Source organism: Scyliorhinus torazame, chromosome 1 (genome assembly GCF_047496885.1).
Source record: "Scyliorhinus torazame isolate Kashiwa2021f chromosome 1, sScyTor2.1, whole genome shotgun sequence".
NCBI classification, from domain to species: Eukaryota; Metazoa; Chordata; class Chondrichthyes; order Carcharhiniformes; family Scyliorhinidae; genus Scyliorhinus; species Scyliorhinus torazame.
In genome coordinates this window covers 277,088,573-277,232,751 of record NC_092707.1, presented here as the reverse complement: position 1 = coordinate 277,232,751, position 144,179 = coordinate 277,088,573, and the positions used below count along the sequence as shown (strand labels likewise).

Here is a 144,179-nt window from a genome sequence, read left to right as displayed (position 1 = left end):
GAGCAGGCTCGAGGGGCCTGATGGCCTACTCTTGCTCCTAGTTCTTATGTTCTTATAATCTGGTCTTCAACTCCAGAGGAACATGTGTCGTGACTGAAGAGAGTATTCCGATGCATACATGAGCATGGCCTCAAGCTAAACAAATCCAAGTGCTGTTTTGGGACGTCCACGCTGAAGTTCCTGGGTGATGAGATGTCGAAACACGGTGTCCGCCTAGACACGGACAAAATAAAAGCCATTGAGGCAATGAAAGTCCCCGAGGATAAGAAAGCAGTACTGCGCTTCCTTGGAGTGGTAAACTTCCAAGGCAAATTCAGCGTGAATTTGGCCACACACACAACGTCCCTAAGAAAATGGATAAAGAAATCAACCGCCTTCGAGTGGCCGACAGAACACCAGACAGAGTGGTTGGAGCTGAAGGCCAAACTCACCACTGCACCCGTCCTCGCATTCTTTGACCCAGATCGCGAAACTAAGATTTCGACCGATGCAAGTCAGGATGGCATTGGAGCGGTACTGCTACAGAAAGACGACACTTCATCATGGGTCCCAATAGCATACGCATCACGGGCAATGACACCGACAGAGATCAGGTACGCCCAGATTGAAACGGAGTGTTTAGGACTTCTCACCGGCATCCTCAAATTCCATGACTACATCTACAGACTGCCAACATTCACAGTTGAAACAGATCACAGACCTCTGGTCCACATCATCCAAAAGAACCTGAACGACATGACTCCCCGATTACAGAGAATTCTGCTCAAACCGCGGAGGTACGATTTCAATCTTGTGTACACGCCTGGCAAAGAGCTCAATATTGCAGATGCATTATCCCGCTCTGTCACCTCACCGAGTGAGCCACTGGAGATCATCCAGCACATTGAATCGCAGGTACAAATGTGTGCAAGCAACCTTCCGGCAATAGACGAAAAACTCGTTCTCATCAGAGAAGAGTCGGACAAAGACTCCCTCTGCAGCAAGTCATCTACAACCTCAACAATGGGTGGCCAAAAGGGCAATGCCCTCAATTCTACAACGTCAAAGATGACCTAATGCTGGTCAACAGAATCCTGCTACAGATGGACAGAATAGTGATCCCGCTGCGTCTCCAGCACATGGTACTGCGTCAAATTCACAAGGGACCCCTGAGCATAGAAAAATGCAGACGCAGGGCCCGACAAGCTGTCTACTGGCCCGGCATCAACCAGGACATCACGGACATGGTCCTGGACTGCGAGACCTGTCAGAAGTTCCAACCAGCACAGGGCAAGGAGACGCTCCAACAACATGACCTGGAAACCTCTCCATGGTCCAAGGCCGGCATTGACCTATTCCACACGAATGGTCGCGACTACATCCTCCTCATTGATTACTTCTCAAATTATCCTGAGGTGCTGAAGCTGTCCGACCTCACCTCAAAGACCATCATCAAAGCGTGCAAAGAGATGTTCTCACGGCATGGCATCCCGAATACTGTCATGAGCGACAATGGCCCGTGTTTCTACAGTCGAGAATGGATCACGTTTGCTAAAGCCTACAACTTCGAGCATGCTACCTCCAGTCCGCACTACCCGCAGTCCAACGGCAAAGTCGAAAAGGGGGTGCACATCATCAAGCAACCTATCCACAAAGCCTCGGACTCCGCCTCCGACATACACATTGCACTACTCGCGTACCGGGCGACTCCCTTATCAACTGGCATGTAACCAGCTCAACTGCTGATGAACAGGGACCTGTGGACAACACTTCCAGCCCTACACCTGCCCAATCCAGATCACCTACCGGTACTACAAAAGATGCAACAGCTTCATGACAGTCAGAAACAGCACTATGACGCACATGCCACCGATCTGGACGCGCTATCCCCAGCAGACACTGTCAGGAACAAAATGCATGATGGCGAGTGGTCTGCCCCAGCTGTCATCATTCGGCAGGCCGCGCCCAGATCCTATGTGATAAAAACGGCTGACGGCAGCATCATTCGACGAAATCGAAGGGCACTGCGGAAAACCAGACGCCCACAACCAATTCCCCCTCCACTTCTCTCTGTTGAAGCGCCACCTCAAGACACCACACACCACGATTCCACCAGTCGTGACTCCCACACACTTATCAAGACACCGGCATCCCCTCCGCCACCTCTCAGGAGATCATCAAGGATAGGACAGACACCCCAGAGACTGGACTTATGAACATTTGCCTTCTTTTGTCTACTGTATATCCAAGTCATGCATATCATGTTATTTTCTTTAATACTGTCAACCATAGCTACCATTACCACATTAGACAGGCACACAAAAAAAAGGGGTGTGATGTAATGATATGCAGACACGTAACCAATGGGTCATCAGAACAAGATACAACCAATGGGTAATCAGAACACCCAGCGGTGGCATCACCACAAGAGGGCACCACACGACCACTATAAAAGGACAAGGCACACAGGCCCTGGGCCCCTTCCAGCGGCAGAAACCTAGAGAGCAAGACGTGTGTGGTTAGCAGCACCGCCACACCATAGCACGTGGTCTAGAGCAAGTTCATATAGTTAGTAGAATGTACCGTGTTACTAGTGTCAGATTAGTAGAGTGTAGAACTCATTTAGGAGCTTTGTTAGTCGCTCAATAAATACGTTCAACTTACCTCGAGGTCTGGAGTATTCTTCAACAACGCCTACACCAAGTAGCGGCTTATATTACTCAAAGTAACATAACAACACAGTGTTCTCACGTGTAATGGTGGTACCCATGTCAATGATCTGGCACGTCTTGCAGAGATTGCCATGGCAGGGTTGTGTGGTGTCGTGGTCGCTGTTCTGAAGACTGGGTAGTTTGCTGCAAACAATGGTTTGTTTGAGGTTGCACGGTTGTTTGAAGGCAAGTAGTGGGGGTGTATGGATGACCTTGGCAAGATGTTCGTCTTCATCGATGGCGTGTTGAAGACTGCGAAGAAGATGCTGTAGTTTCTCCGCTCCGGGGAAGTACTGAACGATGAAGGGTACTCTGTCGGTTGTGTCCCGTATTTGTCTTCTGAGGAGGTCGGTACGGTTTTATGCTGTGGCGCGTTCGAACTGTCGATTGCTGAGTCGAGTGCCATATCCCGTTCGTACAAGGGCATCTTTCAGCTACTTCAGATGTCTGTTATGCTCCTCCTCGTCTAAGCAGATCCTGTGTATACGGAGGGCTTGTCCATCGGGGATGGCTTCTTTAATGTGTTTAGGGTGGAAGCTGGAGAGGTGGAGCATCGTGAGGTTATCTGTGGGCTTGCGGTAAAGCAAAGTGCTGAGGTGACCGTCCTTGATGGAGATGAGTGTGTCCAAGAATGCAACCGTAGTCCATGGTGAGTCTGATGGTGGGATGGAACTTATTGATGTCATTGTGTATTTGTTTCAGTGATTCTTCGCCATGGGTCCAAAGGAAAAAAATGTCATAGATGTATCTGATGTATAATGTCGGTTGAAGGTCCTGTGCGGTGAGGAGGTCTTGTTCAAACTTGTACATGAAGATGTTGGAGTATTGAGGTGCAAATTTGGTCCCCATGGCTGTTCCGTGTGTCTGAATAAAGAACTTGTTGTTGAAGGTGACGACGTTGTGATCCAGAATGAAGCGGATGAGTTGCAGAATTGCGTCTGAAGATTGGCAGTTGTCGGTGTTGAGTACTGAGGCTGTTGCAGCAATGCCGTCGTCATGGGGGATGCTGGTGTAGAGTGCCGATGCATCCATTGTGACGAGGAATGTTCCTGGCTCAACTGGTCCATGGGTGCTGAGTTTCTGTAGGAAGTCCGTCGTATCGCGAAAGAAGCTGGGCGTTCCTTGTACGATGGGTTTCAAGATCCCCTCGAGGGAGCCAGAGAGGTTCCCACACAGGGCCCCATTGCCTAATATGATAGGGTGGCCTGGTGTGTTGGCCTTGTGTATTTTCAGGAGGCAGTAGAGATCTCCAACGCGGGGAGTACGTGGGATGAGAGCACGTAGGGTGCTCTGAAGGTCTGGATCCAAGGTCTTGATCAGTCTGTTGAGTTGGCGGGTGTGTTCCTTGGTTGGATCTGTGGGTAACTGTCTGTAGTGTTCCTGGTTGTTGAGTTGTCAGTACACTTCTTTGCAGTAGTCTGTTCTGTTCAGTATGGTGGTGGCCCCTCCTTTGGCTGCTGGTTTGATGACGATGTTGCGGTTGGTCCTGAGAGCACGGATGGCGTTGTGTTGTGCTTGGGTGACGTTCGGGGCTGTCTTATGAATGCGACTGATGCATCTGGCATTGACGCGCCTCCTGACGGCTTGAGCATACATGTCAAGTCTAGGGCAGCGGCCTTCCGGAGGGGTCCAATTCAACTCTTTCCTCTTTGGTTGCCGCAGCGCAGAGATCTCGGTCTGCTGTCCGGTTCATTGGTTGTCTCATTGGGTTCGCTGTCGGCCTCTTGGGATCTGTGGAAGAACTCCCGGAGCCTCATTCGCCTGATGAATTCCTTTGTGTTTTCCGCGAGGCTCCTCATTCACCTGAGGAAGGAGCAGTGGTCCGAAAGCTAGTGATTTGAAACAAACCTGTTGGACTTTAACCTGGTGTTGTAAGACTTCTTACTATATAAAAACAGATAACACAAAATTCAAGGTTGGAAGTGAGATCATCCAGTATTGGGATTGTGTGATAAACAGGATTTTGCTCTTGTTTGTTAATGAACTGCAAACTACTGCAAATGCCGTTATTGTGGTCAAACCTCAAGTGACCTACCTTGAAACCCAGTATCGGTTTCAGTCACTACAAAGAAAGAGTGTGAACACTGGGCTCGATTCTTCCAAACAGTTTCTAAGTGTGGTAATGAGTGGGAACTGCCGGGAGCTTCCTGGCGCTCAACCCAGTGAGGCCGTCACGAAAATACAGCGTTAATTGGTCCACTTAAGGAGGCCCCACGGGTTTCACACTGCAAATGAAGGCTCGCCAGCTGATTCGCCGGGACCGCGCTCGCCAGCCCCCCGCTAAGGTAGAGCAACACATAAATTGTTCCTGCGCCGCCAACCCCACTCAGTTCACAGCCATGGTGCCGAGACGACCGGCCCCACAATTCAGGGATGCAGACCTGGGGAGGCTTCGAGAGGTGGCTGAGGCCAGGAGGGATGTCCTGTTCCTCTGAGGGTCCCAGAGGGTGAGCCACAAGGCAGCCAGTGCCGCCTGGGAGGAAGTGGCAGCGGCGGTCAGCTCGGGCAGCGTGACCAGGAGGACTGACACGCTGTGCTGCAAGAAGGTCAACGACCTACACCGGGCCGCACAGGTGCGTTGGCACAGGAACCCCACCCCCCCACGAACCTGCACCTGGCACTGCCCAGCGCCATGCCCTGCCCTAGCCTGCCCATGCTGCCCCTTCCCCCAAGCCTCCCCGCAGGACCTTCAGCCAACTGCGCCAGCCCATCTGGGGTTCCTCCACACACCCCCCCCCCCCCCCCCCCCCCCGCGCGCCTCCAAGGAGAACATCTCAGAGGAGAGCTCTGAGGATGCCACCATAAATGCATCACAGCTGTCACCCTCCACCAGCGCAGAGACACGCACCTCGGTGGGCAACGTTAGTTGACAGGCTTCTGGGGCACATTCTGGTGAGCGCGACACAGCTGCTGATGTACATCAGGTGTACACCAGATGCGACAGGAGTCTCGGAGGTCTGCTGGATCCCACGACCCAGCTGGGTCCCAGCCTGATGCTGAACCATGAGGGAAGTGTCCAAGGCGTTGTGCAGTCAGTGACGGCCATGGCTGAGGGCCTTGGTAGATTCTGCGACTTGCTGGGGGATGTGACTCATACCAGGCTGACATTGATGAGGCGCTGCAGGACATGTCCCAGTCTCAGATGGGAATAGCTGAGCGACTGCAGAACATGTCCCAGTCACTGAGGAGCATCGCCGAGGGCTTCAACATCATTGTGCGGACATTGGAGAACCGCCAGGGCTGGCAGAGCAGATCCAGCTTCCCCACAATCCTGAAGTGAACCCAGAGTGCCAACCTGCACCCATCCCATAGAGAGGTAATGGTGGCCACCAGGTCCCCCGGGTTCCACTCCTCTGGTGAAGCTGCATCTCGGAGGCTGCACCCAGGACAGAGCAGCAAGGCTGTGCATGTGCCGTCACAGGCCCCAGAGCTCCCCGAGGACCCCCGCCAGGGACATTAAAGGCCACGGGATGTGGTAAGCAGCAGGCTGCCTCCACCTCTGATGTGCATCCTGGGAAACACCGCAACGCAGCGGTATAGCAAGGAATCACTGTCCAGGATCACTGAGGGCACTTGGGGAGGGGGGGAGAGAGGGGGTAGGTAGGGGGGGGGGGGGGGGGAGTTTGCATTGGAGGGGTTAGGGGCTGGGGGGGTGAGGGGTTGGTGGGGAGAGTGGGGCAGTGTTGGACACTTGTGTGAAACATTAAAAACGCTAACAACCAGTATGATGCCTCTGTAACTTTCTCCTGCAGTGTGGGCTGACCTCTGACCCTTTGCCCCATCCCCCAGGCATTGGAGTCCCGCTGCACCCCCACCACCTTCCCCTGGGCACACCGTGTACAGGTGATGGGTGTGAGCGAGCACTCAGCAGACAGGCAGGGGTCAGACTATGGCACAGATTGAGGAGCACCAGCGCTCAGCTCTCTGCGGGTTATCATCACCCCACTGCCCGTGTCAGTGATCTGCTGACAGTGCCGACACAGTCCCAGCACCCTGGGGTGATGTGACACATACCCTGGGTTGGTGGGAAATGAAGGTGTGTGGGGAAGCTAGCGATGACGGACTAGGCCTCGTCCTGAGTGAATCGGATGAGTATGAGGGCCTTGCTGCCCCTCCGGGCCTGCCGGACCCTCACAGCTGCAGCCTGTCCTGCAGCCTCCGATGGTCCTCCAGTTGCTCCCCAGAATCATCCTCCAGCCCCTGCTGGTGTGGCGCCTCCAAGTCCTCCTCCTGCTCCTCGGTGGCTACAATTTGCTCATCCTCTCTATAGACATTCAGTAAGGCCTTTGACAAGGTCCCTCATGGTAGACTGGTACAAAAGGTGAAGTCACACGGGATCAGGGGTGAGCTGGCAAGGTGGATACAGAACTGGCTAGGTCATAGAAGGCAGAGAGTAGCAATGGAAGGATGCTTTTCTAATTGGAGGGCTGTGACCAGTGGTGTTCCACAGGGATCAGTGCTGGGACCTTTGCTGTTCGTAGTCTATATAAATGATTTGGAGGAAAATGTAACTGGTCTGATTAGTAAGTTTGCAGACGACACAAAGGTTGGTGGAATTGCGGATAGCGATGAGGACTGTCAGCGGTTACAGCAGGATTTAGATCGTTTGGAGACTTGGGCGGAGAGGTGGCAGATGGAGTTTAATCCGGACAAATGTGAGGTAATGCATTTTGGAAGGTCTAATGCAGGTAGGGAATATACAGTGAATGGTAGAACCCTCAAGAGTATTGAAAGTCAGAGAGATCTAGGTGTACAGGTCCACAGGTCACTGAAAGGGGCAACGCAGGTGGAGAAGGTAGTCAAGAAGGCATACAGCATGCTTGCCTTCATTGGCTGGGGCATTGAGTATAAGAATTGGCAAGTCATGTTGCAGCTGTATAGAACCTTAGTTAGGCCACACTTGGAGTATAGTGTTCAATTCTGGTCGCCACACTACCAGAAGGATGTGGAGGCTTTAGAGAGGGTGCAGAAGAGATTTACCAGGATGTTGCCTGGTATGGAGGGCATTAGCTATGAGGAGCGGTTGTATAAACTCGGTTTGTTCTCACTGGAACGACGGAGGTTGAAGGGCGACCTGATAGAGGTCTGCAAAATTATGAGGGGCATAGACAGAGTGGATAGTCAGAGTCTTTTCCCCAGGGTAGAGGGGTCAATTACTAGGGGGCATAGGTCTAAGGTGCGAGGGGCAAGGTTTAGAGGAGATGTACAAGGCAAGTTTTGTACACAGAGGGTAGTGGGTGCCTGGAACGCGCTGCCGGAGAGGTGGTGGAAGCAGGGACGATAGTGACATTTAAGGGGCATCTTGACAAATACATGAATAGGATGGGAATAGAGGGATACGGACCCAGGAAGTGTAGAAGATTTTAGTTTAGACGGGCAGCATGGGCTTGGAGGTCCAAAGGGCCTGTTCCTGTGCTGTACTTTTCTTTGTTCTTTGTTCTTTTGTTCTCTACCTCCAGCACGTCGCCCCGCTGCTGTGTCAGGTTGTGGCGGACACAGCAGACCATACAAAGCGGGCATCCCTCCGGGGGGTATACTGCAGGGCACCACCGGAATGGTCGAGGCATTGGGCCGCATTTTGAGCAGACCGATGCACTGCTCAATGACAGTGCAGGTGGCCACACGGACCTTGTTGTATCAGGTCTCCGCATCGGTCTCCGGCCTCCATATTGGCATCATTAGCCAAGTCCTAAGTGGATAATTCCTATCCCCCAAGAGCCAACAAACGATCCTGGGGTGGTCCTTGAAGAGGCCAGTGGTGCCTTTTTAAAAATATTTAGAGTACCCAATTATTTTTTTTGTTCCAATTAAGGGGCAATTTAGCGTGGCTAATCCACCTAACCAGCACATCTTTTGGGTTGTGTGGGTGAAACCCATGCAGACACGGGGAGAATATGCAAACTCCATTGACCCAGGGCCGGGATTCGAACCCGGACCCTCAGCACTGTAGTCCCAGTGCTAACCACTGTGCCACCGTGCGGCCCTGAGGCCAGAGATGACTGACTGCCCAGGATGTAGCTGTCGTGCACACTCCCAGGGAAGTGTGCACACACGTGCATGATCCTAAGGCAGTGGTCATACACGAGCAGAATGTTCAGGGAGTGGAACCCCTTCCTGTTGATGGGGGGCACTCCCAGATGGCCAGGTGTGCACAAGGCAACATGCGTGCTGTCTATCTGCCACGGACCTGGGGCATCCTGGCGATGGCAGAGAATCCTGCTGCACGGGCGTCTTGTTGGGCTTGGTCCGTGTCAAAGTTTACGTAATTTTCTGCTCAGGCAAACAGGGAATCAGTGACCTGCCGGGTGCACCTGTGGGCTGTGAGATACCACACAGGTCCCCCCTCGAGCCCTGGAATGATCCTGAGGCGTAAAGGTTCAGAGCTGCAGTGACCTTGACGGACACGTGGAGAGGGTGTCCTCCTCCACGTGGTGTCAAGTCCGCGAGGACATGCACAGGTGCTGCACCGTCTCCTTGTTGAGGCGGAGCTTCCTGCTGCACGTGCTGTCCGCCATCTGCTTGAAAGATCAGCGACGCTTACACACCCTGGAACTTCGTGGGACTCCCCCTTTGGGTTACTCCCTGGCCTGATGGGCGGCCGGGCCCTCAGGGTGTGGGGGTGGGGCCCTGCACATGACCTGCGCCTCAAGCCTCTGTTGATGCTGCTGCCGCCGCCGTCTCCGTGTCTGACCGTCCAGCCTGTCAGCAGCAACACGAGGGCAAGTTCCGCGCGGTCCAAAATATCGTCCATACCGTTCAATATCTGTAAGGAATTGCCGAGAGTGTGAGACTGACAACCATCTGTATCTTCCACCCCGGGACCCACCAATACCCCGTTGACCCCCCCTCCCCCACACATGACACGCCAAGCCCACCCAGCCGAACGGGTGCTCCCGCTCACTGGACCCCAGACCCTGTACCCCTGACACCCGCACATAACGTTTCCTGGATAGGGCGCTGGTCCCCTCCCCGGTGCAGTCACCCATCATCCGGCCGTGGACATGTCCCTGGGGCCGGAGCCCATCCCCTGGGTGTTCGGATTTTAGCTGCTGCATCCGTGGTGTTGCTTCCCGCAGTGTTCAGGCACAGTTTCCAGGCATCACGGTCTGATTGGGATGCTAGGGAGTGAACCCACATGCTACATGGCCCGCCCACCCAAGGGAATCCTGTGAAGTGCTCATTGAACAACAGTTTCCAATTCCCTATTCGCAATAACCTTCGGCCACTGCCAGAGGCCTCCGCGGTCATAGGGGGTTATGGGGTGGTCGGTGGGGCACGTAGGCAGAGACCAGGGCTGCCCCTGGAATGGGTACGCCCAATCCAGGGGTTGGCATGGCGGAGCTGCACACGGTTGCCTCTCCCAGCAGAGCACCCCCCTCCACAGCTCCGAGGTTGGACACTTACGCCACCTTCCCCTCCCCCGCCCCACAATTGCCCCCAACCCTCCTCCGAGCCCAGGAGCAGCAAGCCCAGTGCCCCTGGACTCATTGGCTGTGTGTGAAGGTGGCTACTCACCTCCTCAGCTCCCCGCAGCAGCTCTTCTGCCAGGTTCACGTTTTTAAAAAGGAGCACTAATTGGTGCCAACGTGAGCACTTGCTGGGGTGGCAGCTGGACCACGTGTGGCCATTGGACATGGGATGGCTCCTGGTAATTGTATGGAAATAGAGGTTAAGTGGTGATTATTGGTTTCTCGCCACGCTACGGAGGATCCCGATTTCACCTACAGGAGCGGGCCGGTTGGATCACAGACAGTTTGGCGCCTGGCGCGGTTCTTGTTTTTGGCCTCTCCCGCTATTAATAGGCCCTCGTCGCGCTTTTACTCGAGCGCAAGGAAGCCACTGAATCGCGCCCACTGACAATTCCACTTTAAGAGAATAAACTACTGATCCATGTGAAGCAGCTAGCTGCTGGATGGGTGGCACAGTGGCACAGTGGTTAGCACTGCTGCTTCACAGCACCAGGGACCCAGGTTCGATTTCGATCTTGGGTGACTGTTTGTGTGGAGTTTTCATGTTCTCCCCGTGTCTGCGTGGGTTTCCTCCGGGTACTACGGTTTTCTCCCAGAGACCAAAGGTGTGCAGGTTAGGTGGATTGGCCATGTGTCCAAAGGTTAGATGGGGATAGGGCAGGGGAGTGGCCCAGGGTAGGGTGCTCTTTCAGAGGGTCAGACTCGATGGCCCGAATTGGCTTCCTTCTGCACTATGGAAATTCTATGGATATATCTGGAGAGTGTCGCACGAAGCCCACTGAAAAAGACTGTTAATGCTTCCTGCAAATAAGCCTGCCTTTAAGACAAATGTTAACCTATTGATCTGATCAGGATCTATACATACCAGCATTTGAAGAAACGACCATGAACCTGTTAAATATTAAACACTTTACAATTAGAGAGGGGATAGGTATCGACATCTGACATTTAGTTTAATAGCAGGTTGGAGCTGGAGAGCAGGTGATTACTGCTGGCAGGTGGAAAATGCTCAGTTGTGAAAGCAAGATGTGAGTCAGAGTTCTTTAGCCTGTTCCATGATTAGATTTTAAAGGCTCCTTGCATGGGGAGCTCACATTGTGACTCAATGGGGATTGGTGTCTAACATCAGAAATTGAATAAGTGAATCCTGCTGGCAGTTATAGCTTGACCAGGGCATCAATCACGTTTAAATGACAAAGGGAGTTCTGGGCTGAAAGAAAACACAACAAAGACCCTCTCCCTCACATCGAATCCTGAGCATTATTCACCAACAATCGGATCGTATTTCCATTTCTCGACACGTGCCACTTTCATTTTCTTTCGATACTTCTGTCCCGGTTACTTTTGGGGGAGGTTGATGTTAATCTGTGTTTACTAATGTTGGTGCTCGGGAGCGAATATTTTCCTGTCTTTGTGAACCCGGTGACAATTGTTCCCAGGTTAAGTTCAGAATAGGAAGATCTCAAGTGGAAATTTCTCCTCGCTGCCCTGACACAGAAGCACCCAACACCACTCTGTTAACTCCAGCTGTTTAGAACAACCCGAATTTGGGGCAAACGTATTTATTCTGAGTTATCTGAATTGACCTGAGGTTGATGGTGGGAAGGGGTGTGCGTGCGGGGTATTTGCTCCTATCTCATGGTCGTACCAAGAACCAATCCAACGGGCGGGTCCCCCAGCTGCGTGTTTCTCGGAGGTACGCCGTTCGCTGGCGGCGGGATTGTCCCTTCCCAGCGATTGTCAATGCGATTTCCCACTGGAGCCACCTCCCGCCGATGGGAAACACACGGGCGAGGGTGCACTGCTAGCGGGAAAAGAAAATCCCAAGGACCGGAGAATTCCGGCCCAAATATCCTGTCCCCCCCAGTTCTCCCTGTCATTGGTTCTCATCTTGAGTTGCACGGTAAGACTGGACAATGCCTTGACATTACCGCATGACCAATGAATGAAAGACTTGAATTTATATGGTGCTGGGAAGCTTCATAGCCAATGAAGACCTTTTTGAAGCACAGCCGCTGTTGTAATGTTGTAATGTAAGGGGAATGGGACTGTGGTACAATGAGTACTGTGAGAGTACTGTAATGTAAGAGACACCTGCAACAAAGCTATGCCCTTTTAATTTTGAAAACATGATTTTCACTTTCGACTGATTGGAAATTTTGCAGTTTGAAATGAGGCAGAACAAACTTGTTAAAAATACAAGGCCACTTTCCAAGGGGAAGGTGAAAAACAAACCAACCACCTTCAGGGGAATACGAAGAGAGAGGCATTTCCTATAATTCAGAAATCCATCGAAACCCGTTACTGTCTAAGGAAGAGAAAGTTTAAAATGCAAATTGCTGCATATTGAAACAATGGGGTTGCTGCGGACAGACCCTCCTAAAACCTTTCAGAACTACACAATGGGTGAAGTATAACAAGCTAGGCTGCAGCCACAGACGGGAGCCAGTTCATCCCTTCTCACCTGGTTATAACACACTGTAGCCAATTGCTTGATTGATTCATAGGATAGTACAGCAAAGAAAGAGGCCATTTGGCCCATTGAATCTGTGCTAGTAATTTTGAAGAGTAATCCAATTTGTCCAATTCCTCACCACTCTTTCCCCATATTCCTGCAACTATTTCTTCAAGAATTAATCTAATTTCCTTTACACCAATAGGGTGGTGTAAACAGATTCAATAATTGAATCTGTATACACCATCCTATTGGTGTAAGCACACATTGCATTAGAAAAAATGGGTTTTCCTCATGTTGCCCCCTTTTTTTTGTCAATCATGTTAAATCTGAGCCCTCTCATTATCGGCCCTTCAGCCTCTGGAAACAGTTTCTCTTTATTTCCATCATTTGGAATACATCTTTCAAAATCTTCTCTTTGCCTTTCTCTGCTCTGAGGTGAACAACAGGACCTTCAGGAAGTACTTCCTTGACTGTAAGGTGCGTTGGGACATGCCTAAGGTTGTGAAAGGCGCTACAGAAATGAAGGTTTTGCATTTTGTTTCTTTCATATTACAGAGCTGTTTTGTTCAAATTTTTGGCTATTTAAAAAGTGCTCAATCAAGTGCCTCAACAAATTTGCATATATACAGTTGCAAGGCCTTATGAACGACATTCATTGTGCAGTGAAACATAGTATCATAGGAATTGCAGACACAGAATAGAACATAGAATTCCTACAGTGCAGAAGGAGGCCATTCAGCCCATCGAGTCTGCACCGACAGTCTGAAAGCACCCTACCTAGGCCCACTCCCCCACTCTATCCCTGTAACCCCACCTAACCTTAACATCTTTGGACACTAAGGGGCAATTTAGCATGGCCAGTCCACCTGCACACCTTTGGACTGTGGGAGGAAACCAGAGGGTCGGTGCAGCCTCGATGGGCTGAATGGCCTCCTTCTATACTGTAGGAATTCTATTCTAAGATGTGGTTCATGACTGACCTCCTTGACCACGCTTTCAACCAGATGCTAAAATATCATTTTGCTTTATTAAATTACCCTGAGGCACCCTGGGACATTTTACTATGTTGAAAGGTGTCAAATAAATGCAAGTTGCTGCACCGTTGGTGTGAAAAAGCGTTTCCTGACGTCACCCCTGAAGAGCCGAGCTCTAACATTAAGGTTACGTTCCTCTAGTTCCACATTCCCGAGCAAAGAAAATAGTTTCATACCATCTCTACTCTATCAATCTCTTTAATCATTTTAAACACAAGGACAAAATGCATAAAAGATGTAACGCTTTACGTTAATAGTTATCCTGTCATGAATCTAAGAGCATGGATGTCAGACAGCGTAATGCAGGGTGTCTTTCTCGGAGAGCCAGTAATACACAGTGACTGAATCCGTTAAACTGGATTTTTATTCCATGGTGCCCATGAACTAGACAAACAAATATTAGTTGCTTCAAAGGTGACCATCATCTTTCTCTTTGCCCGTCTTGCTCCATCACTGCTTCTCAGGTCAAAAAATAAAAGCATTTGAAAATGGCTAAGAAAGGTTCAGGAAAGGTTCCACACTCCGTATTCCAGTTAATTCTAAGATCATTTGGAAATTCAGCGAAATAACTAGTTTTTAACTCAAGGAAACAGCAACTGGAGTTCTCTGGCCATTGGGATTCTCTATTCCCATCGGCAGCGCACCCCCCCTCATGGGTTTCCCGGAAGCGTGGGATGGATTCCATGGAAATTCCCACTGACAAGTGGCGGGAGTGTAGAATCCCACCGCCAGCGAATGGCGCCCTGACGAGAAATACATGGCTGGGGGACCGGAGATCCCAGCCCACAGTCTTGTGGTGTTTCACTGACCGAGTCATACTGAGCATAGAATGATACAGCTTGGGAAGGAGGCTCTTCAGCCCATCAAACCTCTGATAGCTCTGTTAAATTAGCCGTGTCTCTGCCATTTCTTTCCTCATAGCTGTGTAAACTCTTACCCCTTCAAATATTTCCCAAGGTCTCTTCCATCACCCTCGCAGGCAGCACATTCCAGATTACAACAACCTAATACATACTGGAACTAGCTATGGAACCAGACAAAAGCCTACCTTAGTCCACCACTCGGCGAGGGAAGAGAACTGGAGTTGTGTGTGTGCTCTGATTTCTCCACAGAACACTTACCAATCCTTAGAATTGGGGTTATGGGTTAGGTTTTTAAAAATTTTATTCACCCGACATTGTGAACTAAGCGCATATTCCCCAGAATTTGGAATGAGATGTCATCTCATTGAAATGGATAAATTCTTAATTGTATGATTCTGGGAGGATATTTCCCTTGGGTGGAGAGAGAATGATAGAGGTTCCATTTCAGAGTAAAGAACGGCGATTGATTAAAGGCGGCCATTGAGGACTGGAATGAGGTGATATTGTGAGGGCCACGAAGAATCCGGCACGACTTTGTAGAATCAAACAGAAAGTAACTTTATTTACAAGAATATATACACAGCACCAACAGTTCACTACTGGTTCCCTCTCTAGCTGTACCACATTGGACAGCTCTATTTTTACAACTGCAAAGCTTACGATTGCCCCTCCTCCCCCCTCCCTCATTGGGGGAGCTCATATTCCCCAAGTGTCATGGGGTGACCAATTTTCCCCAGCCAATAGGATCCGGGTAGTTTATAACAGGAGACATTTCTTCACTCTGAGGATTGTGAATCTTTGGTTTTCTCTGCCCCAGTGAGCTGTCAATGCTCGGTTGTTGGGTATATTTAAGGTTAAAGTAGATACATTTTTGGATATAAGGGATGTGGGGATATGTGTGGTAAAGTGTGAAGCTGAGGCAAAAGATCAGCTATGATATTACTGAATGGCAATGCAGACTGGATGGATCAAGTGGGGGTAGTCCTGGATGCTGTTTGCACTGCCGTGGAAGAATTTGGAGATTTTTGCAGTACTGGGGCGGCCTTGAGCTCAGCAGAATGACAGGAAAATTATTGAGGATTCTGGTAGCATTGATTTGATGGTATGGAATTTGACTCCCCAAAGGCCAATGCGAGTGGCAACATTGAGAGAGTGGGTAGCTCTGATGGGCTGGTGCTAGGTTTAGACAGCCTTGGAAAGGGGGTTCTTGGATCTTCCTCTGAGGTCCTTTACTTTGATAGGTTTGTGGAGGAGAAATTGGGGTTTGACAGAGTTGGCCTCTGGGACTGGTGAGAATTTGGAAAAGAGGCGCTGGAGACGGTGAATTAAATTTTTCCTGATTAATTCCTAGTAATGAGCTAATGTTCTAAGACAGCAAATAAACCCATGACAGCATTAATAAACATAATTTACACTCCAAGGTTTATGGGTTGAACATCTTGTCAACTCTGATCCAGTGTGAGCTCTCCCTCACCATCAACTGACATGACTCTGCCACAAAACTGTACAACATCCAGTGCTAGGTAAGAAGACATTTCCTCCAATTAAATATTAAGAAGACACAAGTCTTAAGGGGCGATTTTCAGGCCGCGTTGCATCCGGGGCAAATCCGCTATGTGGGGAAAATTCCGGGAGATGCCCGAAACAGATTTGTGCTACGCGCCAAACAGGTGGCGATGTTCCTGGGTCCTGATTACAACACCTTTAAATGGACTTAAATATTCAAAATCGGCTTAACGTCGAATCCTCTGGGAACTGCTCTCTCGCCACTGATTACACACCTCTTCCTGCTAACTGATTGAAGTGAACAACACTATTCACAACTTTAGTACCATAGGGCAGCACAGTAGCATAGTGGTTAGCACTATGGCTTCACAGCTCCAGGGTCCCAGGTTCGATTCCCGGCTTGGGTCACTGTCTGTGTCGAGTCTGCACCTTCTCCCAGTGTCTGTGTGGGTTTCCTCCGGGTACTCCGGTTTACTCCCACAAGTCCCGAAAGACATGCTGTTAGGTAATTTGGGCATTCTGAATTCTCCCTCTGTGTACCCGAACAGGCGCCGGAATGTGGCGCCTAGGGACTTTTCACAGTAATGAAGTTGCAGTCTTAATGTAAGCCTACTTGTGACAAAAGAGATTATAAAAAATGTGTTGACCCTGAGAGAGTTTCCGATCATGTAGCTGCCCTGTCCCTAAGTTGGACTATTTCCACCTCTGTAATATCGCCTGACTGTCTTGTCATAAGCTCATCTGCTGCTAAAGCCCTCATTCATGTCTTTGTTGCCTTGATAATTGACTGTTCCAACACACTCCTGGTTGGCCTACTAGGTTCTGCCCATCCCAAATTTGAGCTCATCCCAAAATCTGCTGCCTGTGTGTTAACTTGCACCAAGCCCCATTCACCCACCACATCTGAACTTTCTGACCAAGATTGGCTTCCAGTTACGGAATGGCTTAATTTTAAACTCTGATCCCTATTTTCAAATCCCTCCAAAGCCTCATCTCTCCCCATCTCTGTCATCACATCCAGCCCACTACTGGTGGCCTTGCCTTCAGCTGTCTAGGCCCTAAGTGCTGGAATTCCCTCGCTAAACCGCTCCAGCTCTCTCTGTCTATGAGATGCTCCTTAAAAACAACCACTTTGACCAAAACGTTTTGTCACCTGCTCCAATATCGCTTTGTATCACTTGGTGTCAACGTTTTTTCAGTAACCCGCCAGTGAAGCACCTTGACATGTTTTACTGTGTTAATGATGCTATTGTTCCAAAGATATGCAGAGGGACAGGTAGCATTGAGGAAGCAGGGGGGGTGCAGAAGGCCTTGGACAGGCTAGGAGAGTGGGCAAAGAGGCAGATGGAATACAATGTGGAGAAATGTGAGGGTATACACCTTGGGAGGAACAATGGAGGCATAGACTATTTTCTGAATAGGAAAGGCTTAGGAAATCATAAACACAAAGGGACTTAGGATTCCTAGTTCGAGATTTTCTTAAGGTTAACTTGCAGGTTCAGTTGGCAGTGAGGAAGGCAAATGCAATGGGCAGCATGGTGGCACAGTGGTTAGCACTGCTGCCTCAAGGCGCTGAGGACCTGGGTTCGATCCCATCTCCAGGTCACTGTCTGTGTGGAGTTTGCACATTCTCCCCGTGTCTGCATGGGTCTCACCCCCACAACTTAAAGATGTGCAGGATAGGTGGATTGGCCAAGCTAAATTGTCCCTCAATAGGAATTTATTTTTTAATGATTAAAGTCTCTGTTTGCAGCCTGTACAGGTCTTCTCTGTAGATTCATTCATTCAGGTTCTCTGTAGTTTCAAGAATGCAGTACTCACAACATATCTGGAGAGTGATAGGAAGTTCTGGCCTTTGTTTGCACAGCCTGTAATGTTTCTCCTGTAAGTTCAGGAATACAGCATTTACAGCAGCATTTACGTGAGAGGGATTGAGCACTCTTGCCTCTGTGCTGCCAGAATTAAAACTGAAACTCTTTCGGACTCTGAAAAGCATTCCATAGGAGCCAATCACCACTTATTGCTAGGCAGAGTACAGCCTTTTGGGTCAATTCATTGGCTACCAGCCAATCAATCAAAGCAAGTCCCAACCCCATCTCTCTCTCACTGGGGCCGACTAGTCTGCAGCTCCTGTTTACCCAGCATAGACAAGCAAAGTGATCTCTCCTGTAACTTCTGGATTCTTCTGCTTGCCTTAAATACACATGTCCGTTAATCATCAAAAATGTGACTAAAAATAAAAGAAAGAGGAAATAAGGGAATAGCAGAAAGGACGCTTACACGATATAAATACCAGTTATTGTTGAGCAGTGCATTGCATCTGACCCCAATGAGGTAAACCACGATGATTTTTTAAAGTTAAATTCCTCAAGCACACACCACAACACTGCTCGCCCACCTTCCCCTGTGAGTGGCCATGTATCCCAGAGTGAACTGAAGGATCCCAAGGTAATTTCACCACTGAGTGACGACAACTTGGAGATCTTCTGACTGTTGCTTAAAATCTGAATGTCCTTGCTGGCCCTTAGAGCAAGCTATTCACCTGTTCTGGAAGTGGGTGATGATCGCTGGTAGCCCTGGTAGCCCTGGTAACCCTTAGGGGGGGGGGCAGGAATCAACAACTAATGTTCACAACAACTGTTGTGCAACAGTAAAATCACTGGACAAGTAACCCAGAGGCCCAGGCTAATGTTCTGGGGTCATGAGTTCAAATCCCATCAAAATCTGGAATTCAAAACTAGTCTCAATCATGGTGACCACAAAACTATCATAGACTGCCATAAAAACCCAGTTGTTCATTAATGTTCTTCAGGGAAGGGAACCTGCCGTCCTTATCTGGTCTGGCCTACATGTGACTCCTCCAGACCCACAGCAATGTGGTTGACTCTGAATAGCTATCTAGCAAGCCACTCAGTTCAAGGGTAATTAGGGACGGACAATGAATGCTGGCCACGCCAACGGCACCCACATACTGAAAAAAAAATTAAAAAGACATCTTCCCAACTCCAGTGTCATTTACACATCCCTGAAAATGTGTGTGGGGAAGGAAGTAGGTGGGGTCTTGGTGTTAAAGAGGAACTATAACTTTTTAGCCTGTCAGGTAAACCAGGGTCAGCTCTACAGAGCGTTGGTGTTGTTACCTTCCCTGCCTGACAGGCATTTGGGCCAGGAGCAGTGCAGAAGAGGCTGCAGTACAGGTCCAGGTTGGTCTGAGCTCCTATTTGGGATTTGCAGGGTGTGGGGAGGTGGTGATCCCAGGGTAGGAATGGACGATCCCAGGGGTTGGCGGTGGGGGGGTTTGCAGCGTTTCAAGAGTGGAGACTGTGGTGTTGGGTGCTCTGGTGCACAGATGAGCCAACACAGTTGTATGTGGTACAACTCTATTTTATTATAACTCTTATAATACAGTTCGTTCTGGATACTCTGCACGTGCTGTCTCCCTGAGTGTCCCCGGCTATGGCTGTGTCCTGGTTCTCCTCTGCCGCTCTGCCTGACCACCAGGGGTTGTGTCTGTGCTTTTATATCTTTCTGTCATTGGTTGTGGTGTTGTGTGTTCTGATTTGTCTGTTGGTGTGTCTATCATGATGTGTGTGTTTGAATATCATGACATCCCCCTTTTTTACAAAGACAAGTGCCTACGTGGTTATAAATACAATTGTGTCGTGAGTGCATCTAAGAGTGTGCGTTTGTGTTGTGTACAGCGTGTGTTTATGACGTAACTATTTACATGGGGCGATGTCGGGTGCGTCACACTAACAAGGTTGTACCATAACAAAACTTGGATGCGAGAGAAAAAAAAACTTGAACATTGGTCCGGTCAGACGATATCTGGAACAATAAACAACAACAGGTTATAATACAGAAGTGTTTGACTTTTTGAACGTATTAACAGCGTTATAAGTCCAGTCTAGTGGGTGACCGCCTCAAGAATGGGCTGGTCCTCAAGCCGGTTCAGCTGTGGAGATTTGTGGTCACACTGGTTCTCCTTGGACTGTTGGAGGTGATGCTGTTGCCGAAGTCTCTACTTTACCATTTGTTGTACTTCCTGCAGTGCTTGGTCTTTTTCATTCTTGCAAATATGACATTCAACATCTTTGTTAGTGGTGCCCTGGCTGTGGTTTGGTTCTGGTGGCGATGGAAGGGGCATGATCCGTGGCATCTCCACGAAGTCATCCTTGGGAACCAGTGGAGGATCCGGCGTGTGCGTACGGTGCAGTTGGAGCGTGGAAGGCGGCACAGAGCCCGCTGATTGCGCCTACGCACCAATCCATCCGCCCTGCATGCCAGGAACAAGGTGGAGTCTGTTTTCTTTTTATGTTTGTGGTGGACGGCATCTTGTAGCCGATGGGTCGTTGCCATTGAAGTAGCACCACCACTAATATCATGCAAGGCGATGACTGTGCCAGATGTGGAAGTTGGCCAAGACCGTGTACGCTGGTTCCGGCCACCTGCTGTGCCGGAAGGGCGACTCCGCAGAGAAACGTCGAAGCATGTCGCCTTGGATAGAGAATTGTTGCTCGCATCAACGTCTGGCGATGGCGCGTGTTGGTGTGTCCATCTTGGACCGCCGGTGCTGGTTGCCACTGCCGACCCAGTGGGACTGCCACGCGATCCATTCCCTGTCGCCGTGGCATCTGCCGTCACCCTGAGCGTGCCATCACCGAGGCCGCGACACCGCCCGTCCGGAGCAAGGTCTGGCGTGCGCAGATCAGAGTCGGCGCTTGGCTGCTCCCCATCTGGAGTCCGGTCTGCCTTCCGTCGATGCCCCCCATCCGGAGTCCCAACAGGTTCACTGGAGGCAGCCGAGATTCCCTGAAGCTGCACTTCTGGAGTCGGAACATGCAGGAATGCACCAACCAGTGGAGAGGCTCGAGCCATCGAGGGTGGAAGCGGTGCGCCGCCACCGCAGTCGTCAGTGGTCCCACCGTGATCGTTGAGTGCCTTGGTACGCACTAGGCGAGGTCTGTCACCTTGCACCTTTTGCATGGGAAGTGGGATGCTGTCGTCACTCGTCTCACATCCCGTGGATAGATCGTCATTAGCAGCTTGCTGTTCACTAGGGTTGGGTAAATTGTCAGAGTTTTCATCTGGTGGTGCACACCATGTCAGTGGACTGTCATTGTCTTGCCATTGTCCTTCATTTGGGCTTTTCTTCTTTGGAACTTTAAATCTTCCCCCAGACATTGCAGAACCTTGTTTATTACCCCCAAACTCTCCCATATGTATGGTCTCGAATATAGTATCCACTGTTTCTATCGACATTGTACCATTTTCCAAAGAACATTCCGTTTCACTTTTCTTCTCAGGTACCTCATATGTAACTTTGTTTGATGTACATGCCTTCATGGTCTCTGGGTCTGATTTTGCTGGGACTGGCATGGTCACAGTCTCTTTTTTACTGTTCTCAATTGCCCACATCATACTCCCCATACATAACTGCTTGAGCACTGGGGTTAGTGTGGTACAATGGATAATCGGTTCGACCTTATCTGCATCTTCATCATTAGTGGAAAGCACACTTGGTTCACTTGAAACTGCTGTGGGTGTTAAATTCGTTATCTGGCTACTCGATGTCGGTGTCCTCAGGATTCTTGCTCCAATGTTCTGCTCAATAATCAGTGGAGTGTGTATAGGTTCAATGCAATTAATGTTCCCTTCCAGGTTTGAAGAGTCATTACTGACTAACTGCTGGTCTCCGAAGTTGGGATTTTGCGGCATTGTGTTGAAGGGAGACATTTGTCCCTGCCGTGGATATGAGTCAGGTTGTGTTATTTCCATTACCTGAGGATCAATGTCTTGTCCATTTTTTCGATCCGTACTAAAACACTGGCAATTCTCAGTCTGCTCCTTGCAAGTTAAACATACAATTAATTTCGTTAGGAAATCCTCAGCATCCTTCTGTGGCCATGCTGCATTATTAATCTCTGTTCGGCTACAATGATCCTGAAGGTCAGCGCATAAACCTTTTTTCTTCGGGCTTGGACGAGGCGATTCCTTTGGCTTGTCTTCAGTTGGGCTTGAACAGTCTTCAGCGCTGTGCCCTTTATTGTAGCATGAGAGACCGTCATGGTCATGCTGCTGTGTAGTGGAGCATGGTAGGCTGTTATAGCCTTCTTGCTGTTCACGGGAGCATGGCAGACTTGCATCGTCTGCCGCTGGTTGGTCAGGAGAGGTTGCTAGACCCTCATGGTCTTGTTCCTGCAAGGACTGCGCTCTGGAGTCTTGCGTTCCTTCCATCGTGGAGTCCGTCCACGAGCTCTCTGTGGAGGCTTGTGACACTGGAGTCACTTCTTGTTCGTGCAAGGACTGCGCTCTGGAGTCTTGCGTTGCTTCTATCGTGGAGGCTGTCCACGAGCTTGCTGTGGAAGCTTGTGACACTGGAGTCACTTCTGGTTCATGCGAGGACTGCACTCTGGAGTCTTGCATGTCTTCTTTCATAGAGTCGGGAACGTTGAGCGGGACGTGGACCACGCTCTGTGTGGCAGCAGGGCACTCTCCGTGTGCTTGCACCGCTCCCTGTCTGGTAATGTCAGGCTGCAGCATCATCCGGTACTGATAAGTTGGAACGTCATATCTGCTGGGTTGAAGATCCTCAAATCCGAAAAATGAATCCGCATCTGCGTCGGATTCAGTATGGGGGCCGCCAATGTGCAACACGAAAGGTTCGTCCGAGTCATAGTCATATAGGACCACGGAGCTATCATTGGGCTCGCGAGGTCCGGAAACACTGTAAAAATCGTCATCGAAGTATTCAAGGTCGGAATCATCGGCTTGTGCGTAGGTAACTGCTTGTCGGAGGGTTCTTCGGAGGTAAAATTCATCTCCTGGGTCAATTTGCGGCACTGCGCTGTCATTCCAGGTGAGGGAAGGTTGTTTTACAGCTTTAACAGATTTTTGTTTTTTTGATTTGGGACGTTTCCCTTTTAAATTGGATTTGGGACATTTCCATTTTAAATTGGTGCAGTCTGGGGCCTCTGACATCCTGCCGCTCGGTATGTAGCACGTAGGAAGCGACTGCGCATGCTCAGATCGCTGTTCCTTTACAGATGGCCGTTTTCTTAACTGCGCATGCGCACCATATTGCGCATGCGCATACAAAACTTCCGGTTCTGCGCACTTCTCGCGCAACTGTGCTAGCGTTATACCTTTAGCAAGATGGCCGTCGACCTCGACCCAGCCTTTTCTTAGGCCCGGGATTTCGGGCTCCGGGATCCCAGCCACGAGGTGAGTACTGCCGCTTTTCTTACCTTTAAGTCCCCATTGGATTGCGTATTCTTCACAGTACTTGGCGAATTTGCCCATGACTGCCTGGAAATCGTGCCTTTGCTGCCTCCTGAAGAACCTGAACCTTCTGAACATTGCTCTTGCCCTTGCACCGGCGATGATGAGGAGAAATTCAATTTTTTCCTTGTCATCCAGGTCTTGGAGTTGAGCTGCCGCCAGGAACAATTCGAAATTTTGCCGGAATCGCCGCCAGTTTTCGTGGAGGTCGCCGTCGCACTGGAGCGCCTGCCGAACCGGGAGCTCGTACATCATTTTGCCTGGGCACTGCTGGTTGTCTCTGTACACTGGATGTATGCCGGCAGGTATCGATCCACTCCTGTACCATGTGGTGTTGGGTGCTCTGGTGCACAGATGAGCCAACACAGTTGTATGTGGTACAACTCTATTTTATTATAACTCTTATAATACAGTTCGTTCTGGATACTCTGCACGTGCTGTCTCCCTGAGTGTCCCCGGCTATGGCTGTGTCCTGGTTCTCCTCTGCCGCTCTGCCTGACCACCAGGGGTTGTGTCTGTGCTTTTATATCTTTCTTTGTCTGTTGGTGTGTCTATCATGATGTGTGTGTTTGAATATCATGACAGAGACCTTAGGGGTCAGAAGATGGTGGAGCCGACTCAATAGTTCCTGTGTTCTTGTGCTCAAACACTGGTCACCCACTTTCTGCCACCACTTACAAGATTTTCTGTTGGAACAGAAAGCTCCTTGGCACAGCTCCCACTCATGCCAGGCCCGATATAGTCAGTAAATATTCAAGACTTAATTCCTAATGCTTCCAGCTGTAGTCTGGAGGTACTTTACAAGAATTCTGTATGTGCCCCCTGCTTTGCCCCTCCCGGCCTTCTGAACTGATGTTCCCTATACAAACCACTTTCTTCCATGCAAGTGACATTTATCAAGATTTTATTGTTACCATTAATTGCTGTTTGCTTCACAGGGTGTAGATAAATAATAGGTTCATAATGGGAATTATGCAATTTTCACATGGAGCTGGTGTCAGCCTTGGGTCAGTGCGCAATAAACTTGCTGAGTCATGAGGTTATGAGTTCAACCCCACTCCAAAGACTTGAGCAGATAACTAGGCAGAAACGTCAGTGCAGTGCCGAGGGAGCTACCATCTTTCACAATGAACATTACACTGACAGTCTGTCTGCTTAGGAGTAAATGTAAAACACTCCATGGCCATCACTCGAAGTAAAGCCAAGGTAGCTCTTCCAATAAGCTGGCTAACATTTACTCTCAACCAACACCTCTTAAATAAGGATCAGGGGCGAGATTCTCCAACCCCCGCCGGGTTGGCGAATCGCCGGGGGCTGCCGTGAATCCCGCCCCTGCCGGTTGCCGAATTCTCCGGCACCGGATATTCGGCAGGGGTGGGAATCGCGCCGCGCCGGTTGGCGCCCCCCCCCCCGTGATTCTCCGGCCCGGATGGGCCGAAGTCCCGCTGCTAGGATGCCTGTCCCGCCGGCGTGGATTAAACCACCAACCTTACCGGCGGGACAAGGCGGCGCGGGTGGGCTCCGGGGTCCTGGGGGGGGGGCGCGGGGCGATCTGACCCCGGGGGGTGCCCCCACGGTGGCCTGGCCCGCGATCGGGGCCCACCGTTCCGCGGTCGGGCCTGTGCCGTGGGGGCACTCTTTTCCTTCCGCCTTCGCCACGGTCTCCACCATGGCGGAGGCGGAAGAGACTCCCTCCACTGCGCACGCGCGGGGTGCCTCGAGCGGCCGCTGACGCTCCCGCGCATGCGCCGCCCTGCAATGTCATTTCCGCGCCAGCTGGTGGGGCACTTCCACCAGCTGGCGGGGCGGAAATCAGTCTGCCGCGGGCCTAGCCCCTCAACGTTAGGGCTCGGCCCCCCAAGATGTGGAGGATTCCGCACCTTTGGGGCGGCACGATGCCCGACTGATTTGCGCCGTTTTTGGCGCCGGTCGGCGGACATCGTGCCGATACCGGAGAATTTCGCCCCATATTTTTTGATCGTCTATCTCATCATTGTTTATGGGATCTTGCTGTGTAATACCCCCCCCCTCCCACCAACGCCATTAGCTCCAACAGCTACGTCATATCCAATTGGTGTTGCTGTAATTTCCTCCCAAGACTGGAAATGTCAATGAGAGACCAGCGCAGTCATTACAATGATCCAGGGAGAATTTCAATATTGTTTTTTAAATAAATTTCAAGTGCCCAATTCATTTTTTTCCCCCAATTAAGGGGCAATTTAGCGTGGCCAATCCACCTACCCTGTACATCTTTGGGTTGTGGGGGCGAAACCCACGCAGACACGGGGAGAATGTGCAAACGCCACACGGACAGTGACCCAGAGCCGGGATCGAACCTGGGACCTCAGTGCCGTGAGGCAGCTGTGCTAACCACTGTGCCCCGTGCTACCCTAGAATTTGAATATTATCGGAATCTCTGAAGTTGCTTTGGATAATTTTGCTGAATATGAAAGAAAGAGAGAGACTTGCATTTATAAAGCACTTTTCACAACTCCGGACGCCTCAAAGCGCTTTGCAGCCAATGAAGTACTGTTTGAAAAGCAGCCGCTGTTGTATTGTACGAATTGCAGCAACCAGTTTGCACACAGCTAGGTCCCAGAAACAGCAACAGGATAATGGCCAGGCAAATCTGTCATTTTTTGATGTTGATTGAGGGATAAATACTGTGCAGGACACGGAGGGATAATTCCCCTCCTCTTCTTTAAATTAGTGCTGTGGGATCTTTTGCACCCGTTGGGCAGGCAGATAGGGGCCTCGGCTGAACATCTCAATCCCACCTCCAACAGTACAGTACACCCTCAGTACTGCACTGGAGGGTCAGCCTAGATTGCGGTGCTCAAATCCTTGAGTTGGAGTCTAACCCCAGAACCTTGTGACTCAGAGGCCAACTTGCTATCACCGAGGCACCAAAAACCAAAAATAAAATCACCTGAGATAGATAGGGGTGGCACAGTAGCACAGTAGTTAGCACTGTTGCTTCACAGCTCCAGGGTCCCCAGGTTCGATTCTCGGCTTGGGTCACTGTCTGTGTGGAGTTTGCACGTTCTCCCCGTGTCTGCGTGGGTTTCCTCCGGGTGCTCCGGTTTCCTCCCACAGTCCAAAGATGTACAGGTTAGGTGGATTGGCCATGCTAAATTGCCCTCAGTGTCCAAAAAGGTTAGGTTGGGTCATGGGGATAGGGTGGACTTAAGTGGTGTGTTCTTTCAAAGGGCTGGTGCAGACTTGATGGGCCGAATGGCCTCCTTCTGCACTGTAAATTTTATGATTCTATGAGATTCTGATAGGAATGGATGAGCCAAGAAGGAGGTTTTGTAGTTTTGTTTGTAAAAGATAAGATAATCAAAGTACAGGAGAGCAAAATTGATCAATAACAGGAAGTTGATCTTTTTTTGAACGCGATGTGGGCTTCGCTGGCTAGGCCAGCATTTATTGCACATCCCATTTAAAAAAAATAAAGTTATAGTACCCATTTCTTTTTTTCCCAATAAGGGGCAATTTATCATAGTCAATTCACCTACCCTGCACATCTTTTTGGGTTGTGGGGGTGAGACCCAGGCAGAGAATGTGCAAACTCCACATGGAATGTGACCCGGGGACAGGATCGAACCCGGGGCCTTGTTTTTAAAAAAAATAATTTTTATTCAAATTTTCACAAAATATCAACAACAAAAAACAGAAAGAAAAGACCCATATACATAAATAATAAATTAACAGCCTTCTTCAACACAAACGCAAATATACACGCCACTCAAGAAAAACGAACCACCCCCCCCCCCCCCGCCCCGGAGTCCCCCCCCCGAACCCCCCTCCCGGGTTGCTGCTGCTGACCATTTCTAACGTTCTGCCAGAAAGTCTAAGAACGGTTGCCACCACCTGAAGAACCCTTGCACCAATTCCCTTAAGGCAAACTTCACCCTCTCCAATTTAATAAACCCCGCCATATCGTTGATCTAGGATTCCACGCTTGGGGGCCTCGCATCCTTCCATTGAAGAAGAATCCTTCGCCGGGCTACCAGGGACGCAAAGGCCAGAATACCGGCCTCTTTCGCCTCCTGCACTCCCGGCCCCTCTGCCACCCCAAATATTGTGAGCCCTCAGCCCGGCTTGACCCTGGAACCTACCACCCTCGACACCGTCCTCGCTACACCCTTCCAAAAGTCCTCCAGCGCTGGGCACGCCCAGAACATGTGGGTGTGGTTTGCTGGGCTCCCTGAGCACCTAACACACCTGTCCTCGCACCCAAAGAACCGGCTTATCCTTGCCCCGGTCATGTGAGCCTTATGCAGCACCTTAAATTGAATGAGGCTGAGCCTCGCGCAAGAGGAGGAAGTGTTCACTCTCCCTAGGGCATCCGCCCATGTCCCCTCATCAATCTTCTCACCCAACTCCTCCTCCCACTTACCCTTTAGCTCCTCCACCGAGGCCTCCTCCTTCTCCTGCATCACCTGATACGTTGCCGAGATCCTCCCCTCTCCAACCCACACCGGAAGCACCCTGTCCTGGACCCCGCGTGGCGGCAACAGAGGGAACTCCACCACCTGCCGCCGAACAAATGCCCTTACCTGCATATATCTGAAGGTGATCCCCGGGGGGAGCCCAAACGTCTCCTCCAGCTCACCCAGGCTCACGAACTTCCCGTCCACAAACGGGTCCCCCATCCTTCTAATACCTGTCCTGTGCCAGCTCAGGAATCCTCCGTCCATCCTCCCCGGGACAAACCGGTGGTTCCCCCGAATCGGGGACCACACCGAGGCCCCCACCTCCCCCCTGTGACATCTCCATTGCTCCAAAACTTTGAGGGTAGTCGCTACCACCGGGATCGTTGTGTACTTCGTTGGAGGAAGCGGCAGCGGCGCCGTCACCAGCGCCTCCAGGCTCGTGCCCACACAGGACGCCATCTTCAGCCTCTTCCATGCCGCCTCATCCCCCTCCATCACCCACTTACGCACCATCGCCACGTTGGTGGCCCAATAATACCCACAGAGGTTAGGCAGCGCCAACCCCCCCCCCCCCCCCCCCCCCCTCCATCCCTGCACCGCTCCAGGAACACCCTTCTCACCCTCGGGGTCTTCTGCGCCCACAAAAAACCCATAACGCTCCTGTTAACCCGCCTGAGGAAGGCCCTAGGGATCAGGATGGTGAGGCATTGGAATAGGAACAAAAACCTCAGGAGCACCGTCATTTTAACTGACTGCACCCTACCCGCCAGGGAGAGTGGCAGCACGTCCCACCTCTTAAACTCCTCCTCCATCTACTCCACCAGCCTCGTGAAGTTAAGCTTATGTAGGGCCCCCCAACACCTAGCCACCTGGACCCCCAGGTATCTGAAACTCCTCTCCGCCCTTTTTAACGGGAGCTCACCAATCCCCCTCTCCTGGTCCCCTGGGTGCACTACGAACAACTCGCTCTTCCCCATATTAAGCTTGTACCCGGAGAAATCTCCAAACTCGCTAAGGATCCTCATCACCTCTGGCATTCCCCCCACTGGGTCCGCCACATATAGCAGCAAATCATCCGATAGAGCGACACCCGACGCTCCTCCCCACCCCGCACCAGCCCTGTCCAGTTCCTCGACTTCCTCAACGCCATGGCCAGGGGTTCAATCTCCAGTGCAAAGAGCAGGGGGGACAGGGGACACCCCTGCCTCTTCCCCCGGTGTAGCTGGAAATACTCTGACCTCCTTCTGTTCGTGGCCACACTCGCCACTGGGGCTTCATACAGCATCCTCACCCACCTGACGAATCCCTCCCCGAACCCAAACCTTTTCAACACCTCCCACAGGTACCCCCACTCCACCCTACCAAAGGCCTTCTCCGCATCCATTGTAGCCACCTAAATTGGCCAACTCCCGATTTAAAATGGCGAACGGCAAAGGCTGATGGGAAAGTCAGCCAACACAGGCAGAAACCAGCAGGTGCAGGTTTGCTGTGTATTTAACTCTGCAAAAGCCCAGACAGCATCGATACCAGCGACCATCAGCATAATAATGTAGCGGTCATCTACATACTAATGAGCAATCCCCGGGAACAATAGCAACATTTGGCACACTCAAAACTAAGCCAGACTCCCCGGCGCCAGCAGGAGCCAACACAAAAGAGGTTAACGGACACCTCAAGACCGCCCATCGATCAGGGAACCGCTCCAGTATTGGAGAAATTGAACCAAGCGATTGGAACAAAGTCCAATCACTTGGGACCAGGTACAGGGTCTGCCCCGAAAGGCGGGAAGCCCCTGGGGACTATAAGAGTTAAGCCCCAAGTTCAAATCGCTCTCTTCGTCCTGCCCGGGTCACCCAGCAACGCGAACCAACCTTGACCGTGACCGGTGCAGTGACCACCGAAAGAAGTAAGCCTTAATTCAACGCTCGCTACGAGATAAGCGCTCCTAGCTACCAATCCGTACCAACTTCGAATCCCGCAGACTCAGAACCCGAACGAAAGGCCATTTGTTCCCCAGACCTGGTGGGCCAGTCCGAAGTTAAGTATAGGCCTGCTAGTTGTAGAAGTAGCTTAGATGTAGAATTTGTGCATGAGTAGCGATTACTGTATATAATAAATGTGCTTTGATTTGAATCCTACTAATCGGTGTATTGAGTTATTGATCATTACTTGGACTTGAACCTCGTGGCGGTATCATAAAGATACCTGGCGACTCGAGAGCAAAGGTAATAAAACAGAGCAATTGAACCAACCGGAAAGTTAGCAACAACATCGCCGCCACTATCTCCCCCTCCCCTTCCATCGCCGGCATCATTATAACATTCAAGAGCCTCCGTACATTAGTATTCAACTGCCTCCCTTTCACGAACCCCGTCTGATCCTCGTGTATGACCTGCGGCACACAGTCCTCTATCCTCATGGCCAAAGTCTTTGCCAGCAACTTTGCATCTACATGAGCAAAGCCCTTTGGATTTCGGCGGCAGCGGTGCGCAGGGGCCTTCTGGGAGGTGAGTAGTGTATTTAAAAAGCCTTACCTTTACAGGAGCAGCCCTTTGGATTTCGGCGGCAGCGGTGCGTAGGGGCCTTCTGGGAGGTGAGTAGTGAATTTTAAAAGCCTTACCTTTACAGGAGCAGCCCTTTGGATTTCGGCGGCAGCGGTGCGCAGGGGCCTTCTTGGAGGTGAGTAGTGTATTTAAAAAGCCTTACCTTTACAGGAACAGCCCTTTGGATTTCGGCGGCAGCGGTGCGCAGGGGCCTTCTGGGAGGTGAGTAGTGAATTTAAAAAGCCTTACCTTTACAGGAGCAGCCCTTTGGATTTCGGCAGCAGCGGTGCGCAGGGGCCTTCTTGGAGGTGAGTAGTGAATTTAAAAAGCCTTACCTTTACAGGAACAGCCCTTTGGATTTCGGCAACAGCGGTGCGCAGGGGCCTTCTGGGAGGTGAGTAGTGAATTTATAAAGCCTTACCTTTACAGGAGCAGCCCTTTGGATTTCGGCGGCAGCGGTGCGCAGGGGCCTTCTGGGAGGTGAGTAGTGAATTTAAAAAGCCTTACCTTTACAGGAGCAGCCCTTTGGATTTCGGCGGCAGCGGTGCGCAGGGGCCTCCTTGGAGGTGAGTAGTGTATTTAAAAAGCCTTACCTTTACAGGAGCAGCCCTTTGGATTTCGGCGGCAGCGGTGCGCAGGGGCCTTCTGGGAGGTGAGTAGCGAATTTAAAAAGCCTTACCTTTACAGGAGCAGCCCTTTGGATTTCGGCGGCAGCGGTGCGCAGGGGCCTTCTTGGAGGTGAGTAGTGTATTTTCAAAGCCTTACCTTTACAGGAGCAGCCCTTTGGATTTCGGCGGCAGCGGTGCGCAGGGGCCTTCTGGGAGGTGAGTAGTGAATTTAAAAAGCCTTACCTTTACAGGAGCAGCCCTTTGGATTTCGGCGGCAGCGGTGCGCAGGGGCCTTCTTGGAAGTGAGTAGTGTATTTAAAAAGCCTTACCTTTACAGGAGCAGCCCTTTGGATTTCGGCGGCAGCGATGCGCAGGGGCCTTCTTGGAGGTGAGTAGTGTATTTAAAAAGCCTTACCTTTACAGGAGCAGCCCTTTGGATTTCGGCGGCAGCGGTGCGCAGGGGCCTTCTGGGAGGTGAGTAGTGAATTTAAAAAGCCTTGCCTGGTCCCGTGTCTGTTCTTCTTTTGTTTTATTTGTTTTTATATAAGGCGGGAACCGGAAGTTCGACCCGCGGACCTCTGGCAAGTCCCCCCCCCCCCCAACCAATAAATTCTGGTGGAGAGGAAACCCGAGACACTACACGTGTAGTGTCTCCCACCCGCCCTCCTCCTCTAACCTAATAATAAGACCCATTGGTGTAAGGTAAGTGCCATATTATATTATTATTATATTATTAACATTGTGCAGGTCAAGGATCGGAGGTGGAGGAGCAGTCTCTGTCAGCGAGAGAACCTGAGAACACCTAAGACACTCAGAAGGTAAGAAGGTAAGTGATTTTTACTTATTTTTACTTTTATACCTTTTTTCAAATTGTGTGTGTCGGGAGGAAACTGAAGTGACATCACAGAAAAGCTGTGGCCAGAGTGGCTGGTTGGGATTCTAGCCTAAATTTTTTTTAAAAATTGAGTATTTGGGAACTAATTAAACATAATAACTTAATTATAATTTAGAGGATATCTAAGCCAGAGATCGGAGAGTATTATAGTTAGCTATCGCATTTCTATTAGAAATCTAGTGCTAGGAAACAGATAGTTGACAGTAACTTTGAAATTTAAAAAAAAAGTATTAAAAAAAAAAAAGACTAATTTTAATTTTAATTAATTGACGCAATGTGAGTTAGAGGGGTGCTGTGCTCTGACTGTGAGATGTGGCAGGTCCGGGAGGCTTCCAGCGTCCCGGATGGCTTCATCTGCAGAAAGTGCACCCAACTGGAGCTCCTCACAGACCGCATGGTTCGGTTGGAGCAGCAATTGGATGCACTTAGGAGCATGCAGGTGGCGGAAAGCGTCATAGATCGCAGTTATGTAAATGTGGTCACACCCAAGGTGCAGGCAGAGAAATGGGTGACCACCAGAAAGGGCAGGCAGTCAGTGCAGGAATCCCCTGTGGTTGTCCCCCTCTCGAACAGATATACCCCTTTGGATACTGTCGGGGGGGATAGCCTATCAGGGGAAAACAGCAGCAGCCAGAGCAGTGGCACCACGGCTGGCTCTGATGTTCAGAAGGGAGGGTCAAAGCGCAGAAGAGTAATAATAATAGGGGACTCTATAGTCAGGGGCACAGATAGGCGCTTCTGTGGACGTGAAAGAGACTCCAGGATGGCATGTTGCCTCCCTGGTGCCAGGGTCCAGGATGTCTCCGAACGGGTAGAGGGCATCCTGAAGGGGGAGGGCAAACAGGCAGAGGTCGTTGTACATATTGGTACTAACGACATAGGCAGGAAGGGGCATGTGGTCCTGCAGCAGGAGTTCAGGGAGCTAGGCAGAAAGTTAAAAGACAGGACCTCAAGGGTTGTAATCTCGGGATTAATCCCTGTGCCACGTGCCAGTGAGGCTAGAAATAGGAAGATAGAGCAGATAAACACGTGGCTAAACAGCTGGTGTAGGAGGGAGGGTTTCCGTTATCTGGACCACTGGGAGCTCTTCCGGGGCAGGTGTGACCTGTATAAGATGGACGGGTTGCATCTAAACCGGAGAGGCATAAATATCCTGGCCGCGAGGTTTGCTAGTGTCACACGGGAGGGTTTAAACTAGTATGGCAGGGGGGTGGGCACGGGAGCAATAGGTCAGAAGGTGAGAGCATTGAGGGAGAACTAGGGAATAGGGACAGTGTGGCTCTGAGGCAGAGCAGACGGGGAGAAGTTGCTGAACACAGCGGGTCTGGTGGCCTGAAGTGCATATGTTTTAATGCAAGAAGCATTACGGGTAAGGCAGATGAACTTAGAGCTTGGATTACTACTTGGAACTATGATGTTGTTGCCATTACAGAGACCTGGTTGAGGGAAGGGCAGGATTGGCAGCTAAACGTTCCAGGATTTAGATGTTTCAGGCGGGATAGAGGGGGATGTAAAAGGGGAGGCGGAGTTGTGCTACTTGTTCGGGAGAATATCACAGCTATACTGCGAGAGGACACCTCAGAGGGCAGTGAGGCTATATGGGTAGAGATCAGGAATAAGAAGGGTGCAGTCACACTGTTGGGGGTATACTACAGGCCTCCCAACAGCCAGCGGGAGATAGAGGAGCAGATAGGTAGACAGATTTTGGAAAAGAGTAAAAACAACAGGGTTGTGGTGATGGGAGACTTCAACTTCCCCAATATTGACTGGGACTCACTTAGTGCCAGGGGCTTAGACGGGGCGGAGTTTGTAAGGAGCATCCAGGAGGGCTTCTTAAAACAATATGTAAACAGTCCAACTAGGGAAGGGGCGGTACTGGACCTGGTATTGGGGAATGAGCCCGGCCAGGTGGTAGATGTTTCAGTAGGGGAGCATTTCGGTAACAGTGACCACAATTCAGTAAGTTTTAAAGTACTGGTGGACAAGGATAAGAGTGGTCCGAGGATGAATGTGCTAAATTGGGGGAAGGCTAATTATAACAATATTAGGCGGGAACTGAAGAACATAGATTGGGGGCGGATGTTTGAGGGCAAATCAACATCTGACATGTGGGAGGCTTTCAAGTGTCAGTTGAAAGGAATACAGGACAGGCATGTTCCTGTGAGGAAGAAAGATAAATACGGCAATTTTCGGGAACCTTGGATGACGAGTGATATTGTAGGCCTCGTCAAAAAGAAAAAGGAGGCATTTGTCAGGGCTAAAAGGCTGGGAACAGACGAAGCCTGTGTGGCATATAAGGAAAGTAGGAAGGAACTTAAGCAAGGAGTCAGGAGGGCTAGAAGGGGTCATGAAAAGTCATTGGCAAATAGGGTTAAGGAAAATCCCAAGGCTTTTTACACGTACATAAAAAGCAAGAGGGTAGCCAGGGAAAGGGTTGGCCCACTGAAGGATAGACAAGGGAATCTATGTGTGGAGCCAGAGGAAATGGGCGAGGTACTAAATGAATACTTTGCATCAGTATTCACCAAAGAGAAGGAATTGGTAGATGTTGAGTCTGGAGAAGGGGGTGTCGATAGCCTGGGTCACATTGTGATCCAAAAAGACGAGGTGTTGGGTGTCTTAAAAAATATTAAGGTAGATAAGTCCCCAGGGCCTGATGGGATCTACCCCAGAATACTGAAGGAGGCTGGAGAGGAAATTGCTGAGGCCTTGACAGAAATCTTTGGATCCTCGCTGTCTTCAGGGGATGTCCCGGAGGACTGGAGAATAGCCAATGTTGTTCCTCTGTTTAAGAAGGGTAGCAAGGATAATCCCGGGAACTACAGGCCGGTGAGCCTTACTTCAGTGGTAGGGAAATTACTGGAGAGAATTCTTCGAGACAGGATCTACTCCCATTTGGAAGCAAATGGACGTATTAGTGAGAGGCAGCACGGTTTTGTGAAGGGGAGGTCGTGTCTCACTAACTTGATAGAGTTTTTCGAGGAGGTCACTAAGATGATTGATGCAGGTAGGGCAGTAGATGTTGTCTATATGGACTTCAGTAAGGCCTTTGACAAGGTCCCTCATGGTAGACTAGTACAAAAGGTGAAGTCACACGGGATCAGGGGTGAACTGGCAAGGTGGATACAGAACTGGCTAGGCCATAGAAGGCAGAGGGTAGCAATGGAGGGATGCTTTTCTAATTGGAGGGCTGTGACCAGTGGTGTTCCACAGGGATCAGTGCTGGGACCTTTGCTCTTTGTAGTATATATAAATGATTTGGAGGAAAATGTAACTGGTCTGATTAGTAAGTTTGCAGACGACACAAAGGTTGGTGGAATTGCGGATAGCGATGAGGACTGACTGAGGATACACCAGGATTTAGATTGTCTGGAGACTTGGGCGGAGAGATGGCAGATGGAGTTTAATCCAGACAAATGTGAGGTAATGCATTTTGGAAGGGCTAATGCAGGTAGGGAATATACAGTGAATGGTAGAACCCTCAAGAGTATTGAAAGTCAAAGAGATCTAGGAGTACAGGTCCACAGGTCATTGAAAGGGGCAACACAGGTGGAGAAGGTAGTCAAGAAGGCATACGGCATGCTTGCCTTCATTGGTCGGGGCATTGAGTATAAGAATTGGCAAGTCATGTTGCAGCTGTATAGAACCTTAGTTAGGCCACACTTGGAGTATAGTGTTCAATTCTGGTCGCCACACTACCAGAAGGATGTGGAGGCTTTAGAGAGGGTGCAGAAGAGATTTACCAGAATGTTGCCTGGTATGGAGGGCATAAGCTATGAGGAGCGATTGAATAAACTCGGTTTGTTCTCACTGGAACGAAGGAGGTTGAGGGACGACCTGATAGAGGTATACAAAATTATGAGGGGCATAGACAGAGTGCATAGTCAGAGGCTTTTCCCCAGGGTAGAGGGGTCAATTACTAGGGGGCATAGGTTTAAGGTGAGAGGGGCAAGGTTTAGAGTAGATGTACGAGGCAAGTTTTTTACGCAGAGGGTAGTGGGTGCCTGGAACTCACTACCGGAGGAGGTAGTGGAAGCAGGGACGATAGGGACATTTAAGGGGCATCTTGACAAATATATGAATAGGATGGGAATAGAAGGATACGGACCCAGGAAGTGTAGAAGATTGTAGTTTAGTCGGGCAGTATGGTCGGCACGGGCTTGGAGGGCCGAAGGGCCTGTTCCTGTGCTGTACATTTCTTTGTTCTTTGTTTGTTCTTTGTACATTTAAGAGTGAGATCGGCCTATATGACCCACACTGTAGGGGATCCTTGTCCCGCTTCAGGATCAGGGAAATCAGCACTCTAGACATCGTCGGGGGCAGAGCTCCCCCTTCCCTTGCCTCGTTGAAGGTCCTTACCAACAGCGGGCCCAGCAGGTCCGAATACTTCTTGTAAAATTCAACCGGGAACCAATCCGGCCCCGGTGCCTTCCCCGCCTGCATGTTCCCTATCCCTTAGGCCAACTCCTCCAACCCAACCGGCACCCCCAACCCCGCCACCTGCCCCTCCTCCACCCTCGGAAACCTCAGCCGGTCCAGGAAGCGACCCATCCCTCCCTCCTCCAGTGGGGGCTCAGACCGGTACAGTTCCTCGTAGAAGTCCCTGAAGACCCCATTGATACCCACCGCACTTCGCACCGTGCTCCCTCCTCCATCCCTAACTCCCCGCTCTCCCTAACTGTCTCTCGCTTCCAAAGCTGGTGCGCCAGCATCCGGCTCGCCTTTTCTCCGTATTCATATACCGCCCCCTGCGCCTTCCTCCACTGCGCCTCCTCCTTCCTGGTGGTCAACAAATCAAACTCAGCCTGGAGGCTACGCCGCTCCGTAAGCAATCCCTCCTCCGGGGGCTCCGCGTACCTCCTGTCCATGCTCACCATCTACCCCACCAACCTCTCCCTCTCTCTCCTCTCCACCCTCTCCTTGTGTGCCCTAATGGAGATCAGCTCTCCTCTGACCACCACCTTCAGTGCCTCCCAGACCACCCCTACTTGCACCTCCCCATTGTCATTAGCCTCCAGGTACCTTTCTATACAACCTCGGACCCACACGCTCACCTCCTCGTCTGCCAGCAACCCCACCTCTAGGCGCCACAGCGGGCGCTGGTCCCTCTCCTCCCCCAACTCGAGGTCCACCCGGTGTGGAGCATGATCAGAAATGGCTAACGCCAAGTACTCCGTATCCTCCACCCTCGGAATCAACACTGCTCATGACAAAAAAGTAAATCCGGGAGTAGGCCTTGTGGACATGGGAGAAGAATGAAAATTCCCTGGCCTCCGTCCTCGCAAACCTCCATGGGTCCACCCCTCCCATCTGGTCCATGAACCCCCTCAGCACCTTGGTCGCCGCCGTCCTCCTGCCCGTCCTCGACCTTGAGCGATCCAGTGCTGGGTCCAGCACCGTGTTGAAATCCCCCCCCATTATCTGGCCCCCTGTCTCCAGGTCCGGAATCTGGCCCAACATACGCCGCATGAACCCCACATCGTCCCAATTCAGGGCATATACATTGACCAACACCACCCGCTCCCCCTGCAGTTGCCACTTACCATCACATACCTACTGCCATTGTCTGCCACGATGCTCGACGCCTCGAACGACACTCTCTTCCCCACCAAGATCACTACCCCCCGATTTTTTGCATCCAAACCCGAATGAAACACCTGCCCTACCCACCCCTTTCTCAACCTTACCTGATCCGCCACCCTCAGGTGCGTCTCCTGAAGCATGGCCACATCCGCCTTCAGCCCCTTCAGGTGCGCAAACACCTGGGCCCGCTTGCCCGGCCCATTCAGTCCCCTTACATTCCAGGTTATCAGCCGGATCATGGGGCTACTCACCCCCCTCCCACGCCGACTAGCCGTAGCCCTTCCTAGGCCAGCCACGTGCCCGTGCCCCCCCGCACGATCCGTTCCCCACAGCGGCAGACACCCGCCCCGACCTCCTCTACCAGATCCAGCTCCCCCTTGGCCATTCCCGCAGCAACCTGGTCCCCCCCCCCCCCCCCCCCCCCCAGATAGGTCCCCCCCCAGCTGCATTGCTCCCCCCATTGCACTCCCGTAAGTCAGCTGACTCCTGCTGACCCCGGCCCCTCCCGCCGCTCCATCGAACCCCCCCCCCCTCCCCCCCAGTGTGGAACTTCCCCTCCCCCCCTTGCCCACCAAGAGGATCTCATCCATTCCACTCCCAGCGCGGGAGGAAAAGCCTGCGCTTCCCAGCTCCGGCCCCACCCCTTCAACCCTAAGCGCGGGAAAAAGCCAGCTTTCCACTCGCCCTGCCCCGCCTCCCCTGCCGCAGCTCCCTTTCCAGGCCCGGTCCCACTGCCCCCAACTCAGGCCTCTCCCCCCCCCGCGGGGCTCCATCTCCCCTACCGACCATCAACCCCCCCAAGCAGTTTACCTACACTCCCCATGAGCCCACCCGGCGGACCTAATCAAAACAATGCCCAATCAACACCCGAAAGACAAAGAACCCCACCTCGAAACACACCACAACAATCCCCAACCATCCCTCCATCGCGACCCCTCGTCCCCAACCCTTAGTCCGAGTCCAGTTTTTCGGCCTGAACAATGGCCCACGCCTCCTCCGGGGACTCGAAATAATGGTGTCGATCCTTAAAGGTGACCCAGACGTGCCGACTGCAGCATACCGAACTTCACCCCCTTCCTGTGCAGCACTGCCTTCGCCCGGTTGTAACCGGCCCTCTTCTTTGCCACATCAGCACTCCAATCCTGGTAGATCCGGACCTCCACGTTCTCCCACCTGCTGCTCCGTTCCTTCTTGGCCCACTTTAACACACACTCTCGATCAGCAAACCGGTGGAACCGCATCAGCACCGCCCGCGGCGGCTCACTGGGCTTGGGCCTCCTCACCAGCACTCGGTGGGCCCCCTCCAGCTCCAAGGGCCCCTGAAAGGCCCCCGCTCCCATCAGCGAATACAGCATGGTGGCCACGAAGGCCCCCACGTCCGATCCCTCCAGCCCTTCCGGGAGACCCAGCATCCGCAGGTTTTTCCGCCTCGACCGGTTCTCCATCTCCTCAAACCTCGCCTGCCATTTCTTGTGGAGCGCCTCGTGCGCCTCCACCTTCACCGCCAGGCCCAGGATCTTGTCCTCGTTCTCCGAGACCTTCTGCTGGACCTCCCGGATCGCCGCCCCTTGGGCCATCTGGGTCTCCAGCAGCTTATCGATTGAAGCCTTCATCGGCTCCAGCAGCTCTGCTTTCAGTTCCTTAAATCAGCGCTGGAGAAGCTCCTGCTGCTCTTGTGCCCACTGCCTCCACGCTGCCTGGTCTCCGCCCGCCGCCATCTTGGTCCTCCTCCCTCGCACCTTTCTTTGCTTCAATGCCACTTTTTTAATCGCCCCACTCCTGGTCCAATCCATACACTATCGGGGGAATATTGCTGTCCCCTTCCCACACCGGGAAACATCGAACAAGCGCCGTTACGGGCCCTAAAAAGAGCCCAAAAGTCCGTTTTTAGCGGGAGCTGCCGAACGTGCGACTTAGCTCCGCATAGCCGCAACCGGAAGTCACCCGGGCCCTTGGTGCTGTGAGGCAGCAGTGTTAACCACAGCGTCACTGTGCTGCTCCTTATTGTACACCACTAAATGCCCTTGAGAGGGTGGTGGCGGTAAGCTGCCTTCTTAAATCGCTACAGTCCATGTGGTGTCGGTACACCTAAAGCGCTGCTTGGAAAATTTAGTTGCAATTCTATTACGGAATTGGAACAAGGCTGATTCTTGGAAACAGTTAGGAGCCCCTGGGGCAAATTGAAAAAGGCTAGAAATTTCATGATCCATTTCTACGAGTAACAAAACAGATATTGTCATCATGGGTCTTTTAACTATCCAATCACCCTTGGTCTCTTCGTAGGCAGTCAGCTCCGTAAGGGGAAGAAATCTGGTTTGTTAATCAGTGATTGCTACAATGAGAATACCAGCGAAGACTATTTAACATAGGTACCAATTAGTTGCGGCCCTTGGACAATATCTGATCTCCATTTGGGGAACAGTTTGGGCGAGGACGATATTTGTAGTTTTGATTTCATTCAGTGAGGTAAATTAACCCTGTTGATAATTTAATGTTAATATTCTGTTTCAGAAGGACTAATTTTCCACATATGAAGAAAGATTTGGCAGTGATTCTTTGGGGTAGGCTGTTAGATAAAATAACTACAAGCAGCAGAATCAAATAAGAGTTCATTTAGTGTGATGTTGTTAGATATGAAAATCTTGTATGTCGTTAGGATAAAGAGGAAGGTTCATGTAGCCCAGGGGGTTAAATACGCGGTCTGTAGGGAAATTAGAATTAAAAATTTAATTAGCTGATAATTTCATTTGCAGCATCACGAGGACTTAAAAACAGCTGATAATAAAAACTTCTAAAAAGGCAACAGAGAAAAGATCATCACTGTTTCTAGTAGAGATTGGAAGACTTATCATTGATGTTGAGAAATCAGAAAACACCATTGGTCCTTTGAGGGGGGTTAACAGAGCAGGTTAGGTCTGAAGGTAAGATAAGAATGATGAGCTAAGTACATGTTTTGCATGGGCCTTCACATCGGAAGATGACATCGAGGTTCCAGCAGTACCTGTAACGTACAGCTAGAGTTGCTTTAACGACAAACGACTGCAGAAATGGGTCTCAACTAAGACGCAGATGTTTAATGGTGAATACGAGAGAACTTCATTCTACTTCCCCTGAAGTGCTTAATGAAATGAGGGATATGTAAGATTTCGGCTCACTTCAATTGACTGGATGGAGGTTTATGCGATCCTATTAGGCTCCTCAATTTGACATGTACTGTGGGTAAGCAATACTGTATAATCTTGAACCTATTTGCCTTCTACACAGTCATCTTGCAGTTAACAATTATTACTCCCCATTCCCGACCGCTCTTGTTCTGCTACCCTTACCTCTGCATGGTATTGATGTCCCTGGAGTTTTACAAAGCCCACCTTATAGGATCTCTGTCACACACTGACCCATTCACCTATCTAAATAAGTCTGAAACATGTTGATTTGATGTGAATCATTCGCATTTGGTGAACTTTTTGTGTCTTCTCTGGATGCTGTTATCCAAATTGTTGCATTAGTGAAGCTGGTGGAATTCAGCTCAAGACCAGCCACTTACATCCACTCCCATCGATGAGAGCCATCTGCTTCCATTTTATTATTCATCGGATGTGGGCATCGCTGGCTGGGCCAGCATTTATTGCCCATCCTTTCGCTTGGCCATTTCAGAGGGCAACCCTAACCTTAATGTAGGCCAGACCAGGTTTCCTTCCCTCAAGGGAGGACATTAGTGAATATGGTGACTAGGGGCTTTTCACAGTAAATTCATTGAAGCCTACTTGTGACAATAAGCGATTGTTATTATTATTATTATTATTATTAGTTGCGTTTTTACCAAAATTGTTAAGAAACTTTTAATTCTAAATTTTTATTGAATTCAAATTTCACCATCTGCCTTGGTAGAATACGAACCCAGGACTCCAGAACATTACTTTGGGTTTTTGGATTGCCAGTCCAGCAATAATCTCATTGCGCCACCTGGATTTCAATCAATTACAGAGCCACCATCTAATCAGTCTTATAACCCAACAATCGTCTTCAATAGCTTTCTATATGGCACTTAATTGAAGGTATTTTGGAACTCAAGGAATAGACAGCCAACAAGACTATGCTCGCCCATCATTTGCAATGCTTGCTTGAAGAATTGGGATACGTGAGGCTAGTTCTATGTTTCTTGAAACATGTGCCGCATTCCAGACAACTACAAATGATTAGAAATCACAAAGAAAGCAACCTGGGGCTAAGAGTTGATTCTCATTAAACATGACTATAGACAAATGGGCTGAGTAGACAGAGTTTTCGGGCTAAGACTTGCCTCCTCATTAAACTTTCTGGAGTTGACAACAACTGAAGAACACCCATCTCACTCGTCGCCAATTAATTTCTCAATGGGGTCCTTCAGTGGGCGTCAGGAGCCTAAATGACATATTTTAAGGGCTGCAATGCCCGTTTTAAGCATTTGCCCAGAGGCCACCCAACTGCCAGCCTATTTTGGTTTGTAATTAATAAGAAAACAAAAAATAATACGCAGTAAAAATAAAATCCCTTCTTAAGAGTCTTTGTTAGGCACCAAAGAACCAGCTTTATTTTTCTGTCAAGTTTTAATATACCATACACATTCATTTGTCAAACATCATTCAAATTGCTTTGTTAACGCACAATGACTTCAAGCTTGAGATACTTGATCTTCTTCACAAAAACTGCAGTCACCAAGCACAATTTATGAAACTAAATAATCAGTGCCAGATATGAACTTTGGGAAACAGTATTGATTATAGATATGTATCGATTCCAAAACATACAGTGCCAGACTGATGTACAACTAAAGTCTGTTACTTCACCATTTCCACAGGAGTAAGTTACAACGTAGTAACGAATGACTGTGTTTTTCAATTTTTTTTAAACTCTGAAATTAAGCGAATTACTACAAAAACATTCCTTTTTAATCAACTTGTCTTTAAATTAAAAAAAATATCTTTTCACTTCAGCTGTTCGGTCTGCAGACACTTCAATCTGGCGCAAACAGCATTGGTCTAGCCAGCTGCTTGTTCAAGTAAACTTTGTTCCAGTTTGCAAATCAAACTAAAATGCAGAGCTGCAACAATCAGCAAATCCGGGAGAAAGACACTCCCACAAGCAACTTGTATCATTTACTGCGAAGCTGCAAAGCAACTATTACAAGGAACTGTTGTGCAAAGTTGGCAGTTTAACTGTGTAATTGGAAAATAAAAGTCCATTTCAGATTTGGTCTTTTGAACTGAAACTTCCTGGAACATGGAGTGATTTAGATAAGATATTAAATTTAAAAATAAATCTGGGAAAAATGACAAAGCCAGGTTCAAAAACTATGATGGCATGTAATTATTAATCCTGGAATTGCCAATGTTCCTATTTAAAAGATAACACCTAGATTCGTGCCAGGATGATGGTTCAGTAATTTCCCTGCCAATCACACCTGGAGACTAGACTGTTGTTAAATTACCGGGATTATTTGTATTGTGTAACTATACTCCACTATGCATTTTGCTGGAGAAATCACCCTATGATTGAGAAATGTTGCTGTAGTTTTGGTCATGGGCTCCACTTGCTGCAATTCGAAGATGCCCATTTTAAATAGATTTGCTGGAAGCTCATCGGAGCTCAAGCTCATTAGCTAAGGCAGTGGTGCCAGTAGACACACTGCATTTAAACTGGTCATTCCGTCCCATTGCTCTCACGGTATAATGAAGGGCACGATTCAACCAAAATATTTCTAAATGTCATTTTGGGTGTGTTTGGTGGGGTATTTCTTGCCAGCATTTTGGGTGACTTAGTCATTTCTTTGAGCCTTGGATAGTTTCTCCCCGGTCAAGCCCACACTTAAGAAATGTTTTCAACGTTGGGGAACTGAGCTCGCCGGCGAGACTGGCTCCTCAGAGATCGGGTCACCATTTTGAAAGGGTTCCCCGATTTCTAAGTGAACGTGAGAGTCCCCACACACCGTACCTATGGGCGATGTCACCCCCCAACACATGGGCATTACCCCACATACCCACCACATCCCCACAAGTGAGGACACCCTGCTATGGAGTCACTGAGTGCCTCCCCCTCCTTTTCAGGCATTCCCGGCCCCTTTTCGCCCCCCCCCCCACCTTTTCAGGACTCCCCACCCTTCACCCTCCTAACCTTTGAGGCGCCCTTAATACCCTCTCCTCATGTCCTTTCTTGAGCTTGGCCCCCCCTTCAAGTCCAAACACTTGGCAGTGCCACCTTGGCACCCTGGTACTGCTACCCAAGCACCCTGAGTGCCCCCATCAGCCTAGCAGTGCCATCCAGACACCTTGACAGCGCCAGGGTAGCCAAGCCATGGTGTCAGGCTGGCATTGCCAAGGTGCCAGAGGGAGAGCCGGGGGCCACCCTGCCCTGTCCACCCATGGGTCTCCAAAGACCTGGGAAACCCCCCCAGGTGCTGTTACCAGTACTAGAAGGCGCTTGGTCCAGATTTGCTGGCGAGGCCGTTATTTCCCAGGCCCCGGGAGAATCCGGTGCAGACATATTTAAATAAGCCAAATGGTTCGTATGAATCTCGCGAGAGGCCCCCGTTAGACTCAATAGCCTCATTGCGCCACCAAGTCGGGTGTGGAGAAGCCAGTGAATTGCACCCAAAGGCTGCATTTAAGTCAAATGGTTCATTCGCCATTAAGTGATTGTAGAAGTTCAAAGTCTTTTTTCAATCACTGTTCCTCCCTATTTTTAGCTAGGTTCTGACTCCAAAGTAAGACATTTTTCAACATCTGCACCAATAAAACGTATCCAGTATTTCAGTTCACAAACCAATAAACCAGCTGCCAGGAATACCCCATTCTCTGCTGTTTCTCTCTCCAGGAGATTGGGATTTGTTGCTTTATAATGCACAAGTATTGGCGAGGGCTTTGTTCAAGAGGGATTTGATAATGGATACTAAATATTAGGTTATGGGAGTGGGGTCTCTTATTGACCTCATCCATTCCAATCTTTCATACAGTGAGTTGTCATGATCCGGAATGCACTACCCACCAGAGGGTATTGAACAGGCTCGAAGAGAATTGGATAAATATGGCTTGAAGTGGAAAACATTTGCAAGGCAGTGGGGAAAGACAGGGGAGCGGGATTGATTGGAAAGCTCTTTTCAAAGAGCCAGCACAGTCACAATAGGTCAAAAGGCCTCCTTCCGTGCTGTATCATTCCAATGTTGATTCCACCATCTTAAAAAAAATTTTTTTCAGAGTACCCAATTGATTTTTTCCAATTAAGGGGCAATTTAGCGCGGCCAATCCACCTACCCTGCACATCTTTGGGTTGTGGGGGCGAAACCCACGCAAACACGGGGAGAATGTGCAAACTCCAAATGAACAGTGACCCAGAGCCGGGATCGAACCTGGGACCTCGGCGCCGTGCTAACCACTGTGCCACAGTGCTGCCCTATTCCACCATCTTTAGCGCAAGAAGATTACAACCATACATTTGCGTTTTAATCATGTGTGGATGGTCAACATTTTCTGGATGAAACAGGTTGCTCCACAAGGTATTGTTTAAGTTTTAAGATGGGTTCACAATGACCCTTACGAACACCCTCAGAACGTCCATCCCAATCTCTCAGATTCCGACAGCTGAGCACATAATGTCCATTAGACTGCCAAACGGATATTCTTATCTGGTGAGGATGCTGGAGTCGTCACTCAGTCTTCATTAATTTCAGCTAACATTTCAGTTAAACTTCCTGGCTCAAAAACAGACATCGGTACTGGAAATGTGTCTGAAACCCTGTTGAAATTCTCCCCACAAGCTGACATAGAAGTGAGAAAAACTTAAAAAACAAAAGGGGATGTATTATAGACTGGAGATTCAACTGAGGCTTTCAAATCATGAACGTTCTGGGCAGAGTAGCTTAGGAGAAACTGTTCCCATTGGTGGAAGGCTGGAGAACCACAGGGCATAGATTTAAGGTAAGCGGCGAATAAAACAATGGAGACACGCGGAGAAACGTTTTCTCGCAGCAAGTGGTTCGGATCTGGAATGCACTGCCTGAGAGTGTGGTGGAGGCCGGTTCAATTGAGGTATTCAAGAGGGAATTGGATCATTATCTGACAATGTGCAGGGTTACGGGGAAAAGGGAGGTCAATGGCTTTAGGTGCATTGCTCACTCGGACAGCCAATGCAGACATGATGGGCCGAATGGCCTCCTTCAGTGCTGTATAAAATCTGTGATTCAGCCCATCATCCTGTGTTGACTTTTCAAAAGGAGTCAGGAATAGTCCCACATCAGTCCCACTTTTATTCATAATGAAACCATCAAGAACCTGTCTCACTCCCTGTTTAAAATTCTTTAAAAAAAAAATTTAGAGTACCCAATTCATTTTTTCCAATTAAGGGCAATTTAGCGTGGCCAATCCTCCTAGCTTGCACAATTTTGGGTCGTGGTGGCGAAACCCACGCAAACACGGGGAGAATGTGCAAACTCCACACGGACAGTGACCCAGAGCCGGGATCGAACCTGGGATCTCAGCGCCGTGAGGCCGCAGTGCTAACCCACTGCGCCACCGTGCTGCCCTGTGTTTAAAATTCTTCATAGAATCAACATCCACCATAGTTACAGGCATAATGTTCCACATCCCAACAACTCAGCTGAGTAAAAAACATTCTGCTCATTGCTGTCCTGGATGGCTCGTCAATGATTTCCAATCTATGATCTCTGGTCAATGATCAACTCACCAGCAGGAATAGTTTTTTTCTCTCAATCTTCTACATTAAAACCTCTCATCTTCCTGTAAACCTCGCTGAGGTAATCTCTTAACCTTCTCTGTCCCAAGGAGAGCAGCCCGAACTTTCCCAACCTCTCCCTGTAACAGAAGTCTCTCATCCCTGGTAACATCCTGGTAAACCTCCTCTTCACCCTTTCTAAGGCCTTTAACCTCTCCGCAAGTGTCATACCCAGTTGATAAGTTCCAAATATTCCCCTTTCATTTTAGCGCATTTTTCTAGAAAGATATGAACAAATTTTGAGTAATTGGATGTGAAATTAATCTCCAGACAATTGGGATGAAGCAGCTTAAGGAAGAGGTCATTCAGCAACTTGCACCTATTCTGCCATTGTTAGGTCATGGCTGTTCTGCATCTTAACTCCATCGACTTGCCTTAGTACTGTAACACTTAATATCCTTGCCTAAAAAAAACCTATCAATCTCAGTTTTTAAATTGGCAGTTGACTTTCAACCTCGATGTTTTTGGGGGCGAGAGTTCCAGATTTCCACTCATGCGTGAAGAGGTACTTCCTGACTATCATTCCTGAATGCTCTCACTCTAATTATAAGGTTATAATAATAATAATTATGACCCCTTATTCTGGACATTCCCTCCCAAGCAGGGAGAACATTATTTATCTACCGTATTTATCTACATTATTAATCTATTTTCAGATTATTTATCTGAAAGATTCTTTCACCCATCTTAAGTGGGTAGCAGCACGATCTGAATGACCCCAAGGAGTGGCCTCCCCTCCCCTTTTGTGACACAGCTGGCCCGGATGGTAGTACCCAGAAGATACCCAGGCTCTGGGTTGAGCGATGATCAATGGTGGATCCTATGGAGGTGAAGGTGGAGGAGTCACAACCTCAGGATATAATGGTTGGCTGGTGCCAGGCGGGAGAATCCTCAGGGAAGAGGGTTTGCGTTTCCGTTAAACACACATGAGAGAGGCAACTGGAAATCACCCGAGTCAAATATGGTCGGTACAAACAATTCTCATCAAGGCAACTGTGTGAATGGGATTGGCACACCTTGTTCAGTATGGGCATCATGGATTAAAAAGTGGCTTAACCAGAACTCCAGCAATGACGTCGAACTCCAGCAATGAGGTCATCTGCTGTTGCAATGATTGGAAAGTTTGGACATCTATGACTGCCAATGCCACTATGGCACTCAGAGGAGGACAAATAATCTTAAACACTTCAATTAGATCACCCCTCAACCTAGCAGGATTCCTCTACTATTCATGCTGGGTACCACATGCCAAGACCTTGCCCAAGTGGGGCAGGTTTTTACCGCTAAAATGAGCCACTCACATACAGATGAAACTGGCATGAGTTAACTTGCTTGCATTGGACTTGCCTTCTCTCTTTGAGAACCAATTGAATTGATGGGCCTTTTCCTATCTCTTCCCTTTCTGCTGCTGTATGTTGCCATGCGAACGGAGATGTCTTACAAGTGGGTAGAAAATAACAAAAAAGAAAATCAGGAACCTTGAGAACTCTTTAATTATCAGACTGTAAAGGCGGTAGTCAAACCAGCTCCTATTTACAAGGTTCATTTGCTTTGTGAGCAGGACTCTTTTGGGCAGATGATTACAGTCTTCTGCAGTTCATCAGCCCTCTACTCGTTACTGCTGTCTTTTTACCCTCCCACACAATTTCATAACCTACGACTGGTGAATTCTGATTAGCTGAGCTCTTCTGTGGAGAAAATGCATTTACTGTCACTCAAAACATGCTCCATGAAAATTGATTTCAGTTTGTTCTTAACAGCACTTGGAAAAAAAATAATATGCCAAGGGGTCAACTACATTCTAACAAAAGTAACCCGCCAACCCAGAGGTAGATTATGTGGTATTGTTTCCTTGTTTATGTTTTACTTTGGCAGGTGTAATGGTGGAGAAAAAACAATAGAAAGACGACATGCTGTGCTCCCTCACTGCGACAACATAATACATAGTGCCTCTGCTCAAGATCACAGGAAAAACAGAGAGGCTTCTACCAGGATTTTGGCACTCCTGCCTTCAGGAAACTGTGTTAAAACACAGCAAGTCGGATATGGCTGCTCCGGATGCCCCACAGGAGAGAATCCGAATGTTTTTAGGAGGGGAATAAAAGATGTGTATTTCTATCGCTCCATTCACAGCCTTTGAATCCGCCGTACATTGAAACAGGAGGAGGCCATTCAGCCCTTCGAGCCCGTTCTGCCATTCAATGGTTGATCATAGAATTTACAGTGCAGAAGGAGGCCATTCGGCCCATCGAGTCTGCACCGGCTCTTGGAAAGAGCACCCTACCCAAGCCCACACCTCCACCCTATCCCCATAACCCAGTAACCCCTCAACACGAAGGGCAATTTTGGACACTAAGGGCAATTTAGCATGGCCAATCCACCTAACCTGCACATCTTTGGACTATGGGAGGAAACCGGAGCACCCGGAGGAAACCCACGCACACACGGGGAGAGCGTGCAGACTCCGCACAGACAGTGACCCAAGCCGGGAATCGAACCTGGGACCCTGGAGCTGTGAAGCAATTGTGCTAACCACCATGCTACCGTGCTGCCCATCTGTGCCATTTGAATCATAGAATCCTTACAGCTCAGAAGGCAGCCATTCGGCCCATTGGGTCTGCACCGACCCTCCGAAAGAGCACTCTTCCTAGGCCCACTCCACCATCCTATCCCCATAACCCCAACCAAACTCTACATCCCTGGACACTAAGAGGCAACTTAACATAGCCCAACCACCTACCCACACATCTTTGACTGTGGGAGGAAACCGGAGCACCCAGAGGAAACCCACACAGACACAGGGTGAACCTGCAAACTCTACACAGCCAATGAGGCCAGGCTCGAACCCGGGTCCCTGGCACTGTGAAGCAGCAGTGGTAATCACTGTGCCACCTCGCAGCTCATCTTTGCACTTTATCCCTTAATAACTTTAGTGAACAAAAACCTATCTCAGATTTAAAATTAACATTTGACTTAGCAGCAATTGTTGTTAGCAGAGACATCTACCACCCATTGTGTGAAGAATTGTTCCTCATTTCACTCCTGAAAGGTCTGGTTCTAATTTTTAGACAATATTCCCGAGTCCTACACTGCCTTACCAGTAGAAATCATTTCTCCCTGTTGTATCATTTCCCCTCACTGTTGTGAAAATGTTGCTAAAATCCCCTCTCAACCGTCTAAATTTCAGGGAATAAAAACCCTAGTTTGTATAACCTCTCCTCATAATTTAAACGTTGAGGTACAGATATCATTCCAGTAAATCTACATTGCACTCAGTCCAAGATCAGTGTATCCTTCCGAAGGTAAAATCATAGAATTCCTACAGTGGAGCAGGTCATTCGGCCCATCGAATCTGCACCGACCCCCTGAAAGAGCACCCCACCTAGGCCCATTCCCCCATCCCACAACCTCACACTAAGGGAAAATGTAGCATGGCCAATCCACCTAACCTGCACATCTTTGGACTGTGGGGGGAAACCGGAGCACCCGGAGGAAACTCACGCAGACATGGGGAGAAAGTATAAACTCCACATAGACAGTCACCCAAGGCTGAAATTGAACCCGGGTCCCTGGCGATGTGAGGCAGCAGTGCTCAACACTGTGCTGCCCAGATGTGGAGCCCAGAACTGCTCACAGTATACTCCAGGTGTGGTGTGGTCTAATAAGAATTTGTACACATTTAGTCCCAACGTACTTTGCAATCAACAAAGTACTTACAAAATGCAGTCACTGTGGTAATGTAAGAAACGTGGCAGCCTATTTTGTGCACAGGAAGCTTCCACAACCAACAATGTGAAAATGACCCAGAGAAAGAGCTTCTTTAGTGATGTTGAGCGAAGGGTGAACGTTTGTCCAGGACACCAGGGATAACTCCCCTGCTCTTCTTTGAAATGGAGAACCAAGATTTCTTTTTAAACATTCCTACCGGAGAGGGTAGGTGAGGTCTCATGTGAAAGATGTCGCCTCTGACAGAGCAGTGCTCCTCAATACGCCAGAGATTCAGCTGAGATTTTGTGCATCAAATCTCTGAATCCACACCTTCTGACACAGAGGCAGGTGTGTGACCGACTGGGCCATGACTGGGCAACAAGAAAGAGTGGAACTATGCCCCCTCTCATTCGAGGTACTAGCTTTTGTACCCGTTCACTCACACTATCAGTAGACATCCTTCCCGGTGTATGCACACATTTATGCACATTTCTAAAAGCTGGTTTGGGTTTCATCTATCTGTGTTACAATACACCACCCGTGACTGAGCTGAAATTGTTTCCCAAGATATTTCTGCTGGTGACCACTTCTGAAGCAAGGCCGTGTTAGAAGCCAATTTAGATTCAGCTTAACCTGGCAAATACAAACAGGGGGTTGCGGAGAAACCTATGGCTGTACCGTCTGCAATGGTTCACAGGTGCTGACGGATGGGAAAGCTCGATCAGAAAGTGAGGGGGAGAGAATTAACACAGTGATTCTGATTGAACTACCCTGACAGCTAGGCAATTCATGACCTATTAAGTCCCTTATTAAGGGGGCTTAATTTCCTTTGGTGGGGAATTAATTATGCGTTGAGGTTAGTAACTTTAACAAGCCTGCAACTGAATTTTACATAGCAGAGGATATTAAACCTCTGTTTGGTAAAAAGAGCTGGCAGTCAGTATGGGAACTGCATTTGACTGTAGATCTTTGAGAGTGAAACTGTGGATGATGAGACGAGTTAATTTATAATGAAGGGCTTCGTTTTGCTGCTTTTTGAAATGTGCCATAGTCAAACCAGACAGAATGTAGGACAGACAGTGGACAGGGGATTTCCAAAGTGTTACCGTTATTCAGGCATAGAATATTAGCTCTGGGAGTTGGCCCCCTTGTACCCCTGTGCCATTGGTACTGTCTGAGGAACACTGGAACTGAAAGGTGACTTTCCCGCACTGTACTTCAGTCATCCCCTCCTGCCCAAAGTAGCTCAGCTCATTTCCATCCAGCACCACGCTGGCAGTGTAGAAGGTATCCGGTTCAATCTGCACAGGGTGTTCGAACCACACGGGGAAAGTGTGGCTGGAGCCATCCGAGAAAAACTTGCTGAAGTTCTGGCCCAGGAGGACGCCCTGCCGCTTCAGCTCGAGTGTGGCGCTGTACTCAGCTGAGCCGCAGCTGGAGCCGTACAGGCCGAAGCCGGCAATGAAGACCCGCTTGTCCACGGCGAACTGGATGCTGTCGCACCGGCCTCGGTAGCGCCACTGGTTGCTACGGTAGGCGCAAGACTGGAAGCGGTGACAGCGCTGCGGGGCCAGGCCTTTCCGGGGCTTGCACACAAACTCCAAGTCTGGCTTCTTGGCCGCTGTGTACCAGAGGAAGATGTCATTGGTCTCGTTGAGAGTCAGAACACCAGATTGCGCGGCGCCATTGGCAAAATCGTCCAGCGTCATGGCTGGGATACGGATCAGGTAGAGCGCCTTGCCCAGAACCTTGCGCTTATTCTCAATGTTGATGGACAGGTCCCGCCTCTGGCATTCCACCTCTGCCCAGTTTAGCACAGCCTCAAACAGAATGATTTCCTTGGCATTGAGGGTCTCCCTATTCAGGATGCTCTGCAGTGTCTGGTAATCGATGTCACAGAAGCCCTCGGACTTCAAAGCCAGCTCAGCTTGGGCGTCAATCACTTCCCAGCACCGTTGGGTCAGGTCCGGTTCCTCAAAGAGGCAGCTCTGGGACAGCAACACGCAGGCATTCTTCGCACTCAAGCTGGTCTCCAGGAAGGTAACACATGCCCGGGCTAGGTGAGGAACGATATACTTCTTTGCAGCGTAGAGGGTGGCTAAGACTGTGTCCGCAGCCAAATCTATCTCGTCGCAGTAGATGTACCTGCAAAGAGAACCAGGACGTTAGCAATCAGGAGATGAAGCAAAACAACCAAGTATAATGGACCTGATTCTGGGATTAAACTTGTCCATAAAACGGAACCAATTCCAACCTGTCCAAGTGAGGCTTACACTTTCCAGAAGAAATCTCTCCCAATTAGAGGGGTTTGTATTTGCTGTGTTATTCCTGATGATAATGTAATGCTGAACAGCTTGATATCATTTTCTTAGTTGCTATAACAACTTAAATAAATCGATATCTCTGAGAGGGGCAGTGATGGATTTATTTGTGGATTAAAGCCTCCTCTTGTTAAAAACATCAGGTATATGAGTAGGCCATTCAGCCTCTCGAGACTGTTCAGTCATTCAATTGGACCATGGTTGATCGGGATCTCAACTTCATTTACCCTCCTACTCCGGGATAGACCTGACTTTGTTTTGCACTGAGTTGCCAGCCTACATATGAATTAGGAGCAGGCATAGGCCATTTGGCCCCTCAAGTCTGCTCTGCCATTTGATAAGATCATGGCTGATCTGACTGTGGCCACAACTCCACTTTCCTGCCGACCAGCTATCCTCTTTGATTCCCAAATCAGTCAACAATTTATCTAACTCAGCCTTGAATATATTCAATGAGCCGGCCCCCACTGCTCTCTGCGGAAGAGAATTCCACAGACAAATGACCCTCTGAGAGAAAATAAATTTGCATCTGTGTCTTAAACGGGAGACCCCTTATTTTTAAACAATGTATCCTTGTTCTAGTCTCTCCCCCGAGAGGAAATATTCTCTCAGCCTCTAACCTATCAAGTCCCCTCAGGATCTTATACGTTTCAATAAGATCACCTCTCATTCTTCTAAACTCAGATGGATATAGACCCAACCTAACCTGACCAAGGTTTTCTGATACGATAAGCCTTCATCCGAGGAATCAGTCGAGCGAACCTTCTCTAAACTGCTTCTAATTCAATGATATCCTTTCTCAAGTAAGGGGATCAATACTGTCCACAATACTCCAGATGTGGTCTTACCAGCACCCTATAGAACTGTAGCAAAACTTCCCTACTTTTATATTCCATTGCGACATTCCATTTGCCTTCCTAATCACTTGGTGTATCTGAATACTATCTTTTGTGATGCATGTACCACAACACCAAGATCCCTGTACACCACAGAGTTTTGCAATAATTCCTCCACTTAAGTACCATACTGCTTTTCTATTCTTCCAAAGTGAGCGAGTTCACATTTTCACATATTATATTGCATCTGCTAATCTTTTGTCCTCTTATTTAAAACCTCCTCGTTACAATTTACTCTCCTACTTATCTTTGTGTCATCAGCAAATTTAGCAACCACAAATTAAGTCCTTCATCCAGGCCATTGATATAGACTGTAAATAGTTGAGGCCTCAGCTCTGATCCCAATGGCACCCCATTGATTAGTTTGCCAAACCAAAAATGACCCATTAATGGCTTGACGCACACCTCCCTCAAATTTTATTTCCAATCAATCTACTCCTCTTTGTTTCAGTTTCACAGTAAAAACAGTGAAAAGCTTACAAAAATAGTCCTCAAAGAGGGAAGAAATCCCTCTGTTAATTAACCTCCATTCAAGCCCCTATCTCATATGTGTTGACACAAGGAGATGATCCCAAGCATGAATAAAAGTGGGTGTCTTAAGGATTCTTGAGAGAAAAGTCAAGTTATTTTGTTAGTTCCTTCTTCTGAGGAACTTTAAAACCATTAACAACAACAGATTAAAAACTACAAGGTGCATCTGTACCTGGGCATTCAGAAAGAAGAAATTAGTCTGTGTGTACGGTCTTTTATCCATTGTTGCAGTTGAGTACTTATCTGCTCTGCAACATAAGCGGAACAAACTCCAAAACACCTGAAGCTTAGAAATGTGGTCACCTTTTGCAGAGTCTAAAATCAAACTTGGTTACCAGGAAGGAAACGGTTCAGGGGCAGCTCTCTTGTCAGACGGTTGTGGTTCAAGCCCCACTTTAAGACCTTTTTTATTTTTGATTACATCAATGTGAAGCACAGGTCTCTCTACTTTGAAGATGCTATATAAACGCTAGTTGTGGCTGAGCTGTCAGCCGTGGCTCAGTGAGTAGCACTCACATCCCTCCAGCTGCGAGGCTGTGGGTTCAAGACTCACTCCAAAGACTTGAGCACAGGATTCCAGGCTGACACACCGAGTGCAGTACTGAGGGATCTCTATCTCAGATGGAGCACTAACTGAGGCTGGGCCTTCACTCTCTGGTTATCAGTAAAGATCCCATGGCACCATTTTGAAGAGGAGCAGGGCAGTTTTCCCCATTTCCCTGGACAATACTTACCCCCTCACTCAACATTATTTCAAAAACAATTCTGGTCATTGTCACAATGCTATGCACAAATTGGTTGCTGCGTTTCCTACATTACAACAGTTCAAGAGTACTTCATTATTTGTAAATCACTTCGGGAGGCCCTGCAATCATGAAAGGCAGGATAAAAATCTAACTCTTTTCTTATAATGACACATTTAGTTCATCCAGTCTCAGGATTTGGCATCGCCGGTAAGGCTGGTATTTTTCTGTCCATCCCGAGTTTCGCCAAGGAGTTGGCGGCAGGCCACATTCTGCGAGAAGAACGACTTCACTGAGTCGCTGGCTATAGGTGACTTCAGGGAGTAGTTAAGAGTCAGAGACCTGGGGCGTCATTCTCCGACCCCCCGCCGGGTCGGAGAATGGCCGTTGGCTGCCGTGAATCCCGCCCCCGACCCCGCCGAAGTCTCCGGTACCGGAGATTGGGCGGGGGCGGGAACCGGGCCGCGCCGGTTGGCGGGACCCCCCGTTCAATTCTCCGGCCCGAATGGGCCGAAGTCCCGCCCAGAAATTGCCTGTCCCGCCGGCATAAATCCAACCTGGTATTTACCGGCGGCACCAGGCGGCGTGGGCGGGCTCCGGGGCCTGGGGGGTCGCGGGGCGATCTGACCCCGGGGGGTGCCCCCACGATGGCCTGGCCCGCGATCGGGGCCCACTGATCCGCGGGCGGGCCTGTGCCGTGGGGGCACTCTTTCCCTTCCGCCTCCGCTATGGCCTCCACCATGGCGGAGGCGGAAGAGACTCTCCCCACTGCGCATGCGCGGGAAACTTTCAGCGGCCGCTGACGCTCCCGCGCATGCGCCAGGAAACTGTCAGCGGCCGCTAACGCTCCCGCGCATGCGCTGCATTGCCGCGCCAGCTGGCGGGGAAACAAACGCCATTTCCGCCAGCTGGCGGGGCGGAAATCCCTCCGGCGTCGGCCTAGCCCCTCAATGTTGGGGCTAGGCCGCCAAAGATGCGGAGCATTCCGCACCTTTGGGCCGGCGCGATGCCTGTCTGATTGGCGCCGTCTTTGGCGCCAGTCGGCGGACATCGCGCCGTTGGGGGAGAATTTCGCCCATGGTGCTGGACGGGTCGCATGTAGGTCTGACCAGGTAAGGACAGCAGATTTCCTTTCCTAAAGGCCTTTAGGTTTTTTGCAACAATCCAACAACTTCATGGTCACTTCGACCGATTGTAGCTTTTTTACTTTCAGACTTTCTGATCACCTGTAGGATCGAAGTATTTACCAGTATTTATGTAATGCACATGATTATGTTGTGCATATCGTGTATAAGGTGACCCCTTTCTGCCCAGTGTTTCCGAATCAAAATGGTGGTGTTTTGAACATTTACATCAGACAGATTCAAAATCGACAGCCAATTGGATTTGCGTTCAATAATAATTCACCAGAGGGAAAGTCTCCTGTTTTGCCATATCCTCCCACAGTCCAAAGATGTGCAGGTTAGGTGGATTGGCCATGCTAAATTGCCCTTAGTGTCCAAAAAGGCTAGATGGGGTTACGGGGATAGGTTAGAGGTGTAGGCTTAAGTGGGGTGCTCTTTCTCAGGGCCGGTGCAGACTTGATGGACCGAATGGCCTCCTTCTGCATTCTAAATTCTATGATTTTATGAGTACCTGGAAAGCTCTGACCTTGAATCAATCTCTTTCCAGAATGCAGAACGGGCATCCCTGTTATTGACCAAAGTGTAAGCAGATTGGAAATCATACTGAGACTAATTGTGCTCGGTCTACATGTGACTCCAGTCTGACGCCAATGTAGCCGACTCTTAATTGACCTCCAAACTGGTCGAGCAACCCACTGAGCAGAATCATTCTTCTATTAAAAGGTGGCCCATTGCCACCTCCTCAGGGAGCTAGGTTGGACCTATCTAACCCAGAGGGTTGTGGATGCTCCATTGGTGAATATAGTTAAGGCTGGGAGAGAGAGGTTTTTGGGGTGTGATTTAACAAAAAATAAACAAATTTCCATTTTGAGTGCCAATAGGGGAGGCGTTTCTCAGAGCTCGCAATGCCAAGAACGACCCCACTACTAAACGAGACTTTGTTTTTTTGGGAGGCCTCTGCGGGGAATGCCTCCCGAGGCTGCATTTACCCCACTTCCTGCACTCACGAGCTCAGCTCTTCAGAAAAGGAAGAGATCGAGGCGGCATTTTTAAATGCCACCCGATCTCTTGAACCCCCCACCACAGCCTCTGACCCCCCCAAACCCCAACTTACTGATGAGGGGGTCCTTGAGTCCCCCGCCCCATACCCCACCTCTTAAGGGTAGGGCACCCCAGGCCCAATACCCAGTATGGGAAACCTGGCATCTGCGCACTACCAACTTGGCACCCTGGTGAACTGACAGTGCCAAAGTGCCCGGGTGGCATTGAGGGTGCCAAGGTACAACCCTGCCTCCGTTTGCATGGGAGACCCACCCCCCCACAAGTACCGTTACGCCTGGTCCACGTTTGTGGAAACCAGTTTTTTTCCCCAAAAAAATATACTTTATTCATAAAATCTCTAATAAACATTACAGAACATTTTGAATTGTTATGACTGTACATTTCCCCCAAAGTTACATATTCACTTGACTTTCTTGCATTCAGTTGGGATGACATTCCACACATTTCCCTGTTTACGTTACAATTCTTTCTTAAATATTTACATCGTCATGTTTCTTTCAATACTTTTATACATTGGAGTGTTAATGACCCAGACCGAGGGGTTTTACACGGTTACCAGCCCCTCGGTGTACATTTGCTGGAAGACCTTACACAGTGGCCTTTCCCCATTGCGCCTTGGCGGCAGCAGCCTCAAGCTTGAGTGCGTCTCTCAGCACGTTGTCCTGGACCTTGGAATGTGCCATTCTGCAACACTCGGTCGAGGACAATTCTTTGCACTGGAAGATCAGCAAGTTTCGGGCAGACCAAAGAGCTTCTTTCACCGAGTTGATGACCCTCCTGCAGCATGTATGTCTCGGTGTGTGTCCTTTGTCATGTGAGAGTGCCTTTAAGAAATGGATGTTTAAGCAATGTATCTTTGAGAATTGCAGTGATGTCAGAGTGTGGGTGAAGCTGGGCTTTAGATCAGCCATTTTGCAGTTTTTTAGTTTCAGTTTGAAAAGAGCTTGGGAGTGTCTGTGTTTGCAGTGAGCTGGATCTGCTGTGATCTCTGCCATGAAAGACTATCTCTGGATCATTTGGGTGATTTAAACTCATAATAGTAAAGTCTTTAACCTGATGTGTTCCTGTTTAAAGGTGTTAAGTCTCTTGGATGTTGAAAGGAATAACTGAAGGATTATTTAGTGTTGTAATATTTTCGGGGTTATCTTTGGGTGTTAAGTGATCCAAGGTTTATTTAAAAAGGGTTAAATTGAGTTCATAGAATAAACATTGTTTTGTGTTTAAAAACCCACGTGTCCATAATTGTAATCCCACGCCTGGAGAACAAGTCATGTGATCGGAAAAGCAACAATAGCATTAAAGGGGGAGGTTGGCTGAACTCCATGATACATTTTGGGGTTCTGAAAACGCCTCGCCCATAACAATTGGGGGCTCGAGTGGGATAAAAGTCTATCGATTGGATTGGCTTTTGTGAACTTAAAGACAGTGAAGGATTATTGCTTTTCTGGTCTGGTATTTAAGTGTGTTGTGGACAATGGCTCTTTCAGAGGCTCAGATGTTTTTGGAGGTGGGGACTGTCACATGCAGTACCTTACGGACAGAGACTAAAAGCAGACTGTTGGATCTGGCAAAAACATTGCAGTTAACATTACCTGACAGAATGCGAAAAGATGAGGTAATTATGGCAGTGGTTAAGCATTTAAAGTTGCCTGAGATAGAGTTTGACTCATGGGAAATGGCAAAAATTCAGTTGCAAATTAAACAAATGGAACATGAGAAAAAATTAAAGCGGCTTGAATACGAGAGAGAGAGAGAGAAAAAAGAGAGGGAAAGAGAGAGAGAGGAAAAAGAGAGAGAGAGGAGAAAGAAAAGGAGAGAGAAGAAAGGAGAAAAGATAGAATAGCCCTAGCATAACAAAAAGAAAAAGAAAGGGAGATACAGATCAGGGAAAAAGATAAAGAGAGGGGGCGGAATTCTCCCCCCCATGTTGGGTGGAAGAATCGCCGGGGCGCCGCGCAAGTCCCGCCACGCCGCCCCGGCACCCGCACGCGATTCTCCCACCCCCCCAAACCGGCGCGGCGAGAATCACGGCTGGCCGCTGGGAGAATCGCTGCTCGCCGTTTGTAACGGGCGAGCAGCGATTCTCCGGCACGGATAGGCGGAGCGGACAGCCCAACACCACGGCTTCCCGCCATCGCCGTCCACACCTGGTCGCTGCCGGCGGGAACAGCGCGGGAACGCTGGGGGCGCAGCCTGTGGGGGGGGGGGTTCCTGCACCGGGGGCGACCTCAAAAGGGGTCTGGCCCACGATCGGTGGGATAGGATAAGAGTCCGTTCTTGTAACTGCATTCACCTTTCGATAGTCCACACACAACCGTTGGGTACCATCTGGTTTCAGTACCATCACTATGGGTGAGCTCCATTGGCTGCAACCCACTTCAATTATGCCATTCCTCAGCATGCTCTCAATCTCTCTGTTAACCTGTGCCAATTTTCGGGGTTATCTTTGGGTGTTATGTAATCCAAGGTTTATTTTAAAAGGGTTAAGTTGAGTTCATAGAATAAACATTGTTTTGTGTTTAAAAACCCACGTGTCCGCAATTGTAATCCCACCCCTGGAGAACAAGCCGTGTGCTCGGAAAAGCAACAATAGCATTAAAGGGGAGGTTGGTTGAACTCCAGAATACATTTTGGGGTTCTGAAAACACCTCGTTCATAACACCCTAGAAAGAGTCCTGTGTCACAGAGCTGCTCGGCATGAACCTTGACAAATACCACTGCATCTCTCTCCAGACCTTCTTTGCAAAGGCACATTCCACAAGGAGGTGGGCGACCGTCTCATCTCCTCCGCAGCCACTCTGAGGGCAGCGTGCGACGCCGCTGAGACTTCGGGTGTACATGAAGGATCTGACGGGGAGGGCGCTTCTCACCACCTGCCAAGCTAGGTCTTGGTGCTTGTTTGACAGTTCTGGTGATGAGGCTTTCTGCCAGATGACTCTGACAGTCTGCTCAGGGAACCATCCAACATCCTCCACAGTCTCCTTTTCCCTAAGGGCCTCGAGGACATTACGTGCTGACCACTGTTTCATTGCCTTGTGGTCAAAGGTGTTTTTCTGAAAAAGGTTTTCCATGAGGGACAGGTGGTATGGCATGGTCCAACTACTTGGAGCGTTCCGCGGCAATGAGGCCAGGCCCATCCTTCGTAACACTAGGGACAGGTAGAACCTCAGTATGTAGTGACACTTGGTGTTTGCATACCGGGGGTCCACGCACAGCTTGATGCAGCTGCACACAAAGATGGCCATCAGGATGAGGGAGACGTTGGGTACATTTCTCCCTCCCTTATCCAGAGATTTGTACATGGTGTCCCTTCGGACACGGTCGATCTTTGATCTCCAGGTAAACTTAAAGATGGCTCGGGTGACTGCTGCGGCGTCAGGTTGGGTAATGGGCCAGACCTGCGCCATGTACAGCAACACCGAGAGTACCTCACACCTGATGACCAGGGTTCTGCCCGCAATGGAGAGGGAGCGTTGCTCTCACCCGCCCAGATTCTGTCTTATCTTGGCCATGCGCTCCTCCCAGCTTTTGGTGCACGCCCCAGCCACTCCGAACCATATCCCCAGCACCTTCAGGTAATCTGATCTGACGGTGAAGGGGACAAAGGACCAGTTAGTCCAGTGACCAAAGAACATGGCCTCACTCTTGCCGCGGATTACCTTGGCTCCCGAGGCCAGTTCAAACTGGTCGCAGGCGTTCAAGAGCCTGCGTACCGACACGGGATCTGAGCTGAAGACGGCGACGGCGTCCATGTACAGGGAGGCCTTGACTTGAACGCCTCCGCTGCCTGGGATCGTCACTCCTCTTAAACCCGGATCCTTCCTGATGGACTCGGCAAAGGGTTCTATGCAGCACACAAACAGGGCAGAGGAGAGGGGGCAGCCCTGCCTGACTCCAGATTTGATCTGGAAACTTTCTGATTCCCACCCATTGATTGAGACTGCGCTATAGATGTTTGTGTAGAGCAGTTGGATCCAATTGTGAATTCCCCCCCAAACCCCATTTTGGAGAGCACATCCATCATGTAGGTGTGCGATATTCTGTCAAGAGCCTTCTCCTGGTCAAGGCTGATGAGGCAGGTGTCCACCCTCCTGTCCTGCACGTAGGCGATCGTATCCCTGAGTAACCAGTGCTAAACGGCACCACGGTGAGGTCTCCCAGGTGCGGCCTTTTGATCCTGGGCCTTGGGATATTCCGGTGCAGGCACATTTAAGTGAAGCTAACTGTTCACTTAAATATGCAAATCTGGATCCTGCCCAGCGAAGGTGAGATCCAAATCACGACGCCTCCCGAGATCTCGTTAGAGGCCTCTCGTGAAATTTAAAGGTGAGACTCGGTGATGCGATGAGGCCGTACGATCGCGCCTTTGGTCTCTCAGGGAATCAAGGGATATGAGAAGCGGCAGCCCAAGATCAATCATGATTGTATTGAATGGTGGAACAGGCTCGATGGGCCGAATGGTCTACTCCTGCTTCTATTTCTTGCGTTCTTGCAAATGGTCCTACAGCTCTCAAATAATTAGCTGCTGTACCAACAGAGATCAAGGAGGGGAAGAATTTTCTCTGAAAAACAGACATATGTGAAAATTTCCACCATCGGCCTGCATGTTGGTTTGCCAGCACTATCGCATTCCTGAACCATTTTCCCACGGTGGGGGGGGAGAAGAGTCGGAAGAGGGCTTCGAGGTATGGTGGAGGCCGTTCATGACGCATTTGAGGAGTTGTTCATTGCGGGGGGGGGGGGGGGGGGGGGGGGGGGGAACTAAAAGGGGAAAAATATATATAAACTGTTAACTGTGTTTTGTTGGAATGTGATGTTGTTGTTATTGTTTATGTTTGGAATAAAATATTTTTTAAAAATCCATCAGGTTCACTGATGTTCCATTGGGGAAGGAAATCTCCCATCCTTACCTGGTCTGGCCTACAAGTGACACTAGATCCACAGCAAAGTGGCTGATTTTTAAATGCCCTCTGAAATGGCGTAGCATTTCGGGATGGGCAATAAAAAACAATGATTGGTGTCTCTCTGTCACCTCATTATTCCAGTTTTATACTGTGAAACTGCTAGTTAAATGGAACTTGAGAGAAACCATGTACAACCATTCACTTCCCCTGATTAAGAATGGGGAGTGTTCTGACCAACACCCAGCATTCATACTCACTGCAACTGATGTTTACAAAATGTACAAGCTGCAGCAATGCTTCTCCGTTACGCTAACCTTCTTCAGAATAGAACAAATGTGGAAGGTTTTGCTGGAGAGGAAACTGTATGCTGCAAGATAGTCAAGGTCACGGAGCATGTATTTTCAGCATGCTCAAAGCTGGGTTGATGCGTGAATTAGGGAGCAACACTTTAAATCTGTCGCTGTCATTGTGAATAGCGTCTGAAAAATAAAATACACACACGCACACTCATGCACCCTGCATTGACACCCAGTTCCTTAAAACGAATAGTTGCTGCTAGCAACATTCATGGACTCAGCTTCATTTTGCACAGAGTAAATGCTTGCATAGGAAATTCATGCCTGAATTTCAATCCCTTGTAGAAATGATCTCATTGCAAGGGAAAACAATAGGCATTCTGCAATGGTAAATGCAATCCAAAATAATTTTACATCCAAACAAATATTGACAGCATATCTCACAGGGGTGACCAACTGTCCCATATTTTAAGTGACTTCCACTTATTTTGACTGTCTCTTAAGGGACGTCTTTTATCCTGTGTTTCTAGGACAGCCGGTGGGAAACTGATCCTGGGGGTCTCCAGGATGTATATGAGTGATTCAAGTGGTACAGCAACTGAGTGAGTCAGACAGCAGAGAGATGATAATGTCATGACTCAACAATAAGTTGAAGGCTTTTAACCCTCCCCTCCACATCACTATGGACTCAAGGCACCCCCCTCTCCACCCACTCTCAAAACACTTCCCTCCCCACTCTCGCACTTACCAATATCCTGCAACCCCCCCCCCCCGCCATGGTCAAAATGTCCCTTATTTGATCTCGTAAGAGGTGGCCACCCTGTAGCTCTCGGCCAAACTTTCTTGGAGATTTTAATAAGATTACTGCCGGTATCTGGTCACAGCAACACAACGGAAGCTACACTTGATGATCACCAACACACACATCACTTGTTTAAAAAAAACAATCTGTATTGCTGAAGGTGGCTTAGCATAATTAATGAAATAGGGAATGATACTTACTTCAGCATGGCAAGGAAGGCACCGGGTTCAACATCAGGGATTCGAATTTCATCCTTATCTTCTGCCAGTTCTCCATAAAACATTGCGTGGAATACTGAGCTCCCAACGGCCAAAACATACTACAGGGGTGGAGGAAGGAAGACCAGATACGGTTGGTAAGACTATAAGTAGAACACCAGCAAGAACAGGAGGAGGCCATTTCTCTCGAGCATGTTCCCCATTTATTGAGATCATGGCTGATCCATGACCCATCTTTATATACCCACCTTTTCCCCATGTCCCTTGATACTTTTGGATAGCAACATTTTTATCATCCTCAAATTTAAAATGACCAATTGATCTTGCATCACTTGATGTTTTGGAAGGAAGTTACTAACTTATACCACCCTTTCTGTGAAGAAGTGTTCCCAATTTTGCTCCTGAATGGCCTCGCTCTAATATTTTGACTATGACCCTTAGTCCCAGATTCCCCAGTCAGCGGAAATAGTTTTGTTCTGCTCCCCCTTAATAACTTGAATTTTTTTTTTCAATTTAGAGTACCCGATTCTTTTTTTCCAATAAAGGGGCAATTTAGCGTGGCCAATCCAACTATCCTGCACATCTTTGGGTTGTGGGGTTGAGACCCACGCAGACATGGGGAGAATGTGCAAACTCCACACTGACAGTGTCCCAGGGCCGGGATAATAACTTGAAATTTTTGATCAAATCACCCCGTAACCTTCTAAATTCCAGATAATACTATCCTAGTTTGGTAATCTCGCCTCATGATTTAACCTTTGGAGCCCAGATACCATTCGACACTGCACTCCCTCCAAGACCAATGTGTCCTTTCTAAGGTGTGGTGCCCAGTATTAGTATCTAATGGGTTCTGTTAATGGATGTCAAACACTCCGCCATGAACAGTTTCTACCAAAAACATCTTGGACTTCATAACCTGGCTCGGGGGCCTTTGCATATCTGAAGCATGACCTCAACCCCTTTGTATTCTAGTTACCCAGGTGTAAAGGCCAACATTCCATGAGCCTTTTTGATTATTTTCTGTACCTGATCATGTCATTTTAATGATCTCTGTACCTGGGCCCCTCAGTCTCTTTGGACTGCGATTGTTTCTCGCGTTTCAACATTTGAAAGCACTGTTTGGTCCTTTTAGTCCAAAGTGGATGAGTTCATATTTGGCTATTTTAAAATCCGTGTGCCACAGTTTTATCCTTCACCTGGTTGATCTACGAAATTTAATGATCACACAATCAATCGCTCACTAATTTGGAAAAGGCATTGTTCGTATGCACAACAAATAAAAACAAATTCAGCAGGAAAGCTGTTGCGTGAGGATCTCTATTGTAAAGATAAACAGGCCTACAGCACTATTCCTAAAAATGTACAAAGGTTCATCATTGACCCTAGACAGCAGACCATGTTGAGCATGACCCAGATTCTGAAGTGGAATGAGTCCTGTTCATAATGCAATTGCTACGGAGGTGTGAAGCTGATGGCATTAATATGAGAGGTAGGTCAGTGGGTGGAATTAGCACATACATGCTATTAAAATGATTGAACAGATAATTCACCCTCCACCATCCCCAGCAAGTGAAAGGGGAAAAAAAATCAATTTTTGCAGCAATTAAACCACTTGTAGCATAAACAAACCACTTAAATGGGAGGGAGAGAGTGTTGGCATTTCTGATAACAAGCTGAATTTTCCACTTGAAGAAAATGGACCCATTTATTTCTTAAATGTTACCTTTAAATAGGAAATACATTGTGGTGTGGGCTAACATCAAATGCTTTTATGTGTCAATCCACTAAAGCAAGAGTGAATGTGTGGGACATTGAGCTCATGTATCTGATTGAACTAATGTCAGAGACAAAAATTCTAGTCTTTACTTCAACGTTAGAGGGTAAGATGGAGAATGGAACATCAGGCCACTTATTGGAGAAAAGGTCAGCACCAAACATTCCCAGCCCAGCCTTAAAATAAATGCTATTTATTTTATTTTATTCTATTTATTTTGCTATATATACAGCAAGTGTATGTTCACCCCACACTCCATGACTTCCAAATGTTGGTGTTTTAATGTTGAACACCACCGTGCCACCTTAAGTGGCATATGCAAATTTTAAAAACATTTCCAATCAGAAAACCTGCTGAAAAACACATTGTTGTACCATCAATTCTCACTTGGTTTCAATATCCTATTTCAAACATCTTTGACATAACATTTGCAGCATTCTGTGTTACGAATTCTTATGGGAACAAGAGGAAGCTATTTAGCTCTTTGTTCTGCCACGGATGGCAGTGGAACAGTGGTATTGCCATTGGACTAGTAATCCAGAGACCCAGGATAATGGTCTGTGGGCCCAGGTTTGAATCACAACACAATAGATGGTGAAATTTGAATTCAATTAAAAGTCTAATGATGACCATGAAACCATTGTTGATTCTTCTAAAAACACATCTGGTTCATTAATGTCCTTTAGGGACGGAAATCTGCCACCCTTCAGCAATCTCAGGGATGGGCAATAAAGGGCAGCATGGTGGCGCAGTGGGTTAGGGTTAGCCCTGTTGCCTCACGGTGCCGAGGTCCCAGGTTCGATCCTGGCTCTGGGTCACTGTCCGTGTGGAGTTTGCACATTCTCCCCATGTTTGCGTGGGTTTCGCTCCCACAACCCAAAGATGTGCAGGCTAGGTGGATTGGCCACGCTAAATTCTTGGAGGTGAGTAGTGTATTTAAAAACCTTACCTTTACAGGAGCAGCCCTTTGGATTTCGGCGGCAGCGGTGCGCAGGGGCCTTCTTGGAGGTGAGTAGTGTATTTAAAAACCTTACCTTAACAGGAGCAGCCCTTTGGATTTCGGCGGCAGCGGTGCGCAGGGGCCTTCTGGGAGGTGAGTAGTGAGTTTAAAAGCTCTTACCTTAACAGGAGCAGCCCTTTGGATTTCGGCGGCAGCGGTGCGCAGGGGCCTTCTTGGAGGTGAGTAGTGTATTTAAAAGCCTTACCTTTACAGGAGCAGCCCTTTGGATTTCGGCGGCAGCGGTGCGCAGGGGCCTTCTTGGAGGTGAGTAGTGTATTTAAAAGCCTTACCTTTACAGGAGCAGCCCTTTGGATTTCGGCGGCAGCGGTGCGCAGGGGCCTTCTGGGAGGTGAGTAGTGAGTTTAAAAGCTCTTACCTTTACAGGAGCAGCCCTTTGGATTTCGGCGGCAGCGGTGCGCAGGGGCCTTCTTGGAGGTGAGTAGTGTATTTAAAAGCCTTACCTTTACAGGAGCAGCCCTTTGGATTTCGGCGGCAGCGGTGCGCAGGGGCCTTCTGGGAGGTGAGTAGTGAGTTTAAAAGCTCTTACCTTTACAGGAGCAGCCCTTTGGATTTCGGCGGCAGCGGTGCGCAGGGGCCTTCTTGGAGGTGAGTAGTGTATTTAAAAACCTTACCTTTACTGGAGCAGCCCTTTGGATTTCGGCGGCAGCGGTGCGCAGGGGCCTTCTGGGAGGTGAGTAGTGAGTTTAAAAGCTCTTACCTTTACAGGAGCAGCCCTTTGGATTTCGGCGGCAGCGGTGCGCAGGGGCCTTCTTGGAGGTGAGTAGTGTATTTAAAAACCTTACCTTTACAGGAGCAGCCCTTTGGATTTCGGCGGCAGCGGTGCGCAGGGGCCTTCTGGGAGGTGAGTAGTGAGTTTAAAAGCTCTTACCTTTACAGGAGCAGCCCTTTGGATTTCGGCGGCAGCGGTGCGCAGGGGCCTTCTTGGAGGTGAGTAGTGTATTTAAAAACCTTACCTTTACAGGAGCAGCCCTTTGGATTTCGGCGGCAGCGGTGCGCAGGGGCCTTCTTGGAGGTGAGTAGTGTATTTAAAAGCCTTACCTTTACAGGAGCAGCCCTTTGGATTTCGGCGGCAGCGGTGCGCAGGGGCCTTCTGGGAGGTGAGTAGTGAGTTTAAAAGCTCTTACCTTTACAGGAGCAGCCCTTTGGATTTCGGCGGCAGCGGTGCGCAGGGGCCTTCTTGGAGGTGAGTAGTGTATTTAAAAGCCTTACCTTTACAGGAGCAGCCCTTTGGATTTCGGCGGCAGCGGTGCGCAGGGGCCTTCTGGGAGGTGAGTAGTGAGTTTAAAAGCTCTTACCTTTACAGGAGCAGCCCTTTGGATTTCGGCGGCAGCGGTGCGCAGGGGCCTTCTTGGAGGTGAGTAGTGTATTTAAAAACCTTACCTTTACAGGAGCAGCCCTTTGGATTTCGGCGGCAGCGGTGCGCAGGGGCCTTCTGGGAGGTGAGTAGTGAGTTTAAAAAGCCTTGCCTGGTCCCGTGTCTGTTCTTCTTTTCTGTTTTATTTGTTTTTATATAAGGCGGGAACCGGAAGTTCGACCTCTGGCAAGTCCCCCCCCCCCCAACCAATAAATTCTGGTGGAGAGGAAACCCGAGACACTACACGTGTAGTGTCTCCCACCCGCCCTCCTCCTCTAACCTAATAATAAGACCCATTGGTGTAAGGTTATAATATTATATTATTATATTAGCATTGTGCAGGTCAAGGATCGGAGGTGGAGGAGCAGTCTCTGTCAGCGAGAGAACCTGAGAACATCTCAGACACTCAGAAGGTAAGAAGGTAAGTAAGTGATTTTTACTTTTATACCTTTTTTCAAATTGTGTGTGTCGGGGGGAAACTGAAGTGACATCACAGAAAAGCTGTGACCTGAGTGGCTGGTTGGGATTCTAACCTAAATTAAAAAAAAAAAATTTGAGTATTTGGGAACTAATTAAACATAATAACTTAATTATAATTTAGAGGATATCTAAGCCAGAGATCGGAGAATATTATAGTTAGCTATCGCATTTCTATTAGAAATCTAGTGCTAGGAAACAGATAGTTGACAGTAACTTTGCAATTTAAAAAAAAGTATTTTAAAAAAAAAGGACAAATTTTAATTTTAATTAATTGACGCAATGTCAGTTAGAGGGGTGCTGTGCTCTGACTGTGAGATGTGGCAGGTCCGGGAGGCTTCCAGCGTCCCGGATGGCTTCACCTGCAGAAAGTGCACCCAACTGCAGCTCCTCACAGACCGCATGGTTCGGTTGGAGCAGCAATTGGATGCACTTAGGAGCATGCAGGTGGCGGAAAGCGTCATAGATCGCAGTTATGTAAATGTGGTCACACCCAAGGTGCAGGCAGAGAAATGGGTGACCACCAGAAAGGGCAGGCAGTCAGTGCAGGAATCCCCTGTGGTTGTCCCCCTCTCGAACAGATATACCCCTTTGGATACTGTCGGGGGGGATAGCCTATCAGGGGAAAACAGCAGCAGCCAGAGCAGTGGCACCACGGCTGGCTCTGATGTTCAGAAGGGAGGGTCAAAGCGCAGAAGAGTAATAGTAATAGGGGACTCTATAGTCAGGGGCACAGATAGGCGCTTCTGTGGACGTGAAAGAGACTCCAGGATGGTATGTTGCCTCCCTGGTGCCAGGGTCCAGGATGTCTCCGAACGGGTAGAGGGAATCCTGAAGGGGGAGGGCAAACAGGCAGAGGTCGTTGTACATATTGGTACTAACGACATAGGCAGGAAGGGGCATGAGGTCCTGCAGCAGGAGTTCAGGGAGCTAGGCAGAAAGTTAAAAGACAGGACCTCGAGGGTTGTAATCTCGGGATTACTCCCTGTGCCACGTGCCAGTGAGGCTAGAAATAGGAAGATAGAGCAGACAAACACGTGGCTAAACAGCTGGTGTAGGAGGGAGGGTTTCCGTTATCTGGACCACTGGGAGCTCTTCCGGGGCAGGTGTGACCTGTATAAGATGGACGGGTTGCATCTAAACCGGAGAGGCATAAATATCCTGGCCGCGAGGTTTGCTAGTGTCACACGGGAGGGTTTAAACTAGTATGGCAGGGGGGTGGGCACGGGAGCAATAGGTCAGAAGGTGAGAGCATTGAGGGAGAACTAGGGAATAGGGACAGTGTGGCTCTGAGGCAGAGCAGACGGGGAGAAGTTGCTGAACACAGCGGGTCTGGTGGCCTGAAGTGCATATGTTTTAATGCAAGGAGCATTACGGGTAAGGCAGATGAACTTAGAGCTTGGATTACTACTTGGAACTATGATGTTGTTGCCATTACAGAGACCTGGTTGAGGGAAGGGCAGGATTGGCAGCTAAACGTTCCAGGATTTAGATGTTTCAGGCGGGATAGAGGGGGATGTAAAAGGGGAGGTGGAGTTGCGCTACTTGTTCGGGAGAATATCACAGCTATACTGCGAGAGGACACCTCAGAGGGCAGTGAGGCTATATGGGTAGAGATCAGGAATAAGAAGGGTGCAGTCACAATGTTGGGGGTATACTACAGGCCTCCCAACAGCCAGCGGGAGATAGAGGAGCAGATAGGTAGACAGATTTTGGAAAAGAGTAAAAACAACAGGGTTGTGGCGATGGGAGACTTCAACTTCCCCAATATTGACTGGGACTCACTTAGTGCCAGGGGCTTAGACGGGGCGGAGTTTGTAAGGAGCATCCAGGAGGGCTTCTTCAAACAATATGTAAACAGTCCAACTAGGGAAGGGGCGGTACTGGACCTGGTATTGGGGAATGAGCCCGGCCAGGTGGTAGATGTTTCAGTAGGGGAGCATTTCGGTAACAGTGACCACAATTCAGTAAGTTTTAAAGTACTGGTGGACAAGGATAAGAGTGGTCCGAGGATGAATGTGCTAAATTGGGGGAAGGCTAATTATAACAATATTAGGCGGGAGAACATTACTGAAGAACATAGATTGGGGGCGGATGTTTGAGGGCAAATCAACATCTGACATGTGGGAGGCTTTCAAGTGTCAGTTGAAAGGAATACAGGACAGGCATGTTCCTGTGAGGAAGAAAGATAAATACGGCAATTTTCGGGAACCTTGGATGACGAGTGATATTGTAGGCCTCGTCAAAAAGAAAAAGGAGGCATTTGTCAGGGCTAAAAGGCTGGGAACAGACGAAGCCTGTGTGGCATATAAGGAAAGTAGGAAGGAACTTAAGCAAGGAGTCAGGAGGGCTAGAAGGGGTCATGAAAAGTCATTGGCAAATAGGGTTAAGGAAAATCCCAAGGCTTTTTACACGTACATAAAAAGCAAGAGGGTAGCCAGGGAAAGGGTTGGCCCACTGAAGGATAGGCAAGGGAATCTATGTGTGGAGCCAGAGGAAATGGGCGAGGTACTAAATGAATACTTTGCATCAGTATTCACCAAAGAGAAGGAATTGGTAGATGTTGAGTCTGGAGAAGGGGGTGTAGATAGCCTGGGTCACATTGTGATCCAAAAAGACGAGGTGTTGGGTGTCTTAAAAAATATTAAGGTAGATAAGTCCCCAGGGCCGGATGGGATCTACCCCAGAATACTGAAGGAGGCTGGAGAGGAAATTGCTGAGGCCTTGACAGAAATCTTTGGATCCTCGCTGTCTTCAGGGGATGTCCCGGAGGACTGGAGAATAGCCAATGTTGTTCCTCTGTTTAAGAAGGGTAGCAAGGATAATCCCGGGAACTACAGGCCGGTGAGCCTTACTTCAGTGGTAGGGAAATTACTGGAGAGAATTCTTCGAGACAGGATCTACTCCCATTTGGAAGCAAATGGACGTATTAGTAAGAGGCAGCACGGTTTTGTGAAGGGGAGGTCGTGTCTCACTAACTTGATAGAGTTTTTCGAGGAGGTCACTAAGATGATTGATGCAGGTAGGGCAGTAGATGTTGTCTATATGGACTTCAGTAAGGCCTTTGACAAGGTCCCTCATGGTAGACTAGTACAAAAGGTGAAGTCACACGGGATCAGGGGCGAACTGGCAAGGTGGATACAGAACTGGCTAGGCCATAGAAGGCAGAGGGTAGCAATGGAGGGATGCTTTTCTAATTGGAGGGCTGTGACCAGTGGTGTTCCACAGGGATCAGTGCTGGGACCTTTGCTCTTTGTAGTATATATAAATGATTTGGAGGAAAATGTAACTGGTCTGATTAGTAAGTTTGCAGACGACACAAAGGTTGGTGGAATTGCGGATAGCGATGAGGACTGTCTGAGGATACAGCAGGATTTAGATTGTCTGGAGACTTGGGCGGAGAGATGGCAGATGGAGTTTAATCCGGACAAATGTGAGGTAATGCATTTTGGAAGGGCTAATGCAGGTAGGGAATATACAGTGAATGGTAGAACCCTCAAGAGTATTGAAAGTCAAAGAGATCTAGGAGTACAGGTCCACAGGTCATTGAAAGGGGCAACACAGGTGGAGAAGGTAGTCAAGAAGGCATACGGCATGCTTGCCTTCATTGGCCGGGGCATTGAGTATAAGAATTGGCAAGTCATGTTGCAGCTGTATAGAACCTTAGTTAGGCCACACTTGGAGTATAGTGTTCAATTCTGGTCGCCACACTACCAGAAGGATGTGGAGGCTTTAGAGAGGGTGCAGAAGAGATTTACCAGAATGTTGCCTGGTATGGAGGGCATAAGCTATGATGAGCGATTGAATAAACTCGGTTTGTTCTCACTGGAACGAAGGAGGTTGAGGGGCGACCTGATAGAGGTATACAAAATTATGAGGGGCATAGACAGAGTGGATAGTCAGAGGCTTTTCCCCAGGGTAGAGGGGTCAATTACTAGGGGGCATAGGTTTAAGGTGAGAGGGGCAAAGTTTAGAGTAGATGTCCGAGGCAGGTTTTTTACGCAGAGGGTAGTGGGTGCCTGGAACTCACTACCGGAGGAGGTAGTGGAAGCAGGGACGATAGGGACATTTAAGGGGCATCTTGACAAATACATGAATAGGATGGGAATAGGATACGGACCCAGGAAGTGTAGAAGATTGTAGTTTAGTCGGGCAGTATGGTCGGCACGGGCTTGGAGGGCCGAAGGGCCTGTTCCTGTGCTGTACATTTCTTTGTTCTTTGTTTGTTCTTTGTAAATTGCCCCTTAATTGGAAAAAATGAATTGGGTATTCGAAATCTATTTTTTAAAAGGGATGGGCAATAAATGCTGGCCCAGTCAGCGATACCCACTTCCCATGAATGAATGAATAAATAAAAAATAAATGTGGCCCAACTAATTTCCTGATTTTCGCCCCATAATCCTGTAATACCTTGAGTTAAAATCAGTTGGATTTAAAATTAACTTTTTATCTAGCATCATTAGCTGTTTGTGGAAGAAAGTTCCAAACTTCTATCAGCCTTTGTAGCGGGCGGGATTCTCTCATCCCACGGCAGAGTGTCCACGCCATCGTAAACACCATCGCGTTTTACGACGGCGTGAACGGGCCACTGCCTCTGCGGAGAATTGGGTGCCGGCGTTGGAGCGCCGTGGCCCTGTCGAGGGGATTCTCCGGCCCGGCCCAGGGTTGGGAGAATCCCACCCAGTTGTTTCTTCACCTTACTCTCAAAGGTTTGGTTCCAATTCTTAGACTCTGCCCCCTCATCCTAATTACCCAATTCACTGGCCTAGTTTCTCTCAATCCACCCTAACTGCTCCCTTTAACGTCTTGAAAACTTTGATTAAGTCTCCCCTTAACATCCTAAATTCCTGAGAACACAACCCTAGATTGTGTAAAAAAGCAAATTACTGTGGCAATGTCTCCTCATAATTTAACCCTTGGTGTCCAGGTATCATTCTGGTAAATCTACACTGCACTTACCCAAAAGCCGATATATCGTTCTTCAGATGTGGTGTCCAGAACTGCTCACAACACTCCAGTCCAAAGATGTTCATGTTAGGTGGACTGGCTATGCTAAAATTGCCCTGTGGTGTCCAAAGATGTGATGGTTAGGTGCGGTTATGAGGATAGAGGCAGGGGAGTGGGCCTACGTCATGCATGTGTTCTTTTGAAGGGTCGGTGCAAACTCGATGGGCCAAATGGACTCCTTCTGCACTGTAGGGATTCTATAGTTCAGCTGTGATCTAACCAGGCTTTGTATTGATGAAGTATGACTTCACCCCCCTTTGTATTTTAGTTATCTACACAGAAGGGCCAACATTCTATTAGCCTTTCTGATTGGCTATAAAATGAAAGCAATGATTTTTATAAAGCACATCTATAGTATAATGGATAACTGATTGATAGTTGGGCAAGGCAAGAAATTGCTTTTTTGTGATTGCAAGTTATTGATGCACTCTGACGCTTGTTGAATAATCATTTAGCTCCCAATACAACCATTGCTTACCTTGTGTCCGGGAAGTCGCTGGGTCCCTCCTTGCGGTCCTACCACAAAGTGAACGTCTGCCATCAAATCATTATTAAACATCACAGCATTTCTAGGGGAGAGGAAACATCACATGTGCATTCGATCAGAAAAACTGATATTAATATAGAAAATTTACAGCATAGAAGGAGACCATTCAGCCCATCTTGGCTGTACTGGCCATAAAATGAGCAATCCAGCTTCATCTCACTCTACTGCTCTTGAAGTGTTGGGACCTACAGGGCTACAAATGCATATCCAAGTGGCTTGAAATGTGAAGAGTCTCTGCCTCTTTAAATCAGTGCGATCCAGACCTTCACCACTCTTTGGGTGGAAGATTTCTCCTGGACTCCCCACCTTCTCTCAATTACTGTAAATCTTTTATTCGGGGTTATTCACATCTCTGCTTAGGGAAACAGCTCCTTCCTACCCACTCGATCCAGGCCCCTCATAATTTTTTCCACCTCAGTTAAATCTCCCCTTGGTCTCATAACTCCAGCCTATCCAATCTTCCCTCATTGCTAAAATTCTCCATGCCAACATTTAATCTTATTTAATCTAAATTGCCTGATGAAGCCGTTCCCCTGCCCTGCAGCCACCCTTTACTCACAACCACGAGTGTTCCCAATCCCCACTCCAGGAGGTTGTTTAACAGGAACTCCCTCTCCTGACTTTAATAATGAGGCTTTGTTTATGTTGCCTCAAATCATAGGAGCTTACAGCACAGTGCGGGGGGGGGGGGGGGGGGGGGGGGGGGGGTCGACCTACTGTGTCTACACTGGCCCTTTGGAAATACAGTCGTGTTTAGTCCCTGCTCGTAACCCTCATCCTGAAAAAGCTGTCCAGACCCTTTTTAAATTATTGATGGGATCAGCTCCGGCCACCTTTTTGCATAGAGTGCTCCAGGTCTTGACAGCACTCTGAATGTGAACAAACTGCTCAACACCCTTTCCCAATGGGGGATAGTATGCCTGAGGCAGGTTCAATTGAAGCATTCAAAAGGGAATTAGATTGTTATGTGGAAAGGATGAATGTGGAGGAGCAGGTTGGAGAATGCTATGAGAGGGCCAGTGCATGAACACGATGGGCAGAATGGCCTCCTCCTGTGCTGTATTGACTCTCTGATTCTTTCAATCTTTACCAATGATTTAAATTCTATGATCTCTGGTTATTGATCCACTTGCCAAGTGTGTTTGACATCTATTTTATCAAAACCCCTTATGCTTCCCCATCTCGTAGTTTTAAAATTTTACTGGAGTGATTTTAATTTAAAAGCAGGGCACATTTATTTGACACCAAATTAAACCAGTTTCTGGTGATTCATCCCTGCACATTTTCTACCATCTCTGGCTTCAGTTGCTCTATCTTAATGCCATTAAGGATAAATCACACATTAACAAACGCAACAGCTATACATTCACTTTAACAATTTGCTGTTAAATACCAGCTCCCTGTCAGTGCATCCATGACAAATGCTGTTAATTATTCCATTCTCACTCCCCCCCACCATCCCCACTCTACCCTCCCCGTCTCCTACCCCACCTCCCCACTACGCTCCCCCTTTCCCACCCCCAACACCCACCCTCAAGTCCCTCACCCCCCCCCCCTACACCACCTTCCCTGTCTGCCACTCCCACCTGCCCACATACCGTCCCCTCCCCCACCCCACTATCCCCACCACTTTCACATCACCCTCCCCCAGCCGAAAAGGCTCAAAGGTAAAGTCACACAAAAAAAGCCCAAACACCCATTTCAGACATAACACCTCCCAATGTGCAAGCGACCACAAAACACTTCAGCTGCCTGCGTCTCAGTGCCAATTGCTCAGGGGGGGGGGGGGGGGGGGGTTCAGCAATCGGTGGAACAATAAACAAGACAGCAGTGAGGTACCTCACAGATTTAAACACAGCCCCATTCACAAGACCTGGCTGTTAAAAGTTTCCACATTATCCCCGATTTACAACAACCTTACAAATCTCAGTGTGATTGTAAAAATGACACAAGTTGGATGAGTTAGCAATAGAGAGGTTGAGGGGTGGGGAGATTGTTGCTACAAGGACAGCTTCATGGGGAATGGGTTCCTCTCCCCCCTTACCTCTCTCTGATGGTGGGGTACAGTCCCTGCCAGTTGCTGGATTGGATGGTATTGTTGTTGTTGAGGTTCTGCTGATAGCTGTGGGCACTGGTGCTGGGGACAGGCGCTTTCTTGTTGCTGTAGATCTCCGCGGCCATCCTCTTCTTCAAGGTGAGGATCTCGCAGCAGACGGGCAGCCGGCTGGCTTTGGACGTCTTCTTCGATTTCTTCACCGCCGCTGGAAGCATGAGGAAGAAAGTCAGGCACTTCATATTCCTGCCCTTGGCATCAACCATGGGTACATCTGGCTCGGCAGCCTCGCAGGCTTGAGGTGCCGGGCTGGGAGGGTGAGGGGGGAGAGAACAGGAGCAGGCTGGAGCAGTCAGCAATTAGAGGGTTAAATATAACGAGGGGATTCAAATTCTCCCCCGAAGATTGAAAACCTCCCCCGCCATCCACCCTTCCCCAACACACACTTCATTTCAAGTGTGGCACCAAGTCAGCAATCGCGTTCTTAGCTTTAACTGCACCATCCTCGCCCAGTGGACGGCGAGTTGGGAATGACTGGGAACTGATTTCTGTCGCAGATCCGATTAGAAATAAGCAAATTCCCTCTGTTGCATGCACTTGGCTGAGTTTTCTGCTGCTAGTGTGGTAGCTCCTGTTCCCCCAGGTCGGCTGTCAGATGCTGCAAGTTGCTGCCTCTCTCTCCACCTTCCTCTCTATTTTAAACATAAATAAACAGTGCTCCTCCTGCATACCCAGCCAACAACTGGGAGCCCCGGCTGCGACCGGGCAAAAAAAACACTATACTGACACCTACTGTAAATACTCAGAGTCAGTGAACGGCTCCAGCAATGAAAGGTACCTCCCTCCCAACGAGCTCTGAATCACCAGCGTAGCCCTGCCTCCAAACCTTCCTCTGACCCCTCCTCCCTGACTGGAGACTTGGTCAGGTTTCCCCCCTCCCCAGACCTAACCCTGGAATTTTACACAGGAGATTGCACGACTGCAGTCAATGATCCCGTCACAGTTACAACAACAAAACTTCCAACAGATTTTTCCCCTCAACGGGCATGGCGATGGAATGGCTGCTGGACGATTTTCCCAGTCCTTAAACCGTTATCCCTGACACAGGATTGGATTGGATTTTGTTTATTGTCACGTGCACCGAGGTACAGTTAAAAGTATTTTTCTGCGAGCAGCTCAACAGATCATTAAGTACATGAGAAAAGGGAATAAAAGAAATACATAATAGGGCAACACAACATATGCAATGTAACTACATAAGGATTTGGGGGAATCCGGGATTGCTCCAGGTCTGATCGGGAAAGCCCACAATCGCGGTGGATGGAAAGCAGAGCCTTTTGCTATCAGCTGAGTTGTGTGTGCATTGGCACACGGGTTCCTGGCAGCCTACATGTGACTCCAGACCCACAACAATGTGGTTGACTCTTAAACTACCCTGTGAAATGGCCTCGCAAACCACTCAGTTCAAGGACAATTAGGCCACATCCCATAAAAGAATGAAGAATAAAAAAGATGTATACAAACCTTTCCCTGCTCATCATGCAATGAACGAGATGGAAAGATGAGTACACCATATTGGTTAGTCTATTCTTTATTAAACTTGTATTAATAAAACTTGTCTTTTCAATTATCTGACAAAAGCAATATCACAGGGTAGGTTTAATACAGCGTGGATGTGTGAGGTCACTTTATCCACGCCAAATGATGATTACATTTCAGCCTTCCTATAAAATAGCACTGCTGTCAGTTCGTTTGCATGAGGGCATATTTCAGGACTGATGTTTCTGAACTCTATATTGAGCCCAGGAGGCTATAAGATGCTGTTCCTCAAGTGGAACACTCCAGCTGGCTGAGGGTGGAAAGGCAAAGTGTTCAAATAAGGTGATGAATTAGAATAGCAAGCAACAGGCAAGTCGCTGAGTGAGCATAAGCATTCCGCTAAGTGGTCACCCAGCTGCGTTGAGTCTCCCCAGTGTGGAGGAGACCGCATTGTGAGCAGTGAATATAGTAGATTAATGTACAAGGGAATGGTTGCCCACCTGGAAGCAGTGTCCAGGACCTTGGACAGTGAAGAGGAAAAGAGCCAGACGTTACACATCCTGATATTGCATGGGAAGGTGCTGTGGGAACGGGATGAGATTTTTGGGTTGATAGAGGTGCTGTGGAGAAAAAAGTTCCCTCAGAATGTTGACAGGGGAGGGGAAGATGTGTTTGGTGGTGGTGTCATGCTGGAGGCAGAGGGAGTGGTGGAGGATGATCCTTTAAATGTGGAGGCCGGTGAGTGGAAGGCGAGGACAAGGGTGACCCTACTACCGTCCTGGGAGGGTGGGATAGGTGTGAGAAAAGAAGCATCAGAAATGGATCAGACATGTTTGAGAGTTCGGTCAGCCACTGGTGGGCGGAATCCTTGGTTGAGAAAAAGGGAAGACCTGTTGGAAACGCCATTGGGGAGAGTAGCATCATCAGAACAGATGCGAGGGAGACAGAAAAACTGGGAGAATGGGATGGAATCCTTCCAGGGAGCTGTGTGAGGAAGTGTATTTAGGAGTCAGCAGGCTTGGAATAAATATTAGTAGACAGCTTATCTCCAGAAATAGAGGCAGCCAAGTTAAGGAAGGGGCAGACAATGTCGGTAAGGAACCATGTGAAAGGTAAAGAAGGGTTGAAATTGGAAGCAAGACTGATATTTTTTTTCCCAGTTGTGGGTGGGAGCAGGAAGCAGCATTGATACAGTCACCAACATACCAGAATAAGAGTTGGGCACATACCTCACAAAAAGACAGCCATAACTATGGGACAAGCAGGTATCTATAGCAACACCTCTTATTTTCTTTATCACCCTTTCTAGAAGAGCACTAATAAACAGAATACTTGGTCAGAATGCGTCCGGGTTGACGAAATTGCAAAGGGCTTTGTTACTTCTAACTCTTGCTCACAGCGAACAGCACGTAAGATCCAGAAAGGCAGAAGTCTTGGGACTAGTGAACCGCCTAACTAGCATTTTGTCCAGTCGCTTGCAACTTTAAAATATTAAAAGAATAATTCCTATCCATTATATAAACAGAATATTGGTGACAGCTCAGTATTCAAGTTGTTGCATTTATGATTCATGAGTTTCAGAATTCATTCTTGCCTTCTCGAATGAAACAGATGTGCCCAGCTGTTCACCACCTTGTAACTGCCCAGTAGGTGATCCGTTGCATTTTACAACCAAACAAGCACAAACTGTAACATCTACTTATAATGGTGCAGTGGTTCCAGCATTAAAGCTCCCAGAATAGATTTCCTTCAACACGCGTTATTAAAAAAACCAAGCAATCACAGCAGAAAATGTCGCTATCCATTACAATCCCGATTCCCTCATCTATTTACTGCAGTTGGATCTCAATTATTTATGTTTACTGTGCATTCAAGACATTTAGTAATTTCAGCCCTAACCCGGTGATCCAGAGGTTTTGAGTGCCACACAAACTGCCTGCCTAATTTTCCCAACTATGCAAATTCCGGACCGCCCCCCCCCCCCCCCCCCCCCCCCCCCCCCACAAACTCATGTCTCCGATCACCACAAGACTCCACAATAGATTGCTGCACACAAGTCCAATTTTTTCTGAAATGTGTTTTATTGCACGCAGCACAATTTGCAACAGCGGAGAGAAGAAATGCGGCGCACGACAGATGTGCCAGGTCGGTGGACTAAAAAGGAAGCACAAAATGCACGGAGCTGGTTATTAGTTAATCAGATTCACACTTGCCACGACACTGCATTGTGCCCACTGCAGCCTGAAGTAATGACCTTACTGCCTTACTGCAACACAATAGGAACTTGTGACAGCAATTAGCGCGGGAGGAGGATTTGACTTTTACATGTCAGTGTGCCCTACGTAGCAGTCACAGCAACTGGAATAACATGCGGAAAAGGTTAGGTCTCCAAGCACAATGATGGACTGATACAAGTATAATGTATCATTGGTAGGGAAAGGGGGAGTGGAAGGAGTTTGGGGCTGCTCTATTTTAGAGTAAGGGAGAGGCAGGGTGGGTGTTTCTGACTAATTCTGTCACAGCAGCTCATCTACTCCTAATTACAGAAGACGACACAAGAGGGCACAGATTGAAGGTAATTGGCAAAAGAAACAATGGAGGCAGGAGGAGAAACTATTTCCACGTGGCGAGCCGTTAGGACCCGGAATGCGCTGCCCCGTGAGCGTGGTGGCGGCAGGTTCGATCGAGGCTTTCGAGAGGTCATTGGAACTTGATGTGCCATCAATAAACACACGACGAGTGGTGAACGTAACTGAGGCTTTGATACACTAAACTGAAAGCCTCCTGGCCTTTGATCCCGAACTGGATCGGAGGCACAGACCAGCCCCCTTTATACCGGGCCCGAGGGGGGTGGAGCCATCGGGCAGTGGTTTACCACATTCACTATAATACAGTGGCCATCTACCACAATACTCATAATATACAGTAATGGTCTACTACATTCACCCCCTGTTAAAAAAAGAGTCCAGCAGGGGTGAAGTGGACTTAGAGATCAAGTCTGTCGGGGGCCTTGACCTTCCGCCTTGATCGCCTCAGTCCCGGCTGTGGTGTGGGCACCGATGTCGGGAACTGCGCGTCCGGGAGCGGTGTGGAGGCAGTGCCGGAAGTTTTTGTCATGGTCCTGCTGGTCATGGCCACAGATGGTGACATTATCTAAGTACAGGAACGTGGCCCGCAGCCTGTACTGGTCAATCATTCGGTCCATTTCTCTTTGGAAGACCGAGACCCCATTGGTGACGCCGAAGGGGACCCTGAGGAAGTGGTAGAGGCGGCCATCTGCCTCGAAGGCAGTGTATTGGTGGTCCTCCGGGCGGATAGGGAGCTGATGGTATGCGGACTTTAAGTCAACTGTGGAGAAGACGCGATACTGCACAATCTGGTTGACCATGTCAGATATGCGGGGGAGGGGTTACGCATCGAGCTGCGTGTACTGGTTGATGGTCTGACTGTAATCGATGACCATCCGGTACTTCTCCCCAGTCTTGCCGACCACCATTTGGGCTCTCCAGGTGCTGGTACTAGCCTCAATGATCCCCTCTCGCAGGAGTCGCTGGACCTCCGACCTGATAAAGGCCCTGTCCCGGGCACTGTATCGTCTGCTCCTAGTAGCGACGGGCTTACAGTCCGAGGTGAGGTTAGCGAAGAGCGAGGGTGGGGCAACCTTAAGGGTCGCGAGGCTACAGACGGTGAGAGGGGGCAGGGGTCCACCGAACTTTAAAGTAAGGCTTTGGAGGTGGCACTGGAAGTCGAGCCCCAGTAATAGGGCAGCCAGAGATGGGGAAAGATGTAGAGTTTGAAGTTAGCGTACTCTACACCTTGTACAGTAAGGGTCGCGACACAGTACCCCATGATTTCTACTGCATGGCATCTGGAAGCCAGGGCGATTTTCTGGGTTGCGGGCAAAATTGAGAGGGAGCAGTGCCTTACCCTATCTGGGTGTATGAAGCGGTCTGTGCTCGCGGAGTCGAAAAGACAGGCTCTCTCCTGTCCGTTGATCCGGGCGGTCATCGTAGACTTCGTGAGGTGATGAGGCCGGGACTGGTCAAACGTGACGGAGGCGAGCTTCGGAAGGTGATGGGTAGGCCAGTCGGAGGATTAAGTGTATTAAATTGATATGCCATCAATAAACACACGACGAGTGGTGAACTAAACTGAAAGCCTCCTGGCCTCGGATCCCGAACTGGATCGGAGGTGGAGTCCAGCCACCTTTATACCGGGCCCGAAGGGGGCGGAGCCATCAGGCAGTGGTTTACCACATTCACTATAATACAGTGGCCATCTACCAGAATATACACAATATACAATACAGTGATTTAGCACAGAACTATTACCTGAAAAGGAAGAATGTAAAGCATTAGTTAGGCCCCATTTAGAATACTGTAAGCAATTTTGAGCCCCACACCTCAGGAAGGACATACTGGCACTGGAGCGGGTCCAGCGGAGATTCACACGGATGATCCCAGGAATGGTAGGCCTAACATACGATGAACGTCTGAGGATCCTGGGATTATATTCATTGGAGTTTAGGAGGTTGAGGGGAGATCTAATAGAAACTTACAAGATAATGAATGGCTTAGATAGGGTGGACGTAGGGAAGTTGTTTCCATTAGCAGGGGAGACTAGGACCCGGGGGCACAGCCTTAGAATAAAAGGGAGTCACTTTAGAACAGAGATGAGGAGAAATTTCTTCAGCCAGAGAGTGGTGGGTCTGTGGAATTCATTGCCACAGAGGGCGGTGGAGGCCAGGACGTTGAGTGTCTTTAAGACAGAAGTTGATAAATTCTTGATTTCTCGAGGAATTAAGGGCTATGGAGAGAGAGCGGGTAAATGGAGTTGAAATCAGCCATGATTGAATGGCGGAGTGGACTCGATGGGCCGAATGGCCTTACTTCCGCTCCTATGTCTTATGGTCTTAATGTGAAAAGCTACGGGTTGATAAATTGCACCTACAGAGACAGCACAGATAAGACAGGCTGAATGGCTTCCATCTGTGAAGACAAAGTAAACCAGGCAGCGACAGCAGGGGGTGTAAACACAGGTTAGAAAATAAATAATCGGATCAATGGCTCCATAGAAAGTATAGGAACCTTGGTGTTGATCTAGTAAAGACAGCTGAATGATAGGTGAAACAGGTATTTTCAAAGTGCTGAACAGGGAACTCAAGCAACTGAGAGAGTATAATCTATCTAGAGATAAACCTACAAATAACATACGGTAAACAGTGACCTCTAGTAGTAACACCTGTGATAAAAGGCAAGCAATTGGGAAAGTTAATGGAATGTTAGTGTTTATTGTGAGGGGGATTGAATACAAAAGTATGGAAATTGTGCTTCAGTTGTACAGGGCACCAGTGACACCACATCTGGAATACTGTGCACATTTCTGGTCACCTTATTTAAGGAAGGATGTAAATGCGTTGGAAGCAGTTCAGAGAAGGTTTAACAGACTAAAACCTGGAATGGGCAGGTTGTCTCATTAGGAAAGATTGGAGAGGTTAGACTTGTATCCGCTGGAGTTTAGAAGGCTAAGAGGTGACTTTATTGAAACATACAAGATCCTGAGGGGTATTGACAGGGTGGACGCGGACAGGATGTTTCCTCTTGTGGGAAGAATCTAGAGCTAGGGGGGGTCACTGTTTAAAAATAAGGGGTTGTTCATTTAAAACTTAAATGAGGCGAAATGTTTTCTCTCAGAAAGTCATGAGTCTTTGGAATTCTCTTCCAGAAAAGGTTGAGGAAACAGAATATTTGAATATTTTTCAGGCAGAGGTGGATATATCCTTGGGTAAGTAGGTTATCAGGAGTAGGCTGCATGCAGATTTGAGGTTACTATCAGATCAACCACTATCTTATCAAATGACAGAACAGGCTTAAGTGGCTGAATGGCCTACTCCCACTCCTTGTTCGGCTGTTCGATTTGCAAATGGTATGGCTGTTGTGGGAATAAAAAAGAACAATCTGCACTTATTGATGCAAGTGGCATGTAATGAAGCACTGGTGTTCATAGAATTTACAGTGCAGAAGGAGGCCATTTGGCCCAATCGAGAATGCACCGGCTCGTGGAAAGAGTACCCTACCCAAGGTCAACACCTCCACACCCTATCCCCATAACCCAGTAACGCTACACAACACTAAGGGCAATTTTGGACACTAAGGGCAATTTATCATGGCCAATCCACCTAACCTGCACATCTTTGGACTGTGGGAGGAAACCGGAGCACCCGGAGGAAATCCACGCACACACGGGGAGGATGTGCAGACTCTGTACAGACAGCGACCCAAGCCGGAATCGAACCTGGGACCCTGGAGCTGTGAAGCAATTGTGCTATCCACAATGCTACCGTGCTGTAACTTAATTTAACCGTGCTTAATTTAACAGTAGAAATGTGACAATGACGTGCAACAGATCAATTTGTTTACTTCTATTTATTCCAGTGCTGAAATTTGTCCTGATCCAAGTAAAATAGAGGCAATTAAAGCCATGCGAACTTCCTAAGATAAGGATCATCTTTTTAATTTCTTGACTCCATACGTTCCCAATTTTACTCAAAAGTCTTCATCACCATGGGAATTGTTGAGAAAGGAGCAAAGACTATCAATACCTCCTCTAAGCACTGAAACAGTCGGCATCAGAAGCATCAACATTTTAGTTTTACAATCCTAGTGAGACAAACTACCCTGGAGATAGATGCCTCACAGAAATGTCTGGGAGCATCTGCTTCAAAATCTCTGTCCATAATGCAGTCCCAACTACTGCAACAGTGTTTGGAATGATACTTTTCCATACCTATCTCGTTGACAAAAGATTTGTGGAAGAGCCTGACCACAAGGCACCAGAGATAATTTTATGAAACCAATGAGCAGTGCACCGCCAAGATTGCAACGTCTCTTGATAAAGATTCAAGGTTATGGCAAGATGTTCTCCAAACTGATCTGATACATTCTGCACATCACAAATACAGTTACAAAAAAACCCAAAAGATTCAACAGTACAAAAACTAGGAAACCATCTGAAAGATGCCCTGTTTCAATTCAGCATATCCACAAACACATGTAACCATTTTGGCTTGTTTGGGGCAAACTGGGCATCTCCCAGGGAGTCACTTTTGCAACCTGATATTCTTCAACAACTTCAACATTCACACATTGGGGGCAGAGATCAATTGAGAACACTTTCAAGAGAGAGTCTATTGGCTAGGTATGAACAATGACACTCAAATTGCCGTCAAGAAGTGTGAGGCATATGGAAAGTTAGCACAAAGCCCCATTGATTCAACTGACGTTCCTGCCCAATCTTGGTCCAAAATCATATCTGACCTCTTTCATGTCCATGGCACTGACTTCATTGTCATTATCAACTACTTTACCAAGCACCCCATTATTCAACAATTGCACAAAATGTAAAGCACAACTGTCACGCTCACCAAGTGCTATTTTCAGTTTATTAGTGTGCCCAGAGAGATCATTACAGATAACGATCCACAATTTATTGGTAAGGCATTTCAGGATGTGTGTGAGAAGTAAAATATCGATCACGCTCCTTCTTCTCCTCATTACTCGAGATCTAATGGCCTAGTTGAACAAATAATTTGCATGGTAAAATCCCTAATTCTCAAATGTAGGGAAACCAAGCCAGACCTACACATTGCAATGTTACATCCGAGAGCAACACCTTTCAGTGCAACTATCCCATCGCCGGCAGAGCTCATGGGCGGGGTTCTCTGATCCTGAGGCTAAGTGTTGACGCCGTCGTGTTTCTTGACGGTGTCAATATGGCCTCAGAAGCAGCGATTCTGACCCCTACAGGGGGTCAGCACGGCACTGGTGTGACCCACACTGCTCCAGCTGCTGGTGCCGGCGTCATGGGCAGCGCGGGTCTGCAGTGCCAATGCGCGCATGTGAAATGAAACGAAAATCGCTTATTGTCACAAGTAGGCTTCAATGAAGTTACTGTGAAAAGCCCCTAGTCGCCACATTCCGGCGCCTGTTCGTGGAGGCTGTTACGGGAATTGAACCGTGCTGCTGGCCTGCCTTGGTCTGCTGTCAAAGCCAGCGATTTAGCCCTGTGCTAAACAGCCCCTGCAGTGGCTCCCTTCTCCGCACCGGCCCCGATCGCGGGCCAGGCCACAGCGGAGGTCCCCCCCGGGGTCTGACACCTCGTCCCCCCACCAGGCCACCCCCAGATGGATCCACGCCAAGGTCCCGCCGGGGAAGACCAGGTGTGAACGGCGCCGGCAGGACATGGATTGTTTGCATGGCCGCTCGATCCATCTTGGGCGGAGAATCGCCGGGGGGGGGGGGGCCACGTAGAACGGGCCCATGACTGGCGCCGCGCCGATTCTCCGCTCTCCAGAGAATCGACGGACCGGCGTCGGGGCGGCGTCGCGCGATTCGTGCGCGTCCCGATGATTCTCCGGCCTGGCCTGGGCTGGGCTAAGAGAATTCCGCCCCCTGTTTGGCAGACCAGTGCATAGCAATTTACCTACCCATTCTCCTCTCTGAAACTAGAGACCAGCATTTAAAACTACATGAGAAGCTTATCAAAATGCATTCTAAAAATGCAGTTACAGAATTGGGACAACAAATTCTCATTCAGGATCCCACAGAATGTATATGGCAACCGGATGAGGTGACAAGGATTTGTTCAGAACCAAGGTCCTATGAAATAATTTCATTCAAAGGCACAATAGTGAGGCATGATCTGGGGCAAGTCAACTCAGCCACCGTACAGTCCTATTGCACCTAGGGCAAGGTCCTAAATGCAACCAGGAATGACATGCAAGAGTGACATATAAAAGCAAAATACTGCAGATGCTGGAAATTCGAAAAAAGAAAAGAAAATGCTGGATAAACTCAGCAAGTCTGGCAGCATCAATGGAGAGAGAAACAGAGTTCACGATTTGAGTCCATACGACTCTTCGGCAGAACTGGCAAGAATTGGCAGCACGGTGGCACAAGTGAATAGCATTGTGGCTTCACAGCGCCAGGGTCCCAGGTTCGATTCCGGCTTGGGTCACTGTCTGTGCGGAGTCTGCACATCCTCCCCGTGTGTGCGTGGGTTTCCTCCGGGTGCTCCGGTTTCCTCCCACAGTCCAAAGATGTGCAGGTTAGGTGGATTGGCCATGCTAAATTGCCCTTAGTGTCCAAAAAGGTTAGGAGGGGTTATTGGGTTACGGGGATAGGGTGGAAGTGAGGGCTTAAGTGGGTCAGTGCAGACGCGATGGGCTGAATGGCCTCCTTCTGCTCTGTATGTTCTGTGCCTATCTAATGACAATCCCACTGATCACTGTGAGCAATTAAAGAAACCTCCAGACAAGGTTACCATTACAAGATTTGGGCGTACCAGCAGATCATCTTTACATCTTTAGAACTCAGATTCATCAGTTATGTGATGGTAACTAAACGCAAACATGAATAAATAATTGTTACACTTCTTTGGGAGGCGGGAATGAATATTTAAAACGGAAGGAGATGTTATAATATGCCTTTAAGGGATATCATTACGCCATCATTAGAAGGGAAATGTGTCATGTGATCTAGTCTGCTCTGCCATTCCGTCAAATCATGGCTTTCTTCCCTGTGCCTTGTGACCCGTAACTCCCATGGCAGTTTAACTCAGCCATAAACACATTCTATTATTTTTATTTATGTTTTTAATTTAGGGTACACAATTAATTTTTTCCAATTAAGGGGCAATTTAGCGTGGCCAATCCACCTACTCTGCACATCTTTTGGGTTGTGGGGACGAAGCCCACGCAAACACGGGGAGAATGTGCAAACTCCACACGGACAGTGACCCAGAGCCGGGATCGAACCTGGGACCTCGGCGCCGTGAGACAGCAGTGCTAACCCACTGCGCCACCATGCTGCCCCTAATATATTCTATTATATTATACTTTCTTAACGCAGCCTTTCATTCAGAATGTTCTTCAAGGTGAAAGTCTCAAAAAGAGTTGTTGAAAGCAAATTATGATTTTTTTTCTTCAGCCCAATAGATAATAGTTTGGTAGTACATTGAATAATGCTGAAAAGATAGACGTATTGCTAAAACCTTTCATCTTGTGCTCATAAATTCAATTATTCAAGTGTAATTAATTAAATAATTACAAATCACCTAATGCAACCTACTCAATCTTCCTATTCCGCACCCAATGGTTGTGAGGTAAACAAAATTCTGTTGTCGGAAAATATCCAAATATCAAAAGACTTCCAGTCCCTCGCCCGTCCCTTCGCCCTCCAGCTCCCTGGGGAAATTGGGAGAACTATTTTAATCTTCTTGCAATAGTTCAGTGGCAAATCTAATGGAAATGCCTGCTGGAATAGGATTAAAATGTTGTCCCAATTGCTTGCCTTGCGTTTTTGCTAAGGATAAACCACATTCACTGCTCGGCATCTTACGGCGAGAATGTAAAGAAAGGGACACTTGGATAGCACAGCATTCTGTATGCACCCTAACGTTCCCACCTCTGTGTGAATGTGCTGACGTTTGCAGTGCTAGAGGGAGACTATTAATATCAATTTCACAGATGTGACAACCTCTTGGGGAGATCTGACAAAGAGTGTGTTGACAAGCTTGGAAATTTAAATAAAAAAGACATCCCAAGGTGTTTCATTCGTAGGAGGGCTGATGTTGGGAATCTGCGAAGGTCAGGATAAACGACCATTGATTAGATACAGATTGACACACTTGACTAGATTCTTCAGAGAAAGAAAAGCTGATCCACATCAAATTATTATTTTCTGTGTGAAGATGGTTGGGCAGTCTTTATGAATGACACAGTTCGTTAATATCTTCCAAAATTATGATCGAAAAGTGGGTAGGCTGCTGGCTTAAAGAGGAATATCTTTGGCTGAAAACATTGTTTTATACCCCATTCTGATCAAATATATAAATTTAACTGTCTATGCATTTTGGAAAGAACCTGGAACATATATAGTTTAAAGATATATTTCCATATTTCTCTGAGTCAAATTGAAAGATTACTTCAGGATATGGGCCCACAATGGATGAAGATATAATTCGGGTTCACGTCTTGGGTCAGCTATGACCCAATTGGTAGCACTCTCACTTGAGTCATATGGTTCCTGGTTCAAATTCCATTCCAGGACTTGAATGCAAAATCATGGATGACAGAGCAGTACTGAGGGAGCGCTTCACTTTTGCAGGTGCCATCTTTCAAGATGAGATGTTAACTGAGGCCCCAACTGCCCTCCGAGGTGGGTGTGCAAAATATCCTGTGGAACCATGTTGACAAAGGGCAGTGGAGTTATCCCTAGTGTCCTAATTGATATCTATTCCTCAATCAACATCACACATAGAGAAAAAAGAGATTATCTGGCCATTATCACCTTGCTGTCTGTGGGAGCTTGCTATGCATAACTTGGTTGTCTTGTTTCCTACTTCATTGGCTGTAAAGTGTTTGGAGACATCCAGTGCTCGTGAAAAGTGCTATATGCATGCAGGTCTTCAAAGGAACCTATCCCTTCATTATTTTGCAAAATAAAGCCCTAGCTAAAAATAAAATGGAAACATTTCTGAATGTCAAGACCAGGTAACTGACATCCTAACTTCTCTGTATTAATTTATACTTCCCTGTAAGCTTCCCCATCACCTCCTGGTGTTTGTTTTCAGTGGGAGGGGTTTCTGCTCGCTGTATGTCCTGCTCGCCCATTGTCCCACCCGCCCAATGTCTACCGAAAAGCAGTCTGGAAATTAGAAGAAATTCCTTCACCCGGAGAGTGGTTAACATGCGGATCCCACTCTCACAGGAGGCAGGAGCGGTAAATTTGGATAGATGCTTCAAAAGGAAGCTAGATGGATAGGTGAGAAAAGGGAATAGAAAGATAAACCGAAAGGCTGAGGTGAGGTAAAAGGACTGGAAAGAGAATCATGTGGACGATAATCACCCAGCATAGAGTTGTTGGGCCGAATGGCCTGTTCTTTGCACTATGTTTTACAGGACATATGGTCCGGTTGAGGATGTAATCTTTCTAAATGTCACCACCTCCAGGTAGTTTTGGTTTCACAGATGGACTTGTGTCCCTAGAGTTTAGTTAAGTCGTATGTCAAGGCCCAGATGGTGTAAAATCTATAACCCAAAACATGTTTACTTTGCAGGTGAAGTATTCCAGAGCTCTTCACCGAGACAGTGTGGGAGCCAGCACACAATGTAAATGCCATCGGTTCTTTCTGTTTTCCTTCTAAAATTACATCATAATCCTTGCTGAAAGACTTGGATTCAACTGTGAATGAAAAATAATCAAGGGAATTGGCTGTCACCCATTTAACTGCAAGCTATGAACGGAACAAGCAGCCTAAAATACTTGTCTAATTAAAAGGCAAGGTTTTTTCTTTGCAGCCTTGCACAATCTGAGAAGATAGAAGAAATATCTTACGTGTTTCACAGATTTGTCACGGAGAGACAAATGAGTCCAAAAGGAAGGTTTTTTTAAAAAAACATTCTCGTCTTCACTGACGGTTTTTTAAAAACAGCAGCTTCAAATAATTAACGAAAGCTAAATACGGTGGATGATGAAATCCTGAAATTAAACAAGAATACAGAAAACGATGGAAATATTGATGGACATATTCAGCAGGTAAGGCAGCATCTGTGAAGAGAGAAATAGTTAATGGGCTGAATATCCCAGTGGACCGGGGGACTCCAATGTCAGCTGCATACGGGGGTCCCGAGCCTACCTATGTTCGTCCGCGCACCCTCCAGGAGGCAGCCTCCTAATTGGCTGGCGGCTTCCAATTGGAGGGTCTGTAGCGGTGTCAGGCGTGGGAGTGATTGGCGCTGCCTTGAGGGTTATGCCGCCTCAGCTCCATGTTTGAAATTAAATGAAAATCGCTTATTGTCGCAAGTCGGCTTCAAATGAAGTTACTGTGAAAAGCCCCTAGTCGCCACATTCCGGCACCTGTTCGGGGAGGCTGTTAAAAATAGAACCGTGCTGCTGGCCTGCCTTGGTCTGCTTTCAAAGCCAGCGATTTAGCCCTGTGCTAAACAGCCCCTAGTGATAAATGGAAGTGATAAATCAAAGATCCACAAAGATCATCGGGATGTTGGGGGTGGGGGTGGTGCTTCCCCCGATTATTCATGAATGGGGCTGTGGCATTTCAGACCATTACCCCATCATTGAGGAATGGAGCTTCTGGCTGCGATAGGGTTGTCAACTTTGATTAAATATATTCCTGGATGTTTCTTGCCCCCCACGCTTCCAGCTACTAGTCAGCCAACACATCCAACCTTGTGATGCATGGCATTCCCTCGCCAATCGGAAAACAAAACAGATCATTACCCAATTGGATGATATTTGACTGTCAGCCAAATAGCCCCTCCCCCCCTATTATCAATATTTATCTCCAGGATTGCACACAGCAGTGTGCTGGAGATGGATGTTCAATTCATGGGGACTCCAGAAAGGTTAGCAACCCTAGACTGCGAGGACCCCCTGGCCTTCCACCAGAGTACTGGTCAACTCTACAAATGACAGGGGAAAATCAAACATCAGGAAAATCCTGACACAAAATGGACCCCGAAGCGGGGCCTCGATTGGCACCATTGGTTGCCTGCCCCTGCAGACCAGATGACTGATTCGGTTCCCTGTATCTATCGACACCACCAACACCCCCCACAGCCCCCCGCCCCCCTGCTCCTACACCGGGGAACTGCATCCAATCTCGGCTCTAGAGGGGCCAGGAAAATTCAACCCAATGTTTCAGGTCTATGACCTTGTATCCGAACTGGAAAAAGATTGGGATGTGCGACCAGTTTAAATTGCAGAGGCAGGAAAAGAGGAGGGGAGTGAGAAGGAAAGACCTAAAGGGAAGATCTGCAACAGGAGGGAAGGTGGGACCGATGACCTGAGAAAAAGATGATGGTGCAAAGCAAGGGACAAATAAAGAAACAAAAGGTGGCCTAGACGAGGTCTGAATGGCAGCAGCAAAACATTAGCAGCATCTATGGTCTCTTAAAAAATGGGAGCAGCGGTTCTAATTGGAAATCAAAGCATAAAGTGTTGGAAATACTGAGGAGAGCAGGCAGCATCTGTGGAGAGAGAAACAGAATTAACGTTTCAGGTTGATGTTCGTCAGAACTGGAAGAAGTTGGAGATTTAAGTTATCTCTGAAGTTGTTTTCATACAATAAATTTGTCATTCCTTCATTCGAGATTAGCATTTTTGCTTAGAGAAGGGATGGGGGTGGCAGGTTGGGGGATGCGAGTGGAAACTGGGGCACTGGATGTGTTTGGCAATTTGCCCATTATCCTCTTACAATATACTCCCCCCACCTAGATTGCGACTTGAGTTACAGGCTTGGATTCTTCGTTCCACATTTAAAAACCAGGCCTACATCCACAAGGTTCTCTTTTGTTTTTTTGTGTGGAGCCTCAGGATACAGTCGTGAAGAGGTTATTTTATTTTAGCCAGGTAAGGCTTGAGCAGCTGAATGACTAAATCCTATCCAACATGTCCAAGGGGCTGAATGGCCCCACCTGTTCCTATCCAACAGGCTTGAGGGGTTGAAGGGCCTCCACCTGTTCATGTCCAACAGGCTGAAAGGGCTGGTCAAGAGTCACAACCTCGCCATTCTATGTGACCTCTGGAACATTGCCCATCTCTGCCCCTGTCTCAGCTCATCTACTGGTGAAGCCCTCATCCTTGCCTTTGTCATCTCTAGACTGGACTATTCTAATGGTCTCCCGACCGGCCCCCTAAACTAGAAGTCATCCGATTCTCTGCTGCCTCTATCCCCATCTCATGATAAAGTTAACATTTCTTGGATTTGAGTGTGAAAGGATTGTGCTGTTTGCGTTGGCGCAAATACAACAATAAGCATTTGAGGATGAAATCAGTAACAAGTTTACAATAAAAAGTCGGATTCTCTGTTCTGTGCTGTGCTCAGTGCACAAGGTTTAGTTTCAGACTGTGTCGGGGCTTGCTTAGAGAGGTTGGCTTTGTGGTGAGAACAGGAAAACAGCAACAACAAGCCGCATTTATAAAACACCTTTTCAGAAGGGTTGTCAAAAATAAAACTTGGGACCGAGCCGCATTAAGGAAATATGGGCCGGGTTCTCCTTTCCGGGGACTAAGTCCCCACGCCGGCGGGAAAACCGGTGCCAACGGGCCCCCAAGGTGAGGAATTCTCACCTGTCGCGGGGGACAGGTGGACGCTGGAGGGATTGGTGCCACACCAGCCAGAGCCGAAGGGACTGCACGAATTTGCGCATGCGCCAAAGGGCCGGCATGATCTCGCGCATGCGCGGAACCGCCGGCTTGTTTTGTCGCATGCGCGGGGGGTTGTCTTCTCCGCGCCGGCCATGGCGGAGCCCTACGGGGTCGGCGCGGAAGGAAGGAGTGCCCCCATGGCACGGGCCCGCCCGCAGATCGGTGGCCCCCGATCGCGGGCCATGCCACCGTCGTTAACTAAATTAGACAAAAAGCGAACAGCAGTTAAAACGAGTACCTGCACTCAGAACTGCTGGTTCATAATCTGAAGATGTCAACTGATGAACAGGATCAAAAACACACATAAGTTACTTGGTCGTAAGCTAAATGCCATGCGCCACGGAACCAAGTGGGATTACTCATCGGAAAGGAATGTATCAGGAAGCCAAAGCTTGGGAAGTGAGCTGGTGTCAGGTTTGGACAGGTCAGGGAAGGCCCGACACTCAGTATCAGAGTTGGATGCTGTGTGCAGGTGTGCCAGAGTTCATCAGTCAAAGATGAAACCAAAAGATTGGTGGCACAGTTACAGAGCTACGTGATTTCTTTTATTTTAAAAAATAAATTTACAATACCCAATAATTTTTCATTCCAATTAAGGGGCAATTTAGCGTGGCTGATCCACCTGCCCTTGACATCTTTGTTTTAAAATATTTATATTAAAATTTTTCCACTTGAAACAATTCAACAATTAGACATATAAAACATACAATATTTAGAGAATGAGATGGTTCTTATGTACAATTTACATGTTCCCCTTTCATCGCCCCTCCCCTGCTTCCCCTTCTCCCCATATTGTTAATCGTGCTCCTTCTTCCGCCCTGGGTGTTGGAGTCTTTCCTTCATTTTGTAATTGTTGTTGTTGCCTCTATGCCTTTGTTGGAGGGGCTACCCTGCACATCTTTGAGTTGTGGGGGTGAATTTGACGCTAACATGGAGAGAATGTGCGTATGCCACACAGTGACCCAGGGCTGGGATCGAACCTGGGTCCTCAGTGCCTTGAGGCTGCAGTGCTAACCACTGCGCCACCGTGTCACCCGTGATTTCTATTACAATGCTAAATCAAAGGACATCATTCAGAGAGCAAGGGGTTACCAAAACTGATTCCTTATCGCATACAGAAGCAACCCAATGGAATTGAGCAAGCTCTAATTCAACCGACTTAGCCCCATGAGGACATTGATGGCTGTGAGATCACTGATTGACGAACTGTCCGAAATCTTTAGTCGGGTCAGGCCCTTTGGGTCCATTCAGGGCCTGGCTCTAGGTTACACCATGTTACGTGGGCTGGCTAAAAGGTTGGAGCGGCTGGCGGGGTGGGGGTGGGGGCAGAACGGGCAACCTCGCCCGTGATCCTGATGACTACCCGGTAGCAATTTAACATTGGGAGCAGTCCCCAAAGCTGAGGAGTCTGGGGTTGGGAGTCATGGTGAGGGTGAACAGGGGAGCGCATGCGATGGACCGAGAGGGGCCCCCCCAAAGGATGACCCCGCTTTTGCATGACACCAACGAAGGCAGCTAAAGCTGCTGGGCTTCCCGCATGGCTCAGCTGTTACACTCTCTGAGTCAGAACGCTGTGGGTTCACGTCCCACTCTAACACCCAACAAAAGCGAGACTGATATTCTAGTCTGGTACGGAGGGAATGCTGCCCTGTTGGAGGTGCTGCCTTGCAGATCATTCTTTAAAGCAAGGTTTTTCAAAGTGCAGGTCGTAACCTGCGGGTGGGTGTCAAGAAGGTCATTGGATCGATCGGTTGAGGCATACACGTGGTGGTCCCAAGCGTGGGAGAAGCGGGGCATTTTATTGAGAATGACGGTCGCTGCCATCTTTTAAATGAGAAGGAAATGAGGCAGTGTTCAGTCCTCCGGCCATAAGCGGCAGCAGTGAGCAGGTCACGCGTCCTGCACATACACGTGACATCAAGCGCCCTGTACATACGTGCGTTTGCCGCCAAATCACGGCGGAGCGCTTCTTCCATTTTCTAGCTGCAAGAAAACAAAGCAAGAGGTCTGTGAAGGCGGCATGTTGCACAGTGGATAGCACTAGGACTGCACGCTGAGGACCCGGGTTTGAATCCCGTCCCTGGGTCACTGTCCGTGTGGAGTTTGCACGTTCTCCCCATGTCTGTGTTGGTTTCACCCCCGCAACCCAAAGATGTGCAGGTTAGGTGGATTGGCCACGCTAAATTGCCCCTTAATTGGGAAAAAAAAATAATTGGGTACTCTAAATTTTTTTTAAAAGAGGTCTGTGAAGATGGATCATTTTGTCACAAGAAAGAAACAGCCAGAGACACAATTAGGCAGAGTATATACTAGCCAGAATCCTATATCTGAATCTGCTGGAGAGAGCTGGTCAGGGGAATCCAGGGCAGGATAGAGCAGTGCTAGTGCTAGTTCTATACAGAGCTCCAGGGTCTCTGGTTAACAGCCTCCAAGGAAGAAAATCGCAACTTGGCAGTAAAGCAATATAAAAATGATTTCTTGAGGTATGGTTTTGTTAATTGTGCCAATGCAAATAAGGAGGCATTTCCCAAGTGTGTTATACGCAGGGAAGTACTGGCAAATGAGAGAAGTTCCAGGTTTGAAAGAGAAGTGGTGGGTGAAAAATTCCATTTCAGGTTGAGACCCCAGAGTCAGCTATTATCTAACTGCTGACTCCAAATGAAAAGACTATGCTGCTGTACCTGACATGGGACAGCACATTAAAACATGCCAAAAGTCCACTAGGCTGTCAGCATTCTGGGGCAGAATCTCCCAGGAGTCTCCAGTGCTGAGTAAAACAAGCATTTTTTTGCCCTTCACGATCACCTACATGTGCGAGGTTGGATTTTCCATTCTCGCAAAGGTGAAGGCGGCACAAAGGAACTGGCTGAACTCTGCATCTGCTTTGTGCATTTCCCTCTCCCCCTGTGAACTGGATTGGAGAGAGATCACGAAGACCAAGCAGGCTCCCCTTTAGCCGGAAGGAAAAATCAGAAAAAAACTGGGAAATAGGAATATTAGTCCGAACCGGTCTTGTATACCTTATAATGGAACGCCAGTGAAAACGAGGAAATAGGAATACTGGTCTGAACTGTTTTTTCCTCTTTGTAATTCTTTGGATTCATACTAGTAGCACAGTGGATAGCACTGTTGCTTCACAGCGCCAGGGACCCTGGTTCGACTCCCGGCTTGGATCACTATCTGTGTGGAGTCTGCATGTTCTTCCCGTGTCTGCGTGGGTTTCCTCCGGGTGATCCGGTTTCCTACTGCAAGTCCCCAAAAAATTTGCCGTTCGATGAACTGGACATTCTGAATTCTCCCTCTGTGTACCCGAACAAGCACCATAGTGTGGCGACTGGGGGATTTTCACATTGCAGTGGTAATGTAAGCTTACTTGTGACACTAATAAAGATTATTTTTATTATATGAAATGATTTTGGAACATCTCCTTTAATAATCTCTCCTTTAATTTAGTGTTAAATGTTGGCCACCTATCAGGTTGAATGAACTGGAATTCAATGGAAACCCATCTTTGCTTTCATGAGCTAGCCTCTGGTATGGTAAAAACTCACAAGTACCTGGTATAATCACATTCACTTGCTCATTGTTATATATTTGGTTAACAGTAAAAGTAATGCTCTTACCGTGATTGAGAACTTGCAGGAAGCCTCCTCAAACTAATACCTAGTTTTGTGGTGACGCAGGTTTTTAAACAAGAAAATATTTTTGTTCCCCTCGACCATATTGGGTTTAATTTGCCGCAAAATTTGAAAGTAATGCACCTTTCATCAGCTCAGGATGTATCCAATGCACTTTGCAATGAAGTAATTTTGAACCTGTGATCGGTGTTATTGTGGAGGAAAGTACCCCCCTATAGAAGGAATCAACAGAAGTTCACCAGACTGATTCCTGGGATGACAAGATTTACCTATGAGGAGGTGGGATTTTTTATTTAAAAAAAAAAAAAATTTAGAGTACCCAATTCATTTTTTCCAATTAAGGGGCAATTTAGTGTAGCCAATCCACCTACTCTGCACATCTTTGGGTTGTGGGGGCGAAACCCACGCAAGCACGGGGAGAATGTGCAAACTCCACACAGACAGTGACCCAGAGTCGGGATCGAACCTGGGACCTTGGCGCCATGAGGCATCAGGGCTAACCCACTGTGCCACCGTGCTGCCCCGAGGAGGTGGGATTGAGGAGGCTGGGCCTACATTCTCTTTAGAGGAATGAAACCTACAAAATTCTCACAGGGCTTAAAAGGGTAGAGACAGGAAGGATGTTTTCCCTGGCTGGGGAGCTCTACAACCAGTGGGTTCAGTCTCAGAATAAGGGGCAGGCCGTTTCGGAATTGGCTGAGCTACAATTTCTTCCCTCAGAGATTGGTGAATCTTTGAAATTCCCTAGCCCACAAGGCTATGGAGGCTCAGCCATAGTGTATGTTCAAGACAGAGATCGATAGATTTCTACATACTAAAGCTTTCAATGGATAAAGGGAAAGTGTTGGAAATGGTGTTGAGGTAGAAGATTGGCCATGATCTAGTTGAATGGCGGAGCAGCTCGAGGGGCCGAATGGCGTACTCCTGCTTCTATTTCCTATGTTTCTAAAATTAATCGAAGGGAATTACATTGCTGGAATGCCAACCAGGTACAAACTGGCTCCAACATACTACCCTGGTGAAATCATACCACATCCATGGGAATGGATGACACTGTCCAGAAAAGTAGAATTAGGGATTGCTTCACTGGTGGGGAATAAGTAGTTCTTCAGGGGAGAGAAATCATCCCAGCAGTTCTGACGTGCCTTTACACAGAAACAGCAATATGCAGAAATGTTGTTCCGCCTTCAGTTTTTTGGGGGGGTCAGACACTCAACAAAAAACAGTTGGTACAGGAGACAAAATACAGATGGGTGGAAGCTTGTTGTTTCACAAATGTGACCTCCATGGCGATGAAGGAATGGAGATATATGGACCACATCAGGAATGTGGCTTCAAAGGGAACTCGCGAGTGCTGGTATCCCCATGTATCTGCTGACCTGTACGTCTAGCGCCGCGGGTTTGGAAGGTGCCATCAAAGGAGCCTTGGGGAGTTACTGCAGTGCACCTTGTAGACGGTACACGCTGTGCATAGATGTATGTTTGAGATTTGTTTTGATCTATGTGAGTGAGAGGGGGAAGCTTATAAACAGATCAGAGTGCAGCAAGGTGGCCAGCAGCAGAGGCACGGAGGGTATCTGAACAAAGAACAAAGAAAATTACAGCACATGACATGGCCCTTCGGCCCTCCCAGCCTGCGCCGATCCAGATCCTTTATCTAAACCTTTCACCTATTTTCCAAGGATCTACTTCCCTCTGTTCCCCGCCCATTCATATATCTGTCTAGATGCATCTTAAATGATGCTATCGTGCCCGCCTCTACCACCTCCGCTGGCAAAGTGTTCCAGGCACCCACCGCCCTCTGCGTAAAAAACTTTCCAGCACATCTCCCTTAAACTTTCCCCCTCTCACCTTGAAATTGTGACCCCTTGTAATTGACACCCCCACTCTTGGAAAAAGCTTGTTGCTATCCACCCTGTCCATACCTCTCATAATTTTGTAGACCTCAATCAGGTCCCCCCTCAACCTCCGCCTTTCCAACGAAAACAATCCTAATCTACTCAACCTTTCTTCAGAGCTAGCACCCTCCATACCAGGCAACATCCTGGTGAACCTCCTCTGCACCCTCTCTAAAGCATCCACATCCCTCTGGTAATGTGGTGACCAGAACTGCACACAGTATTCCAAATATGGCCCAACCAAAGTCCTATACAACTGTAACATGACCTGATGATTCCTGTACTCAATACCCCGTCCGATGAAGGCAAGCATGCTGTATGCCTTCTTGACCACTCTATTGACCTGCGTTGCCAACTTCAGGGTACAATGGACCTGAACTGCCAGATCTCTCTATACATCAATTTTCCCCAGGACTCTTCCATTAACCGTATAGTCTGCTCTTGAATTGGATCTTCCAATGCATCACCTCGCATTTGCCTGGATTGAACGCCATCTGCCATTTCTCTGCCCAACTCTCCAAGCTATCTATATTTTGCTGTATTCTCTGATCTCGCTATCTGCAACTCCACCAATCTTAGTATCATCTGCAAACATACTAATCAGACCACCTATACCTTCGTCCAGATCATTTATGTATATCACAAACAACAGTGGTCTGAGAACGGATCCCTATGGAACACCACTAGTTACCTTTCTCCATTTTGAGACACTCCCTTCCACCACTACTCTCTGTCTCCTGTTGCCCAGCCAGTTCTTTATCCATCTAGCTAGCACACCCTGAACCCCAAACAACTTCACTTTTTCCATCAACCAGCCATGGGAAACTTTATCAAACGCCTTACTGAAGTCCATGTATATGACATCTACAGCCCTTCCCTCATCAATTAACTTTGTCACTTCCTCAAAGAATTCTATTAGGTTTGTAAGACATGACCTTCCCTGCACAAAACCATGCTGCCTTTCACTGATAAGTCTATTTTCTTCCAAATGTGAATAGATCCTATCCCTCAGTATTTTCTCCAACAGTTTGCCTACCACTGATGTCAAGCTCACAGGTCTATAATTCCCTGGTGGATCCCTGCTATCCTTCTTAAACAAAGGGACAACATTAGCAATTCCCCAGTCCTCCGGGACCTCAGCCGTGCTCAAGAATGCTGCAAAGATATCTGTTAAGGCCCCAGCTATTTCGTCCCTCGATTCCCTCAGTAACCTGGGATAGATCCCATCCAGACCTGGGGACTTGTCCACCTTAATGCCTTTTAGAATACCCAAAACTTCTCCCTTCCTTATGCCAACTTGACCTCGAGTATTTAAACATCCATCCCTAACCTCAACATCCGTCATGTCCCTCTCGTTGGTGAATATCGAAGAATCTCACCCATTTCCTCTGACTCCACGCATAAATGAAATGAAATGAAATGAAAATTGCTTATTGTCACAAGTAGGCTTCAAATGAAGTTACTGTGAAAAGCCCCTAGTCGCCACATTCCGGCACCTGTTCGGGGAGGCTGTTACGGGAATTGAACCGTGCTGCTGGCCTGCCTTGGTCTGCTTTCAAAGCCAGCAATTTAGCCCTGTGCTAAACAGCCCCTTCTCCCTCTTTTGTTCCCTCTTTTGTCTTTGAGTGGGCCAATCCTTTCTCTAGTTACCCTCTTGCTCCTTATATACAACTAAAGGGCTTTGGGATTTTCCTTAACCCTGTTAGCCAAAGATATTTCATGATCCCTTTTAGCCCTCTTTATTGTGCATTTGAGATTTGTCCTGCTTTCCCAATATTCCTCCAATGTTTCATCAGTTTTAAGCCGCCTAGATCTTATGTATGCTTCCTTTTTCATCTTAGCTAGTCTCACAATTCCACCCGTCATCCATGGTTCCCTATTCTTGCCATTTCTATCCCTCATTTTCACAGGGACATGTCTGTCCTGCACTCTAATCAACCTTTCCTTAAAAGACTCCCACATTTCAAATGTGGATTTACCCTTAAAGAGCTGCTCCCAATCCACATTCCCTAGCTCCTGCCGAATTTTGTTATACTTGGCCTTTCCCCAATTTAGCACTCTGCCTTTAAGACCACTCTTGTCTTTGTCCATGAGTATTCTAAAACTTACGGAATTGTGATCGCTATTCCCAAAGTAATCACCGACTGAAACTTCAACCAACTGGCCGGGATCATTCCCCAATACCAGGTCCAGTATGGCCCCTTCCCGAGTTGGACGATTTACATACTGCTCTAAAAAACTCTCCTGGAGGCTCTTTACAAATTCTGCTCCATCTACGCCTCCAACATTACATGAGTCCCATTCAATGTTGGGGAAGTTAAAATCTCCCATCACGACCACCCTACTGCTCCTACATTTTTCTAGAATCTGTCTACATATTTGTACCTCTACTTCACGCTCGCTTTTGGGAGTCCCAACAATGATACTGCACCCTTCCTATTTCTTAGCTCTACCTATATTGCCTCAGTGCTCGAATCCCCCATAGTGCCCTCCTTAATCACAGCTTTGATATCATCTCTGACCAGTAATGCAACTCCTCCACCCCTTTTACCTCCCTCTCTATCCCTCCTGAAGCATCTATATCCTGGGATATTTAGTTGCCAATCTTGCCCTTCCCTCAACCAAGTCTCAGTAATACCAATAACAACAAATTCCCAGGTACTAATCCAAGCCCTAAGATCATCTGCCTTACCTGCTCCACTTCTCATATTAAAACAAATGCACCTCAGACCACCTGTCCCTTTGCGTTCATCATCTCTTCCCTGTCTACTCTTCCCCTTAGTCACAATGAGTTTATTATCTAGTACCTTACTGGCTTTAGTTTCTGCCTCTTTAATGACCTCTAATTTCCTAATCTGGTTCCCATCCCCCTGCCACATTAGTTTAAAACCTCCCCAACAGTGTTAGCAAAAGCACCCCCTAGGACATTGGTTCCAGTTCTGCCCAGGTGTAGACCATCCAATTTGCAATGGTCCCACCGCCCCCAGAACCGGTTCCAATGTCCCAAAAATCTGAACCCCCCTCCCTCCTGCACCATCTCTCAAGCCACGTATTCATTCTGACTATTCTTGAATTTCTACTCTGACTGTCACGTGACACTGGTAGCAATCCTGAGATTACTACCTTTGAGGTCCTACTTTTTAACTTATCTCCTAACTCCCTAAATTCGGATTGTAGGACCTCATCCCGTTTTTAACCTATATCGTTGGTGCCTATATGCACCATGACAACTGGCTGTTCATCCTCCCCCTTCAGTATGTCCTGCAGCCGATCTGAGACATCCCTGACTTGTGCACCCGGGAGGCAACATACCATTCGGGAGTCTCGTTTTCGACCACAGAAACGCCTGTCTACTGCCCTTACGATTGAATCCCCTATGACTATAGCCCTGCCAGTCTTTTTCCCGCCCTTCTGTGCAGCAGAGCCAGCCACGGTGCCATGAACCTGGCTACTACTGCCTTCCCCTGGTGAGTCATCTCCCCCAACAGTACCCAAAATGGTATACCTGATTTGGAGGGAGATGACCGCAGGGGACACCTGCACTGCCTTCCTGCTCTTTCTCTGCCTTTTGGTCACCCATTCCCTGTCTCCCTCATCAATCCTAATCTGCAGTGTGACCAACTCACTGAACGTGCTATCCACGACCTCCTCAGCATTGCGGATGCTCCATCCGCAGCTCCAGAGCCATCATGCGGTCTAACAGGAGCTGCAGCTGGACACACTTCCCACACATGAAGGAGTCAGGGGCATCGGCCGCGTCCCTGAACTCCCACATTGTGCTCTGATCTTGGGGCTTCTGCCTTTGTTCAGTAAAGATCCTCCAACAAAGTTGCTAAGCAGATAACTGTGTCCCTTTATCGAGTTTTGGAACAGTATATAAATTGAAGGATTCTCACCCTGGTCTTCAAATCCCTCCAAGTCCTCGCCCCACCCTATCTCTATATTCTTCTCCAGTCTCACAACCCTGCAGGTTTCTTCAAATCCCAGCCTTATGAACATCCCCACTGCTAATTGTCCCGCCTTTTGGTGGCCGTGCCTTCGGCTGCCAAGTCGCCACCTTTGGAATTCCCTCCCCAAAATCATTCTCCCTCTCCCTCTTCCTTTCGCTCTTTGACCAAGCTTTTGGTCATCTGCCCTAATATCTACTTATGTGGCTCGAACATAATCTTAATATGAAAAATCTTAACATGAAAAATTAGAAAATCTTCCATTTGTTTTGGTCTGTCCAACTTAGGAGGGGATAAGGTGGTTTGGAAATTGATTGTGAATAAAATTTAGTAACTGAACATGTACTATTGTTGTTTTAATACATATATAACATATTCTTATTTTAATCCGTAGAGTGCGATTTAACAGGAAAAAAGAGTCCCATTTTGGGCGTGAAAGCGAGGTGTTTCGAACAACCCCACTATCAAACGGAACTGTTCTTCTTTTTGGCCTCAGTGAGGAACGCCCCACTGAGGCCGTACTTGCCATTTTAAAATGCTGCCCGATGTCTCAACCCCCACTGTGGCCTCTGGACCCCGCCCCCCATGCTAAACTTACATGTTATGAGATTCTCGAGCCCCACCCTCACCGGGCCCGATTCCTTGCACGGTCATCCTGGCACCTGAGCATCTTGGCACTGCCAGCCTGGCACCCTATAGGTGCCCCTGCCACCCTGGTAGTTCCACCCAGGCATCCTGGTAGTGCCACACAGGCACCCTTCCCAGAGCCCGACCACGGGGGGCCTCCGCTGGCCCATGAGCCCTGCCCCAAGGTGCTTTTATGACTGGTCATCATTTGTGTGGCGCAATGCTAAATGGTGCCATGGCGAGGCCTCCCAGGCAGGGGGGTTAGTTCCCGGGCCTTGGAAGAATCCGGCGCAGACATATATAAGTGAGCTTAACTGCTTACTTATATATGTAAATCTGGATCCCGCCCAGTGAGGTCGGGTCCAGATCGTGAACTCTCGTGAGGCATTCATTTTTAAAATAAATTTAGAGTACCCAATTCATTTTTTACAATTAAGGAGCAATTTAGCATGGCCAATCCATCTAGCCTGCACATCTTTGGATTGTGGGGGCGAAACCCACACAAACACGGGGAGAATGTGCAAACTCCACACGGACAGTGACCCAGAGCCGGAATCGAACCTGGGACCTCGGCACCGTGGGGCAACAGGGCTAACCCACTGCGCCACCGTGCTGCCCCTCGTGAGGCATTCTGAGCATCGCAAATCACGCAAAACACCTCCATCGAGATTTAATGGCCTCTTCACATCACCGGGTCGGGCATGACGAGGCCGTTCGATCTAACCCTAAACTCTCCACAGAGCTTTTCCTAAATATCCTTCTTAAACTTCTTCGCTCTCTTCCTTCAAAATGCTTCTGCAACCCTTCTATTTTGACCAAGGTTTTGGTCATCTGTCCTGATATCTCATGTGACGCACCTAGAAGGTGCTATATAAATGCACATTATTGTTGTTTATATTGCCAGTAACAAGTGCCATCGGTTGTATTCACTGCTGTGGCTGTTCGCCTGTTTTGGAACAAAGCAGGTTATGAACTGAATCCAAACATTGTCTTGCCTAAGGCATGTCTATTTTTCTCAACAATAATGGATTTCGCTGGCACATTGTAGAGTGGATGGCAGAGAACTGCACATAGTCCCTAAGTGTCTTGGGTCGGGTGCACAGATGCATTGGAAAAGCACAAACCCAACAGGACATGTTTGGGCCTTGGTATTTTGGCTTCAGCCATCTGTTTATTCCCCCCCATGTATTATAGAAAGCCTGCAGCAAAATAATTTCCTAAAGAGTAATGCTGTCACAGCACAGCGAGTAGATTGGGTTTGCAATTAGCACAGGCTTTAGCACGTGTAAATCCGAGTGCAATTCTCGGAAAAATCAAACTGACTTTCCAGATTTTAACGGATATTTTACACACTTTATAAAATAAGCTGCGATACAAAAATGAGTTTGGGATTTTCAAAATCGTTTTAACAAACTAAAAGAGACGGAGTCAGGAGCTCAAGCCCAGTTCTACCCTCTACCTTACGACTGGCACCAAAGAAGCCACCCTCAAGGTAGAAACTTTACAAAAATAAAATCTCTTTTGGCATATTTATGGAGTAAATCGTAGAATAAGGAAAATGGCTGTTCATTTGGCACAAGAGGATGTACCAGAGGTTAAACACATTGTAGAAGCTTAAATAAAGCAGTGATGCAGGATTCTAGATCGTACACTTTGAGAGGTTGTAAACTGTAATTCTGCTGATGCCCTGGTCACAATAGAGGAGTCGAAGTGAAGACTTCCTGACACAATCCTGAACTCCTCTTGGGTGACGACAGGTGAGAAGGCACCACTCAGGATGCACAGGGATGCACAGCTCCACAATTCCAGGCAAAACTGCAACGATTAGGTAATTTCCCAGTTTACCACGCCTGGAAACTGCGCTGCCGTTAAGTGACTGGATTGATTTTATGCACAGAAAATACATTACTACCCTCCACTGACCTTATTTTGTTGGCAAAATCACCCTGTTTTTATCAAGAACTGAGGCAGCAGTATCGGTCATGTGTTCCGCTTAGTGGGCGGCATGGCTGCACAGTGGTTAGCACTGCTGCCTCACGGCAGCGAGGACCTGAGTTCGATCCCGATCCCGGGTCACTGTCCGTGTGGAGTTTGTACATTATCGGCGTGTCTGCGTGGGTCTCACCCCACAACCCAGAGATGTGCAGTGTAGGTAGATTGGACACGCTAAATTGCCCCTTAATTGGAAAAAAAAATGGGTACCCTAAATTTATATTAAAAAGACGGGTTCCACTTAGCTCTTTATAAATAACCAGCAGGGACTCAATGGGCCAAATAGCCGTCTGCCGCACCATAAAGACTCAACTCCTTTAAGTAGACTCTGTAAATAGAAATGGTGTGCTGCAAGTCCAGCTGCACCTCTAATAGGTGCCACCTGGCATCAATGGACACTCCAACATTTGTAAAGGGCTGGTTTGCACACTCGTCCTCTCCTCCCACATGGGACAGGAAATCAGCACCACCAGGCAGGCATTAGGCCTTATTGCAAAGCTACTTTGCAAATATGATATTATGTTACTTGTTACCACTGCAACAGATTTTGCACATGAATAGAATCAACAGTTTCAAAAGTGAACTGGGTGTCCAGTAGATAGAACACTGAAACCTTGACTCCAGCACGGACTGTATATAATGACATTCCCTGAATAAGTTTGAGTTCACAGCAAGTCCAAAGTGCCAATATTTTGGCCCTGGAATTTGAGCATTTTAAAGCTGGAATGGTGGCTGGAATGCTCCGTAGAGAGAGTGGTTGGAACATCGACATGCTGCCCCTCAGCTATGTCATCTGACAACACAATGTCAGATTCCACATGGATGTTCATGATGCCCAGTTTTACCTCACCACCGCCTCCCTCCAGTGTCTCTAAATTATCAGACTGCTTGCCTGACATCCAGTATTGGATGCACATAGATTTCCTCTGAGTATTGGAAAGATCAAACCATTTTCTCCAGTTCCCAACACAAAGAGCAGTTCCCACCACTGACTCTATCCCTCTCCCTGGTAAGTGTCGGAGGTTGAACCAGGCTGTACACAAACTCGGTGCCATGATGCAGAGGTGAGATTCTGACCTCACATCCACACTATCATCACTGTAATGCCCCTGACTGCTCCTGTCTCAGCTCATCTGCTACTGAAACTATCATTAATGGCCAGAATTCTATGTCCGTTCGCAGCAGCGGGATTCTCCAGTCTCGCTGCAGTGAATAGCGTTTTGGCTGAGTGCCACATCCTCTGTTCTCACTGGCAGCGATGGCGAGGCGAACTCGGATTGGAGAATCCTGGCCAATGTCTATGTTACCTCGAGATTTGGCCAGTGCAATGTTCTCCTGGCTAGCCTCCCACTTCCCACCTTGGGCAAGCCTGAGGTCATCCAAAACTCTGCTATCCGTGTCCTTACTCACATCAAGTCCCATTCACCCATTACTTTGTGTTCAATGACCGACATTGGCCTCGGTTGTAAACCTCTCATCCTGCTTTTCAAATCCCTCCCGGTCTCTAATTTCCTTCAGCCCTACAATTTGCACTCCTCTCATTCTGGTTCTTGAGCATTCCCAATTTTAACCGCTCCACCATTGGTGGCTGCAGCTTCAGATGCTCTGGAATTCCCTCCATAACCCCATCAACGTCCTCCTTTAAGATGCTCCTTAAACCCTACCTCTTTGACCAAGCTTATAGTCATCGGGCGGGTTTCTCCGTCCCGCTGCACCAGGTTTCTGGTTCAGCATGCCGGAGGGATTCTCCGTTTCGCCGGCTGGTCAATGGGGTTTCCCATTGTGGGGCAGCCCCACGCCGTCGGGAAGCACCCGGCTGCTGGCAAAACAGAGAATCCCAATGGCGGAGAATTCAGCCCACCATTCCTAATATCCCCTTAAGTGGCTGGGAGACATGTTTTGTTTGATAAAGCTCCTGTGAAAAGCCTTGTGACATTTTCCCACCTTAAGGCAAGTTGTTGTTGTGGAAGCACAATGTTGGCTCACAGTAACTTTTGCCCTGGATCTAACGTCATGTGTTAACCAGCAGGAGATGCTGGATGCAAAAAAAGATGGGAAACATGCCGCACATTCCAACGCAAATTATTTTTGACTTCAGTAAGTACATACTGGAGATGCAGAGTTAGCCGTGAAAACCAAGTAAGAGAGTAACTGAGTCCCAAATCTTTCAGCATTACTGATAACACCAAAACCAGAAACGAGAGTTTAAGAGAAATCCGCCTTAGTTTCCAGGTCACACAACCTATATGTATTGAGAGAACACTCTACAATCGTGAAAATTATATTAGTGTCTGGAGGGGAATCAAGCTCATTACCCTGCTTATTATGTAGGTGAAGAAAAGCAACTGTTGGTAAAGGCTGAAGATGCAGCCAGATGTGCTGTGGTAACTGAAATAAGTAAGAGGTCTAGTGATGGGATATAATTAGCGTTATACAGCAAAATGACCACATTCCGGCTCTGCTCCCTGCGCGCTGGTCTGCCCCAACCCCACTCACAACTCCATATCACCATCGGCTATTTAAATCACTCAACTCACTCGCTGCTCTCACTGAACTGCAGTTGCTCTCCCAGACGGCTGGAGAATTTGAGGGTCCAGTGGCCTTCGAGAAGGGATTGCATTCACAAAAAAACCTTTGTGAAAAGAACATCTGTGCACGATTATATGGAAATGCATTCCAACAATGCGGTGGTGGTGGGCATCTTGCCAAGCTTACGACAGATTTGGCAAGAAATAATCTCGAGCTGATTGCAGGGAAATCCTGGGCTCTGCGTACATAACTACTTTGCTGACGTCTGCAGGTTTAGTAACATTACATATGGAGCGCGATATTTTTGCCGTCTATATAAAATGAGAAACTGCGAGAGAATTAATTATAGGACAAGAATACAATCATAGGGCTGGGATGGCATCGTAAACAGAGGAATAACTCTGGACACGGTAGATTAAATCATTGAAAACCCATGATTAGATTACTTTAAAGTTCACTCGCATATTGGATCTTACAAGACAATAGGATAATGCAGCATTATTTACTTTAATCAATCTATTGACGCAAAAATGCATTTTCAATCTCGACTGTGCTCTACTAATTAAAAGCTTCTTAATCGGTATCAATTTGTCAATTTTCCTTACATTCTATTCTTGTTGAATGTCCTGATGAGTGCAGACTGAAAAGCTTTGACACAAAAAATCTATTTTTCAGCAATAAACTAGTTTGTTAGAATTTTCCAATTGAGTTGGAGCTTAGGAACAGGAGGAGCAAATTCAGCCTCTCGCGTCTGTTCCACTGCCATTCAGTCAGATCCTAGTTGATCAGTGACCCAACTCCATATAACTTTGCTTCACATTCCTTAATCACTTCGATTAACAAAAATCCATCAATCGCAGTTTTAAAATTAACAACTAACCTAGCACCAACTTTCATTGCAGAAGGGAGTGCCACCCTTTTGTGTCAGTGTTTCTTTTATTAGTTTTCAATTTGGATACCTCAGCATCTTCTCCAAAAGATCAAAAGAATCTGAGGAAATTTTAGTTTGGACAATTTCAGCGCAATTCTTATCAAAAATGTAATTATACTCAATTTGCATCCAATTGTCGAAATTCAATCAAGATCATTAGAATACCTAACAAAAACAGAAAATACTGGGCAATCTCAGCAGGTCTGACAGTATCTGTGGAGAGAGAAGGGAGCTAACATTTCGAGCCTGGATGACTCTTTGTCAAAGCTGAATACCTTGAATACCACTAGAATATCTTGCTGGTAAGCAGTGAGCAGTCACATTTGTAACATGGGTCACTCCTATAGAAAACAGTGCTAAAGCTACAGTTCTCAATGTGCAGGGCACAGGGTTAAAATATCAGGATCAGCCAGTTATTGTCCATCCTTATTTGCCCTTGAGAAGGTGATGGTGATTCGCCTTCTTGAACCGCTGCAGTCCATGTGGTGACGTACACCCACAGAGCTGTCAGGGAGGGAGTTCCAGGGTTTTGACCCAATGGCAATGAAGGAACCACAATATCGTTTGAAATCAAGATGGTGTGTGGCTTGGAGGGAAACTGCCATTTATAGTGTTCCCATGCATCTGCTGTCCTTACCCTTCTAGGTGGTAGAGGTCGCTAGTTTGGAAGGTGCTGTCAAAGGAACATTGGTGAGATGCTCAGTGCATCATGTAGGTGGTACACACTGTTGCCACTGTGCATTGGTGGTGGAGGAACTGAGTTTTTATGGTGGTGGATGGCGTGCTGGTCAAGCGAGCTGTTTGCGTGGGTTCCCCCCTCACAATCCAAAAGATGTGCAGGCTAGGTGGATTGGCCACGCTAAATTGTCCCTTAATTGGAAAAAATGAATTGGGTACTCTAAATTTATTTTTAAAAAGATATATCGATAATATCCACAGGCACTCCCTTATTATTTTCTTAGTGATTTGATTGCTCAAAAAATGTAACTAAATTAGCTAGTCATGATTTTTCCTCAACATTCTGATTCTCTTTGATTAGCTCATATTTGTTCAAGTGCTCAATCACTCTATTCCTATGACAGATACTTCTGGCTTCCCCACAACTGATGCTAAGTCTGTATTTATCTGGGGTTTCTCTGTCCCGCTCATCTTAAATAATGCCGCACCATCAACAAATTTAAAATTGAATTTCTTTAAAAAAAATTAATTTAGGGTGTCCAATCATTTTTTTCCAATTCAGGGGCAATTTAGCGTGGCCAATCTGCCTACCCTGCACATCTTTGGGTTGTGGGTATGGGACCCAAGCAGACACAGGGAGAATGTGCAAACTCCACACGGACAGTGACCCAGAGCCGGGATTGAACCCGGGTCCTCAGCGCCATGATGCAGCAGTGCTAACGAACCACTGTGCCACCGTCAAATTGAATTTCTATTGAAACGTACAAGTCCTTTGAGAAATGTGGCCTGATTTTCGGAAAACACTAGTATAGTTTGATACAACTCATTATCCAAGGTCAATGTATTGTAGCAGGGGTAGTGAGCGGGACCTTAGTGTCCTGACTTGCAACTTCGGAGCGAGTTCAGATGCGGGGCATTCCCTGCAGGACACAAGGTCCCTGCCAGCGGAGCTGATTTGGTCAACGCTGGGGTCTCCCCCTCAGGACAACAGGGAAAGTCCTTGGCAAGCTACGGCTGGCGCCTGATCCCGGACTAAAGAAGGAGCTATTAGAAAGAGATATATACATATATATGTGGAAGAGAGAGATATATTTATATATATATATATATATATAGAGAGAGAGAAGCAAGGAGCCGGAGCAGAGGTTTGAGACTGATGAGTTGCTGCAGTGAGGAGCGCCAGCTATGAATGTGGAAGACCAAGGCCTCTGACAGGAGCTAGAATGCCGGCTAGCTGAAGCAGATTGGGAGAACAGTTGCTGAAGACCTAGGCGGACAGCCTGAACAGCACCCCGGAGTTCGAGAGACCATGAGATGTCGGTGGTCCCCTTCATGCCTGGAAGAGAAGGTAAACTGGGTCACACAGTCACAGGAAATCAGCAGGCATAGCCTCCCCAACTGAACTCAGCTATCCAGCTAATTAGAGATCAGGAGCGGAGTTCTCAATGGTATCCGGGGATGAATAGAACAAAGAACAGTACAGCACAGGAACAGGCCCTTCGGCCCTCAAAGCCAGTACCGGTCATAATACCAACCTTTGCCAAAACCCTCAGCACTTACTTGTGCTGTATCCCTCTATACCCATCCTATCCATATGTTTGTGAAGATGCCTTTTGAACACCGTTAATGTATCTGCTTCCACAACCTCCCCTGGCAATGCATTCCAGGCACTCACCACCCTCTGCGTAAAAAACCTGCCTCGCACATCTCCTCTAAGCCCCACGGATCTTAAACCTGGTGACTGACCACTCCACCCTGGGAAAGAGTGCTTGTCCATCCCCTCTATCCATGCCCCTCATAATCTTGTAGACCTCTATCAAGGTATCCCTCAACCTCCGTTTTTCTAATGAAAACAGCCCAAGTCTATTCAGCCTCTCCACAAAGTTAACACCCTCCAGACCAGGCAACATCCTGGTAAACCTCATCTGCGCCCTCTCCAAAGCCTCCACATCCGTCTGGTAGTGTGGCGATCAGAATTGTGCGCAATTTTCCAAGTGCGGCCGTACCAAGGTTCTATACAACTGTAGCATGACTTGCCAGTTTTTGTACTTGATGCCCCGTTAAATGAAGGCAAGTATTCCGTATGCTTTCTTGACTACCTTGTCCACTTGTGTTGCCACCTTCAAAGATCTGTAGACTTGCACGCCCAGATCTCTCTGACTTTTTATATTCCTAAGAGTTTTGCCATTTACGGTGTATTTCCCTTCTATGTTAGAGCTACCAAAATCCATTACCTCACATTTGGCTGGATTAAACTCTATTTGCTATTTCTCTGCCCAAGTCTCCAACCTATCTATGTCCTGCTTTATCCTCTGATAATCCTCAACACTATCTACAACTCCACCAACCTTGGTGTCATCCGTGAACGAATCTGGCACATCGGCCGTTAATATCCATCGTAAACAGTTTGTTCATTGAACTAAATTTTTCCATGAATGTTTATGAAGATTTGATGCCTGTGGAATAAAGAAGTCCTGGTTTATAATCTCAGTGTAGTTTGTGCTTGAATCCCATGTTACATTTCATACCCTCTTTTGTCCCTACCCCTCAATCAGTATTATAACTGCAAAGTGGTAGCAAACCATGGACCATCAGAATCTTTAGCTTGCACACATCCTAATTTTATCTGTACTATTATAATTCAAGTCTGTATTTAAAATGAGATCTTATAACAGTACACCACACTGCACTCCCAACACTTGGTGAACAAAGGACTGGAATATGACGTCCCCGATTATGAGGTGAAAACTGTACTTGCCAATTGGCTCCTGATCCTTTGTCTCCCACAAGAATTGCTGCATGGTACTTGTTTGCAACAGAACTAAAAACAGGAAGTCCCTAAAATAGCAGGATGCACATTGCCAGGCACCTTAAACGGGCCCCGTACTATGGATACAGTGTCCAACACAAACACTTCTCCAGCTCCGAAGTCTGTTTATTAAAAGAAACTGCACAATGGATTCAACAGAAGAACTTGCCCTTATTTTGAATTAACAACTAAAGGGCAAACTGGGGTGGGCTCGAATGATGTGAAGTGACTCTGCTGCAAGTTGGCAGTGTTTTACTTTGAGTATGAGGTGATTCTTCTGCTACAATTAGGTTCTGACAGTTGCCAAGTGTTGAGATTACATGGCAAAGCTCGACTGGCTAGTAAGGATCATTACAAGAAGAGCCTCTTTGTTACTGTTTAATTTCCCCTGGAAAACATTGCTGTGAGTTTTCTTCCTCTGTTACGGCCCCTTAAAGGGTTGGAACCTACATGGTATCAGATTCCCCTCCTACATCTCGGAATACGAGCTTCCCAGGGTGATTAGGGGGCAGAGATTCCTCCCAAATGGGGCAACCCCCCACAGGATATAAACCCCGACGAGGCCCCTGAGGGTAGTGGAGTAGTAGAATAAAAATTGTTGTTTCCTATCTTTCTGGTTACGTGTGGACTCCTTGCCTTCGGTCACAACACCCTCTATATCCCACTACCAACCACCTCAAACCTACATCTATTTTTTCCCCTCCTCCCCTTTTCTGAAGGCGCTGAGTTCTAGGTGTCTTTGCTGAACTCCACCTTTGCAGTATAGCTGTTCCTCACACATGGGCGTAGACCATAGGTAGACTATAGGTGTACAAATTCAATCCTGTCCACAACAACGCGCATTTATGGAGAGCCACAGCTCTTCACAGTTATTTTCTTTCCTGATACCAGCCAACAAATCACCAAATTTATGGAGTTTGTGAGAGTCGGACCTAAATTGAACCACTGCTGTGTTAACCTAGTACCACTACAACAACTTGCATTTATATAGTGCCTTTGACATGGCAAAATGTCACAAGGTGTTTCAAAGAAGCATACTAAGATGGCATTTGACACTGAGGTCGCAATTCTCCAGAAAGATTTCCAAGTGTTGTAGCGAGCGGGAATTGCCGCGAGCTTCCCGGCGCTCAGCACATCGAGGCCGGCAACGCTATTCAAAGTTAATTGGTCCACTTTACGTGGCCTCTTGGGCTTCTCACCCCAAATGAAGGCTCAGCAGCTGATTCGCCAGGACCGTGCTCGCCAGCCCCCCGCCAACAAGGTCGAGCAGCACTTCGGCTGCACTTGCTCAGCCAACCCCAGCCAGCTCGCAACAATGGTGCCGAGGAGACCGGCCCCAAGATTCAGGGATGCTGATCTGGGGAGGCTCCTAGACGCAGTGGAGGTCGGGAGGGATGTCCTGTTCCCCTGAGGGTCCTGAAGGGTCAGCCATAGGACAGCCAGTGCTGCCTGGGGTGAGGTAGTGGCGGCTGTGGGCGCTGGGAGTGTGACCAGGAGGACTGGCCTCCAGTGCAGGAAGAAGGTGAATGAAATAAACCAAGCAGCACGAGTGAGTAGACAGCGATGCCCCCCCCCCACCCCGAGACCTCTCCCCACGAGAGCATCTAACCCTTCCTCCACCTCTTCCCCTTACAACCACCCCAACCCCTCCCTCATCCCCCCCCCCCCCCCCACACCATTGTGAACACGCATGTGGCTAACGATGCCCTCTCTGTGTCTCCTCAGGAAAAGTTCACCCACAACTGTCGGGAGAGGGACCAGACTGGCGGTGACGCGCCGGACACACAAATCCTCCCCAGCTTCAAGGAGTGTGCCCCGGAGGTGACTGGGGTGGCCGAGGACAGAGCGGTCACCAATGCGGAGGCTGGCGGACGCCGCAGAGGTGAGGAACCATCGGACTACACCCAGAGGACCTGTCAAACCTGAGTTGTTATTGCCTTACTGACTGACCCAACCCTCCCACTGACCACATGTCCATTCTCCTGCAGGTCCTCCAGCCGACGGCGCCGGCCTATGCCAGGTGGCCCCCTCTCCAGCCCCCCAGAAGACCACCTCAGAGGAGAGCTCCGAGGATGCTGCCTTAATAGTCGCGTCGCAGCTGTCATCCCCACCTGCCACCAGCGCTACATACACCTCGGCGGGAAATGTTAGTGGACAGGCTTTGGGGACACAATCTGGTGAACACCACATTGTCACTGATGCGCATCAGGTGGAGGCAGGAACCCCCAGGCGAGACAGCAGTCGGAGGGCTGCTGGATCCCAGGACCCAGCTGGGTCCCAGCCTGATGCTGAGCCTGTGGAAGCGTTACCCAGAGTTGATGGAGACGATAGGGAGCACCCGGGACATTCAGAGGAAGACGTTAGCGACACTGCAGCACGTCCTTAGCCGCTTAGAGGAGTCCCAGAGGCTGCGGGCATAGAGATGTTGCCGGCAATCCATGGCAGCACGGCCAACACTGCCAGGGTGGTGACCGCAGTGGAGAGCTTGGTGCACGATGTCAGCACCATGAGTGAAGGTGTCCAAGGCATCGCGCAGTCGGTGACGGCCATGGCTGAGGCCTCGGCAGAATGTCCGACTCACTGGGGGATGGCACCCAGTACCAGGCTGACCTCGATGAGCTGCTGCGTGACATGTCCCGCTCTCAGATGGGCATGGCATGGGCATGGCCCGAGCACTGCGGAGCCGGTCCCAGTCACAGGTGGGCATTGCCGAAGTGCTGCAGAGCATGTCCCAGTCACTGAGGAGCATCACTAAGGGCATCGACAGGTTGGTGCAGACCATGGAGAGCCGCCAGGGCTGGCTGAGCCAGATGATACAGGGGCAGCCAGGGCTCGAACCAGCTACTATTCCGTCAAGGTGAACCCCAGGGCTCTATGCCCACCGAGCGGGAGAAGGGGGCACTTGAGTGCCAACCTGGACCCATCCCATGCAGTGGCGACAGTGGCCACCAGCTCGCCCGATTCTTCCCCTCTGATGAGTCCGCTTCTTGCAGCCAGCACATAGGACAGGGCGGCAAGGCTGTGCATGTGCAGCCGACAAGTTAGCAGGGGCCCGCCAGGGACATCGAAGGCCACGGGATGAGGTAAGCAGCTGGCTGCTTCCACCTCTGATGTGCATCCTGGGGACACACCGAGACATAGTGGTAGAGCTAGGAAGGCAAAGCTCATCAAGGATCAGTGGGGGCACCGGGCGGAGGGGGGGTAGGCGGGTGGTAGGTAAGGAGTGAGGTGGATGGGGGTGGGGAGGGGCCAGCACCATCGGGAGAGTGAGGAATTGTCAAACACAATAAACACCTTTGTGCACAACCAGTATGATGCCTCTGTCACCTTCTTCCGCAATGCGGGCCGACCCCTAAACCTTTGGCCCATCTCTCCAGGCATCCCCCCCTCCCCTTGGCACTACCCCACACTCCGGCCTTAGACATGTCCCCGAAGCTGTGTCCCACTCCCTGGGTGTTCGGATCTTGGCTGCTGTGTGTGGTGTGGCCTCCCGCAGTGTTCAGCACAGTTAAAGGCATGAAGGTGTGATTGGGATGCTAAGCAAAGACACCCACATGCTACATGGCCCGCCCACCTACGGGAATCCACTTGGCATCTGTGAAGTGTTCACGCGACCACGATTGCCAATCCCCTATTAGCAAACGCCTTCAGTCATGCAGCCAGAGGTCTCGGCAGTCGGTGGGGGTTATGGATGGTCATGGGGGCAGACAGGCAGGGACAAGGGTTGCCCCCGGAACGGATAAACATGATCCAGGAGTTGACATGGTGGTGCAGTGAGCGGTTGCCCCCGAGCGGACACCCCCACCCTCCGATGGTGGCCCGCCCCTGCGGAGAGTCCCCCAACCCCAGCCGAGCGTCTCCTCACCGAGCACAGGAGCAGCAAGCCCAGCACCCTGTCAGTAAAGATGGCTGCTCCCCCCCTTGGCTCCCCAAAGAAGTCCTTCTGCCAGGTTCATGTTTTTCATAAGGAGTACTAATCGGTGCCAGCGTGAGCACTAGCTGGGGAGGCCGCTGAAAGATGGGAGGCTGTTGGATATGGGGTGGCTCCTGTTATTTGTATGGAAATGGGCTTTAAGTGGTGATAATTGGTTTCTCGCCAGCCGAGATCCTGATTTCGCCTACGGGAGCGGGCTGGTTACATCACAAACTGTTTGGCGCCTTGCGCGGTTCTAATTTTTTGGCCACTTCCGCTATTCACTGGCCTCGTTTTGCCTTGAGCGAGAGTGTAACGAGGCCGGAGAATTGTGCCCTGAGTTACATGAGAATAGATATAGGACAGCTGCCCAACCTCTTGGTTTGAAGACATAGGTTTCAAGCAGCAATTCAGGATTGGTGAGACAAGGAGCTGGAAAAGCAGTTCGCCACGACGCAGCGTGGCCGTTGAATGCCGGGGAGACCCCGGTCTCAGAATCTAACTGGCTCGCAGTGCCTCGTGAGATTTAACGTTATCTCGCGAGGCGTTGTGATATGAATCCCGCCCAGAATGGATCACTTTTTAGCAAATCTGCATATTAGAGCGACAGGGAAAGCCTCACTCTAATGTGTAGATTCCCAAGGTACCTGAGGCTTTGGCATTCAACCATTGTGTCAGAGACCTCGGGGGCCAGATGGAATGGCACTTGCGGAGGTATCCCAGGGGATTGGAGGCGCCCAGTTGCATGCCCTTTGGGCAGGGTGGTACCCTGGCACTGGTGCCACCTGGGTACCCTGGCAGTGTAGGCCTGGCATCCTGGCAGTACCACCTCGGTGCCAGCCTCGCATTGTAAAGGTGCCCAAGTGGTGTTGGCATGGGCACTGCCAGGTTGGCACTGCCAAGCTGGCATTTTTTGCAGGCGCACAATCAGGTCGGGGTTGCCTGGCATGGGTGATTGAGGGGGCCGGGGACCCTGCAATATTGCATTCAGGCTTGGAGGGGGGGACGGTCGGGGTTTGTGTCTCTCTCACTACAATGGGGAGTTCCGGCGATCGGAGCTCCCCACTGTAAAAAGCGGGGCTATGTGCAGCCTCGGTCGCGCGTTGCTCGTTCACACTGCGAGTGCTGGGAAACACGCGGCTTAACGCGCTCGCTAGTGGACTTTATTCCTTTTGGGAGAATGGTGCCCTTGGGCGCAATTTGGATATGGGGAGCAGAGTTTTGGATAAGCTCAAGTATATGTGTCTTTCCGAGAAAAGCTTCTTCCTCCTTTAAACACCATCATAGTCTGGTATGTATCACATCAGATGTTGTTGAACAATATCTTTTTCTGTGTATCGTTTTATTTGTAAATAAATTTGAAAGGGACTTAGCCTGTATAAAGTGGTGTTAGTGTGAGACTTTTGAAAGATCATTGACCTGAAACGTTGGACTGGATTTTACGGGGCACCGTGGTCCCGACCCTCCAGCTAGAAAGTCAATGTGCAGCCTATCCACAAGCCAGACAGCAATTTAACACTGGGAACAGCTTTAAGGCAAGACTATTGCTTCTATCTTGGGAGAAAATCCCGCCTTAGAGAGCTGCCGGCCAATTGGACGGCTAACGGCTCTGTGGGCTTAGCAGTGCCAGCCAGAAATGGTGGCCACTGCTGGGGCTACAGGTAGTTTCCCCACGCAATGGAGCCAAGGTAGGGTGAGAATCTTAGTAAGATGGGATGAGGGGAATGAGGTTAGGTCTAAACCAGGGGATGATATTGAAAGGGGTGTCTCAGTTGGGCCCAGATCCACAAAGGAAGTTGTCCCCCTCTTAAAGCTGTTGGGCATCCCACATGGCACAGGTAAAATGCAGGTGGGGTGGGATAAGGCCCTTAAGTTGTCACTAATTGACCATTTAAGGTCCTCAATACACTTGACGGGCCACCCGACGACTCCCTTCCCCTTCATAAAATTTTAGACATGTTGGGGTAGGGGGTAGGCGGAGCAAAAGACCATCCACTAGATTTTGTGTATCCCCCGAACTTTCAAACCCGCTGGAAGGGGAGATTAAAATCTAACCATTAACTCTGTATCTCTCTCCACAGATGTTGCCTGACCATCTGAGTATTTCCAGCATTTTCTACTTTTATTTCTTCATGTGAGCTAATTCTTAATTATTTCCATATTTCCTTTTGTGGAGGAGTCAGGCACTTAGGGACACAGTTAAAGTGTAAGAGGTGTCTCCTTCAAGGCGAAGATGAGGAGAATTCTTTCCTCCCAGAGGGTCCTTCCCCAGAGAGCAGGGGAGGTTAGGTCTTTGAATTTATTTAAGTTAGACAGATCTTTTTGATCGACAAAGGAGTCGAGGGTTATGGGGTAGCAGACAGGAAAGTGGAACTGAGGCCACATTCAGATGGCCATGATCTTACAGAATGATGGAGCAGGCTTGAAGGACCAAATGGCCTACTCCTGTGTCATGTGTTCCTATGTGCGACTACTTTGTTGTCCAAATTAAGAAAAGACAAAGGGCACCTGAAATGCTCTTGAGTAAATAATTTAACATCATTTGGGGTTTATTGTTGGACCTGAGCTACACTACTTTAGTGCATCATTGAATCAGATTAAACTTCAAAGGAGATAGCCAGCTGCATAGAGAAAGCTTTGCCAAGCCGCTTAAACAAGGAAAGGAACTGGAGACAGTACAAACTATAACAGCTCAAGAAGCACAAAAAAGTCATAGCTTTCTAATGCAATCCCAAAATCACCAATTATCAATGTGTTACTTCCTACCAAGTCATGGAGTGAGACAACACTGAAGGAGGCCATTCTGCCTATCATGTCTATGCTGGCTCTTTCAAACAACTATCCAAATAGTCCAATTTTCTTACCCTTTCCCCATAGCCCGTCAAAGTTTCACCATCAGGTATTTATCTCATTCCTTTTGCGAGGCTTATTGAATCTGTCTCCATCGCCCTTTCAGCCAGTGCATTTACAATCACAACAACTTGCTGTGGAAAAAATATTCTCTTCATTTGGCCTTTTGTTCTTTTGCCAATTACCTTAAATCCTTATTGTCTGGTTAATTTGCCACTGGAAAGAATTTCCTCTTAATTCCTCTTTTGAAACCCCTCAAACTCTTGGACACATACATCAAATCTCCTCTCAACTTTATCTGCTCGAAGGAGAGCAACCCCAGCTTCTCCAGTCTTTCCACATGAGAGAGGTAACGTTCTAATAAATCTCCTCAATGCCTAGGGTTGCCAACTGTGATTCAATGTATTTCTGGAAGTTTCTCAACAAAGAAGCCTGGGACCAGGTCCCACCTGGGCCAGCATCAGGTCGTGGCACAACCTTCACGAGAACATTGCTTTGGGACAAAGGAGTGTGGTGTGATGGAATTCCTGGTCAGTTGCTTGGTCAGTTCTTGTCTCTTTCTGCGAAGTCCCCGCATAAGGCGGTAGATATAAAAAAACATTTGCCCCACTAATGATCCCACTCTGATTGCCTCCTCCATGTCTCCTCCCCAACAAAGAAGTGGAGTCCTGGCCTCAGCATAACCAGGCCTTGCCTCATAGTCCTTCTCTGCTCACATTGTTTTCAAGCTGCTAACTCCTAGAGATTTAAGAGCTGCTTTGTCACAGGTGAAAGGGAAATGAGGCAACATCTTTGTGTTTTATCAATTCTGATGGAAAATTATTTTCACTCAAATGGTGACGGAAGAACATGATCAGAAGAGCATAAGTACATAAGAATTAGGAGCAGAATAGGTCATTCGGTCCATCTGCCATTCAATAAGATCATGGCTGTCCCCCATTCTGTATTTTCCCCATAACAATTGTCTCCCTTGTAGATCAAATAGCTATCTAACCCAGCCGTGAATATATTCAATGACCCAGTCTCCACTGTTCTGGCAAAGAGAATTCCAAAGACAATTCCTTCTCATTTCCATGTTAAATGGGAGACCTCTTATTTTTAAACTGTGCCCCCAGTTCTATATTCCCCAGAGGGAAAACATCCTCTCAGCATTTACCCTGTCCAGTCCCCTCAGGATATTGTATATTTCAATAAAATCACCTCTCATTCTTCAGAACTCCAATGAGTACAGGCCCAACCTGCTCAACCTCTCCTCAGAAGACAAGCCCCTTCATCTCAGGAATTATCCAGTGAACTTTCTCTGAACTGCTTCCAATGCAAGTATATCCTTCCTTTAGTAAGGAGACCAAAACTATCCAAAGTACTCTAGGTGTCGGACCTGCTTTATAGTTCAAGTATATATATCTTGTTTTTATTCACCTTGGGAGGTGATAGCAAGCTCAACATTTATTGCCCATTCTTAATTGGCCTTCAGAAGGTGGTGGTGGCGAGCCATCTTCTTAAACCGTTGCAATCCATGTGATGTAGGTATACCCACAGTGCTGTCAGGGAGGGAGTTCCAGGATTTTGACCCAGCGACAGTGAACGAATGGTCAAAATTGTTCCAAGCCTGGATCTATCTTATGCTCCTCTCTGATTGCCCCTTGTTACTGTCTAACTACTGAGCAACAAACATGTCTGGTGCTGAATAGCCCAGCTACAGATTATCTTAATTTTTGTAAACTTGTGCCTTCAATAAACTGCTGTATCATTTTCCAGTGCAGTGACTACCAAGTGCAGCGGTATACTGGATTGGAAAGATTTTATTCAAACTCAACAGTGGCTGTTTATCAATTTAGCCAGAATTTTAATGATGTCTGAAAGTTAAATACTGCAGGCTGATCAAAGGTCCCGTGACATTCCCATGTAAATTAGTCCAAGTCAAACCAAACTCAGAACTGCCCGCCAAACAGCACCCTTTTCTCCTGTCGCACAAATTGTTGTGCTGCATTGAAATTTGGTATTCTTGTTTGTCCTAACAGTGCAGGGTGCAAAGCTTCGACAACATGCATCACTTTTCAGCAATATGCATTTGCAAATGTGGCTGCAACATAGTAGGAGTTGTAAACAACCTAAATAATGATTTTAAAATCGTGGTATTAAACTAAGATGCTGCAATTTCTCAAATCACTTTCGGTTTGCAAACTACCGTTTTTGAAAAAACTCCCCTGCGACCCAACTTTTCCAGTCTAACTCTCCCCCCCCCCCTTCCTCCAGTTAATGATTCTCCAACCTCCCACTTCCCCTCCATTGAGCCACATTTATCAGAACCCCTGATGTTGCTGAGAAAGAGTGGAACTGGTGGAAAACAAGGTGCCATTGTGTTCCACTGCCTCTGCTTATCTTCCAGCCGACAGCTCTTTCTCCTGTGATTTCAACTAGGCGCCACAGAGAGGGTGATGGAACTGCAGGCAGTACCATCAACGGAACACAACAGGGTAACTGCTCAGAACTGTTGGGAAACACCCAGACCGCAAAAACAGAAAAGGGAAGGGAAATGGAACAAGGAAACTTTGGGAAACCCGAAGAGGTGAGCTCTTGCGGGACGATTTTTGAACAAAGCCGGATGAAGTAGCAACACCAGCACCTCACTCTCGCCTGTAAAACTTTGTTCCAAACGAAAAATTGCACCGTCAAATTTCAAACAAAGGTACAATGAAGGATAATTACCAGAGCGTGAATTTCACCGCCCCCTGACTACCCCCCCCCCCCCCCCCCCACAAAACAACTGCTGTGGATGTGATCCTGAACCCCCAGGACGGAGACCTCTACCCCCTCACCCCTTCTGCCCCACCGGCCGCTGCTACCGGCCGCTGCTACCCCCTCCCCTCCCCCCTTTTGTTGTCCCTCACTGACCTTGCTCCGATGTCGATTCGGATTGTTGCGGTGGGATCAGGACCCTTCAATGCTTCTGCTTTCTCCCCCCACACACCAGGAATTAACCCCCAGCAACAGAGGGGGTGGGGTGTCAGTGATCGGAATGTCCAGTCGCAACTCTCAGCATCCTGAAGCTGGTTTGGGTGGGGATAAAAAACCGGGAAGAGCTTTTCAAGTGAGGGTGGGGAGAGAGAAAGACACCTCCCAGAGAGATTCAGGGCAGGAACACCTCTTGCAAGCGACCAGAAGGGCTTCTATTGTGTGTAGTCGGGGCATCTGCAGCCCCCATCACCGGCCCCCACCGCTCTTTCTGAATTGGTAACCAGAGGGCTGAATCATATCCCTCGCTCAAATCGCCAGTCAAATATGTGAAACATGCATGTGTGTCAGCATTGCAGTGCTCCTGCATGCCTTTCACTCACCACACAGCCACCAGTCTCACTCACCACACAGCCACCGGGCCAAAACACTCTCAAAAAAGATGCAACTTATGAAGTTGAAATAATTAAACAATAACATTACACCCCGAGTTTGCGCCGGGTTTCCCGCCCAGCGCAGTCTGACTGAATTTGGCCGCTCGCAACAGGGGCGAAATTCTCCGTTATCGGCGCAAAGTCCACCGATTGGCGCAAAAAACGGCGCAAATCCGACTTGCGTCACGTCGGAAAAATGGTTCGAAAGTCTCCGGCCCGAAATGGGCTAGCAGCGACGTAACGGGATCCACGCTTGCGCACGTGGTTCACGCCGTGCAGCATCATACACGCCGCACGACGTGACGGCTCATAAGGCCGCGCTGCTCCCCTCCCACCCGACGGAACACCCGACTGGATGGCTGGCCGCCGCTCAGCCCCGAGGTTCCAGTCACGGGATGTGGAGGCGCTCCTGGACGCAGTGGAGCAGAGGAGGGACGCCCTGTATCCCGGGCACGGCCGCAGAGTTGCCCCACGCCACAGCCGGCGTCTGTGGAGGGAGGTGGAAGAGGCCGTCACCGTTGCGGCCCTGACACCACGGACAGGCACCCAGTGCCACAAGAAGGTGAACAACCTCGTCAGAGCAGCCAGGGTGAGCCTCCCCCCCCCTGCCCGATATCCATATCCCCATATCCCCCCTCCCCCATATCCCCCCTATATCCCCACTCCACCATACCCCCCTCCCCCATATCCCCCCTCCCCCATATCCCCCTCCTCCATATACCCCCTCCTCCATATCCCCCCTCCCCATATCCCCCCTCCCCCATATCCCCCCTCCCCCATATCCCCCCTCCCCCATATCCCCCTCCCCATATCCCCCCTCCCCCATATACCCCCTCCCCCATATCCCACATATCCCCCCTCCCCCATATCCCCCTCCCCATATCCCCCTCCCCATATCCCCCCTCCCCCATATCCCCCCTCCCCATATCCCCCCTCCCCCATATCCCCCCTCCCCCATATCCCCCCTCCCCATATACCCCCTCCCCCATATCCCCCCTCCCCATATCCCCACTCCCCCATATCCCCCCTCCCCCATATCCCCCCTCCCCATATCCCCCTCCCCCATATCCCACATATCCCCCCTCCCCATATCCCCCTCCCCATATCCCCCCTCCCCCATATCCCCCCTCCCCATATCCCCCCTCCCCCATATCCCTCTCCCCCATATCCCCCCTCCCCCGTATCCCCCCTCCCCCATATCCCCCCTCCCCCATATCACCTGATCACTGCCTGCGTGTCTAACCATGCATGCTTCATTGTGTATCGCAGGAGCAAACGTCGAGGCACCCATCCCCGCAGATGCAGACCGCCCGCAGGATGCCCCTCGGAGGCTACGGGAGACGGAGGGACCCGGACCGTCCGGCATGCGACACCCGCAGGATGCCCCTTGCACACCACGGGAGACAGAGAGACCTGGAGCGACAGGGAGACGACACCCCCGTCACGTGCGGGAGCGACGACGCAGGCGTGTGCCACCCAGCGACGAGGGGGGCAGCCACAGGCCCCCGTCACTCCGAGCCAGGACACCACTACCCAGGACACCACTATCCAGGACACGACTACCCAGGACACCCCTACCCGGGACAGCACTAGCCAGGAAGACGAAATACCGGACAGTGACTCAGCGTGGACGCCACCCCAAAGTGCCATGGACTCAGAGTGGGACGAAGCGCACGACACAACGCCACTGCTGTCACCAACACCCTCCGCCATCGCAGAAACACTCACCTCGGTTGGGCACTTTACTGATGAGGCGTCTGGTACACTCACTGGTGCGCACAACACAGCCGTCCCGGTACAGCAGGTGGAGGTAGGGGCAGCAGAGGGGCCGGGCGGTCGGAGGGCAGCCCAGCCCAAGGTTCCTGGAGTTACCACACCCAGACATAGATCCGATGCAACCACCGACCTGGAGACGAGCGAAGAGGGTGACGGCCGGCTTGCGGCGGCTGCAGTCGCAGGTGGAGTCCACCCGCGTCCAGGAGCTGGGAGTGGTCCCGGTCATGCGTGCCACCCAAGCCGACACCACACGGGTGGCGTCCGCGGTGGAGGCAATGGGTGCGACGGTGTCAGACATGGGGAACGGTTTGCGAGGCCTGGGGCTTTCCGTGCATGCGGCGTCTGTGGCCCAGGACATGGCTACCCTCTCACAGGAGGCCATGAGCCAGTGCCAGCGCCAGGTGGCAGAGGCGCTCAACGCACTAGCCCAGTCTCTGCAGGCCATGGCCCAGTCTCAGCAGGCCATGGCCCAGTCTCAGCAGGCCATCGCTGAGGGCATCGGCGCCATTGGCCATGTGCGAGCCGGCGTCGCACTGTCACAGACAGGGTTTGCCAACTCCCTGGGCTCCATGGCTGCAAACCTGCAGACCCCTGTCGATACCAGCACAGGCCTCCAGGACTGGCAGCGCCAGATGCCGGGGGGGGGGGCGTCGGATGGCCAGTCCGTTCGCATCCCCCACCCATGTAGAGGCCTGGGGGCCATCGGGCACCCCGAGGGAGGAGGAGGTGGTGTGGTCCGTCCCGGGTCCCCCTGTAGGGGAGGTCCCGGTACACCGCGACACCTCGGACTCCCCCCCTTCCGTCCCAGGTGCATCGGGTGGGCAACGGGCAGGACAGGCTGGCAGCTCGCCATCCCAGTCGCCCGGGCCGCAGCCTGGCCCATCTAGGCCAGGACGCCCCAGGAAACAGCCGCCAAAGGGATCCAGTGTCAGAGGGCAGGAATCACAGGAGTCCACCTCCAGTTCTGCTGTACCGTCTGGGGAACCACGTAGACGTAGTCAAAGGGCCCGTAACGCCAAACAATTAGACACTGAGTAAGTTGGCACGGGTGCAGGGCACAGATGAGTTTTAGGGGCTAGGGCACGTGCATGAACTCGTTTGGTTATTAATGTCAATGTTACACCTACAGAAGCTGCCATTATGCTCTGTCCAAAGCGTGCGGGGGTGTCATGTACGTTGAGCGCAAGTGTGTGTGTGAGGGGTGGTCTTACCTCAGCCCCAGTTGAGTCTGCCCCCATCCCCCTGGGCCGCCTTCAACATCCCCCCGGGCAGAGGACGGGACCGTGCGCTGCAGTGTCACAGCCGCATGCAGGGATGGTCCGGGTGGATGGTGGTACTGTGGCCATGGGTCAGACATAGTCCAACGATGTGGAGCCAGGAGCTTACCGCAGGGCAGGTTGTCATCATCCTCCATGGCCTGCAATAGACAGGCGTCCACCCGCAACTGTGTGAGCCCGGCCGTTGTGCCGCAGGTGGATCGGCAATGGGGGTGGTGGTGTGCATGCGGGTGGGGTGGGTGGGGTTGGGGAGGGGGGTGAGGGTGCTGGGTGGGTGGATGGGTGGGGGATGTGGGCGGTCGGCTGTTGCCATGGTGTGCGGTCTGTGGCCATACTACCCGATTCCCACGCCCATCTAGTCAGTGAAGCGGGCGGCTATCAGTCTGTCCCGTGCCCGCTGGGCCAGCTGGTAATGGTGGACAGCCACCCGCCTGTGTCTACCCCGTCTGCCCTGACCATTACCCCCATCCCCCTCATCTGAGGAGGACTGGGCCTCTTCCTGCTGCTCCTCCACTCCGCCCTCCTCTGCCTGCGGCACATCGCCCCTCTGCTGGGCTATGTTGTGCAGGACGCAGCACACCACAATGATGCGGCCGACCCTATCTGACCGATACTGGAGGGCGCCCCCAGAGAGGTCCAGGCACCTGAAACGCATCTTCAGCACGCCAAAGCACCTCTCTATCACTCCCCTTGTCGCTACATGGGCATCATTGTAGCGGTTCTCCGCCTCATTGCGTGGCCTCCGTACAGGCGTCATCCGCCACGATCGCAATGGGTAGCCCCTGTCGCCCAGCAACCAGCCCCTCAGCCGGGGATGGCGTCCCTCGTACATGCCGGGGATGGATGACCGCGACAACACGTATGTGTCGTGTACACTGCCTGGGTAACGGGCGCAGACTTGCAGGATCATCATGCGGTGGTCACAGACCACCTGTACGTTCATCGAATAGGTCCCCTTCCTTTTGGTGAACACGGCCCTGTTATCTGCAGGTGGCCGCACGGCGATGTGCATCCAGTCGATCGCGCCCTGGACCACAGGGAACCCGGCCACGGCAGAGAAGCCCACGGCCCGGGCATCTTGGCTGGCCCGGTCCACAGGGAAGCGGATGTAGCGGTGCGCCATGGCACATAGGGCATCTGTCACTGCCCCGATGCACCGATGTCTGCGATATGCCGGACAGGTCCCCACTCTGTGCCTGGAATGACCCCGTTGCATAAAAGTTCAGGGCAACCGTAACCTTGATGGACACGGGGAGAGGGTGTCCCCCGCCAGTGCCACGCGGTGACAGGTGTGCCAGCAGGTGGCAGATGTGTGCCACGGTTTCCCGCCTCATCCGGAGTCTCCTCCTGCATTCCCGGTCCGTGAGGTCCTGGTATGACTGTCAGGGCCGGTACACACGGGGCGCCCTCGGGTGCCTCCGTTGCCGTGGGGCCGCGACGTCCTCCTCCCCCTCCTCGTCCTGTCGGTCAGGTGTCCCTCCAGCCTCTGCGGCAGCCTGCGCCGCCTCTCTGGCACGCTCCTCCTCCTCATCCAGGGCAACATGGACATTAGCGGCTGCCGCCACGGCGGCCAACATCGCTGGATGATCGGAAAACATGACGGCCTGGTTGGGGGGGGGGGGGGGGGGGGGGGGTGAACGACGACATGTCATCATTGCCCATATCCCCTCCTTCCCCCCCAGCCAGGTGGCATGGACCGCATGGGTCCAACTGTTGGAGGCTGGCACCTGGCCAGGTGGACAAACTCACTTGCCCCCCCCCTGCCCCTCCCCGGCACGGACCCCCCCATCCCCCCCTCCCCGGGCGCGGACCCCCCCATCCCCCTCCCCGGCACGGACCCCCATCCCCCTCCCCGGCACGGGCCCCCCATCCTCCTCCCCGGCACGGACCCCCCATCCCCCTCCCCGGCACGGACCCCCATCCCCCTCCCCGGCACGGGCCCCCATCCCCCTCACCGGCACGGCCCCCCCCCCCCCCACCCCCCTCCCAGGCACGGACCCCCCATCCCACTCCCCGGCACGGACCCCCCCCATCCTCCTCCCCGGCACGGACCCCAACCTCCTCCCCGGGCACGGACCCCAACCTCCTCCCCGGCACGGACCCCCCCCTCTCCATCCCCCTCCCCGGCACGGATCCCCCCTCCCCGGCACGGACCCCCCCATCCTCCTCCCCGGCACGGACCACCCCCCCATCCCCCTCCCCGGCACAGACCCCAACCTCCTCCCCGGCATGGACCCCCCTCCCGGCACTCCCCCGGAGCCCAGCCCACTCTAACCACCTCCCCCCCCCGCCGCGCACACACACACACACACAACCCGAGACACACCTCTCCCCACACATTCAGACTGCGGCCACGCCATCGCCTGCCCAGCGGCCAACCCCCCAGGCCGTCACTCAGCTCCACGCTGGTCGGTGTGAGCCTGGAGCACCGGGTCACGCCGATGAAAAGGAGGTTTGATTCACGTCGACGTGAACGGTCACCACGTCGACGGGACTTCGGCCCATCCGGAAGGGAGAATATCGGCAGGCCAAAATCGGCTGCCTTGCGCACACCCGTGCCATTCTCCGCGGCAGCGGCGCCATTAACGCCCCCGCCGACTTTTCTCCCTTCGGAGACATCGGCAACCGGCGGGGGCGGGATTCACGGCGGCCAACGGCCATTCTCCGACCCCCTGGGGGGTCGGAGAATGACGCCCCTGATCGCGGGGTTTTAAACTGAGGTTACGCTCGCCTCAAGTCAAATGTCCTGGATCGTTTTGAGAAAACAAAACTTTTTGCTCAAAGCCGCTCCCGCCCCAATCGAAATAGGGAGCACAGCGAGTTTCTGTGTCGGTTCAAGAAGGCTCTTATTTCGTCGTAATGAGGGGGTCAGGGGCTATCGGGAGAAGGCAGGAAAAAAATATCAGCCATGATTGAATGGCAGAGCAGACTCGATGGGCCGAGTGGCCTAATTCTGCTCCCATGTCTTATTGTCTGATGGTTGTAAAGGCATCAATGAAGATATTTTCAAAGATTGTGGGCGGGATTCTCCATTGGCCGACGCCGAAATCGATTGGGCAGAAAATAGGTTCTGACGCCAAAATCACGGTGGGTACCGATTTGACTCCAACTCGCAATTCTCCTTCACCTCGACAGCGGCGCCATTACGTACTGGAACGCATGTACAGTAAACAGTGTTTGCATATCATTAGGGGGCCTGACCCGGTATTCTCCAGAGCGCCTGTGATTCTCTGCCTCCGATGGACCTAGTCCCTGACGGCGCGATTCACTTGTCCTTTTAAGAATCGTGAAACCCGCGTCGTGGCAGCTGAGGGAGAGGAGGTACGGAAAGTGTCCCAACATCACCATAGTTTGCTGACCATTGTGCCGCTCGCCGGGGGGCTTCTGCCAGGGCCGGGGGGAGTAGCGGGCGGGTGAGGGTGACCAGGAGGTGGGCTGTGGGGTCAGGGTGGGCGGTCACAGAACACCATTGCTGCAGCCGGCAAGGCAGCCATGTAGCTACACTCGCCGCTAACAGCCCACTGTGAACATAGGGCCACGGGTCGTCTGGGTGACCCCCCCCCCAGGCCCCCGCCCCCCCCCCCCCCCAGGTGCCCTCTAGCACCAGCCAATCCAACAGTTGTACAGGTACGCTCCAGCACAACCAATGCCATCTTAGTGGCTGGGAGGAGTGTGTGGTGGGATTGTGATGTGTATATGCGGCTTGTCAGCCTCCCGAGTGTCAATCACAGGCCCGGCGAATCCCGCACTGTTTTTCATTGGAATCGATTGTGTTCCACGTGGCGCCCATGTTAGCCCCTTAACAATAACGGAATCGGTCCAGGTGTGGCGCCAGTTTTGCTGTCATGAAAGTCCACGAATTCTGCACTGTCGTCAACACTTAGTCTCAGAAATGGAGAATCCCGCCCTGTACGCCTGTTACAGAGACAGGAGGGGGTTTATTTAAACAGCCCTGATTTCACCTCCTGCCACCCATCCGTTATCTGAAAGGTGTTTTTGATTGCTTTCTTCCCCTTTTTACAAACAGGTCCGTATTTCACCAATGCTCCAGTTTTGGTGTGATCCAATCTTATATTAATAACCCCACAGCAAACTCGATAAACGATAAACTCAGAGGGTTAGTTTATTTGCACACGCAAAACATGGAAAGGGTGGTTGCTACATGACCCCCTGTGCTATCTTTCCGTAAAAGAGTGATGTACATATTTTACAGGGCAAAGACCACAGAGAAAATAATTATTATTTTATTGGAGTCCAGAGGATTTTAGAACCTCATCAAATTTGGTGACAGTGAAGGAACGATGATTTCCACGTCAGGATGGTGAGTGGCTTGGAGGAGAACTTGTAGGTGGTGGTGTTCCCATATGTCTGCTGCTCTTGTCCTTCTAAGTGGTAGAGATTGTGGGTTCAGAAGATGCTGTTGAGCGGCCTTGGTGAGGTTCTGTACAGTGCAGAAGGAGGCCATTCGGCCCATCGAGTCTGCACTGACCCTCTGAAAGAGCACCCTACCTAGGCCGCTCCCTGCCCTATCCCTGTCACCCCACCTAACCTGCACATCTTTGGACACTTAAGGGGCAATTTATCAGGGCCAATCCACCTAACCTGCCCATCTTTGGACTGTGGGAGGAATCTGGAGCATCCAGAGGAAACCTACGACATGGGGAGAACGTGAGAATAGTCACCCAAGGCCAGAATTGAACCCGGGACCCTGACGCTGTGAGGCAATAATGCTAACCACTGTGCCACCACACCACCCTTGTAGATGGCAGATGAAAAAAATGAAAGGACAGTTGCCATTGTCCCTGAGGAACATAGGCTGCTGTTCCCTTTTGAGAGAGAGCTGACTGGTGGTGATTTAACCTTCATGAATAACATCAGCCAATACATGAATTGTTGGGTTCACTCCGTATCACAATCCAGCCGTCCAGTCGACTGAGCTAACCGACCCCCAGAGAGTACGTACTACTGTCAAGTGGGGCTGCTTTGTCCGGGATAATGTCAAGTTTCTTGAGTATTGTTGGAGCTGCACTCATCCACGCAAATGGGGAGTATTCCATCATGTTCCTGACTTATGCCTTATAGATGGTGGACATTCTTTGGGGAGTGAGGAGGTAACTTCCTCACTGCAGAATTCCCAGCCTCTGACCTGCTGTTGTAGCCACAGCATTTATATGGCTAGTCCAGTAAAGCTTCTGGTCAATGGTAAGCCCCAGGATGCCGATAGTGTGGGATACAGCAAGGCAATGTCATTAAATGTCAAGGGGCGATGGTTATTCTTGATGGAGACGATCATTGCCTGGCACTTGTGTGATGCGAATGTGACTTGCCACGTGAGCCCAAACCTGAACCTAGTCCAGGTCTTGATGCTTCTGGACATGGACTGCTTTAGTATTTGAGGAGTTGCCAACATCAGTGAACATCCTCACTCCTGACCTTATGATGCAGGGAAGGTTATTGCTAAATTAGCTGAAGATGGCTGGACCTAGGATACTGATACAATTTGACCTAAAGGGCTGGATAATGCGCTTGCTGCCGGTTGACTTGAAGGTGAAAGTGGTCACGTAAAATCCAACGGGTGCCATACCTGCCACCTACCTGTCCGCACCGCAATTAAATGGGAGATGGGTGAACTGTGAAGCAGCCTGCCCTTTCCACATTTGAGCCTATTTAAGTGCTTAGGGGGCCACATAATAGGTACTTATGGACCTCATTGCTGCCAATATTTTATCCATGGCACAGGGACTCCCATGCCATGTGGATCGTCCAGCAGCTTTTATCAGACTGGTGTCAGACAAGGGATGGGAGATCTCCTTTGAGGATCTCTTGGGCCTATCGGAGCACTTCCTCAATGCCACTGTAGTAACTTTGCTCCACCAGTTAGGTACGAAAACCACACATTTATTTACACAACATGCTATTTACAGAGTAGCACAGCTTCGGTGCTGCCAGTCTGCCTTCTGGATCGAACTGAGAAAAAGCCCTTACTGTACGGAATGATAGTTAACTTATACAGTTCCCCATAATTTACAACCATGAAACATTTTTAATCAGTCCAGCAAAAATTCAGTCTCTGGTGGCTTCTGCTTCCTCGTAGAGCGGCACAACTCTACTGGGGTGCTTCTGTTGAGCTACTTTCTGTAGAAACTATCACACTAGGCCTCTCTTCAGCCTCCTCTGTTTTGGCCATTCACAGGCTGATTGGACATTTCACTACTTGGGCAGCCAACCACACCTCCAGATGGCAACAGCAAATCAGGCTGTAACACTGACTTCTGGGACAACTCTCAACAATACAGATGGTCCACATATCTCCTCAAAACCCTGTCTTGTGCACTCACTCATAAGGTAACAGTCCTGTCTTAGCCACAATAATTCCTGGAACCCAGCTTGGGCCACTCCCAAACGTTCGCACACAAACTGGATCATCTATTTTGAATGATCTTGCATCTTTAGTCGAATCACGGATCTTCTTTTGGTTAGACTATCTTGCCTCTGTTCTCCCCGCTAAGTTGGGGGATATCAGGCTTAACCTGGTCCTTAAGTGTCGACACATCAATAGTTCTGCTGGAGATATACCTGTGGTCAAATGCGGGGTGCTTCTATATGCTAAGACAAATCAAGCTACTTTTGTTTTCAAGGATGTAGCTGACTTTTTAAAAATTATTTTTATTCAAAAAGTTTTCAATTAGAACAAACAAAATGGTCAAACAAATTTATACAATTTTTATAAAAGTATCCCCACAACCCAGCCCCATCTATTCTGTATTTACCCAGAACCTTCCTAACCTCCCCCTCCAATTGTTGACAACAACCAGCTCCTGAAAGAAGGTAATGAACGGCAGCTACCGCGAGTAAAACCTGTCCTCCGATCCCCTTATGGCATTCTTTACCTTTTCCAAATGCAGGGATTCTGACCATGCCTTAGACAGCGCCAATGCCCTCCATCCGAGAAGATTCCCCTCCGGGCCATTAGAGAGGTGAAGGCGAAGACATCAGTCTTCTTCCCTTTCTGCAGCCCCGGCAAGTCCGACACTCCAAAGGTCGCCACTACTGGGCACGGCTCCACTCTAACTTCCAAAATCTCCAACATTGTTTCGAAGAAGGAAGCCCAGAACTTAACCAATTTAGGGCACTGACTGTTTCTTTAAGCTGGCCTTGAAAGTCAGGACTGCCCGTTCAGTCAGTCCATTGGATGAGGGATGATATGGTGCAGTTCTGATGTGCTTTATCCCATTACAAGACATGAAACTTTAGGAAATTCAAGGCCTATAAAGCTGTCCTATTATCTAATACGAGTACTTTAGGTAACCCATGGAGCATGAAGCACTGGCGAAGCTTCTTGACTGTGGTCTGTGCAGTTGTGGCTCTCATCTCAAATTCTTCCAGCCATTTGGAGTGGGCGTTACCAATAGTACCAATAGTAGAAACATTGTGCTGAAAAAGGGTCCTACACAATCTATGTGGACTCTCACCCATGGCTGACCTGGCCATTCCCATGGGTGTAAAGGGGCTGTAGCAGGTAACTTCAGCTGTAGCTGGCACTGATCATAGTGCTTCACTAATCTCTCGATATTGGCTTCGACGCCTGGCCGCCAAACACAACTACAGGCGAGTATCCTCATTTTTGACACACCCAGATGGGCTCTAGGCAACTCTATTAGGAGCAATTCCCTCCCTGGCACAGGGATGATTATTCTCACTCCCCATAATGATGACGTCCTGACAGCTTAGCCCGTCTTTCCCAATGTGATATGGCTTCATGTCTTTGGAAAACATCTGTCTGCCACCCGACTAATATTTTGTGTCTTAGCTTTGATAACAGCGAGTCTCTGCTGGTCCAAAATTTTATTTACTGTGATGACACTGGCAAAGTGTCTAGGAATTTCATTACCTTCACAATTTCTTGCAGTACTGTGGGGGGGGGGGGGGGGGGTTGTACTCTTTGGCAGAGGAAGGTGATTAAGGGCATGAGCGCTTATATTTGTGTCTCTGGTCAGTGTTCAAATGTGTATTCATAGGCTGATAAGATCAATGCCCAGATCTGAATCCTGACCAAAGTAATCGGCAGAATAGTCTTGACCTCCTTGAAAATACCCAACAATGGCTTGTGATCTGTTACTAATAAAATGTCTTCTATAGACAAACTGCTGAGATTTTCTCACTCGGTACACAACACACTCGTTTTTCCATCTGCGAATGACCCCCTTTTCTCAGATTCCGAAAGGGTTCTTGGCACGTATGCAATAGGCCTCTCAGACTCATCATCCATTATAATAATAATAATAATCTTTATTGTCACGAGTAAGTTTACATTAACACTGCAATGAAGTTACTGTGAAAATCCCCTACTCGCCATACTCCGGCGCCTGTTCGGGTGCACGGAGGTAGAATTCAGAATGTCCAAATTACCGGACAGCACATCTTTTGGGACTTGTGGGAGGAAACCGGAGCACACGCAGGCCCGGGGAGATCATGCAGACTCCGCACAGGCAGTGTCCCAAGCCGGGAATCGAACCTGGGATCCTGGCACTGTGAAGCACTGTGCAACCGTGCCGCCCATCTGTGAGATAACACTGCCCCAACACCATATGGGAAGGCATCACATGTTAGCACTAACTTCTTGGATGGGTCAAAATGTACCAGTAGGCAAGACGAATGTAAGAGTTGCTTGGCATTATTAAATGCTTCTCTCTGTGGTGCTTCCCAGAACCATCTCGTGTTTGTTCAGTAGCACATATAAGGACACATAGTGTTGACAGATTTGGAAGGAAACACCCATAATAATTGACTATTTCCAGGAATGATTTAAGCTCTGAGGTGTTTTTAGGGGCCGGTGTTTCTTTTATTGCCCTTACTTTGTCCTCCATAGAATGTGTTGTATCTGTCCAATTCAGATACTTCAACCAGCTCCTTAAATCAAAGTTTACCCAGGTGTCTTTATTTATGAGGAGAACAAAATGCAGACAGAGAAACAATGCAACACACTTTATTAAATATAATAAAAATTACTCACTATATATACAAGAAACACCCAGGATTCGACTATACTACCGGCAAAGGTGGTTTGCTGTAGATCCGATCCCTGAGTCCCTCTTTGTGAATGTGATTCTCGCTGGCTGTTTCTTCCTTGCTTCCTTCCTTCTGGTCTGGTCGAGGTCACCTCCCACACCGAGTCTTCGCTTCATAGATGTCCGGAATGCTTATTTTTATCCCCCTGTCGCCACCCACCTCCTTTTCCACCTGCCCTTGGTCTTCGGCCAATGGAGTCTCAGGAGGCAGGGTCCCGTCACCCAATGGTCTAGTTGATGACCTGTTGACAGGGCACCTGAGCCCACCCTAGGAGGAGCGATGATTGCTTGATGGGTTATCAGGAACTGTGGACAATAGGCCAATGCATCTTAAATAGGAGCGATAATCACTTGATGGGCTATCAGGAACTGTGGAGAATAGGCCAATGCATCTCAAGTAGAAGCGATAATTACAAGATGGGTTATCAGAGGCTGCTCCAGACATGCCCCGGCAGCTTGTTGAGTTCTGTATATTCGGATTCTGCAGGCTTCTTGCTGGAGCGGGCTGTGGTTTTAATTTGAAGTGCCCAATTCTTTAATTTAGGATATCCAATTTAATTGGCCTTAAAACTAGACCCTGATTATATTACCGCAGATGGAGTCTATGGGCATCCACACAGTAATCAAGGGAAGCTACTTCGCTGGCCTGGAAAGTGCAGGTTTCCCTTTTTGGCCTCATGAAACCTTCTTGGTACTTCTTCTAGATTAGCCAAGTGTTCTTCAGTTGCACAAGTAATCGATACGTCATCCAAATATATAAAAACATGTGGCAAGCCATGTAATAAACTTCCCATGGTTCTTTGAAATATGACGCAAGCTAATGAAATGCCTAAAGGCAAGTTTGTATACTGATATAATCCTTTATTGATGTAAATAGTCATGTAGCCACTGGAAGCATCATCCAACTCCAACTGTTGATATACATGGCTCATATCTAACTTCGTATATGTGTAACCTCCAGCCAATCTTGCATATATACCCTCTCTATTTGGGATAAGGTATCTGTCCAGCTTTGTTGCTTGGTTTGCTGCTGATTTATAGTCTCCGCAGATGCAGACTGTTTATCTGGTTTTACCACAGACACTATGGGGGCTGCCCATTCTAAAAACAAGACTGGCTGGTTGATACCCAGTTCTTCCAGCTGTTTCAGCTCGGACTCGACTTTCGCCTAGAAAGCATAGGGCACAGGTCTAGCAAAAACGTGATTCTCTCTGGTGTGATTAACTTCTGGAATCTTACCCCCTCCCCCCACTTGCCAGTGGAGTAATGCAAATTGTGTGGTGCATTTCAATACATAAGCATGTCATTAGAGAGTACTTTCTCCAGACCTTCACGCATCACGGAATCTTCACCCTGCGTCGTTTACACCAAGTCTGGCCGGGCGTGAGGCAGCTGAGGGGATCCGTCCGGGGCGCAGAGGTAAGAATAGCCCCCGGGGGGGGGGGGGGGGTAGAGGGACATTCCTGGCTGTGGCAACCTGTAGCAGGGGAAGTGCCAGAGTAGGAAAATGGTGGGAGCCTCATGGGGAGGAGGGGTGATGGTTGATGCATCTCTGTGTGGGAGTGGGGGAGAGTGGACATTGAAGGGGGATCTGCCAGTGATGACCGCCGGGTGGGGGTGGTAGTGTGGGGTGGGATCTGCTGCTGATGACTATCGGGGCAGTAGGGCGGATCTGCTGATGATAACTATTGGGGCGGTGGGGTGGGATCTGCCGGGTGTGACAATTGGGGGGGGTGGAATAGTCTGGGGTAGATCTGCCAGCGATGACTAGCGGGGGAGAGTAGTGTGGGGTGGATCTGCCGGCGACGACTAGCGGGGGGGGGAGGGGGCGTAGTGTGGGGTGGATCTGCAGTGATGACTGCCAAGGGGGAGAGCCTCGAGGCTTCCAAGATGTAGCCTGAGTGCCCATTCAGCTGCAGCACTGGCTAGGGTGCTCTTTAAAGATAGTGCCCCGATCTGTTTGAAGCCAGTTCCCGGCTCTAAATGTCCCCGCCAGAATGAGGCCATTCAGCCCATCATATCTCTGTTGACTCTTTGAAGGAGCTGTCCAATTTAGTCCCATATCCAGAGCACCTGACAACCATGCAAAGTATACGTACAAGGACATTTTCAATTGCTTGTCTAAAGTCCCTCTGGAGCTTTTCAATATCTTTCATAATGCGCTGCCTTACATTTTTGACAGGATTCATGGTAATCTTTTATTCAAACTGTAATACTGAAGGTAATTAAAATATGCTGTCCTTCACATTGATGCTATCGTCGTCATTCATCAAAGGATGTGCAATTAATTCCTCAGACTAAGTCTCTGTATGATTATGCCAACAACCAAATTGATATTATTTGCAACACTGGGATAGAATCAGTCACACTCGTGTCCATTGCAAGAACGAAAGAAGAAGCTTTGATTGTAACATTTTCTTCAAACATAAAAGTGGAATGGATTCCTGCTGGATCCTGTTAATTTGAACAATTGATGTACGTTTCAACAAGCAATAGCAATCTAAGGTGGAGGCAATAGTTCTAGCTGGTCTTATGTGAGAATCATCACTCTTCTTAATGCATTTAAGCATTAAGATAGCAGCAGTCAGCACGCACAGCTGATCATTTTAAGGTTGGCCTTGTTTGTTGAAGCTGCCAGCCATTCATTCTCTCAGGTAGCTTTCTGATACTTTTGTAATCCAATTTAAAAGCAGTATAATTTTTTTAACACACCATTTTGTTACGGGCAGGAGAGAGTCAGGCAAACTGCACCTATTTCCTCTTACCACCTGTAAGCAGAAGGTGTTTTAAATTATTCTTTAAAATATGCGGTGGCATGTTTTTCCATTCCCTCAGTTTTCATGAGCTAATTTATTTATAATCCACAATGAACTCTAGTTAGGATTAACTCAGAGGGTTAGTTTATTTCACTTCAAAAATCCAGGAGGTGAATGAGTGTTAGCAAATTCCCACTGTACACACAAACATGCACTCACACACATACACACAGGAATTAATATTAATTCACATAATTTCCAGAGTCCAATGAGGAATTATTCCATGTATTTGTTCGAGTTCAGCTGGCTGAAGACTGGAGTGGTGGTATTCACTTTTCAGCTAGTGCTGATACCGTAAGATGAAATAAGTACACAGAGATTGGCTTGATTCTGTAGGTGATGAAATCTTCCAGCAGAGTCAGGCTTGATGGGTAGGATGTTGTTCTGCCGGGAGGATCCTTCAAGAAGACTACCATCATACCCGTGCCAAAGAAGAACCAGGCAACGAGCCTCAATGACTACCATCCGGTGGTCTTGACATCGATCATTATGAAGTGCTTCAAGAGGTTGGTCATGAGACACATCAACTCTATACTCCCAGAATGTTTGATCCACTGCAATTTGCATACCACCACAACCGGTCCACAGCAGACGCCATCACCCTGGCCCTATATTCATCCCTGCAGCACCTCGACAACAAGGACTATTACGTCAGACTCCTCAATGTCAGCAAAACTGAAGAGCTGGTCATTGACTTCAGGAAGAAAAGTATCGTACACACCCCTGTCTGCATAAATGGTGCCAAGGTGAAGATGGTTGACAGCTTCGAATCCCTAGGAGTGCACATCACCAACAATCTGTCCTGGTCCACCCACATCGATGGTATGACAAAGAAAGCATAACAGCACTTATACTTGGGCAGCACGGTAGCATAGGGGCATCTCGGTGGCATAGGGGCAGCACAGTAATATAGTGGTTAGCACAGTTGCTTCACAGCTCCAGGGTCCCTGGTTCGATTCCCGGCTTCGGTCACTGCCTGTGCGGAGTCTGCATGTTCTCCCCGTGTCTGCATGGGTTTCTGTGCGGAGTCTGCACGTTCTCCTGTGTCTGTGTGGATTTCCTCCGGGTGCTCCGGTTTCCTCACACAGTCCAAAGATGTGCAGGTTAGGTGGATTGGCCATGCTAAATTGCCTTTCGTGTTCAAAAAGGTTGGGTGGGGTTACGAGGAGGGTGGAGGTGTGGGCTTGGGTAGGGTGCTCTTTCCAAGGGCCGGTGCAGACTCGATGGGCTGAATGGCCTCCTTCTGCACTATAAATTCTATGATTCTCAGGAAACTAAGGAAATTTGGCATGTCCACATTGACTCTTACCAATTTCTCCAGATGCACCATAGAAAGCATCCTATCTGGCTGCACCTCTGCCTGGTATGGCAATTGCTTGGCCCAAGACAGTAAGAAGCTACAGAGAGTTGTGAACACAGCCCAGTCCATCACGCAAAACCCCCTCCCATCCATTGACTCTGTCTACATGTTCCGCTGCCTTGGGAAAGCGGGCAGCATAATCAAAGACCCTCCCATCCGGTTATTCGCTCTTCCAACTTCCAGGAGATACAATAGCCTGAGAACACACACTAACAAGTTCAAAAACAGCTGTCTCCCCGCTGTTACCAGACTCCTGAATGACCCTCCTATGGACTGACCTGATCTCTTCACACATCTTCTCCACTGAGTAGTACTGCACTCCTGTATGTTTCACCCGATGCCTGTGTCTATGTATTTACATTGTGTAATTATGCATGTCCTATGTTTGGAATGATCTGTCTGGAATGTACGCAAAACCATTACACTGTACCTCGGTACACGCGACACTAATCAAATGCAATCCAATTCTGCTTCAAGGTGGCTCACCAGTTGGATGTTAAAACAGCAGACTGACTATTTCTCAGTTCTCAAAGGCATATAAGGATTTCAAAATGGTCACTTGAGTCATGTGACTTTTCTTCTCTGCAATGACTTTGAAAGGGGTGCTTATCCAGTGTCAAGAACTCATTTTTATTTCTGCACTGATCATGCCCCAGGGATTAGTTGAAAGAGTTACCGTCTATATTGAGGGCCTGGTGTTGGGAACGCATTATCCAGGCAGACTTGACAGACTCCACTAGCAAGGCGAGTTTATCAAATGCAAATTACATCCCTGTAGTTTTTTGAAAAGGGCCTGGACGGTCCCAGTTGTGATAACAGACTTCGAGCAACTCTGTAGGCATAACAAGGTTGATGCGCTAATCTCCTGCTCTTTTGTGATTACAGAGGATTTGTGCAATGAGATGTGAGATCCCAGAAGCTGAGAAAATAATTATTTTGTTCTTAACTCTGGGGTTAGCTTCCAGACAAAGAGTGAATTCTATTCTCATGTGACTTGAAGCAGCCTTTTATTTGGTTCAGTCATGTTTTTAGTCCATTTTTTAAACAATTGCATTGAGTGGGGCAGCACGGTAGCATGGTGGTTAGCACAAATGCTTCACAGCTCCAGGGTCCCAGGTTCGATTCCGGCTTGGGTCACTGTCTGTGCGGAGTCTGCACATCCTCCCCGTGTGTGCGTGGGTTTCCTCCGGGTGCTCCGGTTTCCTCCCACAGTCCAAAGATGTGCGGGTTAGGTGGATTGGCCATGCTAAATTGCCCATAGTGTCCAAAATTGCCCTTAGTGTTGGGAGGGGTTACTGGGTTATGGGAATAGGTGGAGGTGTTGACCTTGGGTAGGGTGCTCTTTCCAAGAGCCGGTGCAGACTCGATGGGCCGAATGGCCTCCTTCTGCACTGTAAATTCTATGATAATCTATGATAAGGGGCCAGATTCTCCATTTCTGAGGCTAAATGCGGAGGATCTTTGGCGTTTTATGTGGAAAAAAATCAGCGGCACCGCCTCACTGGTCCTGTGAACGATGAGGGGCTAGCAAACGCGCCGCATAAAACTCCTGACTTCAATAAATGGCCGGAGAATGGCTGGGTCCATGGCCACGAATGCGATGACCTGCAGTGGTCGCGCCGTAAAACATGGCGCCGGGCATGCGTGGATCCGACCTGCCAGGTAGTGACCCCCTGGCTGCCCCTCACCATTCCCCCACCCCTCGCGGAAGCCCCATCCGGCCAGCAGCACGGCTCCCGCCCGACAGTCTGCAGCCGCCATGGCGGGTTATCATAGAATTTACAGTGCTGAAGGAGGCCATTCAGCCCATCGAGTCTGCACCGGCTCTTGGAAAGAGCACCCTGCCCAAGGTGAACACCTCCACCCTATCCCCATAACCCAGTAACCCCACCCAACACTAAGGACAATTTTGGATATTATGGGCAATTTTATCATGGCCAATCCACCTAACCTGCACATCTTTGGACTGCGGGAGGAAACCGGAGCACCCGGAGGAAACCCACGCACACACAGGAAGGATGTGCAGACTCCGCACAGACAGTGACCCAAGCCAGAATCGAATCTGGGATCCTGGAGCTGTGAAGCAATTGTGCTATCCACAATGCTACCGTGCTATCCTGCATGGCTGAGACCATAAGTGAACTGCGCCGTCGGAAACCCGTCCCATCGGGGGCGGAGCATTGGGAGAGGGCCTGCAGGTGATGCGCTGAGGCCGTCCCAATGGTGTGCGGTGCGTGCCGCAATGATGCCATTTCAGAGGAGGAGGAGCATACAAAACCTGCGTCAAACAGGCGCCGCTCTCGAATTCGGCATCAAAAGGGATTCTCTACCGGATCACCGATTACAAAATCGGCGTCGGGGAACAGAGAATTCCGCCCAAGGTTTTTGAGCACAGTATTGGATTTCTTTTCATGTCACAGGGACCCAACAATTTATTTGAAGGGATCTAATGTGGCAATAGGTGGTCTTGTGGCAGAATGGAGAGTGTCCCTGCCTCTGGGCCAAGTTCAAGTCCCACTTCTGGGACACGATAGCATGGAGGTTGTGTTCATAATGTGGCCAAACAGAGTGATCATCAACCTGTAAATCCTTTCAATACTGTAAGGGGACTCCTGCTGATTCCCTTATTTCCACTTTATGTTTGCTGTTATCACTTTTGATCCACGGATGCTTAATGGGCATGCATCTTTAAGTAAAGTAGCAGAGAGAAGGAGGAATTCAACAAGTGCAACATAGGAATATATTGCTTTGGACAGAAAGACCCAGAAGTTTTGGCACCCAAGTGATGGTGTGGGACTTGGTTTGATTGATTGGCTGGTGGCCAATAAATTGGTCAAAAGGTTGTATTCTGCCCAGTAACAGGTGGTGGATGGATCCTGCCTGAGTAGGGTGGTTTCCAGAGACCTAAGGGAAGCAGAATTAGACTCTTGGAAGCACAGGGACAAGGACCTGCTCCCTCTCTTCTCTCTCTCTAGAAAGGCTGTGAGGTGATGTCTTTCTGAACCTACAGAGAACCCAAATGAATGAACCTACAGGGAAACCATTACAGGCTGCAAACAGAGACCTGGATCTGAAAGTTTACTTTGAAGGAAGGTCTGCTTAAAGACAACCATCTGAAACAAATACCCTTTTTCCTTTACCTATTATTTTCATCCCTCTCCTCATCTCTGTGTTTGTCTGTCTTGTGTATGTGTGTAGAGCGTGGGGGCATGTTAAAGTGGGAGATTAGGAATTGTAATTGCTGCATATTTCACTATAGTTGTGTATTTCATTACAGTAATTGTGTTTAAATTTACAAACCTGGTGACCGTAATTGTTGGACAGCCTGGGTATTTTTCTAATAATTATTTGTTAATTCAATTGTGTTGAGAGTCTGGGTCAAGTGGGGCTGGAATTGACCGTGCAGTAGCCCAGGGTGTTATAACAATATGCCAGGCGGTAAGAGCATGAGAGTCTCCTGGTCAATCATGCTTGTTGTGGTGTAATACGTCCTATTTCAGGAGAAACTAGTTATGGAAACAAATTTATGCACGTACTTTGTCTGCCTCACATGCCACTAGGCACGAGAAGAGAAGATGAGGATGTTACAATAGTCAGAAAACCACTGTCAATTCTCCAGTGTAAATAGCTGAAACTGCTTAGGCATGTTCACTGTGCCTAGAGAGATCCACATACTTCACACATAACTTTAGTTCACTAAGGAATGTTTGACGCTGGTGTTGAGTGTCGGAACTGGGTTGGAAAATGTTCCATTGCCCCAGCACTATAAAGGGGTGGCGAAATAATGGTGAGTTTAATACTGGTCTGTGTCATGAACATGTAAACTTTCCAACAGCGGGGAGTGAGGAAGAGACCCCCCCCTGAGTTGTGTCATGAGAATGTTGCTTTAAGAAATGTTTGGCTGCTCATGTTACTGCAGTGATGTCAGAGTGTGGGTGGAGCTGAGCTCTGCTTCTGCTTTTGAGTTTCACTTTGAGAAAAGCTTGGGTGTGTCTCTGTCTTTTTTGTTTTTCAGTGTGTTGCAGCTGAAGTTAGACAAAGCAGCTGTACTGCTGTTCTCTCTGCCATGAAAGACTAAATCTGGATCATTTGGTGAATTCAGAATTATAAATGTTCTCAGTAGTGAATGTAAACCCTGAAGTGCTTCTGTTTAAAGGTTTGTAAAGTCTTCTGGGTGTTAAAAGGACAGCTTACAGATTACTTAGTGGTGTATGCTTTGGAGGGTGTATTTGATTTATTGGTTGCTATGATGTTCACTTTGTTTTAGAAAGGTTAACTTGAGTTCATAGAATAAAATTTGTTTTGCTGTTTTAATAAAAATACTTGTCCATTTCTGAAGTACCACCCTTGTAGAATGGGCACTGTGCTCCCCATACCACAATCTATTAAAAGTTGTGGGTCAGGTGAACTCCATGATACACTTTGGGGTTCTCTAAACTCTGGCCCATAACAATTGGGGGCTCGAGGGGGATAAAAGTCTATCTATTGGATTGGCTTAGTGAACTTAAGGACAGTGAGGGGTGAGCATATTGTGGTTGCTTTTCAGGTGTGGTATTCTAGTCAGTAGGGAGTGTGTTGTGGACAATGGCTCTTTCAGAAGCTCTGAAGTTTTTGGGGGTAGAGACGGTAACACACAGTGCCTTACGGACAGAGACTAAAAGCAGACTGTTAGATTTGGCAAAAACATTGCAGTTAACATTACCTGACAAATTGCGAAAAGATGAGGTAATTATGGCGGTGGCTAAGCATTTAAAGTTGCCTGAGATACAGTTTGACTCATTGGAAATGGCAAAACATTCAGTTACAACTTAAACAAATGGAACATGAGAAAGAATTAAAGCAGTTTGAATACGAAAGAGAGGAAAAAGAGAGAAGAAAGGAGAAATGAAAGAATAGCCGTGGCAGAACAAAAAGAAAGAGAAAGGGAGATACAGATCAGGGAAAAAGATAAAGAGAGAGAGTTTAAACTTCAGAAAATGGCCATGAAACATGGCAGTCAGTTAAAATTGGCAGACGTAAAAGGAAACGTACACTAGGATGATAGTGATGAGGATAGTGAGAAAGAGCGTCAAAGTCGAAGGCGTGGTGGGGATCTATTTAAATATGTCCAAGCATTGCCACAGTTTGACGAGAAGGAGGTAGAAGCCTTTTTCATTTCATTTGAGAAGGTGGCTAAACAAATGAAATGGCCACAGGAAATGTGGGTATTATTGATTCAAACAAAGCTGATAGATAGGGCTAGTGAAGTGTTTGCATCTATACCGGAGGAGGTATCTGGAACGTATGAGGAGGTGAAAAAATCCATCTTAGATGCATATGAACTAATGCCTGAAGCCTACAGACAAAGGTTTAGGAATTTAAGGAAAGAATGTGGTCAAACATACATGGAGTTTGAAAAGATCAAACAGAGTAATTTTGATAGGTGGATAAGGGCTTTAAAAACAGACCAAACGTATGAAGCTCTCAGAGAAATAATACTTTTGGAGGAGTTTAAAAATTCAATTTCTGATGTAGTGCGAACTCATTTGGAAGAGCAGAGGGTTAAAACTGTGAGATTAGCAGCAGAAATGGCAGATGATTATGAATTAGTTCATAAATCAAAGCTTGGTTTCCGACATCAGTTTCAGCCTGTGAGGGATAGAAACTGGGGACATGAGAAATACTCAAGTGGTAAAGGTAAAGGTGATCTGATGGGAGATAATAAGGAGAGTGTACCTCAGATTAAAAAAGAAATCCAGGAGGGTGGAAAATAAATGAAAAGTTTCAAATGTTTTCACTGTAATAAACTAGGCCATGTAAAGTCACAGTGTTGGTGGTTGAAGAAAAGCACTGGGAAGGCTGATGTGATAAAACAGGATAAGACAGTGGGGTTTCTTAAAGTGGTAAAGGAGAGCCCAAGTGAAGCAAAGGAGGTGCAAAAGATTATACAGCCTGATCAAGAGGTGATTGATAAGAAGGTGCCAGATGTCTTTAAAGAATTGACTTGTGTGGGTAAAGTTTACTCATGTGTATCAAGAGTAGCAGGTAAATAAGTCACAATTTTAAGAGATATGGGAGCTAGTCAATCTTTAATGGTAAGAGATGAGGAGTTATGTAGTTTGGGAAGAATGTTGCCAGAAAAGGTGGTAATATGTGGAATTCAGGGTGAGAGTAGTGTTCCATTATATAAGGTACGGTTGGAAAGTCCAGTGAAGAGTGGTGAAGTGGTGGTAGGAGTAATAGAGAAACTATCTTGTCCAGGAATACAGTTTATCTTGGGTAATGATATAGCTGGATCGCAGGTGATTGATAAGCCAGTGGAAAATCAGACAACTGAAGTGTTGAAGGACGAATATCGTGGGATTTTTCCGGATTGTTTAGTAACAAGGTCGCAAAGTCACAGGTTAAGACAAGAGGAGAAATCAAAGAGTGAAGATGAAGTTGAAGTGCAATTATCAGAAACGATTTTTGATCAGGTGGTTGAAAAAGAACAAGAACAGGTGGAGGATGAGGTGGATATTTTTAGTTCAGGAAAATTGGCTGAGTTACAACAGAAAGATATAGAAATAAAACGGATGTATCAGAAAGCATACACGGAAGAGGAATCTGAGTGTACACCAGAGTGTTATTACCGTAGAAGTGATGTCTTGATGAGAAAATGGAGACCTTTACATATGCAGGCGGATGAAAAGTGGGCAGGAGTTCATCGAGTAGTATTGCCGGTAGGAGATGTTGCGAGTTGCACATGAGGTACCAGTGGGAGGTCTTTTGGAAAGAAGGAAAACTCAAGCTAAAATCCAGAAACATTTTTATTGGCCTGGACTACATAAAGATGTAGTTAAACTTTGTCAATCATGTCACATGTGTCAAGTGATAGGGAAACCTCAAGCAGTGATAAAACCAGTGCCGTTAATACCCATTCCAGCATTTGAGGAACCTTTTACAAGGGTCCTAATTGATTGTGTA

The 144,179-nt window shown here is 48.7% G+C and overlaps 1 protein-coding gene across 2 annotated transcripts; it reads right to left on the bottom strand.

The window, feature by feature from the left end:
- Positions 1-47,607: 47,607 nt before the first annotated feature.
- On the bottom strand, positions 47,608-120,827 carry LOC140421656 (BTB/POZ domain-containing protein 3). Of its 2 annotated transcripts, XM_072506475.1 has the most exons (5): positions 120,444-120,827; positions 74,962-75,178; positions 72,849-72,939; positions 62,720-62,838; positions 47,608-51,985 (listed from the first exon to the last, which is right to left on the bottom strand). In XM_072506475.1, the coding sequence occupies exons 2-5, from the start codon at positions 75,096-75,098 to the stop codon at positions 50,953-50,955; spliced, it is 1,380 nt and encodes a 459-aa protein (XP_072362576.1). In that variant the 5' UTR covers positions 75,099-75,178; positions 120,444-120,827; the 3' UTR covers positions 47,608-50,952. The 2 variants fall into 2 exon arrangements, with proteins under 2 accessions (XP_072362576.1, XP_072362568.1); XM_072506467.1 differs by lacking the exon at positions 120,444-120,827 and having other exon boundaries at positions 74,962-75,796.
- Between the last annotated feature and the right edge of the window lie 23,352 nt (positions 120,828-144,179).

Excerpts from the sequence above, each read along its gene's own strand:
- LOC140421656 (XM_072506467.1), bottom strand. The coding sequence starts at position 75,236 with ATGGTTGATGCCAAGGGCAGGAATATGAAGTGCCTGACTTTCTTCCTC. Across the intron at positions 72,940-74,961 it reads TACCCCACCATCAGAGAGAG|AAATGCTGTGATGTTTAATA; the intron begins GTAAGGGGGGAG and ends CCTCTCCCCTAG. Across the intron at positions 51,986-62,719 it reads GCCTTCCTTGCCATGCTGAA|GTACATCTACTGCGACGAGA; the intron begins GTAAGTATCATT and ends TTCTCTTTGCAG.